General features: G+C 40.9%; 1 long non-coding RNA gene across 5 annotated transcripts; it reads left to right on the top strand.

Moving 5' to 3' along the window:
- Window positions 1–42,069: 42,069 nt before the first annotated feature.
- On the top strand, window positions 42,070–143,498 carry LOC114103508 (uncharacterized). 5 transcript variants are annotated; one of them, XR_011707333.1, is made up of 9 exons: window positions 42,070–42,238; window positions 60,343–60,402; window positions 74,166–74,265; window positions 77,760–77,868; window positions 79,651–79,766; window positions 81,494–81,629; window positions 138,283–138,390; window positions 142,732–142,792; window positions 142,902–143,498. It is a non-coding gene; the product is annotated as an uncharacterized lncRNA (long non-coding RNA). The 5 variants fall into 5 exon arrangements; XR_011707331.1 differs by lacking the exons at window positions 77,760–77,868; window positions 81,494–81,629 and adding an exon at window positions 125,261–125,356; XR_011707329.1 differs by lacking the exon at window positions 77,760–77,868.
- The last annotated feature ends 681 nt before the right edge of the window (window positions 143,499–144,179 follow it).

Here is a 144,179-nt window from a genome sequence, read left to right as displayed (position 1 = left end):
CTGAGAAAAATATTTTTAGCTCAAGAACATGGGTATCATTGTACCCTTTTGTACTTGGTTGTGAGTCTCCTGAGTGGCTCAGGCAACTTTTTCTTTAATCAAGCAAAACCCCAAGTGAAGCTGAGCCTGTATACCTGGCCTGCTTCTCCATTGTTTCTCTGATTGGTAGATTGCTAATCTTTCTTTGAGACAGTCTGAATGCTAACTCCCAGAAGGACTGTCCATCTCTTATCTACCCAGTTCCTTACACAGTTAGCACATCCCCTGTGAAAGGATGAATGGGTGACAGGTGTTTCTTGCCTTGTGAGAAGACTTGAAATGGTTTATTTGCTCTGAGCTGTGTTCTTTTTCTGAGCTGTCTCTTTTCTTCCCCAGCTGTGAGGAATTGTTGGTCATTTAGAGAAGAGGAACTCAGAAGACCAACTAATAGTCCTAAAAAAATCAAAGGAACTCATTACTAACCAAATTGCTGTTTATTAGAGCTGTTAATTTAAAGCTAGGTATATAAAAGTAAGACAAAGGCAACATAAATGACTCAATCTAGTAATAGTGGCAACTGCTTAAAACCATTATAGTCATGGTATTTTTCTGTTTTTTTGAGAAGACATTCCCCATTTCCACCAAAACTGCAGGTGCCAAACCCATGTGTCTCAGCAACCGCTTCTAAAATGATTCTCACAAACAAGGATGCTAATACCCTAGTCTTCTCACAAACGTCTTTGGCATTGAGTTTAAGGCTCTTTGCCTTTATTTCTGGAAGAGATCTCCAGTATAGTGTTACTGTACTGAGAAATATCAGGAAAAGCAGAGTATTCCCATAGGTCTGGCTCAGCTTGAAGCTGTGAGATCAATACCTCTTAACCAAGTAGATTCTGAGCTAAACATCCAAAGTATCGAGAGATTCATAGGGTTTTTGGCTTCTACAAGGACCTTAAGTCTCTATTTTTAAAAATTTAATCCCTGCACATTGGTAAATGGCTCTTGTTGACCTATTGAGGGAATGGGCTTCAAGGGAAGCTTAGCTGCACCTCACATGATATATAGTTAGGAAAAGGATATTTAGGACCTCCCCTCCCCTGCTCAGATTTGAAAATTAAATGGAGAACAGACTGGTAAAATTATTCTCATTGCCTGCCCTTGTTCTTTACCGTTTATCAGATGCAATTAAACTGGCCTCCCCCGACTCCTGCCCCATAATGAAATGAGAAGGGCTGCACTTGGTCATGCTGTTTCAGTTCTGCTGCTGGATACCCCTGTAGCTGGGATATAAAACACATCCTTCCTTTTCCCAGAGGCTCTGGCTCAGCTGAACAGGACTTATCCAAGAGAATTGGCTCACCCTGAGATCTAACTCATCAGGCCAGACTTAGTCCAAAATTCCAGGTGGAACAAATCATTAAAGACAGGAATGTGCTGCAATTTACCCAGAGCTGACTGAACCTCCTCTACCACCAAACCACCACCATTGTTACCCAAAATGGCAGCTCACATGAAATGAGTGTCTAGCATGTGCCAGGTACTTCATGAGCAACTGATCCTCACATAGCCTCATGAGGTAGGCTTTATAATCCCACTTGACAAATGAAGAAACAGTGGCTTTGAAATTTATTTTTTTTCCCCTTAGGTTTATTGAGAGTATTTTGTACTTGTCTATGGATACAGTGACAAATGAGATAAATACAGTACTTCCTTGAGGACTAATAATAATAAGTGTAACAAAGACTGGAGTTCTTGGTTGGCCGGATTCTAAAGCTTACCTTATACCCTATCTAAAATTGCTTGAAAATCTAAGATATGTCCTAGGGCCCTTCTTTGGAAACTCAGTCTGCTCAGCATGGATAGTGGGCAGGTAGAATCTAAACTAAATTTACCCTTCTATGTTATACCCCTGTGGGCAGGAACCACACCTGTCTTGTACAAATACACAGTAGTTCCTGAGTAAATCTGTATGGGATGAATGAGAACTAGCACTCATATTTTAGATTTTTGGTTTTCTGTCTAAGAATGGTCCCTGCAGGCTCTCAGTGAAAGCACATTGAGACGCATGTGCCCTGACAGGCTACAGAGGAAGTCTCTGAGCCCTTTACGTGTAGTGGCTTTAATTCTTCTTTTTTCTCGATTTTCACACGCCCCTGCATTTCCTGCTCTTTCCTGGGCCTGGAAGCGGAAGTACTGAAGTACTGAAACAAATTGTTCTTATGGTTTTTAGAGGCTGCCTCAAACTAGGAAGGACAAGACATCAGAAGACCAGTTCTCTCTGGGTTCTCTCTGTTAAGAGACAAGAGCTGGCTGCTGGGACCCTTGGCCACATTGATTACCATTCTTTCAACTTTGTTTCCCATCTGTAGCTTAAAGGATGGGTCTTTGGAGGCAATGCTAACATTTATTTCTTGATTATAGATGGATCACACACTGATTTATTCAACCCAAAATATTTATCAAGCACCTGCTTCATGAAGAACTCTCATGAAGCTTACATTCCAGTGTAGTCAACAGCGTATATAAAAGACGAGAAAGGAAGGGGATGATGAGGAAGAAAAAGAGAAGTTGTGGAGGAGGATGAGAAAGAGGAAAGAGAAATAAAATATGCAGTATGTGAAATTACTATGGAGGAAATTAGAGAAGGGGGGAGTGAGAAGAGGAGTACGGCTATTTCAATAAGGTTGAAAAAGGCAATATCTGAGGGAAGATGGACCCAAGGGGGTGAGCTGTGTGGATTTGGTGTGGCAGGGGAGGGTTCTAGCTAGGGAAAACATCAAGTGCAAATGTCCTGAGGCTGGAACTGGTGTGATCCAGGAACAGCAAGATAGCCAGTGTGACTGGAGCACCGTCAGCCAGGGGCAAAGAAGAAGGAGGATGGTCAGAGAGGAAATTGGGTCAGAGTATTGCGAGGACTTGAGAATGGAGGAAGCCTTTCAGAGTGTTGTGTAAGTGAGATGGAGCACATCTGGAAGATTTTGATCAGAGAAAGGACATAATCTAGTGATGAATTAGCTATTTCTGCAGAATTACTGACGCCTCCTACCCATGCACAAGAAGCTAGGGACAGTGGATATGAGATTTGAGTGAGCCTTTTGCCCCTCGATGCAGGGTATCACTCCCAATTTAGTTGAGATGGCAGAGGCTCAGCAAGTTTTAGTGACTTCCTCAGGCCACTAACCAAACATCTAGTGAGTTGTGGGAGGCCATCCTTGCACGTGATTGAGTTACCTCCCGGTTGGGTGAGAGGTGCTCAGACACACTTCTCTGTGTTAGAGCTTTCCCCACCCTTCTTGGGTCCGAGGGCTTGTCTGTGTGGAGTCGTGCCTGACCATAGCCCTTGAAGATACAATTGTTGCACCTGACCTTGAAACACTGTCCCCCTTAACCTTCAATGGATGGGATTTTCCCCAGAATTTTTTGTTCCCCAATAAAAGTCCTCTCCCTGGCGTGTTGGCTCTCTCTCACTAGCCTCTTCAGTAAACCTTGCTAATTTAATGGGTAGCTTGAGGCTGGGGGTTCGAGGAGCCGTCCTGAAGCTGGTTTAAAGGTAATTGGAGTCTGTGTCTTTAATTTAAACTCCCTTAGGATTTTCCCACGTAGCCGAACCTTCATCTATATCGTCTGTGCTGGCCGCGGACTAAAGTGAGTGGAGGAGGTAGGCAAGGTAGCATCATAGTTCTAGAACGTGCATGGCTGTGCTGCTTCTTAAGGCTCTTTCTGGAAAGAATCTGTGTCCCTGACTTTTCCAGTGTCTGGAGTCTGTCCACATTCCTTGGCTTGCGGCCCTCCCGCTCCAATCTTTAAAACCAGCAGTATCATATTCCAGTGACCCTTCTTCCACTCTCTTTCTCTGACCACACCTGGGGAAGAGTCTTCACTTTTAAGGACTCATGTGCTTAAGACCCCCTAGATGATCCAGAATAAACTTCCCTTCTCATCATAGCTGTGAGGTAACAGATTCACATATTCTGGAGATGGGGGTGTGGACTGTTGAGGGATTGTTACTTTGCTTACTACATTTATTAAGTACTTTATAATTACTACATTTAAACATCATAACAACTCAAAGGGGAGGAATTTTATTCCGTTTGTTTTAAAAAAAGGTTAAACTGTGCATGTCAAGGAAGTTCAGAAAAGCCTAGGGTAATTAAAGGCAGGTCCAATTTATTAGAAATGGGACTCAAATTAACTAACATGTTTTAAGTCTCCAGAAAATGTGGGTGTGGGAAGGGATGGGAAATGGAGAAGACAGATATAGAGTACAGCACCTGGTTTGGGATCCTTTTGGGTCTTTGAATAACACACTTTGAAAAAATGCTCCTTTAGACTGTCAGCCTTCCACGGGCAGGATTCACCTTCATTTTCTCATCTTTATAACCCTCCAGACCTTGCAAAGGGCCTGGCCTATTATAGATACTGGAGAAACGTGTTTTCCTCTACTGAACTTCCTTCATTCCTTATGTCCTACTTTTGAACCTTTGAATCATGTTTGATGTCTTTGTTCTATTTCTAACCAATTAAGTATTTTATTGTGTATCATTCATTGCCCTGGATGCCCAGCTCTGTAGGATAATCTCTTACATTTTTCCAGAACTTGACACAAAATAAACCTACTCATATAACCTTGAAACAACTCCACAAGACAGATATTATTAGCTTATGTTTCGGACAGAGAAATGGGCTAAGAGAAGTTTTTAGCTCATCTGCTGTTCTACAGCTGCTTCTAATGGTATCTTAGCTGAAAACAAGGAATTCTCATTTCATACTTGCATTAGTTTCCCGTGGCCGCTAAGACACATTCCCACTAACTTGATGGTCTAAAACAGCAGAAATGTATTCTTCCACGCTCCAGGAGGCCAGAAGCCTGGTATTAGTGTCATAGAGGCATTCAGCAGTCACTCTGGAAGCTTTTGGTGAGAATCCATTCTTGGCAGTTCCTGGTGGCTGCTGGTAGTCCCTGTGGCTGGGCCACATCTTCAAATCTCTGCATGCTGTTTTCACCTCACCTTCTCCTCTTCTCCACCTGTGCCAACATCCTTCTAGTAGGGATGCATGTGATGGCATGTTAAGGCCACCTAAATAATGCAGATCAGGAGGTCCTTAACTTGCTCAAGATCATCCCATTTCAAGATCCTTGACTTACATTTTCAACCCCCCGCACCAGAAGGTCACACATACAGGATCCAGGTATTAGGACCAGATATCTTTTGGGGGCCACTTTTCAGGCTTCCACAATATTTAATATTCTCAACCACATCAAAATCTTCTCTCTTGATGATCTGGTCATGAGGATTCTGCCCCCATTGATAGATTAGCAAATTAATGGACTAATAGGTTTTTAAGAGAATGCCTTTGTTATTAAAAAATACAAAAGAAAAAAATTCTGTCTTATTTTTTTTCATTTTGCTGTTTAAAAAGCAAACTTTTTGCTCTTTATAAAATAACTTAAGCTGGGCGCTGTGGTGCATGCCTGTAATCCCAGCCACCTGGGAGGCTGAGGCAGAAGGATTGCAAGTTCAAAGCCAACCTCAGTGACTTGGCAAGGTCCTAAGCAACTTAGTGAGACCCTGTCTCTCAAAGAAATATAAAAATGGGCTGGGGACGTGGTTAAACCCTCTGGGTTTCCATTCCTGTTACCAAAAGATAAATAAATAAATAAAAGTAACTTAATTTCCCTGTTGAAAAAACTCATAATTGTATATATAAGAACAATTAATAATTCACCTTTGGCATTTGATGTTTTATTTTGGGTTTTTGGTTGTGTCTTAATTTGCATGTGTGAATAAAATAGGGATCCAGCTTGGTCTCCTGTTCTTTTTACTTCCCCTGGTCTCTTCTTCTTAGGTAGGCTCCTAAGGCATTTATAATATCACTTCCAGCACATGTGTCTGTTAGAGTATCAGGAGGAGTCTAGTAATTCAGTTGTCCTTGTAACTTGCCTATCCATCTCCCATAGTTTTAACCAATTTTAATCCTTTAAATTCACAATTTTATTGTGCTTCTCCCTGCAATAACTAGAGCTGGGATGATGATAACCTCTACTCTACCCCATGTCCAGGCTTACTTTCCCCTAGTGCAGGCAGCTCCAATCATCTTTTAAACTCTCTGTCCTCCCCCCACCCTCCGCTTTCAACCCCTACCATTTTCATCACATTGAGTAGAATATCCTTAGGCTACCAGTGGACGCCAGCTATACTACAACCCCCCTAATCATCTGCTTGACTCACATTTTACATCCCAGCTAAATAGACAGAAGGGACTTTCTAACAATCCTATCACTTCCCAGTCTCTCTACCATTGCTCAAGCTTTTCTCTCCCTCTGGAATGTCTCCCAGCCCTCCCCCTTTTGGGGGGTTGTTGAAATTCTACCCATCTTTCCCAGCTTATCTCAAATGCCATCTCAAATCTCCATGAGGTCTTTCTTGACCTTGCCCAGCAGGCGTGACTTATCCCTCCTTTGAGCTTCTTCTGTGGGACTTTGTAGCTCCACGTTGGGGCTTATCTCATTTTACAGTTATTTGTGTGCTTGTCTTTTCTTTCCTGTTAAATTATTCTCTCTTTAGACCCGGGACCAGGTCTTGCTCTTGCTGAGATTCCCCACGGCACCAGCACACAGCGTCTCCTAAACACTGCACAAGTTGTCAGTGAGAGCGGGTGCAGCTGGAGACAGTGCTATTTACACGCTCCTTGCTTACTACCTCGTTGCTTGGGTGGGCGAGTGAGCAGATGCACATTGTGGGTCATTAGAAACCCTTCTGCTTCTATGGATTGTGTGCATTTTTATTTTGACATGTGTTATCTCAGTGATTCGCAAATGTCATCTACTTGAAGTGTCTTTTCACAAGCTTTGCTGTCTCATAGTAACACTTCCATTTCCTTAACATTGGTTTTGAATTAACTCACTATTTTGTCTTAAGCCATAAAAATCTATGAAAATCCTGGGTTTGATATAATACACACATTTTAAAAAAAATCACAAAACAATTTAACATCTTTATAATAGTACAAGTTCTGTGCTTTGACCCCATTGAACTTAAACAAAGTCCCTGAGCTGTTCTCTTTCCCCAGGTAGTATTGCCTCAAAACACAGGAGCTAGACCTAGATCAGAGTCCATGATCCTGTACGCTCCTTCATACTAGGAACCAAGCTTGTCTTGCTCCCCACCACGCGGTAGTCACTCTATGATTACTTACAACTGATGTTTGTAGAACATGGACCTCCAAACACTCCTGCACAAACATACGTGAAGTCACTCATGCTCATTTCAAGTTTAAGTGTGTGACACTGAAAATACTCTGGTTCACTCTTGACATGCCTCCTTCTGTTTTCTGCAGACTTTATTTAATGAGGCAAAAGTTCATGCATTGGAAACTTAGTCCCCAAATTCAAATGTTAATGCTTTCTGGAAGTAGAGGCTTTGGGGAGGTAATTCAGAGAAGATGAAATCATGAGGATGGAGTGCTCATGGTTTTTTTTTTTTTTTAAGAGGAGAGACCCAAGCTCTGTTTTGCCATGTGATGCCCTCTACCATGTTATGTAGCAAAAATGCCCTTGTCAGATGCCAGCACCTTGCTCTTGGTTATCTCAGCACCCAGAACTGTGAGTCCATTAAACTTTTTTTTTTTTTTAATAATTACTCAATCTGGGATATTTTGCTACAGCAACAGAAGGGGACTTAGACAAGGGGTGGCATTAGTTTTCCATTACCCTGATCTTTTGGCTTTACCTGTGGACCTCAGCTAACTGCCACTGCTGCTCTTCTGCTGGGCCAGTCTGTGGAGCCCTGGCTCCTGGCTTCCTGTGCTGCCTCTCTGGGGGCAGCTCCCTTGCTACTCTACTCCTATCAGCCGCATGTCTAGGAAGCACTTCCCAATATTACAGAGCTTGAGAAATGCTTTGTAATTCTGCCCAGGCCTTTCAGTTCTTGCTGTGACCAGTCATAAGAGAATCTGACTTTGGGGATCTGAAGTATCTTCACAGACAAAATTGCCCTGGAGTGATATGACAGGCAGGAAATGGGGGCTGTGGCAATGTCACCCAGAGGCAACAGAGCAGTTCCAAGTTCCCTTTCTCCTCCTCTCTTCCAGTCCTGCCTTTTCCCTCAAAAGGAATGAGCACACTGAAGTTATTTAACAACTTTGCTCACTGGGCAGTGATTTCATGTCATATCTGGGCTGAGACAAGCAGGCGCTTCTAGGTTAGAGGTAGACTTTAACAGAATCTCTTCCATGGAGCTCTGCGTCTCTATCCTCATGGAAGAAGTGCACGCTTCAGCAGTTTGACAGGTTATAGGAGAGGCTGTCTGGTGGAAGCGTGGAGAGTTAACTGTGACATCTTTTGTCTTGCCACCTCAAATACCAATGGAGAAAAGGAATGGGGAGGGCGAGGCAAGGTGGGAGGCCACAGGCTCAGCTAGAACAGCATCTCTAAGCCTCAAGTTCTGAAAGAGTAGGGTTCCGATCCCAGCCCTGCCCACGTTAGCTTGTACTTTTCTTCCTTCAGTTTTTTTTTTTCATCCTCAGAAAGGGAAATAACCCACTTCCTGACATTGCTCCCTACAAAGATATAAGTAAGGGAAAACATCTTCCACAGAATATGACACATGGTGGCTACTCAGAAATAACAGTTCCCTCTCCTTTCTGCTAAATATTCCTGCATCATATGCACTAAAGTTATTCTGGCAGCCTTTGCTCCTTTATTAATGCTTATGAAGTCTTCCAATGCTGTGAGCTACTGAGACCCAACAGACACATATGAAGCGACTTAAAATCTTTATGAAGCCGTGAGTCCAAATGTGCTGCTTAATAGAGCTCAAAATCTATCACGATGTTTACAAGGGGATTTCAAGCTCTGGATGGGAGGTTGAGCTGAAAGCTCTTTGGCCTGCCTTCCAGTTTAGAGATCTGGCCATTTGGTAGTCTTTGATCTCATAGCATAGACAAGGCAGCCATATCATTCATTGTCGAAAGCTGATAAGTGTTAGATCATTGAAAGGGGATGCTATTAAAATTAAAACCTGGACAGCAGGTGAAAACGAGGACTGTCCCAAGCAAATGCATTTTTACTTAATTAGGGTGCACAACTTTGGCCCCAAGCCCTGCTCAAGTTGTGAGGCTTTATACTGATCTGGCTTCCGGGCATTTTGAGTCCTGTCAAGTTTATTGCCACTTCAGCCACTGACTCCAGTTATGTGGGCAAGGACCCTGTGGAAGAAAGGCTAAAGATTCATGGCACAGGGAACGTGGAAGTATCATGTCAAATACACATAAAGAGTCAAATGGAAGCTGGAGGGGGAGGCGATCCAGGATCCAGATAATCGTGCAACCCCCCCCCCCCCCACCGCTCCTCCCCCCCATGCACCCTTCCTTTCAGGCCTGGAGCCCCCAGGACAGCCAGCTGTGGAGGGAAGAAACAAGCTGGGAAAAGGCCAAGCAGATGTTGCTCCCAGAAATCCCAGGCCAAATTTGACATCTGTTCTCAGTCTCCATGGCTGGCTCTGGTGTTCCAGACTCATGAGGATGGAAATTAAAGGGAGAACTTTCATCACTGCAGTCCTCAGCAACCGAGTGAGCCTCTCCAGCAGCTCTGGGAGCCAGCAGGTAGCTTGAGCTTTAAAAAGAGCATTGCCCTGGTGGGGGCCAGAATCCAGGGGGCAGCTCAGAAGCACAGGTCGGGTGCTTAAAAGGGCCCCTAGAGATACTTTGAGACCTAGAGGAAAGGGCTCTGGGCTTCTAATCAGCAGATCTGGGTTTTCCTCTCTGCTAGAGAGGAACTTCAGTGTCCTCACCTGGAAATTGGGAATAACCCACTGTTCCCGCCAACGGGCACCCATCAGAGTTCTTTGGGAAGAGCAAGTGGACTTGGAAGCAAGCCACACCTCATTACACCAACGAACGGCATCAGTCGTGGAGATCTTCAAATCCAGGCTCTGAATCTGCAGAGGATAATCTGAGGTCTGAGGAAATCAAGTCGGAGTGGACAAGTCCCTATATAGAGAAGTTTAAGAAAAATGGAAAAGGAGGGAGAAATCAAGGAGGCAAAAATATTTTCTTTTTTTTTTTTAAATTTTTAAAATATTTATTTCTTTTAGTTATTGGCGGACACAACATCTTTGTTTGTATGTGGTGCTGAGGATCGAACCTGGGCCGCACTCATGCCAGGCGAGCGCGCTACCGCTTGAGCCACATCCCCAGCCCCGGCAAAAATATTTTCAAGGAACACAATTAAAGTCTGTGCTAGAGGAGATGAGAAAGACGTGGTAATTTTTTTCAGGCAGCAGGATCCTTCCCATCTTTTATTCCTCATTGTCATGGACACTGACTGGAGTTGATTTCTTTGGAACCCCTTTATCCTGGGGCTTTGAGGCTAGAGCTGATTATACTAGTAATCCAGCAATGTCATTCTCTTATTAAAAAGGCTCCTTTGGGCTGCGTGTCCTGCTTTGACACTAACACAGGCAATGGGGGGTTGGCCAGGTTAGAAAAGGACATGAGGGCCCGAGAGGATCTATCCTAAATAGGAAAAGGTTGAGACAGTTCAGCAGAGTAACGGAGAGCACAGACACTGGAGTCAGACTGCCTGGAGAAGAATTCCAGTTTTGGTGCTCATCAGCTGTGCTGCCTTGGGTGAGTTACTTAACATTTCTGTCTTATCATCTGTAGAATGAGATTATGAGTAGTTCTCACATGATATAAGGTTTAACCAACTTAACACACTGAACATGCTTAGAAAGGTAGTGGGCATACATTCGACTCTACTTGTTCATTAAATTAAAAAAAACAACAACAAGGGTATAGTCATAAATGAGAGGTAGTGATGAATAATAGAAAGAACAAAAACTTCATCATCAGAGAGACTTGCATTTGAATCCTGATTCCCCAACCTTTTTTCATCAATATTTATATATTTTTTGAATTATAAAAGGCATATGTGGGTGGGCATGGTGGCGCATGCCTGTAATCCCAGAGACTCCAGAGGCTAAGGTAGGAGGATCGTGAATTCAAAGCTAGCCTCAGCAACAGCGAGGTACTAAGCAACTCAGTGAGACCTGTCTGTAAAGAAAATACAAAATAGGGCTGGAGATGTGGTTCAGTGGTCCAGTGCCCCTGAGTTCAGTCCTTTTGTACCCAAAACAAAGCAAAAAAAGGCATATGTGTTTATAACAGAATAATTAGAAAACACAGAAAGCCCGCAGGAAGTAAAGATCAACCCTACCTCTACCATGGAGATGGCTGCCATATTCATATTGTTCACAAGGATATTTGCATGAAAGTCTGGTTTGCAATGCTGGTGGTTTGTCGGCTTATATTATTCCTCCTCTCTTTGTATGTCCCTTAGGGAGAAATCCAGAAATCCATTGAGGGCCAGGAACTGTGAATGCCTTGTAAAGAAAATGTATTTTGACGAAAATGAGGCCCTTGATATGTAACTTAGAGCCCTTAATCTGCACGCTTTTTACAGTGCTCTGCTCTGGACTTTGAGGAGCTCGTTTTCTAGTGATACAGCATGCCAAGCATTTAGATCGAAACTCATAAATTTCTTCTTCCAACTTCTCTGCTATAATTACTTGGCTGTTCGCATTATCGTCGTCAATTGCCAGCTGTGGCTGGTGAATGACAGGTAGATTATTTGTGCCTGGTGTAGGCCCCGGTTTTGCTTGGTCTGAGAATTTTTGTTTAATGCTGCATGAGAAGGCCATCGATGGGTAGCAGAGTAGAAGTAATAGGAGAAGTCTACTGGGTGATGATTTGGCAGCTGGAGGAAAGTTGTAAATTAGCCTGTCAGAAGGGAACTTTCTGGCAAACTCAGTGAGCAAACACAAGGTGTGAGGTGGCCAGAACTTGTAATAAGCTAACTTTCTCTCTCACTGGTGGTTTCCTCTTGTTGGTTTTTCGGTGAAGTGGTTAGACGTGTTAACTATCGCCCAAACAGAATATGGACCGTTTTGGAACTGGGGGTGCAGTAGTGGCCAACAGTGCCAAAGAGGAGGGGTGTAAATGTACCCTCTGTGAGTCAGATTGGCATTCCTCAGGCTCAGAGAATGGTTGCCAGTATAACCAGATCTATTCCTGGTCACTATCCATGTCACAAAACTAAGCTTCTTTGTCATTTTAGTGACTTTAGTTGGACTCTTTCCAGGTACCCTCTGTCTGCTTTAAAGAGAAATTGTGACATTTGCATTAGAGAAACCTTTTTTTTTTTTTTTTGAGACCAGGGATTGAACTCAGGGGCGTTCGACCACTGAGCCACATCCTCAGCCCTATTTTGTATTTTATTTAGAGACAGGGTCTCACTGAATTGCTTAGTGCCTTGCCATTGCTGATGCTGGCTTTGAACTCGCGATCCTCCTGTCTCAGCCTCCTGAGCCACTGGGATTACTGTGCTTGACTATATTAGAGGAATTTTAGTGAAGTTTTCGCCCTTTTCTCCCATTGGTAGGCAAAATTGGCCTCAGTGTGTGTGTCCAATTATATAATTATGTTAATTTCCCTGTCCCCTTTAATCAATGTAGCAGCAATTCACACTGGTGACGAAACTGAAAATTGACCTATCTTTCCCACTAGGGCCCCTGTCAACCTGGTCAAGTACCTACCTTACTTAGGATGAATTCTGATTCACCTGGGGGCAATCAGCTTATGCCTCTTATTCTAACCTAATAAATATTTATTAAAACCCCACTTCATTTTCAAAAATGTCTCTTCCCAAATGAATGAAACCAGGGAAGACCCCTCCAATGCACAGGCCTACTTTCAACTGTTGCTTTGCTCAGAAAAATTTCTAATGTCTCTAAGAGACTCTTGGCCCTTGGGTCATGGTCTGATCATTTTCACTCCTCCAGCAATATTTCTCCCCAGCCAGGACCCCTACCTCTTAGTGCATGGATTTTTCAAACTTTCTTGAGCAGCAGAATCTATTTTTTCACATGAAAAATTAGGCAGAGTGCTGATGTTTAAGGCAGATAACTGGAGCTTTTGAGATGGTGGGTGGGGGGAGGGTGGGTGAGACGTTCTGAGACCCAGACATCTGTCTGGCTTTTCTCTCTCCTTCCCTCTGCTGTGGGTCTCAATGAATCTCAGGGTCTTGTGGAGAGTAGATTAAAATCTACCACCGAAGTAGACTCTATTGTCTGTTTAAAGGGCTGCCACTTCATGGAATGAACAGACTTGTTTTCTAGTAGAGTTAGCAATATGGTATTTATTTAAGCTTGGCACAAATAAATAATAGTAAAGGTTTTAAAAAATAGTTCCCCGGGACCCAGCCTTATTCTGTTAAGCTACTCCTATAGTTTTGATTCTTCAAATCAATCGAAACTTGGTCCTCCTGTCATGAGAAATGAGCATACCAAGACCCATTTTACCAACCTTGGGTGCCCAGGACCCTGATCATGGTGATTCTCTGATCTCACCTTCCCCTTTTCTGGGCCCTTGAGTTTGATTATGGCTTTCTGGTTCCTATTTTGTTACTTTATCCGTTGCCCATGATTTGAAATGCTGTTCTACACACATTCTCTTGAATCTTGAGTGGATTGTTCTGGGTTGGAATTTTTAGTCTATTTAAAAATTTCCCATATCTTTATAAATGCCTCCCTGGAACCCACCACACACATCAATACATTAAAAATCTTCCCTCACTGAAACTCAGGAGCTTTTCCAGGTTTGCCAGTTCCACTGTTTTTGACATTCTATCCAAATACAGTCTTTTGTCTGAAACAGCCACATAGGTACCTTTCCACATGTTTATTTCAGCCACAGTCAACTCACCAGCCCGAGGACCCCCATCAATTCTCAATTCTGGGGATCAGGTTATTTTTCTTGGCACAGATCCAAAACATTGAGGCTAGAATTCAATATTAAGCCGGTCTCCCTAGGATGTCATTAAGAGGGTTTCGTTACTGAAGCACCAAAGGATATTGTCATAATACAGCAATTTCATTCAAAATGGCCTCACGCCCCAGACCTTGTGACTGCTGTGTTATAAATCTTTAGTGCCCTCAGGGAGGGGTTGGAGAGGGTGGGGAGGCTCATCAGGAATAAATGCCTTTGTTTATTTGTTTGTTTACTTATTAAAAAATGTCTGAAATGAAATGAGACCTTCTTGACAGCTAATTTAAAGTACTAATAATGACTTTTAGAGGTGCAGAAATATTCAGAGGTTTTCTTCAGTTAACTATTTCTTGCTCAGGATATTTATAGAAAAAGTGTGCGTTAATTATTTGCACATTATATATAGAAAAGTTGATTTGAATTTTTAAATAGAAGATAATTTTTTTTGTATTTATTAAGTTTTTGTCATGCAATTCCTCAGACTTTACTCTTATAAAGGGAAGAATCAATCAATAATTTCAACTTAAACTGTAAGAATAGGTTTTCTTGGTTAGGGCTTGATTGACATTTTAGGCCAGATGATTATTTGTTGTTGGGGGTTGTCCTGTGCATTGTGTGGTGACTTCTGCTGACAGTAATACCCAGATCCCCCCAGATATTGTCAAATGTCCTTTGTGGAGAAAAATCAGCCTTGGTTGAGAGCCACTACCACAAGATAGAGGAAAGGGGCAAGAGGGAGAGCTGAGGATGAGCAGTCTGTGGTACTGAGCAAACTTAGCCCCTGTCCCACGCATCAGGATCAAGAGGTGGCTTACTTGCTGAATGAGATTTCCTCCCTACTGACCCTAAGACCTCTCTTAAATTTCCCCTCTTGCAAAAAATATTAAAGTCCCATTTTGCCTTAAGAAAGCCCCATACGAACAGCATGCAGAGTTCCAAAAGTGCTAAGTCGCTGACATTATTTTTCTTCAGGTAAAATGAATAATTCAGGAATATTGCTTCTATCAGTGAGCTTTTGATATTTAACAAACCAATCCAAAGTTTAGTGGCTGAAAAAGACATTTGTTACTGCTCACGTATAGTGTTGGCTGGGGTTCAGCTGATGGAGGCTGGACTTGGCTGGGCAGCTCTGCTTCTCAATGTAGGTCTGTGGGTCAGCTGGGGCTACACAGCTGGCTAAACTCTGCTCATTGTCCTGGCACCAGTGGACAACTTAGGACATGTATGTCTCATGGTAATGGCGTAGGATGGTTGGACAAGGAGAAACAAAGATTTTTGAGGCCCAGGGTCAGAACTAGCATATCACCACTTCTGAAGTCACATGCTGAACCAAGTCAATGGAGGGAAGTGGGGAGATACATACTCTGCCCTTTTACCAGGAGACTGGCAGTGATGTGACAAAATGCAGTGTAGCATGGGGAGCTGAGAAGGACTGTGGTCAATGACACCATCGGTCTCAGCTCTTTTTCTTTAATGTACTATTTTTGCTTTAATATAATTTCATAACTGAGCTCCTTAGTTTTACTGGACACCTCTTTACTGACAGAATGTAATCAAAAGACCATTTCAAGAATGGAATCATCTGAAAGGGAAGAATGAGGCAAGCAAATTCTCTGAAAATTTACTTCAGCTCTAGTTAGCTCGATCTTGTATAAATTAAACATTATATTTCTGTGATCTTTGAAAAATGGAGGAAAGCTAGATTTATCTGACACGGAGGCAAAGTGGAAAGGTGCTTTTCCAAGATGTTTGTGAGATGAAGATGCAAAAATGCCAATTTTTAAGGACTGGCAGATTGCAGATGTGTTGGCCAGAGGAATGTTGAGTGAAAATCTCTGGAATGTCTTAGCAGCCTTTTAAATTTATTGCCAGGAAATGTGTGCTCCTTGCTTTCTCTGCATCTTTTCAAAAGGTCTCTTGTAAATCCAGTCAAGCCGCGTCCAGGTAGGGAGGTTTGGAAACAGTGATAAGTGGAAGGTATTCTCTGCAGCTGTGCACAGCTTCAGCCTGACCAAACACTGTGAATATGTAACCCGAGTCTGACCACTTCTTGTATGTTTACATTTGGTTTCTGTATTATTTTTAACTGGTGAAAGAGCAGTTCAAAGTCATTTTTTTTTTCTTGGCACTTACCATAATCTCTCAAGGCTCAGTAGCATAATGGCAATAAGTCACGTCAGGGGGATTTGAATCGGGTGGAATTAAAAATCACTTACCTAATTACACATGTGAATACACTGAAGATGGCTGGATCAGTGTGTGCAAGGATAAGACACTGTGTCAGAGATCACATGTAATTATTCATGCGGAGGCCCTGGAGGATTAATTCTGCTTAACATAATTAATCAAAAAATGAGTGTATAGTACATCCAAAGGGCTGAAGAACAATGCCATGAAACCAAAACAAAATACTGACAAGAACAAGTGCTAGAGACAAAATAGAACAGGGAGAACTTTCAAATATTGTCGTAAGGATCACCACAGGGTTTAGGCACTTTGGGAAACAGCTTTGCAGTCTCCTACCAGTTAAGCATACGATTATCCTAGTTCCCAGGAATCCCACTCTGAGATTGTGTCCCCTCAAATTTAAACTCTGTTTATACAAAAACTTCTATCTGAACATTTATGGTAGCTATATGTGCAGTCACCAAATGTCCTTCAACTGGTGAATGATGGATAAACAAACTGTAATACTTTTATACAGTGGAAAATTACTCAGCAACGAAAGGGAACAAACTATTGACATATGAACTAACATAGTTGAAGTTCAAATGTGTTATGCTAAGTGAAAGAAGCCAGGCTCAAAAGGCTATAAACTGTATGATTCCATTTAAGTAATATTCTGAAAAAAGGCAAGCCTATAGGGAAAAAGAACGTAACAGTGGTTGCCAGAGATTAGGAGTTATCTGCCTATAAAAGGTCCTAATGGAAATTTTGGGCATGATGGAATTGTTCTGTTTCTTAATTGTGGTAATGGAACATGACTGCATACATATGTCAAAACTCAAAGAAATGTGCTCTCAAAAGGTGAATTTATACACAAATGAGCCTAACTTTTAAAAAACATTTTGTGTGGAACAGTCAGTGTCCCCTAGAATCTTCCACTTTCACATTTTTCAGAGTAAACTACATACTGGGGTATTCACCCACCTTATGACCATTTCTTTGGAAATGGGTCCCACCCCTGTCCCTGCTGCTAGGGTGGGCTTAGGTTACGCTTCTTCCAGGTGTTTTTGCATCCTGACCCCACTCCCTGGAACTCAGGGTAGGCAGCTAACCTGGGCTGAAATAGCAAGATGCTCTTCTGAGACTTTGCTCTAAGGGACATTGAAACCACAGTCCAGAGGGCGTAGATTTTGGCCTGCAGATGTGTTTTGCTTGGCCTGCACAGTGTTTAAAGAAATTCAATCAGTTGCCAACATTAAAAAATGAGAAATTTCACATAAAAATCCAGATTTCCGGCTTCTCTTTAAAAAATGGGAGGATCCGGTAAAATGGACCCAAATTCCCGCATGGAGACAATGGTTGGGGCTGAGGCCCACTGCCCCTCACAAGGGAGTGCACCACTTCTACACAGCCTCTGACACTCCTCAGATGAGGAGGAGGTGGCTCTGCTTGTGCTGTTAGATTGCGGATATAGAAGTGTTCAAGGAAACAGGCAGTTTCTCATAATTTCTTTTTCAATCAAAACTGGGAAAACAGGAATGAGCATATTTTATAAAAATGAGATAAGCATAAGACTTGGTGGAAGGCACCACTCTTCCATTGGTTTAGAATGATCTAAGATGTGTCCGCCCTGCACATCGTGATTCCTTTGTGAGATGAATGTGGCCCTTCACTTGACCACGGTGCCCGCCTGGCCTCTGTCAGTGTTTGAGTTTGCACTGCCTGCCCACTCAGTGGCTTTTGAGTAACAGAGTGCTAAGCTTGCCTAAATTAGCCACCATGGTGACCTGTATCCATGAGCAAGCAAAAAAGAAGGTACTGAGGGCCTTAAAAGGAGAAAGTGTACGGAGATTGTTTTAAAAGTGTGTGTGTGTGTGTGTGTGTGTGTGTGTGTGTGTGTGTGTGTGAGAGAGAGAGAGAGAGAGAGATTGAAGAGAACATAATTTAATTTTCCTAAATCACTCATAGTAAAGAAGGTGAAATTACAATGCATGTCCTCCAATCATTGATTCTCAAATTTTAACATGTGCACAAATCCTGGGGAGCCCGTGAAAATGCCCATTGGCATTCAGTAGGCCTAGAGTAGGGCCTGAGTTTCTGCATTTCTGAGATCCCAGGTGAGGCCAATGCTCCTGATCGGTAGAACCCATCTGTGTGGCAAGGTTCCAAATCAGACCCTCTGCAAAGAAATGGTCAAATTGTGCTGGCCCTGACTTTGCTTTCTAATCTTCTGCTCTCCGTGGAAGAAGTACTTAGTAAACTCAGGGTGTTTTTTTTTTGTTTGTTTGTTTGTTGATTTTGGTTTTTTTTCTCCTTTACCGAAGAATATCACTCCCCTTAAAGAAGGGGTTATTTAAAGTGTAGTGGGGGCTGGTGCTCTGGGAAGACAGAATCATTTTTGTGAGTCATTGGCTGGCATCTTCCCAGGAGGGTTTAGCAGCCTAGCTCAGTGACTCTGCATCCTCCCAGCTTGGCTCTGTGGCCTTAGGCAAATCACCACCAAGGTCTTGGCTTTCTCACCCGTCAATCAGAGGTGAGTCTTTGACCTTGTAGGCTGTTGTGAAAGATTTAATTAGCATTTGTGAAAGCTTGCAAGATCTATGGAGGAAAGGTACTTCAGAAGAACAGAGTAATTTATAGTCACTATCATCATTTCATTACCGGCTTAGCTGATATGCCAGGCTGCTCAGTCTAAAAGAAGCACAATCTACAGCTCCCTCATGGTGGCGAGGAACATTATGGCTCTCTGGGGGAGAAGATAAACTGTGCTTCTCTCCCACAATCCTTGATATTTTTTAGGTGTCTACACTTCAGGATTTAATATGGTAATTTTTTTGTGGAAAGAAGGAAGATTCTCTTTTTTAATTGTCCCTTTCTTCCAAACACGGACCTCTGTGAGGTCTGTTTAAAACTTGGTTCTTGTTTTAAAAGGAATATGTTTTCTCCTCTTTCTTTCTCTAAATCAGTCATCCAGGGAAGCTAGACCAATAGAAATACAACGTGTTCACGTTTGCAATTTAAAAATTTCTAGCAGCCATATTTTTAAAAATCAGATAAAATTAATTTTAGTAATGTATAGTAGTTAGCCTAATATTCTAAAATATTTTTCTACATGTAATGAATGTAAGCATTAATGAAATAATTTGCTTTTTTATTTTTTGGTACGGTCTTTAAAATTTGGTATATCTTACGTCTATAGCACATTTCAAATGGGATGTTTAATTTTCACTAAGAATTACTTCACCTGTAGATCCACAGATCAAGTTGTTCCAAACATACTTAATTTTTTTCTAGTTGCATTGTCAGTGTTTACATTTAAATGTCAATTGTAAAATAAAATAACATTTAAAAGTCACTTCCTTGGTCGCGCTGGCTCCATTTCCAGAGCTGGATAGACACATGTGACCAGTAGCTATACCCTAATGGGCAGGGCAGGGCTAGACTCTGTGAGTGTTCTGCAGATCCCAGGGGACTGCAGAAGTCCTCTTCTCACCCTCAACACTGGCAGTTGAATGTTGCCTCTGGTTGGTGGAATTGGCTTGCAGCAGACGAACCCTGTGACAGTGGGAGAAGTCTTCCCCTCTGTTAAAACACAGTGTTTGTTTTCTGCTGTTCAGCGTATTGCTGTTTATGGCCTTTCTGGCTCAGAATGGCTCATATTCTCCAGAGGGACCTTTCAGGGATCCAAGCTGGGAACCACCAGACAAAAGCAGCGCCGATTCATCCATTCTTCCACTCATCCATTCAACAAATATTTATGAAGCAAGTTTCTATGCCCAGCCCTACTAAGCTCTGGGGACGGCTTCAGCCATGAGAAAGAGCGACAGGTCACTGCCCTCAGGAAACTCGATGTCTTATTAATGGAATCATGCAAAATAATAGATTAATAGTAATGTTATATCTGTAAAGAAAAGAGTGGGTCTCCATGAGACCATATGATTAGGGGACCTCATCCCCTAATCCGTCTTGGAGGTTAGTGAGACTTTCTTAGACAAACAATATCTTCCTAATTCCACTGGGACCTGGAGAGGGCTGAGCAGTGAAGAGCTATGAGAGGCTTATGCTTAGCAGAGGAGACAACGAGTTTTAGAAAGCAGCAACCGATTAGTGTAGCCAGGAAGGATGGAGAGAGGAAATAGAGGCCAGATCTGAAGGGCGTTGAAGGCCTTCGAGTCTTTGTCGTAATAGACCAGAGGTCACCAAAGGCTTTTATCAAAAATAACTTCATCAGGTGTGGATTCCTCTTTTAGGTTTTATAGGATGACATGTGGCTGCAGATCTTCTTGTGACTGACACCTTCAATTCAGCCCCAGTGAAAAATGATGTTAGGAAACAAAAATGATGCCTTCATTTTACTGCTTGTTTACTGGTAAACGGGCTCCAGAACTCTCTGAGAAAGAAACAGTTCAGAAAGAGTGAGGGAAGGAGTAACACAACATACAGAATGCTGGGCATTTCAGTTGAAATTTGAATTGGGTCTGCAAAGGCTCAGACTGATTATTATTTTATTATTATTTTTAGTATTTTATTATTTTCTTATTAGCTATGGGTCAATGTCCCCAGCAGAACTCATGTTGAAAAGGAATCCCTATTGTAAGTAATAAGACAATGGGAATTTAATCTAACTCTGGTATTTGGAGGTAGCTGCTACAAGAGGTAATTGGGATTAGATGAGGTCATGAGGGTGGGGCCCCCCTGGTGGCATTAGTGGCATCCTAAGAAGAAGACAGACCTGAACCAGTACCTGAATTAGTACGCTTGGTCTGCCTTCCCATGCGATGCCCTGCTCCACCTGTGAGAGACTCTGCCCAAATTCCCACCAGCAAGAAGCACCTCATCAGATGCTGCCCCTTGACTTTGGACCTCCAGAGCTATGAGCCGGATAAATTTTTATGAATTGCGCAGTCTATGGTATTCAGTTATAGCAACAGAAAAAAGCCAGGACAGTACTGCCGCTAATAATGGTTACTGCTACTAGTTACTGAGGGCTCATTATTTTCTAGTTGTGTCTCTCTCTTTCTGTGTGAGTCGGTGTGTGTGTGTGTGTAATGTGTGTGTGTAGATATGTTTTGATTCACACACACACAAATTGCCCACATGATAGATATTATTCCCATTTCACTTGATACACGAAGGAAGGGAATTTCACAGTGCTTCAACAACTTGCCCTCGTGGAGTTGCTAGCAAGGGCAAGTCAACATTGGAACAGGTTTGTCTGACTTCAAAGCCCTGATGTGTTCCCATCACCATACAAGTGGAGGCGGGTGAGTACAGACCTGAGCGCCTGAGAAGCAGTGTGGATGGGTTTGGACAGCTCACTGCTGTGACAAAGGCCAAGGATCGGCAGCAGTGCTGGAGTTGATAGTAACTGAGACTGTAGATAGACCCACCCTCAAAATGCCCCCCCCCCCCCGCCACCATTTCCAAATGTCAGGGGGCAATGACATCTTTCTTCCTCCCTTCTCACCCTTGATAAGTCTTGAGCCTTTTCTTTCTTTTCCTCGCTCAATTGCTTCATCTGCTCTGGCTGACCAGAGCTGAGCTCCCTTTCTGTGGTTTGTGCAACAGCCCAGCAGTCTCTCTTTCGGGGCAGAGCCTCCTTCCTCTGCCCCGGTGGTATGTGTGGGCAGTCTCTCTGACACAGGGTGGAAGCCTATTCTAGGCCTAAGGCCTGACAAACAGAGCTGACAGAGAGCAGGAAGGAATGCCCCCGGCCAAGGAGCTGCTGTATGCATTTATGCAATACCTCTCTGCCAAGCATGCCCAGTGTTTGGGCTTTTTAATCCATTAATCTCTAACATTGTTCTCAGAGGGAAGGAGTCGACTTCCATCACCGCACAAAAGGAAACTCGCTTGATTCAAGAGTGAAGGCTGTAAGTCTGAAGCCTTGTTCCAACTTCATCATTCCACAAGACATTCCTGAGCACTTGGTATGGCCCAGGAAATGGCTCTAGTTGCTATGACATAGCAAGAAATCAAACTGATTAAAAACAGACAAGCAGACAAACAAACCAAACACCTACTGAAATAGAAACTTTATTCTGGTAAGGGAAGACAGACAATAAACAAATGGAGATATAAAATACACGGAATGTTTGATGATGGCAGAAAGCAAAACGGAAATGAAATGGGAGTGTTTAAGACAAGCAGGGAAGGCCTCACCCAGAGGATGACATTTGAACAGAGACCTGAAGAAACTGAGGGGGGAAAACATGATGAGGAAGTCTGGGGAGAGAGCTTTTCAAACAGAGGAAACAGTAAGTGCAAAGGTCCTGAGGCAGGAGTGCACCTGGAACAACCAGGATACCTGTGTGGCTGGAGCTATGTGTGGTAGAAGATGGGGTTGGAGAGACAATTGGAAGCTTAAAGGGCCTTGTAGCCACTCTAAGACCTTTGACCTTTCCTCTGAATCAGCAAAAAGACATTGGAGGTTCTTAGTAGAGAAGTCACATTTTTCAACACCAGCAGTGTGGAAAATTGACAGTGCAAGTGCAAGGATAGAAGCAGGAAGAGCCATTGCAATCATGCACGTGAGGGAGGGTGGCACTCAGGCAAGGGGAGCGCAGGGTGAGGGGAGAAGCAGCTGAACTGTTCATGTTTTGAGGCGGAGCCAACTAGACTTGTTGATAGATTAGATGAAGAAAGTAGATTACTTGAAGCCATTTTTTCCTCCCTACCCCGAAGTTATTTTAGCTATTTTCAGGCATGGATAACAAGCTACTTAGGTCATTTATTACCCTTCATTAGATACTTCTCTCTCTTTCTTTTTTAATTTTCTAAGGATCGTTTTATTCATGTCTTTGCTACCACATCAAATCCAAACTTCTCTGTTTGGCTTTGCAGATTTCGTCTTATCATTAGATGCTTCTTAATTCTTTTAATAATCTTAACTTTTCAAATTATACAAGCAAGTCATGGTTCTATCCTTCCTATTAAAAAAATAATACAGGGCGAAACGAAAACTCTCATTTGCTCTCCCCAATTCTCCTTTTCCGAGAAAGTGGTAATCCCTATTATATTTGACCTTTTCTATGTATTTACATGTATGAAAACTTTTAGCCTTAATTCTTTGATAAAAATGGGATCACACCATTCACATGGATTTTTGCTTCATAGATCTTAAAGACCTTTCCTTCTTAGTACAAAGAGACCCACTTCATTCTTTTAGATTGCCTATAGAGTTTTCTAGAAATATATCTGAGTCATTTCACTCCTCTGTCCTAATCAAAGACAGGTATCCACATACATGTCTGAGGCAGAGTTTCTACTTCCAAAAAAACATCCCTAAGACCACATTTGGGGGTTTGGAGAATAAGCTTAGCGTGCATAGTTAGCTATATGGCTTGGATCTTTAAAGGTCCCCCCAGAGCTCATGCATCCTGCAATGCAGAAATGCCCCAGGTGAAATGATTGGATTATGAGTTGGAACCTCATCAGTGGATTAATCCATATGATGAATTAATAATGTAAATGGACTACTGGGTGTAACTGCAGGCAGGTGGGGCACGGCTAGAAGAAGTAGGTCATGCGGCTGTGCCTTTGGGGATTGTATCTTGTCCCTGGCTCCTCACTCTTGCTGTGCTTGCTTCCCAGCTGCCGTGAGCAGAGCAGCTTCCCTCCACCTTGCCGTTCCCCCCATGATGTTTGGCCTCCGTGCAGTCCCAAAGCAATGGAGTCGGCCAACCACGGATTGAACCTCTGAAACTGTGAGCCTGAAATAATCTTTTCCTCCTCTAAATTGTTCTTCTCAGGCACTTTGGTCACATGGATGAAAAGATTACTAGCACAGTAGCCAACCTGCCTGAAACGTCTTTCATGTTCTGAATGGGATCCCAGTTGTCTTGATCATTTTAGTTGCAAAGTGCTTGTGCTGAGCAAAAGTCTTTGGGCATTTTTTGCCTCTGGTTTCTCAGTGGCTTCCTTTCTAGCAAGCCTGACTAGAGAAAGGTTAGGGCTCAGGTGGTAAGCAAATTCAGCAAACCCAGACAGAAGCATCTTACTAAACAAGAGTAAGTGATGTGAATAGGTGAGAGGAGTTCTTTGTATATGTATGCTTCCCCCGGATTATTAGAATATTGAATTCATAATTATTTATTATGATTGCCTGGCATACAATGCATACAATCGTAGAAAAATTATGGAATATAAATATATTAAATGATAATTACCAGAAAGCCACCACCTAAAGACTCTATTTAGATGCTTCCTAGAGCATTAGAAATTGAGATTGTCTTTGGTACATCTGACTTACATAGTCACAATAATAATAATGCAAACTACTAAGTTTTCTTGCTTCCCCTTCCTCTGACGTGAATATATCAGGAGGCAGGTTGGAGGGAGGAAATGCGACCTAATGGGAAGTCATCTCAGATGGGGTGCTTTCCAGCGAGGGGCCTCTGCATAAAGGAGCAGTGTTTTAATGCTGGAGGAAGTCTGGTTAGTCGACCCTGGTTTCCAGCACTTGGGACAAGATTCAAAATCCAGCAGCTGCCTTTGACTCTGCTTGCCTGGCCCCCTCCTGGAACATAATTATGTTTTCTCTTTGTGTTTGTTCACCTGTTTTTAATTAATGGCAACTCTCAAGGACCTGCAGGGTAGAGACAGCAAAGAATGGAAATGGGAAGAAGGTTTACACTGTTGGATTGGTACACGTAGGACAGGAGACATAGCCAGGTGGGTAGGAGGAGCTGTGTCATGAGATACACTGGAACCACGTCATCCTGGCACAGCTGGGTTAGGTGTCTGCCTTTGGCATCCAATACCACTCCCCTCAGCTTAGACTTGATGGTGGCATACACAGGCCTGGAGGAAAGCGGGATACCCTCAGGGGTGCTGTGCCAACAGGGAGAAGTTTGAACCATTCTACCTACTGAATGAAGCTCAGTCCTTTAGTCTTTTGCCTTTTGTGCAAATAATTAGGCTTACTGTTGTTTTGGAGTAGCAAAAAAGTGTTTCATTTGTATTAATGTGACCAATAATATTTATTAAACGTAGAAATACTACTGTAAGATGGGGTTTTAAAGAGACATCAGACAGAGTCCTGACCCTCCAAGAACCCTCATGATCTAGGGGTAAGGACAGAGTATGAGAGGAAAATGGAGAAGGTAAATGTTGACAGTGGTTTGTGGAAGGAGTCAGTACCATGGGCTAAAGTCAATGTGAGAGAAGTTTGTGGAAGAATAGAATTTAGTGCAGGACCATGGTTCCTGCTCCTTGGAGGTAGAATTTGGAAGTCCATGATTTAGAGAAATAGAGATGAGAGAAGAAGGGATGAGGGCATGCCAGGAAGATGAGATGGTCCTGGTAAGGCTCTTGGGGCAGAAGGGAGATGAGCAAGAAAGAAAGCTGGTAAGTACTGGAAGAGACATTTCAAAGCTGTGAAGACAGACCATTGGAGAAATGAAGCCATTGACTGGCATGGGGGTTTTTGAAGGCCGATGAGTTGGAGGAGAAATGACTTTGGGACTTGCTAAACTGAAGGATGAGAGCGCCTATGAAGGGGATGGTCTGGTTCAAGAGAGCAGTCAGGGCTGGAGAAATGGATCTGAAGTTCCTCTCAGGCCTATTAAAGTGGTTTGACCTCCTGAGATCTTCAAGATGAACAGCAAAAACCATGGTATGAGTCTGGCTTGTGCTCACGTCCAGGGGGACAAAGGAGGAAGAGGACATGGCTGAAGGCTTGAGGGCTGGCCTTGTGATCCGAGCGTGGTTAAAGGGCTCAAAACAGAAAAGAGGGAAGCAAGGTCCAGAAAGAGAAGCCAAGAATGAGCATTGAGAGTCAGCCATTGATCATGGCCGTGAGAAGTCACTGTGTTTCTCCAGTGGGTTTGTAAACCAGGGGTTTTCAAACTTGGCCGAACGTTCTAATAAACTGGAGGGATTTTAGAAAATATAAATTCCTCAACCCCACCCCAGACCTCCTGGGTCAAATCTTTAGTTGATGGGCCTAGGAAACTGAGTTTTCAAGGGGGCTTGGAGGACACCAGTCCACAGTCAGCATTTGCGAACCACTGGTAGATGACAGAAGGTGACAAATATGATATTCTTGAGGGGAGAGTGGAACTGAGGAAGTTTTCTAGGTAGATTCTTCTCTTCTTCTTTAATTTTATTTTAACACAGAGGAGACCTGAGCTCCTTTTACAGGCTATAGGGGAAATAATCTGGTAGAAAATTTGAGAGAGATTAGAGAGAAAGGAAGTGGTCTAGTTTCCCCATGAAGAAATCTGCTGTAGAAAATAGGAGAGGGACCTCCTAGCCAGAAGGGCAGAGAAGAGCCTGGGAAGAGGTGGCAAAGTGGTAGGAGGTGGAGATGAAAACGGGAATTCAAGGAAGCGAAGACAACTTTTGCATTCTTAAAACTGATTTCAAATCAAGCTCTGTGTATTCTTTGAAAATCGATTCGATTCAGCGAAGCACCTTGCAGATTCCTCCTGAGGACGTTGTTGAGCAAATTACACAGCACTTTCATCATGCCGGCTACCCGGAAAATGCAGATTATGAAAGTCTAGAATTACAAAATGATACCACAAGTTGTGCGGTTAAACATGAGCTTATCTTTTCAAAATTTCTCTTTCACAGGTTCCGGGGAGATGTACTCTGTGTGACTGACATTCAGTGCTTGAGTTTTCAGGATACTGCAGCTAAGAGGAAGGACGCACCAAGGTCCTGTTTTAGCCCCAGTTTTATGCGCGTCCTGCTGTGATAGAAGGGAACAACTTGGGCGCTGGCCGGGTTGAAAATGGGTTCTTAGCACCGTGACAGGAAGTAATGGGTCATATATTATGGCTCACCCCTTTCTCCTGCTGGCTGACAGGGCTCTGCTTGAGATCCAGGTCTGAGGTCTCCTCCTTCTACCTTTTCCCCTGCTGCCTAGTGTCTGCATAGTCCTACTACCACAGATTATCTTTGCATCTGGAGAAGCACAGACATGGTGTGTTCTTATCAAGTGAATACACTTCATGGTCCAGATGGTGAATAACAACCACTGCAGTCTTTCGAACTCTTATTATGTGCATTTCATCCTGGGTATGTCTTTGGAATGTACCTTTGCCAAATTTCCATTTTAATGTCTGTTACAATGAAATAATTCTTCTTATTACAAAAGACAAGAAAATAGTATTAATAATAGTGCTCATTGGGTGCTGGGCACGGTTATAAATATGTTATGTATCTTGATACACTTAAACCTCAAAACAACAGAGAAGGGAATGGAGGCTCAGATAAGTAAGATATGCTGCTCCCAAATCCCATGGCCTCTAGTGATGGGTCAGGGATTTGAACCCATGTCTATCTGTTACCAAAGCCACGGCTCTTTAACCATAATGATGGGATAGATTGAAATGTAGTTAGCTAGGAGAAGATGGTATCTTTGGGAGTTTACTCATTCAGGTTGCACCCTTACTTCTCCATATAGGTTTGGCAGGGCACTCTTCAAATGACCCCAGCAGACGTACCAGTTTGGAGGGCTCAGATGCTTCATTATCATTTTCCATGGGCTATTTAGGTTTAGAAAAGCCACTTGGATGAGCCCCTGAAAGCTTGTAGTAACTTTCATGTGTTCATAGAACATGAGAGTAGGACCAAGGCTGACCTGGATGAATATGTTTAAGAGTCTGGTATTCAAATCACCCACCCATCCAACTATCCATCCATCCATCCACTCATCCATCCATCCAACTATTCATCCATCCAACTATTCATCCATCCAACTATCCATCCATCCAACTATCCAACTGTCCATCCATCCCCATCCATCCATCCATCTATCCATCCATCCAACTATCCATCTATTCATCCATCCATCCACCCATCCATCCATCCAACTATCCATCCATTCATCCATCCATCCACCCATCCATCCATCCAACTATCCATCCATCCACCCACCCATCCATCCATCCATCCATCCATCCATCCACTCATTCATCCATCCAACTATCCATCCATCCATCCATTCATCCAACAGAAAGTCCACATGTTGCTTACTTCTATGTGCCATGTTTGTGTTGTGGAAACAGAGATGTGGGAGTAAACCCCTAGGGGACACTCCCAAGGAGACAAAGAGGAACATTTGAGGTGATCCACTCATGACAGATGAACATTCAAAGGATGGTCCTCACCCAGGCAATAAGGACACCAGGAGGTATTGGTTCCTGTGACCTGAAGTTCATACCAAGACATAGGGTAAAATCTAGAGAATTTCAGGATTCAGGGTGGGAGGATGGTACATGACCTTGATGCAAGGCCACAGGGGTGTTGGTGACTGCAACTTCTCTCTTGGCCATGGAGAAAAGTGTAACAAGGGCAGTGTCCCTGATGGCTACCTGGTGAGAGTGTAATTATTTGGAACAGTATCAGTGCGAAAAAAGCTCAGGACTGAGGGTCCAGCTGACTTTGCTTGGAGATCCTCTCCACGGTTAGCTATCTGAGTGACTTTTGGCAAGATTTTTACCACTCTGAACCTCAGTTTCTTTATTTATAACGATGAAGATAAGATACATAACTCATTGGGCTATTAGGAGAATTAATGAGCCAATAAATGGAAAGGGTTCAACATTACTTCTACCAAATGGTGAGGAGACACTGTTAGCTAAGGCTCAGTCAGTCCTTCCCACAGGCTGGCCACTGCTCTGCTTCAGTGCTTCTCAACTGGGAGCTGATTTTGTCCAGTGGAGGACATGAAACAACGTCTGGGGACATCTTTGGTTGTTGTGATTGGGAGGAGAGTGCTACCACATCTAGTGGGTAGAGACCAGGGGTACTGTTAAGTGTCCTATAAAACACAGGACAATTCTCCACAACAAAGAGTTATTTCACCCAAATGTCTGGAGTGCCCACACCGGGAACTGTTCTACTTATGCTAATGTAAATAACCTTCATAGGAACCTCATGTGTTAGTACTATTATAATTTCTCTGTTTTAGATCAGGGAATATGAGAGACTAAATGACTTAGAAATCATCTAGGCACAAGCACTGGAAAGTGCCAGGATTTGAACCCTGGCCATCCTCTCCATGGCTCTGAGGTTTACCCCATCATCCTGGGTGGAGCTCCGTGGTGGAGTGGGTCAGGAAGCAGTACGTGTGGGATATTGAGAGGCTTCCTTCCTCATGTGCGTGATTCTTAAGCTCCAGTGAGCATCATAATAATGCCAAGCAAATTAGAAATGCAGATTCTGGGCCCTGCTCCCAAGTAACTCTAAGGAAGTTGCGTTGGGACCTCCATCCTCAGAAAGCACCCTCATACGTGCATTCACAGCATGATGTTAGAGTTAAAGCAGAGTCTTCCAGGGTGCTTTGTGAATCCCAGCTTCTCGGAAAATACTGTGTGTAGAGCTTAACCTAAGTGCGGAATGCCGTCTAAGGAACCAAAGTCCAACACAAGAGATTTTGGAGCTGGGGGTCTCCTGGGGCCCACATCTATTTCTAGACTCCTCTCTCTACAAGAGGACAGGATGGTTGCCCTCAGCTGCACACCCACCACCTCAGTGTTCAAAACTGGCCTGTTGTGCCTGCCTTTCCCCCTCTCTCTCTTGTTCCTGAGTGTCGGTCCTTGTTGCTTCTCCATTAGCCAATTGTCCAACCCCAAACCCAAAGCACTTTGGAATTCGCCTTCCTTCTACTAAGCAGCCAGTCTCCGAGCCCTTTTTTTAAAAAATTTGTCCTTTTTCGTTGTACCTATTGGTAGAGTATATTTTGACATATCATACATATATGCAGTATAACTTCCCATTTTTGTGGTTGTACATGATGTGGAGTTTCACTGGATGTGTATTCATATAATAACATAGGAAAGTTATGTCGGATGCATTCTACTGTCTTTCCCATCCCCATCCCCCTCCCTTCCTTTCATTCCCCTTTGTCTAATCCAATGAACTTCTATTCTCCCTCCTGCCCCTGGCTTTATTGTGTGTTAGTTTCTGCATATCAGAGAGAACATTTAGCCTTTGTTTTTTTGAGATTGATTTATTTTACTTATCATAATACTCTCCAGTTCCATATATATCACATTTTCTTTATCCATTCATCTATTGAAGGGCACCTAGGTAGGTTCCATAGCTTAGCTATTGTGAATTGAGCTGCTATGAACATTAATGTGGCCCCATCACCATAGTTTGCTGATTTCCAAGTTCTTGAGTTCTTCCTTTGTCATATTTCTCATGGTCACTAATGTCGTTGCACCCCCAGCTCTTTCAGTTTAGTTCTTTATGCCCTTGGGCTGGACTATTGCAACCAGTCTCAACTTTTTGCTCCAATACTTCTGGTCAGATAAATCATCTAAAGATCCCATTTGATTTTGCTTCTGGATTCACTGATTCACTTGTGGGTATTTATACTATTTTATTATTTTTTAATTGGTTCTTTTTAGTTATCCATGGCAGTAGAATCACCTTGTGGGTATTTATTGGGAACTGTTCTGTGCCAGACGCCATTTTGTTCATAGGAAGATGAACGTAGTCCTCTCAGGTCCCTTTCCGACTCAGTGATCTTCAGTATCTTTGCCATCACAACCCGCCCCTTCCCCTCCTCTCATTTCTCTGCGCAGCTCCTCGGCTCTGTTACTTGCAACAGGCTCCATTATGCTCATTCCTGCCTCTGCAGCTTTGCTGTGTTCGACTCTAACCAAGGAATCTGCTCTTCTTTAGCCACGAATCTAACTCCTATTCATCCTTCAAAACCCAGTTTAAATCTCATTTCCTCAGTGAATGCTTCCCTGACCAGCCTCATGCAGGGCAATGTCTTCTGTCCTAAGGTCTTACAGTATCTAAGTCCACCATTTCTCTTGGGGCTGATACTTAACATGCACATATAGATGTTTTCATGTGTGTTTGGTGGGGGAGAAGAGGTTGCAGTCTGGAGCAGTTTGTTGTAAAGAATGTTGTCCGTTTGGGTGACACGGTCGATGTAGCCATGAAGTAGCCATCGGGTCTGCCAGTTACAGTTGTGAACTTCTTTGGATGGAGCTCAGAGCCCAGATCTGTGGAGTAAGTGCCTGGCTTACCCACTTGGACCAAGGGATGGTCCTCTGAATGCCAAAACCCACAGAGGCCCTACTTAGGATCTGTTTGACAATAATTCCAAGAATTTCTGAATTTGTCCTTCAATGATTCTTCCCAGAGTTCTGTCAGCTACAGAGAAAGAGGAATGGTTTAGCAATAGCTGGTGTTTATTGAGTGCTTGCTGTGTGCTGGGTACTTGAACCTCCCAGGCCATCCAAGGTTTTCCAACATTTTTTTTTTTTTTTGGTACCGAGGATTGAACTCAGGGACAGTCAACCACTGAGTCACATCCCCACCCCTATTTTACATTTTATTTAGAGACAGGGTCTCACTGAGTTATTTAGTGCCTTGCTTTCACTGAGGCTGGCTTTGAACTCGTGGTCCTCCTGCCTCAGCCTCCTGAGCCGCTGCGATTACAGGCCCGTGCACTACGGAGCCCCACAAGGCTTTCCAACTTTTAAACGAGTCCTGGAACTTATAGCCTTTATATTAGAAAACCTTTATATTAAAATGAGGATGATACTAGAAATGACATGGTTCCAGCTGAGAAGATATTGAATCCTACTCAGTAAAAGATGATTTTAAATAATGGCCCTTTGGTCCTCACCTTATTGGGTCCTGAAGGCCCAGCTCGGGGCGACTGGTGAGAATATGTAAAAGGGTACACGCTTTGGGACATTTTCTAGGAAAGTTAAGTGGGTGAAAGGCTTCCTGAGAATCTCCACGCTGGAAATGAATAATCCCATCGGTGACATTTCAAGGCAGATAACAAAATCTTTTCTTCTGGGGACATCATCCTTGCCCTTCACTTATGATTCTCACTCGTGCGGGTGGCCTGATGTTGGGAATACTTGCCATCTCAAATTTCCCTTGGGTCGTGAGGGCCGAGGAATGTCTCCTGTAAGGGGCAGTGTCACAGACACTTGGAGAGCTGAAATTTGTGGCAGTTGCCAGTCATCTAGGTTTTCACAGATTATAAGTGAGTCTGGAGAAGCAAACTGGTGGGGAAAGGAGTTCTGCAGAGCTTTTAAGATTTGCTTTTCTTTTATTTTATAAAAACCCAGATTTTGGGAAGGTGTAAACTGAGATGGAGGAACATCATGTTTTTATCCAGAGAAAATGCAGAAAACCTGGGTGCAGACGCGAACACCTCTAATACCAGCAGCTCAGGAGGCTGAGGCATGAGGATCGCGAGTTCAAAGCCAACCTCAGCAACTTAGTAAGGATTAAGCAACTTAGAGAGATCCTGTCTCTAAATAAAATATAAAAAGGGCTGGGGATGTGGCTCAGGGGTTCAGCACTCTTGCCTGGGTTCAATCCCTGGAACAACAACAAAATAAAAAGCAAGAAAGAGCCGAAGCTCTTGGTGATTCTGAATGCTACATCTGTACTTGGAGGTGGCTGTAATTTTTGTGTTGGTTCTTATTAAATAAGCAATAGCAGATGCGCTCATAATGAAACTTTATTAAAGGTGGATCAATTTTCGGGGGAATCCCCACTGGTAAGGAGAATAATAGAAAATATTTACTCTATTTTTTTTTTTAATCTCCAATGTTTAAATCCTACTCATCTTTCAAAATGTAGCTTCTCCTAGAACAGTGCTTCACATTTTGAATTTTTCTTAATAGCATGGAATATGGAGACAATTTTACTCCTTTTAATTTTTTCATTTCAATATTGAATAAGCCTTTCCATATTCTCACAGTTAAGATTCTTGGCATTATGTTGGAAAAATATAATTTTGGTTACATTTCTTTCAGAATTTGGTGATATAAGAAAGTATTATTTAAAAAATATTAGATTTCATGAGGCACTAAATTTTTCTTCAGTTCCTCAGAAGATCAGAGCAGTAAAGTAGAATACTTTCATTTTGCTGCATATGGATTTCCAGTTTTCCCAGAACCATTGGTTGAAGAGGTGATCTTTTCACCAATGCATGTTTGGTGGGCACATCTGCCAACTTGGATTCAGTGTTAAGTAGTATTCCAACCTTTATATTTAGTGTTCGGTATGAGGAGACATTATTTTGGACTGTGTGACATAAGACCTGTACCAATTAAGAATTATACTTGCTTACTAGTAATCAATGTCTAGCTATAGACCTAATACACACACACACACACACAGAAGCACAGGATAGGGCAGTCTCATCTTAATATATTAACTTCACAGTGTGGTCAAGGATCAAGCTTATTCTATCTTTCTGCCCACTAACTTTAGTTTGTGACTTTATTATCAAGAATACCTCATGGTCTAAGATAGCTATTGGGGCTCCAGTGATTACATCTGGGTTCCAGTCAGGAAACAAGAAGAGGACTCTGGTGTCCATTGAGTCTCCCTCTTCTCCATCCTTCTCTTGCTCACCATCTGTTGGCTTTGCTCTTCCATAAAATGCCTTTGTCAAGAGAGACTTATCTTAGGCTTTCTCCCTGTAGTAATCCCATGGAATACCACTGTTGTGACTCAAGTGGCAGAGAAGCTTTATCTAATGAAATTGTGCATCAAAATAAGCCTGAGGTGCCAAAAACACCCATTGGTGAAAAGATCCACCTCTTCAACAAATGGTGCTGGGAAAACTGGAAATCCGTATGCAGCAAAATGAAATTGAACCCCTATCTCTCACCATGTACAAAACTCAACTCAAAGTGAATCAAGGACCTAGGAATTAAACCAGAGACCCTGCACCTAATAGAAGAAAAAGTAGGCCCAAATCTTCATCATGTTGGATTAGGTCCTGACTTCCTTAAGCAGGCTCCTAAAGCACAAGAAGTAAAATCAAGAATTAATAAATGGGATGAATTCAAACTAAAAAGCTTCTTCTCAGCAAAGGAAACAATCAATAACGTGAAGAGAGTGGGAGAACATCTTTATTACACACACATCAGATAGAGCACTAATCTCCAGAATATATAAAGAACTCAAAAAACTTAACACCAAAATAAATAAATAAATAACCCAATCAATAAATGAGCTAAAGAACTGAACAGACACTTCTCAGAAGAAGAAATACAATTGATCAACACATATATGAAAAAAAATGTTCAACTTCTCTATGAATTAGAGAAATGCAAATCAAAACTACTCTAAGATTTTATCTCATTCCAGTCAGAATGGCAGTTATCAAGAACATAAGCAATAAGAAATGTTAGCAAGAATGTCGGGGAAAAGGCACACTCGTACATTGCTGGTGGGACTGCAAATTGGTGCAGTCAATCTGGAAAGCAGTATGGAGATTCCTTAGAAAACTTGGAATGGAACCACCATTTGACCCAGCTATCCCACTCCTCAGTCTATATTCAAAGGACTTAAAAACTGCAAACTGCAGTGATGTAGCCCCATCAATGTTTATAGCAACATAATTCACAATAGCTAAATTGTGGAACCAACCTAGATGCCCTTCAGTAGATGAACGGATAAAGAAACTGTGGTATATATACACAATGGAATATTACTCAGCATTAAAAGAGAATAAAATTATGACATTTGCAGGTAAATGGATGGAGATGGAAAATATGCTAAGTGAAGTAAGCCAATCCCCCAAAACCAAAGGCAGAATATTCTCTCTGATAAGTGGATGCTGATCCATAATGGGGGTGGGGGGCATGGGGAGAATGGAGGAACTTTGATTGGGCAAAGGGGAGGGAGGGAGGGTAGGGAAAGGGGCACGGGGGCAGGAAAGATGGTGGAATGAGATGAACATCCTTACCCTAGGTACATGTATGAATGACTACACGTGTGGTGCGACTCCACATCGTGTATAACCAGAGAAATGAAAAGTTGTGCTCCATTTGTGTACAATGAATCAAAATGCATTCTGGTATCATGTTTAACTAATTAGAACAAATAAAAAAAATTATTTGCCCCCATTTTTTTTTTCAGGAAACAAAAAAGAAAAGAAGCCTGAGTATAGAGTCTCATTGCCCTGATTTCCATGTGGCCATCCCTGGACCAGTCACAGTGGTGGTGGGGGGAAGAACTGGGCTGATCAAGCCTCAGGCACAGGACTGCCTTTTTAGTGGGTGAGGAGGAGGTGGTTAATTTCAGTTCTGTTCAAATCTGCTTGACTGGGAGGAGTGAGTGTTCTCCAAAGGAGAACTGGGGCCTTTGTTATCAAGGGAAGGCAGAGTGGGTGCCGGGCAAGCAAAATCCAATTGCTGCCCTGTTTCTTGCCCACGGCAGCTTCTCCCAAGAAACGTACCCTCCCTGCCTCCAAGAGAGCTGACACTTGGCCATGAGGTGTTACCTCCCAAGAACACTTCACTTATGTCTTAGAAAAATAAATACATAGCCAATTTGCAGATTAAACCTTCCTTCATTCTGCTATAAATTATATGACTTGTTTTTGGCAAAGCCTGAAGTAGAAGCTGACTCCCCCCAACCCCCATCAACTCAAAGAATGAGTGGCATTCACTGAGGCTGTGTCCAAGGGTGGACCTGCCACCTGAAGGGGATAGGTAGATTTATGGGAAGAATTACAACTCAGATTGTTCCAGACATCCATGCCAAGATGAGGGCCTATGGGCAAGTAGGATTTTTTTTTTTTTTTTTTCCTTCTTGGCTATTGAATCTGGGCCAAACCTGCACTTATGGTATTTATAAAATTTGTGAATCTGGAGGAAACCCATTATGGTCACCGTCGCTGCATTAAAATTCCAAAATTTTCTCAGCATATCCTACACAGCCTGAAAATAGCATAATGTATAGAATTCTGGCGGAAGGAGCCAGTGGGAACACACAAACCCAGCAACCGAAGAGTCTGGGTCCTGGGCTCAGCTCGGATCCTCACCCACAGGGTGGTCTGGGTCTGGTCCCTGGGTGTCTTAGCTCTTGGATTCCTCCTGTGTAAATTAAGGGTTCAGGGTACATGGGTTGCTAAGTACTGGGGCACCACATTTCAGCTCAGGTGCCCATTAGATACAGCCTCCGGGTCTTCAAAAATGTTTTGGAGTCCCTACTCTTGCTTATGATTGGCCTGCTCAGTACTGTGTCATTTTCTTTTGTTTATTTATTTTTATTTATTTTTTACATACATGACAATAGTGGAATGCATTACACTCATTATTACCCATTTACAGCACAATTTTTTCATAACTCTGTATATAAAGTATGTTCATTTTCTACCTAATCATGCTGCCAAGAATAGGTTTACTTTCACCACTTGAAGATGCCCAGTTAATTTTATTTTGAGCACTTTAAAAAAGATTTAAAGATTTTTACTTGATAGAACTGAAGGCATCCCAAAGTTTGAGAATCCTCACTTCAAATAATTCATTGAGTAAAACTCTTGTGCTCTAAGAATATTCTCTAGATTTGAGAACCCAACCCCAGCCATTTGATAATCCTGGTACATATTCAGATTTTAGTTGGGCCACTCTACTGGGTTTTATGGATTTAAAAAAAAAAACAACAATTTTGGGCTGGGTGCAGTGGCACACACCTGTGATTCTAGCAGCTCAGGAAGCTGAGGCAGGAAGATTACAAATTCAAAGCCAGCTTCAGCAACAGCAAAGTGCTAAGAACTCAGTGAGACTCTGTCTCTAAATAAAATACGAAAATAGGGCTGGGGATGTGGCTCAGTGGTTGAGTGCCCCTGAGTTCAATCCTGGCATCAAAATAATAATAATGCTAACAACAACAACAACAATAACAATTTTGGGAGTGAAGACAAAAAGACTTTCCTGCTATTTCCTCAAATTAATGCATTGTTTTTTTTTTTTTTAAATCTTGCCTATTAGGAAATTGTATGTAGGCTTTTCATATATATTTATTAACTTATTGTTTATTGAGCACATATTATCTCCCTGTGCAGTAAAGAGAATAAAGTTACTAACACAAATTTAAATAGCTCTGGCAGGAAAAAAATTCTTTTTGAAGGTGAGGAGGGATAATTACCAACTAATTTCTCTAGGCTGAATCAATAAAATATAATTCCACTTGTTGTCACTTCTAATTTTTCTATTTCTGACAAACTTTTATACTTAAATTTTTTAAAAATTGAGATATAATTCCCATAACACAAAATTCACTGCTGTAAAAGTATGTACTTCAGAGTTTTTTGCTTATTCATCGAGTTTAGAATATCATCACTGCTGTCTAATTTCAAAACATTTCTACCACCCCAGAAAAACACCTCATACCTGCTAGCAATAGTTCTGATCCTCATCCTCCTATCCCTTGACAATATTAATCTACTTACTGTCTCTATGAATTTTCCTATTCTGGATATTTCCTGTAACGAAATCACATAATATATGATGTGAGTGCCTGGCTTCTGTCACTTATCCTAATGTTTTCAAGGTTCATCCATAGTAAAGCAGATAATAATACTCCATTCCTTTTCACTGCTGCAAACTATTCCATTGTACAGATATACCACATTTTGTTTATCCATTTGGATTGCATCTACTTTTCATGTATTATAAATAATGCTGCCATGAGCATCTGTATACAAGTTTTTGGGTGAACATCTGTTTTCATTTCTCTGGGAGTGTATCTGCTGAATTATTTGATCATTTTGTATTTACCTCTTTGAGGAACTGCCAAATCATTTTTTCCAAAGTGGCTCTACTGTTTTATATTCCCACCCGCAACAATATTTGTAACCTCAGATGTCTGTGATCTCTCTAATGTTACAAACAAGATCTGCCCAGGGAGCCCAAGCAATCACAGGGATCTGTGACCACACGTACTTGCAATTTTGCCTGAAGAATTTCAAATGAGTAGCAGGTGGGAGTTTTTTTTTTTTTAGAAGAGAAAGGAAAAGAGAAAAAGGGACACTTGCAAAGGAGAAAGGAAGAGTGGGTCCTCTCAGAAAGGAGGGGTGACTCACCCCCTTTATCCTTCAGTTTTATTGGGGGGTCAAAGGGATGTTTGCAGAGAGTCCTGTCCAGGTTCACCTCTTGACTTTTGACTGACAGCAAGATTGTATGTAGCTTCCAAGTCCCCACTGCACATGGTCTAACTTCATGGAGGGAACATTTTACTATTATAATGACGTGCTGGAGAGCCAAAAGGAACTCTGGTCACTTGGCCCGCTCCCATGTTTTTTTTTTTTTTTTTTTGGTGGGGGGAACCAGGAACTGAACTCAGGGGCACTTGACCACTGAGCCACATCCTCAGCCCTATTTTGTATTTTATTTAGAGACAGGGTCTCACTGAGTTGCTTAGAACCTGGCTTTTGCTGAGGCTGATTTTGAACTCATGATCCTCCTGCCTCAGCTTCCTGAGCCATCCATGGGTTCTAATTGGAACTAGTTCTTACAGATTTTATGGTTGGGGGAGGGGGCTTTGTTTCTAATTATCCTGCCTCCCAGAATCTGATCTTTGTAAAGGTCACAAAAGTCTCCCTTCAGGGTATTTTGTGTTCTTATGGGCTGGAGGAGTTTTGGGGCTCCACGTCTATTTCTCCTGCAGTAACAGGGTGTTTGCTGAGGAACACGGCATCTCCTATTGACTGAAGCCTGGAGAGGGCCAGAGTGGCCTCAGGCAAATTGATCTTTAAAAGGAAAGTTTGAGGGTGTCAGCACAGCAGGCCCAGTCCGGAGAATTATGCCCTTAACTTCATGTGTCCACCGCTCCCGTCTGCCTGCTACCTGTCAGCTAGTACCTGGTCTTAGCCTTCCCTGTTTGTTGATGAAGATACTAAACTGGAAACTACTTCCCAGAGCCAGGTCCTCTGTGTATTCATTATCCAGCATTCTCAGAGCTCCCCGCTCTTCTCTCAGCATTGTTCTCAATTCTGTGGATACAGAGAAGAATGAAACTGCTAATCTCGAGACTGTGCAACTTTTGGAATCTTTAACAATGGTAGGGATTCCCACCTGTGTGACTTGGTTGAGGTGGGACCAAACCACCTAAGGATGGACGGAATCGCGTATCCGAGTACTGGATGAGTTTCGGATGCTGATCCCTTAGTGTAGATCCAGCTTTCTGTTCTTCATGATAAATTATCAATTCATGTTCTATTTTCTTAATGGGAAAAATGTGTGAGAATCTGGCAATTCCTGTTTCTCTGAAATGAAAAATTTTATAGTGAAGTCATCTATTCCCAGGAGTTTGGAAATAAGTGTATAATTTGAGAAGGAATCACAATACTGAACATTTGTATACTTTGTCACCTGTTCCAGAGACATTATGTGTTTGTGATCATGTCATGGATCACAGTTCTGAGATGGGACATCCAGGCACATCTTATTTCCATTTCATGGATGACAGCTGAGCCTCAGAGAAAAGGGTAATTAGCCTCAAGCTGGACTCTTTGCTAAAGTAGTCATTCCCAAATACTAACCCTTGGACTACCACCATATGAGACAGAATCTTCATGGATGCATGAGGGAGAAAGAAAAGAAAGGGTAAGTTAATGAAATTTTTCACATTGTTAAATTTATTCAGTTTTAAAAATTGTTTTTAGGCCAGGCATGGTGGTGCATGCCTTTAATCCCAGCAGCTCGGAAGGCTGACGTAGAGGAAGATGAGTTCAAAGCAGCCTCAGCAAAAGCGAGGCACTAAGCAACTCAGTGAGAACTTGTCTCTAAATAAAAAATAAAAAGAGCTAGCCAGGCACGGTGAGTGGTGCATGCCTATAATTCCAGCAACTCGGGAGGCCGAGGCAGGAGAACTGGAAGTTCAAAACTAGACTCACGGTGAGGTGCTAAGCAACTCAGTGAGACCCTGTCTCTAAATAAAATACAAAATAGGGCTGGGGATGTGATGCAGTGGTTGAGTGCCCCAAATAAACAAACAAAGTCTTTTGTTCTGAAATTAAGTCCCTCTTAATTTTATGCTGGAAAACATCACTTTTCTTTAACAAAAAGCAATGATAGTGGATAATGATTTTTTTTTTTTTTTTTAATTATTTGGATGTTGGCAACCTCAGTTTAAAAAGTTTTCTTTCTGGGGCTGGGGATGTGGCTCAAGCGGTAGCGCGCTCGCCTGGCGTGCGTGCGGCCCAGGTTCGATCCTCAGCACCACATACAAACAAAGATGTTGTGTCCGCCGAGAACTAAAAAATAAATATTTAAAAAAAAAAAAAAAAAAAAAAAGTTTTCTTTCTTTCTTTTTTTTTTTTTAATAGTCTCATGAATTCTGTCTCAGAAATCTTGGGCCTGGTCTGACCTTTCCTGATTAATCACTTTGCTGCTTTCTCCTGAGGACCCTGTACTTGTGTTTTTTTCTAGACATACTGTCTTTCATTTGTGCCATGGTCATGTTTCCTACGCCACGTGCAACCTAGTATCCAGTCTCCTGGTTTTTAGCCAACCCCTCCTGGGCTGCCATATCTCACAGACTCATTAACTGGTGGAAAAGTATATAACCGTTATTTTAGTCAACTTTTTTGGCTGCTGTGACCAAAAAGATCTGACAAGAACATTGGAGGAGGAAAAGTTTATTTGGGGGGCTCACAGTTTCAAAGGTCTCAGTTCATAGATAGCTGGCTCCATTCCTAGGGGCTTGAGGTGAGGCAGAACATCATGGCAAAGAAGCGTGGTGGACACAAGCAGGTCAGGCATGGCTGTCAAGAATGAGAGTAACCCACCTCCTCCAGCCACACCCTGCCTGCCTACAATGACCACCCAGTTAACGCCCATCAGGGGATTCATGAGCTGATTAGGTCAAGGCTCTCATAACTTAATCATCTCACCTCTAAACATCTTGCATTGTCTCACAAGTGAGCTTTGGGGGGAACACCTTGTATCTGAACCATAACAACCTTGCAAGCTTTTATAAGACTAATTCAGTCTTTTAGTTTCTAATTGTGAGTAAATATGTCTTAGTGTTCAGTTTGTTAATTATTCTCGTGTTTTGCTTTTGGTTCTGGGGGGTCATGTATGACATTTTTAGCAAAGTGCAGTTAACTTGTATTTGAAAGGATGTTGTAATTATATTCATTGCATGCCTGATTCTCTCTCTGGTAGAAAGCAAGACTCGACCCAAGCAGGTTAATTAACTGGCCCACATCACTATCCATGAGAGGAACTAGGAAGTGGTGAGACTTCTTCTAAATATTACTCATCAGCTTCAAATGTAACCCTGAGGCCAACATACATATGACCAATGGAAAAACCCACCAGGCTCTTGAGTAACATGGTACAAAAAAACTACAGTGGGACCAGAGGATTCTCAAGTGCCACCCGAGTGGCTCCCCAGGCCCAGGTGAGGGAGAGGTTGCTGGCAGATGCCCCATCCCAGGGGACATTCATAAGTGTTCAGAGAGGAAGGGCGTGGCACATAAATTTAGAGAAAGCCTAAATTAAACAAAGTGATCCCATTCTGTAAAGCAGGACTTGGGATTTAATTTATTACAGGACATGGTAAGTGTCCCAGAGTGGCAAAGTTGCAACATGCCTCAACCATCTGGACTGCAGAATCCACCTCATTCCCCCTCGTTGCTCCTTCTTCCCTCCTCAGTCCTCTCTCAAAACTAGTCTTTGGCAGAAGGTTCTGCTTTAAGTGTGTTCTAACTACCTTTTCATTCAATCCCCAAAGCAACCAGACAGGTGACAATCATTGCCACGTACAGATAGATGAAGAACTCAAGGCACAGAGAGGCTGAGAAACTGGTCCAGGTTCACACAGGAGCAGGACCAGACAGCCAGGCACCAGAGGTGGTCTGTGAACTCCTGTGTTGTGCTGGTTTGGATAGCTAAATGGATTTCTTCCCTGTTATCATCCCCCAAGCACAGTGCGTTTCCGCATATAAATAAAGTTAAGAACCTAAACTAGGAAGTATACTGAAAGTTTTCCATGTGTTTGGCAGGCCATTGAACCCAGAAAAGACTGTGGGCTTTGGGGTGAAACAGATCTGAGCTCACAGCCACTTCTTGCAGTGTGGCCTTGACTAGTTAGGAAACTCCAAGAGCCTCCACTCGTTGCATTGACCCTTGGAGATGATAATGCCACAGTGAGTCTTGCCAAGGGGTTGACCTGGGAATGCACGTAACCGCCCAGGAAGACAAGGGTGATGGCCACTCCATGTGCCCTCCACACTGTGCTCCCCTCTGGCCCACACCTCCTTTCTTCTCACATGCTCAGGCCTGATGACTCAGCAAATGAAGTGGACTTGGCCCTGAGTGGCACCCACCTGCCGCTTGCCACAGAACACACAGCTCAGGGGAAATCCCACGAGAGGCCGTGCGGCCCACAAGAACGAATTCAGAAGGGAAGCAAGAGCCCAATGTAATGCTGTCTTCAGAAATCAGAAACACCATTGGACCAGGAGAGTGTGGTCTCGAGAGCCCTGAATTGTCCCCAGTGGGCTGTTACCCTAAAAGTAAGTGGAAATTGGGACTAAGGGACCAATATTGAGACTGAGTCCCACTTCCTGTGTGCTCTTGATAGGAGAAGCAGGAGGTCTGTGGGCTGGGGAGGCCCCTTCTGTGGTGTGATCTGGCCAGGAGGGCTGTGCAGGCCTAAAGAATCCCTCCTTACCCCAGTCCCTCTTCAGATGACCCTAGGAATCCCTGGAGTTGAAGGAAGGGCCTTTTCTTCCCCAGTTTTTTTAAGACAGTGAATATAAATTATAATTCCTTCTGTTACTCATATACTAATCATCATCAGGAGAGATGGCTTCACACACTCAATAGCTTTATATTTCATGTTTCCTCAGCAAATTGAATATCTTTAATAGCAACTAAATAGCAAAGGGGATAAACTGGAGAACCTGGCATCTAAAAAGTTTAAATTTTTAAAAAAAAATTTTTGATTTATTTTTTATATTTTGTTAGCAGGGATTGAACTCAGGGGCACATCCCCAGTCTTGTTAATGTTTTATTTAGTGTCAGGGACTCTTTGAGTTGCTGAGTGCCCTGCTTTTGCTGAGGCTGGCATTGAACTCTTGATCCTCCTGCCTCAGTCTCTTGAGCAGTGGGGATTATAGGTGTGCACCACTGTGCCTGGCTGTGCCTGGAAATTTTTTTGATTCTTTAATTCAAAGGATAAGGTAACATATTAAAGCCAATTTTGAAAATATATTTTAAAAAATGAACCATGATTCTGCCAATTTAAATTTGTTTCATTTTGTATATTACATTTTAGTGCATTCCTTCATATACAGATATTTTTGCATGGTTTTAATCATAGCATTTGTGTTATTAGGTATCCTGAAGACCTAGAAATGTGTATTTATGTACTTTATCATTTTTATTTTAATAGCTTAGGTGGGAGAGAATAGTTTAAGTCCCTCTTAAAAAAAAGGGGAGTGGATCCCAGGTGCACTTAGCAGGATATGATATCACTTGGTAAACCATGTCCCTGTTGGTGACTGTTAACAGTTTTATATAACTATATGAATTGCTTATAGTTATTAGGAACAGAAGATCCGCTACAGTATCTTGAACATCGTTTTTTAAAAAGCCAAAGACAGGGCAATCCGGTCTGGTCGGGTGTGGCAAGACAATAGTGGTGTAGGCTTCTTTGGATTTTCTGCTTTGCCATCTCTTTTGCATTGCTTCCAGATTCAAAGTCATGATACAGCTACTTGCACACTAAGTGTAATGTCTGCATTCCAGGCAAACAGCAGAAGGAAGAGGGACAGGCAGAAGGTGTCCCTTCTCCAGCTCCACCCACACTTTTTATTCCTTTGGAAAACCCTCCCAGATCTTCTGGTCAAAGGTGCTCATTGGCTAAGAAGCCCTGGGAAAATTACAAACACTCTCAGATGCTCAGTTTCTTTTATTATTATCATTTTATTATTTGGTGTCAGGAATTGAACCCAGGGATGCTTAACCACTGAGTTACATCCCCAGCCCTTTATTTTTTTTTTTTTTTTTAATTTTGAGACAGGGTCTCACCTAAGTTGCTTAGGGCCTGGCTAAGTTGCTGTGACTGATTTTGAATTTGTAATCCTCCTGCCTCAGCTCCAGAGTTGCTAGGGATTACAGGCATGGGCCACCATACTGGGTTTCAGTTTCTTTATCTATAAAGTGAACGCAATAATTCCTACCTGAAAGGGTGTATGTGAAAAACAACTACAAATTTTAAAAATGCTATGCAAATTCCAGAGTTAAATTAAAATAGCCTTGCAATCTAATGCAGGTTACAATAGCTGAAATATTGTGTATCTTGTTGCAAAAGAACATACGTTATAATCATGTACAATCATCTCTTTTCTTCGCCCCAAAGTACATTTGGGAAGGAGAGAAAGCAGAACTAGACCATGTTTGGTTAGTGTTAAAGGGAAGTTAGAGAACTATGAGATTCCAGGCAGTGGTAGAAGTGGTCAAACCCCTGGTGGCTCCATATTTCTGTCTTCATTGTCTGGAAGACGAATATTATGTTGTAGAAACTGGTCACTCCTAAATTCAGAAGCAGAAAATTCCTGGCATGGCCAGTTCGAAAGATCTCACAGGTCTCCAGGCCAATGGGCAAATACCCCTGGGTGGAGGGCTCTGGTCTCAGTAATAAAAATTATAAACCGATTGAAGGTAGAAACTGTATCTCTATTACCTCTCTATTCCAACCCCTGACATCTAGGAGTCCTTCAGTAAAACTCTGCTTATTATTTCTGGCCCTACCTGGGAGACTGAGAGTCAGTCTTACCTGTGACTTATTTAAACTATTGTGACACTCAGCTCAACACTTTTGACTAGGGCTAAGAATGAACACTTTGGGTTGATGCATATTTTTTAAATAAAGTAATTATTATAATACTTAGAGCAAACCTATTAAGCATTTGCTATGTACACGTCATTCATATTTCCCATGTTAAACTCATTAAATCCTCCCTATTACTTTACAATAGGAATTATTTTATGCTCATCCCACAGAAGAGGAAACAGAAGCTCAGAGAGGACAAATAATTTGTCCTAGTTTACAAAGTTAAGAAAAAAGAGAAACCAGCTCAAAACGCCTAAGTCTGCACATAGATTTTCCTGGAAAATCACTGTTGAATTCCTGAAATAGTTTATAAATAATCTTCAGGAGCTTTATCCCATGTAATTCATTTTTTTTTAAAATGGTCCACCTTAGGTAAATAACTCAGCATCTTTAAGTTTTAATTTTCTCATCCCCCACCCCCCAAAAAAATGGAAAAATAAAACTACTTATACCTTACAGTGTTTCTATGAGGATTAAATGAGATCATGTATTCATAGTGCCTGGCACATAGTAACTGTTGAGTATATTTTAACAATCACTTAAAAATTTGACAAATAGTTCTTAATGAGCGATGTCCATCAGAATTGTCAGTGGAAACTCTTCATGATCTTGAGTTCTGGGCCCCAACCAGGGAAGTTTGACAAAGTTCCCTAAGTGAATCTGATTCACATTCCCTCCTGAGCACCACTGCTGAATATGACCCACTTCTACCAAGGAAGGATTTTGTTCGGACATTGTGTTGTGTGCTCAGAAGAATGAAAGATGCACAATAATGGTCAATGTCACATAGAAATAAGTAAATTGCTACAGGGAGGAGAGATGGGGTGATGCTCCTCCAGCTGGCAATGAAGGTTGGCTTCAGGGAGGTGGTAGCAACCCAGCAGCGCTTGACTGATCCAGCAGGATTAGCTTGCTGGTTACATGTGGAGGTAAGAGGCACAGAGGTGCAGAGAATGTCAGTGGGGACACTTAATTAGAGCATTGAGTCTCTAGGGTGAGTTGGGAGAGGAGGCCAGATGGTTGGTTGAAGTCAAAGAAGGGAGGGTCTAGAATTCTGGACAATTGATTTGTACTAAATTTGGAAGATCATGTCAGGCCACAAAAATTCCTTGAGCCACAGAGTGAACTGCTCTGAATCTCTCTCTCAGCTAGTAAATCTGGTTCTCTAATAAATTAGAAAGTGAAGAATCCAAAGGAAAGACCCTGAGCAAAGATCCAGAGACGTCTGATGCATCGGCCCCTGTCTCAGAACGAGAGCTCTTGTACCAGGCCAGCTACTTACAGGTGGTCAGAATAAAGGGAACAATTATATAAACCTGATTAGATGTTGGGGGAGGGGTGGTGAGAGGAAGAAGAAGTGAAGATGACTTTGAGATTTGAGCCTGGTGATGGGAAGAGCAGCACTGTGACCAGAAAAAAGGGAAGTTGGGGTTATGAGCTGGGGTGGGGGAGGGAGGAGGAGAAGTTGAATGTGTTGAGTTTGAGATGCCCGGGGAGGTAAGTGGAAATGTAAAGCTCAATGGAGAGGATTGAGCTACAAACAAACAAGCAAATGAAACAGAGTGAGTTAGCTGCATTGAGAGGTGTTCCTTGGAGCCCTGGTGGTGAATAAGCTCTGTGGAAAGGAAAGAAGAGCACAGAATTTTAACCCAGGGTCCATGGGTAGGCTTCTTGGTTGGAACTATCTGTGAAATTTTTAATATTTTAAGCAGAATAATATGTATATTAAGAACTCCATAATCTCACTGGATTATTTACCCTAAATGAGGTTAAAAAAATCACTAGTTTACATATATAGGGAAGAGGTGGGCTGAGATCATGCTCTTGGAATTTTTACATAGTAGGTACTGAATACAAATACTCCAGCCAGTTTCTGCATTCCTGGTTGTCATATTCCAGACTGTGGGGGTGATTGTCTTTGCCATGGCTAGACTGCCAAATGGATGTATGTTGTCTTAAAAATGTGTCTTCTTGGGCTGGGGTTGTAGCTCAGTGGTAGAGCGCTTGCCTAGCATGTTTGAGGCCCTGGGTTCAATCCTCAACACCACATAAAAATAAACAAAATAAAACTATTGTGTCCAACTAAAAAATAAATATATTTTTAAAAATGTGTCTTCTTGCTAAGACAATGGGGAAAGAATTCTTTTCAACAGTGGTGCTGAGATAATGACATATCTCCATGCAAAAGAATACCTCTGGACCCCTACCTCATACCATATACAAAAATTAACTCAATATTGGTCAAAGGCTTAAATGTAAGAGCTAAAACTATAACATTCTTAAAAGAAAACATCAGACCATCCATTTCTCCATCTACTGAGAAGGACATTGGTATGGAGAATAGTAACTGCTATGGCTTCCAGGGCTTTGATGAAACCTCAGATGTGGGGTCTTCTGGCCAAGCATCTGTGGTTTCATATTGTTGGAGCATTCATGGTTGCCCTGGGGGTTGCAGCTCTCTATAGGTTTGGTGTGGCTGAGCCAGGAAAGAAGGCATTATGCAGATTTCTATAGAAATTATGGTTGCATGGAACATTTTGAGAAGATGAGGAGGGCTCGTATCTTCCAGAGTGCAAAATGATTTTGGAATATGAAGAATTTCTTTGGATTGAGGTCCTTAGAAGTTTGTATTGACTTGTGCTCCTGAACTATAAAACATGAGTACATGGGCTAGGGAATAGTTTTTCTTGGTAAATAAACATTAACAAATACAAAAAAAAAAAAAAAAAGAAAGAAAGAAAACCATCAAAAATGTTCATCTTTGTGCTCTTGGATTGGGCAATGACTTCTTAGATAAAATACATGCAGTGAAACAACCAAAAATAAGTTGGATTTCATCAAAATTCAATTTTTGATTTTCATGGTTGCTATCAAGAAAGTAAAAAGACAACCCAGATAATGGTAGAAAATATTTGCCAATCATATATCTGATAAGGGTCTAAAACTCAGAAAAGAACTCTTACAACTCAAAAAAAAAAAACAAAAAAAACCCAGTTAAAATAGGCAAGAGATTTGAATAAATGTTTCTCCAAATAAAACATTCAAATGGCCAATAAGCGTATGAAAAGATGCTCAACATCATTAGCCATCAGGGAAATATGAATCAAAACCATAACGGCATACCACTTCATACCCACTAAAGTGACAATCATTATTATCATCTTCATCTTCATCTTCTCCTTCAGATAAAAAATGTGTTGGTAAGAACGAACAGAAAATAGAATCCTTATGTATTGCAGGTGGGAAATGTAAAATGGTACAGCCACTTCGTAAAATCATAATATAATCAAACTCGCCATTCTTCCAGATGAGTGTCATTGGAGAACTTTCATGAAAAGATAATGGACAAGCAGAACAGGCCTCTCTTCCTCCTTGTTACAAAAAAACATTAACCAGGGGCCCTTCCTGGCTGTTTCCTCTTCTTCCTCCTCCTCCTCCTTTTTCTTTTCTTCTTTCTTTTTGGTCAAATAGAAAAGTCATCACATAACTTCGTGTTCCAAGGTTATTTCTTCACCTTTAGACTGCCCCAAACGAACTAAATCATGACATATAGATCCTTATGTGTGTGTGTGTGTGTGTGTGTGTACGTGTGTACCTGTGTCAGGGAATGGTAGAGAACAGAGCATTAAGAACAACATTAACAGTACTGCTAAATATGTATTTTATATATTATATATAAATATATAAATTTAAGAACAATTTTGTTCTCTCCTGCTCTCTCTGTCCTCCCCACCCCCACTGCCCATTCACTTATTCATCCTTGCCAGTTACCACAGGAAGGTCCCTAAATTCTGGTTACAACAGGGGTAGTATGGATACTGATAAAATGCAGAACAGTAGCCTTGAATCATGTGCTTGATGTCAGTTATGGTTTAGCTATGAGGTGTACCCTAAAAGCTCATGTGTGAGACAATGCTGGAAAGCTTAGATGTAAAATAATTGGGTTAAGGGAGCCTAATCCTAATTAATGTGTTAATCCCTTGATAGGGATTAATTAAATGGTAATTGTAGGCAGGTAGGGTGTGGCTGGAGGAGAAGGGTCATGGGGAGGGGCGTGCCTTTGGGGTAGATACTCTCTGGGCTTCCTGGTGCAATGTTCTGAGCCACTTTCCTCCACCACACTCTTCTGCCATGATGTCTTGCCTTAACTCACGACCTGAGGAATGAAGTCCGCCATCTTTGAATTGAGACCTCTGAAATTTTGAGCCCCAAAGTAAATTTTTCCTTTTCTAATTGTTCTTATCAGGTCTTTTGGTCACAGCAGCAAAAAAAGCTGACTAAAACAATAAGAAGAGGGGTTTGTTCCCTATCTTGACCCAGAGCACAGCTTCCTGAAATTATCCTTTCCACTCTAGGGAGAGGGTCCACTTCAGTTCCCCACCATCCATTTCTAGAGCCAGAGACTTTTTAATCTTTTCCTAGAGATCAGAGATTCTAAAGCATGGGTGTAAGAATACACCTGGGGAACTTCTTGGAATCCACCCCCACTCCCCAAGATTCTGATCAAAGTAGATGTGGATGGAACCCTGGGGTCTGCATTTTGAAGAGAACTGATGATTCTGCTATAAGGTGTCTCCATGCTACCAGACAAGGTTTGCTTAACGCAAACTCTTTGGAGTCAGGTTGAACCTCACTGGGTTTGTTTTCCTTGTTTTTTAAAAAGGAGATACTGAAACAAGTTGCTCTCCCAGCTTTACACTTAAATTAGGTCCCTTCACTGCCCTTTCTCATGAGTTTGAATCATTTAAAGATTATAGGCACGATGGCAGGACATGGGGAAGAAACGGAGGGCAAGGGGGACCTAATATTTTTTCTTTTTTTAATTTTCCACTTCTGAAATTCTGTCCCATAGGAGCACCACACAGACCCAATACCATTCCTGAAGGCTACCCATGTGCTGGCCTTTCCATGCAGAGGAGATGCTTTCCAGATTCAATGTCACTTGATGCTTTCCTCACTGCACAGACTGTCCCCTGGGTTCTGCACCTGTGCTTCCTGTTTCCTCATCAAAATTGTGTTCAGTGATATTGTGGCCAGGTGCCCTGCTCTTTGGGAGGTGCTGTGTGTGGGGTTGGGTTGGGGCAGAGCACACAGACAAGGATGACAATGGGGGCCTGGACTCAGGGAGGTCCTCATCTATTGGGGCCAGATCTGCTATAACATGTACCAAGGACTGTGGGAGCTCAGGGGAGGGATGGGGCCAATCCAAACCAGTGGAAAACAAGGAAAAGAATTCCAGTAAGTGAGAATTCCCATGGGAGAGAATGCCCTTGACGAACATGAAATTGCAAGTGCCTGAAAGATGGTTATTTTTCCCCATTGGACTCCTCAGAGTGTCCCCCAAGGCTCCTCGGGCCCAGCAGCTCCTTGATAAATTCTGCTGGCCCACTGACCAGACCTACAGCCCTCTGCTTCCAGGTGCTGGCTGATGCTGGTCTCTGAAACCCCTTTTTTCACACCAAACAACATTTCTAGGATATGTTCATCTGGAGCGATTCTTGTCTTGATTTAATAATACATACCATTGCAAGGAAATCTTGGTGAAAATAGCAAGTCCTCCGTCTGCCTTTTTCATCCTGCCCCTCTGGCTCTCTCAGCCCCACATTCTCACGCCCACTAGCACTCCAAATTTTGCTCAGTGCTTAGAAGTCATTACTTCCTGGGCAAGTCTCCTCCTTGGAGAGTTGGCGTTTGGCCTGTGGCCTGGGCTGCTGGTTTTCATTTTTTTTCCCCCTAGGATTATCTACATGGAAAGGAGAGTGACCAAACCAGTGGGTTCAACAAAGGGTTTTGAAAACCTGGGGGCTTGAGAATGAGGCAGGGAGGAGCTCCCTGGCTAACAGGAGTTGCTCTTTCAGCCATTAGGATGGCAGTGGCAACTTGTGCCAGGTCTGCCCTATTATGCTGGTTGCTCTTGGTTCCTTTTGTTTAAAAAAAAAAAAAAGTGAAGTGGCTGTTCCCTAAAGAAGCTTTTGTTCAGTGAGGGGGGAAAAAAAATTGCTGCTACCTTGGAACAGGAAAAACGTCAGCTATGGGAGGAGAAAGCTGAGGGCCAGTCTTCACACGGAGCCATCTGGTGGATCTGCTCAGTAAACACCACTCCTGGAGCTTCCTCCATGGGTGAAGAGCTCACTCCATGATTCCGTTCTTGGAAAAATGGCCTTCCCAGCCCAGTAAAGAGTTCCTTTCCCATGACAGTGTGCTAGATGGCTGCCTTATGGTGGCTTTCATGGGCTCCCTCATCTCCAGCTCCATCCCATGGCTCTATTTGTCCTTATCAGGTCTTTGTATTTCCTTCCTTCTGCTCAGGATGCCTTCCTCAGTATCTTCTAAAGGGTGGCTCTTTTTGGTTACTTTCAGCTCAAATGAGCCTTCTGCAGAGAGGCTTTCCCTGACCACTTCTCTAAGGCAGTTCCACCCCACGTTGTTCTCCATTGTGGTTCTTTGCTTCATTTTGATCATAGGACACTTAGTAAGCCTAAACCCATCTCACTCACTCATGCACTTTCTCCCTTGTTTACTCCTGTGGTAAGTCCAGGAGGACCGGGTCTTGCCTGCTCGTCTCATTTCCTAAAATCCAGAAGGGTATCTATCTGGCTTTTACTGGGTATTCAGTAAATGCATGTGAGAAAATGAATAAAAAAGAAGACATAAAACTTGGGAAGGTAGAAGCTTTAGGACCTGAATGTTCTGCCTGAGGTTTTGCTGACCTTTTCCTCATTCCCTCAGTTTCTTTCTCAAAAACAATTGATAGAAGGGTCAGTTTGCATGGCTAGACTCCATTTTTTCTCTGGAATTATAGTCTGGTTGTCAGGAATTTGCTTCTTTCCCATCATCTAACCCTTCTCACTCTTTTCTTGGTCAGTTTTTCTTAGAGTATATTCACACACTCTCTAATGCCTTCAACAGGGGTTGTATTTAGAGGCCAAGTCAACTTCCATCTTTGAGGTCCATGATTTTTAGACATTTCCAAATTTTCTATGTAAAAGCACTGGACCATCAAGAAAAAAAAAATCCAGACCTCATCCAGCCAAACTTTCCTGCTGTGTTTCCCTTACCATGAGGGGCAACTGGAGTGCATGTCCATATTCCTGCACAGCCAGCAGGTACCTCCTCTCCCGAGGATGATGTTGAATTCTGGCCAATGGCCAGGACTCTCTCACCTTCCTCAGAGGGGAGCCAGCCAGCCTAACCTTGCATCTGGGCCCAGACCTGGACAAATGTTCCCTCAGTGTGTGTGAGTGTGTGTGTGGTCTTATTTCCAATTCAGTACACAGTGAATATTCAACAGTTTCTCCAAATTCTTTGGGGGTTATTTTCTTCTAAATACCCTGGCTGCTAACTTCTCTTTTTTTCTCTTTGTGGTTTTACTCTTTCTGTTGTTCTAATCTACATTGACTCATACCTGAAATGGAACCTTTCCCTGAGTTCCAGCAACACAAATAAACAAAAAAATCCATTCAAATATGGGGGGAGTTTTTAGGGAAGATTTTATAATGACTTTGGGAGGAAGATGGAGGGGGTTTTATTTTAATGGTGTACAACTCTGCATTGAAGATAGACATCTGGGTTCTGGCCTCCAGTCCCTGGGATTTTTCAGTAGGCAGTGAACTTCACATAGAATAGCCTCACCTGCTTCTTCTCTTCATCTTCCCATCTTTTTCTCACTCCCCCCCTTCCTGGGTTCCTCCCATGAATTGTAATTTTTCTTATTAGTTATGCAGAACAATTCAACTCTTCCCTGCCTCTCTTCCCACGCCTAGCTATGGACCCATTTTGCATATTCAGACTCATTAAGAATCTCAGCAGATCCAAAGGATTTCCTATTTATTTATTTATTTATTCTGTGGGGCTGGAGACTGGACCCAGGGCTCTGTGCATAGGGGACAAGGGCTCTACCACAGAGCTGCACACCCAGCTGGTTTCTCCTTTATCAAGAACCACTCTCCTTAGAAGGCAAATTGTGGTTTAAACAGAATTCCCTTCTTTGCAAGGAAAGGCCAGTGGGATCCTGAGGGGCCCTGTGTGTCATTCAAAGGAGGAATCCACAAAGTGCCCAAGCTGGGTTTGACTTTTCAGAGGGCGGCTCCTGGTGTCCTGACTGTTCTCTTCTGACATGGGAAGCAGCTTGGGGATGATGAGCAGTTGCTGAAATCAAGCTGCCAATGTTTTTAGAATAGCTTTGCCTCCAAAGGACAGTTGAGAGCCCCTGAGGCTTGTTTGCCCTTTTACAGGGGGTGCCTTTCCATCTAGGGTGAACTAGCAATTTTCATGAGCTTTTCTCAGCCTCAAACTTAATTAAAAAAAATAAAAAAGAAATAATATTCCTATCTTTTATAGGGCAACAGAAGAACTGTGTTTGGTGATGGAAGATTTATTGGTGCTGGAGTTGTTTTTGGAGCAGGTTATGCTGTGGAGAGAGAGGGCCCAGGAATGAGAAGAGAGTCACAGGATGTGTGAGCTGGCGGGTCCTTAGGCTAGAGAGCTCTGTAGCTGGGGGATCTGAATCCCAGAGCGGTGGAGCAGTTTCCTTGCCCCAGGTCTCACATCCGGGCAGTAGAATTTATGGCCTATTGTTCAACCTGGTGAGGGAAGTAGGAACCCGCTTGGTTTGCCCTGGCCTTAGGAATAGGACCTTGTAAGGGGCATTGGGGCTGCTCAGGAATATCCACAGTACTTTGCATCAAGGAAAAATGATTCAATTTCTCCTTCTTTTTAGTTCTTGAACTTTGAGATTTTGATTTGTGGTTCAGTGCTGAGGTGGTGTGTGCATTTGGCTGAGGGGGTGGAAGGTGACAAGGAGAACTCAGAAGGTGGTGATTAGGTTCTCCAAGATGTCTGGGGGTGGAGGAAGAGCATGGGAAGGAGGCAGGCTCCTTGGCAGAGATGGAATAAAGAAATGTAAATGGGTCAATTTGATCTCAACTTCTAGTCCTTCTAGACCGCAGTGAAAATAGTACCCAGTCAAGTTTTTCTTCTGCAAAATGAGTGCTCTCTATGCTGAAACCAGAGGGGGGAAATTGTCGCATGGAATTGTTTGTGACAGAGAAACTGTTGTGACGGATTTAATTCAGGTCGACAAGGAATCATTCAAGTAGTGATTATGTACAAGGTCAGACGTATTGGGGGGAGGAGAAGAAAGGTTTTTCCCCGCAATGCTGTCCCCAAGACCTGACAATCTCTTTAGGAAATTGAGACCCACCTACATGGGCCAGATAGAAAATGAGATTGAATAGCTTTGATGCCTCAAGTCACAACACAGACATACCTGTTCTAGAAACCTGTGAAGAAAGGGGTCAGGGGAGAGTGTGAGGTGGTGGAAACTGAGCTGAAGAGTAAGGTGCTTGTTTGAGGATGTGTCTTCTTCCTCTGTGTCTTTTCAAGAGCAAGCTTTGCTGATAGTAGGGGCTTGATAAAACCCTACTTAGTGATGGAGGGAAGATAGGGGGGCAAGAACAGCAGCCGATGAAGAGGTGATCCAGAGGTTGCAGCTGCAAGGACCAGACCAGTCTAGCAGAGCAGAGAGGGCACTTGGCAGTCTTGCTGGGAGGCCAGGAGGCTGGGAGGGGCTCTGGATATGGAGTATGGATTTATTCTGTGGCCAAGGGGAACCACAGGAGAAGTGAGGGCAGGTCCTTTGGAGCATGCTGGCCTATAGGTTTGGAAGATGGAGGTATTACACTGGGTTCTTCCCTGGTGCAGTTGTGGAGGAGCCACTTAAATATCTTTGCCTTCACTATTTAACATGTGAGATGAATGGTTGTACTGTGAATTCTTCCAGTTTCTAGGCTTCTAGAGAATGAACCTGAGGATGATGTGCAGATGGACACTTGGAGACAGAGAAACCTTTTAGTCCTGGTAACCCAGGGGATGAAGACCTGCCCAGGCTGGTGGTGAAGGAATTACAAGGAGGGGCGGACTTGAGAGATTTGGAAGTGGCTATTAGAATGCTCTCAGTTATTCCTTATCAGAGTTGGAGGTAGCAGAGTTGGTTTCAGGGAAAGAGATTTTTGGGGAGGGTGGTTATTATTATTTGGATGTTCAGTGTCTTCCCAAGGTCCATGTTTTATCAGCTGGGTTCCCAGCTCAGCACTATTGGGAGTTAGTGGAAATGTTAAGAAATAGGGCCTAGGAGGGGCTTTAGGTCACTGGGGATGTGCATTTAAAGGGGATTGTGGGACCCTGGTCGCTCTCATTTGGGAGGGGGGCAGGGATCGAACTCAGGGACACTCAACCACTGAGCCATATCCCCAGCCCTATTTTGTATTTTATTTAGAGACAGGGTCTCACTGAGTTGCTTAGTGCCTCTCTTTTGCTGAGGCTGGCTTTGAACTCGTGATCCTTCTGCTTCAGCCTCCTGAGCCACTGGAATTACAGATGTGTGCCACCACGCCAGTTCATTTTCACTCCTTTGTATCCTGGCCATGAGGTGAACAGTTTTACTATGCCCAGATGCACTGCCCCACGTCCACCAGAAGTCTAAAAGCAATGGATCTACCCAATCATGGACTGCAAAACCATAAGCCAAAATAAGCCTTTTTCTTTCTAAGTTGATCATCTCGGATATTGCAGTGATGAAGAGCTCACTAACATAGTGGTTATTTGGGGAATGACTATGCAATGTTTCAGAAGTAGCCAGAAAGGTAGGATTAGAGGTTGACTGGGCAAGTCCGGATTTTTAAATGAGCCCTGGAGATCAGATGGGCGGGACTGTTTTGACTCCACTGTGAACCAGCTGTGTGGCTTCAAGCACATGACTGGAGTAGGGTGACCAACTCATCCAGCTTGCATGGGGATTTCCCAGTCTAGCACTGAAAGGCCCATGTCCTGGGAAATTCCCCAGTCTTGGGAAAAACGGGGGCAGCTTGCCTGGGATGCTTTGGTTTCAAAATGGCACAGCTCATGTCTCGGGAACTACTTCAGTGGTGAGCAAACTGGGACAGTTGGAGAACCTACCTGACTAACTTTGACCTTGGTTTTCTCACCTGATAAGTAGAGATAATAACAGTTCCTTCTTACGAGTATTGTACGGATTAAATGACATAATTTGTCAAAAGCACTCAGCATACAGATTGGCATGGGAAAGGCATAAAATGCACATTTGTGGAAAGAATAAGCTAAGTGAATCCAACAGGGCAGAGGGGAGGGGTAAAGTAACCCAGTGACACAGTGGGACATGAGCTCTGTGAACAGAATTTACAGACTGCCTGTATTTATAAAAGAGGGTTTGCAAGAAAATTAGTAATGTCAACAAGGAAAACGTTAGCCCGTGGAAGAGAACAAACCTTAGTAGCAGCATTTACATTTGAATAACACTTATGCTAACTGTTAAGTGAATATATGTCTTCACCGGATAATTTCCAAGATTCTCTAAAGATGTGTATCTCTGCTCTTTGGCTCAGTTGACACTGTGGTGGCTGTATGTGCTCCAGTGAAATAAAGTCACATTTTGTTTTCCATATTCATTTATTTATTGGCTGAGGCATTTAACAGATATTTGAGTAGGCACAATGCTGGACTCTATGGAGGCTGCAAAGAAATAGAAGTAGTCTGCATTCTTGGAAAATTCACAAGAAAATGACTTAATCATTATGCTTATTTCACTTATTAAAACACCAACCACCCTTATTCTTTCCTGACCAATAGAAGAGCCTTTGGGCGGCTCCATATAAGATTTTAATCCAGCTTCTAAGTTCCAGAAACCAGAAGCAGAGAAATCAGAAAATATCTATCAAGACATCTTGAAAAGATGACCCTGAACGAGAAAGGCTGACCAGGAGAGCAGAAGGAGGGGCAGGAGGAGGACAGCGACAAAGAGGGGCAGCCAGGGTGGGGATGGGGTGGCAGGAGCAGGGAGGTGGAGGGGAGCCGTGACTGAGGCAGCAGAGAGAGCAGCGAGCTGACAGGAAAAGCGACCAAACAGAACTGATGCAGGGGGAGGCAGGTGGGGAAGAAAGGAGAACTTGAGGAGAGGGCGACCTGGACGTGCAGAGGCTCAAGGCCGCCCCTAACTGAATGGGAAGGTAGAAATTACATGTGAGGGGCCTTGGTTTAATTGTGGTGTGTTTTCTTTAACCACAGCTAAGAGGAAATGGGGGTGAAGAGCAGAGCAGGAGGGGAGGATGGGCTCCAAGCTTTGGCTCTCTCCACTGGGCCTGGGGTTTCCGCTCCTGCTCCAGGTGTTGGGCTCTTCCTCACGTGGGCTGCTCTCCCCGTGGTCAGCTGAGACTGAGCCTCTGACCGGGGCCACCTCCCTCAGGGGTTGGTGGCTCCCCTGAGCCGTGCAGGCCGCTGCTTCCCCAAACTGCTTCCGCCTCAGAACCACGTTGGTGCAACCATGGCGCCACCCTTCCTTCACCTGGGGAGGCGCGGCAGAGATGGGGGAGCACTGGTTTTCTCTTCCTTCTTCTGTTTTTCTTCAACACTCACTCCCCCTTTTCCATTTCCCCTGAGGTTTTTTTCATCAAGTGAAAGATTCAGGATAAAAATGTTTTAACACACTCCCAGGACTCAAGAGTCCAAGAAAAGAAAAGTGATGTGTAAATAATCAGTTCACTTTGCCCTGGAGAATGACCAGGCTGAAAGGGCCTTCAGAGGGCATCATTGTTAGCCAGGAACTGGGACCAGAAGGTTGAAAATGCCATGAACTGAGCCAAGTGGTCAGCTCACTGGCTGCCTCCATCAGCAGAACACTCAGGTCAGGTCTGGTTAGCTCAAGAATGACTGCCATCGTGGTGCATGTCAGCAAAGCCAGACCTGTTCAACTCTTGGTGCCTCAGTCTGTTTTCTGTTGCTGTATCAAAATACCCAAGAGTGGATAATTTACAAAGAAAAGAGGTTTGTTTTGATTCATGGTTCTGGAAGTCCAAGAGCATGATGCTTGTCCTCTGGCAAAGGTCTCAAAGCAGAAAGGGAAAATAGCCATGTGTAGAAGAGATCACGCGGTGAGAGAAGAAGCATGTGAGAGTAAAGGAAGCAGAACCTGCTTTGTAACTAACCCACTCTCACGGGTTCTACATTAATCCCTTCATGAAGGCAGGGGTCATATGACCCCACCCTCTGTTTAAAGGGGCCCACATCTCTCAATATTATTATATTGGCAATTAAATATGAGTATTGCTGAAGACAAACCATATTCAAACCATCGCACTTGAATCATGGTCATGAGAGACAAACCATTATAGACTTTAGGTCTGAAAGTAGGCCATGCTATTAAATATCAATTATGAGTTTTTAAAGTATAAACAACCTATTTGAAAGCTGCTAAGTCATTAAGTGAAGCAGTCAGACAATTCCTTCATGATCACTACTCTTCTGTACATCTCAGACCTTTTGATTTCAGGTTTCTACATTTTTTGACTTGTTTGTTTTGTATCATTGGATTCTTACAATGCTTTTAGGCATTACTCAACTGCCCAGACAGTCTACATTCTGAACAGACTCTTACAGATGACATGTGTCCAACACTTCCAGGGACTTGGTGCTAGCTTGGAAGTGATTATATTAAATTAGGCTTGCAAATCACATCATAGTTTGCAAACACTTTCACTATCATTAGTTCCCTGAAACCTGAGGTGTGTGGTGATCTTCAACTTATTGATGAGGAAATAGAAGTGAACTGGTTAGCCCAAAGGCTTAGAGTTATGACAGATCCAGATTTCCTGTTAAATTGTATGCCTTCTCACCAACTACTGCCTGCCCATGACATAAAGATAAAGATGAAGATAATTACCAATATGGACTGACTTTTTCTGTCCACCAGCCCTTGCTAAGTGCTTTAACATGCATTATCTCATTTGTTTCTCCAAAGAGGCGTGTGAAAAACTGATGTTATTATCTCCATTTACAATGAGAAAACGGGGGCTCAGAGGGATAAAGTAAATTGTTCACTGTTCTATAAAGAGGGAGTTGTAGAGACGAGACCAAACTCAGCTAGTCTCATCCCAGAGGTTAGGTTCTTAAACCCATGAGTCCTGCCCCAACAGGCCAGAAGTGGAGTTTACAATTCAATTTGAGTCCCTGATATCTATCTATCTATATACCTATCTATCTATATATTTAAATTTAGGTACTAGGGATGGATCAACAACCCAGAGGCATCCTACTATTGAGCAACATCCCCAACTCCCGTTTTAAAAAACATTTTTTCTTTTGAGACAGGGTCTCACTAAGTTGCCAAGACTGGTTTTAAGCTTGCAACCCTCCTGCCTCAGCCTCCCACATTGCTGAGATTACAAGTGTGTGTCACTGTGCCCATCGGGCCCCTGCTTTTTAGTTTTCCATTCTTTTACTTTCTTTTTTTTTGTATCCTATTTCAGAGTTCCTACTTTCTGGGATACCAAAAGCCCTGTGACCCAAAGGATCTACAAACAAACATCAATTTTATCAGTTGTCAGGTCTTCAGGGTTGGGGAAACAGAGGAGAACAGGAGATTATTGGGAACAGAGGGGAGCACCAAAAGACTTAAAGGAGGAGGAGAAGGGAATTTCCTATTCCAATATGGTCACAGTGACAGAGGCTGAGGGCATGATTATGTCATGCACCTGCAGGGGATGAAGCCATTGTCATCCCAGCTATATGTGCCGCTGCAGTCTCTCTCCCTCTCCCCCCCCCCCCTGTCTCTCTCTCTCTCTCTTTATAGTAGCACATATGGCACTTTCTTAATTGAAATTTTCATTATAATGGATCTGACCTGTATTGTTCTATTAGCTTTAGCAAAAAAAACATTCTAACAGGTTTTAATATTAGAACTGAAAATGTTTCCAACTAGCTGAGGAGCCATAGAGCAGGCTCGGATCATACTACTAATAATGAACAATCTGCTTGCTATCATCAAGTTCTTATTATTTACATGTAGTAAACTATCCAGAGATAATGTGAGCTTGAGTCGCCTTCTGGTTTTTACTGATCTTCCCTAATTTACCAGAGGAAGTCTGACCAAAGTGTCCCCAGGTCACCTTGGTGTGCCCCTAGTATGCCTCAGTATGTCACATGGAATCTTCCCTGCATAGCTGCTCATAATCTCTGGGCTAGCCATCCCCAGTGGATCTGGAGAGCTGTTTCAGTTAAAAACAAACAAACAAACAAACAAACAAAAACATCATTCAAGGAGGAGATTTTTCAATCTCATTTTCACAGATGTTTCTTTTGAGGCATCTTCTCTGCAATGGTCCTGGTGGCACTGAGAGGGACTGAGTGAGCAGCTCTGCCCTTGAACATGGGCTCCTCAGTTAGAGCCCTGCCCTGGTCCTACTCCACTATAGCTTTTCCTACAGGGCAATGAGTTTGCAGGGATGAGGTACTCTGACCACTTAGAGCTCATGTACCTCTCACTTCAGGTGTCTGGGACCCCTGTTTCCTGCCCAAGCAGCCTTGAACCATCTCCACACATGGATCTCTTCCCAGCGTCTGACTTGAGAGTCTACCATACTGTTAATTACACAATCCCCATTCTGAGGGGGCATGAAGAGACCACAGTCACAGGGGCCTGTAGATCATGTGTGGGTCTATCTGCAAGTGAACAATGTCCCTTCCCTCACAGTATGGGATAGGAAGACATGGGTGTGGCCTTGGCCTCAGCCTTGTCTCACCTCACACTTGCTGCTCACCGAGAAACACTGAGTGGTTCTGAATTTGAACTTGTCCTTTCAGGTCATTATGAAGATCTGCTGGCCGTGGAAGGAGGATAGAACATATCTTGTTCAGCAGTTTGTTAGCTTGACTTGCACCTGTCATGTATTTAGACATATGTTATATGAGGTTCCATTTCTCTCGCTTCAGCTCCTGATAATGTAAGGAATGGTCTGAGACGGCAGGAACTGACCTTGGTGAGCTGAATAGGTAGGTGGGCAGAACACAGGACATCTTTCCCTACTCCCAAGGTGAAGAGTTCACGGAAAGATCTCACTGAAGAGTGGGGGAGCAGGGGAGCTTGGGTCTTCTATTTGGATTTGTTATCAAGTGACTGATGTCCTAGGATAGTTCCTCTTAGGACCTCAGTTTCCTGGCCTTTTAAAGAGAGGAGAGGTAAATTAGCCTTTCCCAAAGCATATTCCTGGACCACTTGTCCTGCCAGATGACCCATGAAACAAGGGTTGCATCATCAATTAAGTGAGGACAACAAATCATTTCCCCCTTGGGATTATGATGCTCATTTGCATAATAAAGCTTCCTAGAATTTTGATAGTTGAAAAAAAAAAGATTAATTGTAATTAACCTAGTTTCCTACATCAAGAATTTATTGGGTTCTTACTGTGTGCTAGGAACCATCCTATAAGCTTTATATGGACATTTATATAATTATTAAACCAACCCTATGATATAGGTGATATTACTAGTTCATTTTACAGATCTAGAAACCGGGGATCAGAGAGGCTGAATAATTTGCTCAGAGTTAGAAATGAAGTTTATCACCTGATTCTGGGACTAATGTCCTCACTCATTCCCAAAAGAAGGCTTATTATTTGTTTTGTCCCTTATGGGTTTGTGATTATCATCAAAGTCTGAGTGACCAATCTACTTCATATTGATTAAAAATAAACCATTTTATCATTCTAAACAGTTTTCTAAATTTAAAAAAAAGATTTTAAAATAGTGTCTAATATATAAAGGACCAGTAAGCACATAAGATGTTCAATACCATTAGTCATCAGAACATGCCAATCAAAACCATAATACCATTTCATATCCATTGGAATGGCTATAATCAAAGCACCAGAAAAATAAGTGTTAAGGATGTGGAGAAATCAGAACTCTTCTACATTGTTGGAAGTAATGTGAAATGGTGCAGCCACCTTGGAAAACAACCTTACAGATCCTCAAAAAGCTAAACATAGAATTACCATGTGGACCAAGAATTCCTCTCCTCGGTATAAATCCAAGAGAAATGAAAATATTAGGTCCTCATAGAAATGTGCACATGCCCGTGCCTAGCAGGATTTTTTTTATAAGAGTCCAAAGCTAGTAACAACCCAAATAGCCATCCTCTGATGAATGGATAAGAAAAATGTGGTACATCCACACAATGGAATATTATTATTTTATATTATTTATATATTATTATTTTTATGGAATATCATTCCAAATAAAAAGGAATGAAATACAAGTTACAATGTGGATGAAACTTGAAAACATGAAGCTAAGTGAAAGAAACCAGACAAAAATGACTACCTATTAGATGATTTACTTTGTATGAAGGTCCAAAATAAGTAAATAGAAAGTGGTGTTGTGGTTGCCTGGCATGCATGTAGGGAGATTGTCAGGGATGATAGCTAAAGTGCATGGGGTCTCTTTTTATGGTGATGAAACTTCAGATATTGATTGTGGTGATCATTTTACATTTTGTGAATAAACTAAAAAACATTGCTTTTTACACTTTAAATGGATGAGCTTTATGGTGTATGATTTATATGTGAATGAAGCTATGACCCTCATCCTGCAAACTCCCTGCAGTATTTAAAATAATTTTGAAAAGGGATCTGCTAATTACCCCCAATGCCACTGTCTTTTATGCTTTGTCTTTCCTTCTTATCTCTGTTCACTGCATGGCCCACAGGAATAAATGCACTCAGCTATTCACTAAAATTAGGGAGGCTAGTGGCAATGATATTTGTTCAGATTCTTCTCACCAGTTCATTCACCGATCACTTTTTTATTTCTGCATCCATCCAATGCATACCCCTGAGCTCCTCCCTGTGCCAAGCCCCATGCCAAGTTCTGGACCACAGCAGCAAGGAAGCCAGATAAGTTCTCATCTACGTGGGATAATTGGACAAGGAATAGTCCCTGCAAGGCAGTGTGAAGATGGTGCACTGAGGAGCCTTGTGGGGAAGGTCTCAGAGGTGCCTCTCCTGATTGTTGAAGGGGATATGCTTGGGCAATTGCTAAGGTCTGCAAACTCCCTGAGCCAGGGTAGATAGACAATGAGGAGAATTGAGCCCCCTGCAAAAAAAAGGCACTGATGGGCATTATTAAGGAGATTGTGCTGAGACTTGATGGCTATGGGGAGTCCCTGAAGGCTTTCAGCAGAGGAATGACACATTTTCAAACTATTGCAATTGAAACATAATTCAGTTTTGTGTACTCCAGCATTTTATTTAAATTATTTTCTATATTTTTATGCAAGTTTTTTTTAAAATTTAAACTTTTTATTGTTTTTAATGAATGTAAAGTCTATCAAATCAATGCTGTTTCACTACATTATGTCTTTATTATTGGACATGGAGTTTGTTACTAGTTTTTGTCCCCAAACTCTCTCCTACTTTAGCCAAATGACAGTGAATTTAGTCAATCCTCATTTTCTCATGCATGTAGTCCCTTATTCCTCTTTCTGGCTAACATTGGAATACACATTGTACTTCCTTTATTTTTCTAGGAGTTATTTCTAGGAGTTACTATCAAAAGGATTGATGATTTTTTTTGTCTCTAACTTGTTCACCATTGTGCTTCAAAATGGGCTGTGTCATTTACAATCACTAAATAACAATTATTATTATAAGAAATTGTATGTGATGGGAGGGGAGGGAAGGGAAAGGGGGAAATGGAAGGACAGCAGAATAAAATAGACATTATTATTGCTGTGGGTATATACGTGACTGCATGACCAATATAATTCTGCAACATGTACACTCAGAAAAATGAGAAATTATATCCCATCTGATTCAAATGTATGATATGTCAAGATCATTGTACTGTCATGTATAACTAGTTAAAACAAATAAAAAAAAGAAAAAAGAAAAAAATGAAAAGAGAAATTAGTGATAGGGAAAGGAGAGTAGAGAAATTTAGTAGTTTCTTCTCTGATTAGTAAATCAATTTACCAATTTACCAAACATATATGAATTCTCAGGTAAATGACTTTAGATATCTTCTCAGTAAGATACTTTTATTTTTGAAAATAAAATTAACTGTATTCTGAATATTTTCATGTACATTTTACCCATGAACATAGGCTACTTGAAATTATTAAAGGTAATTATGCTCTTGTGTTGAATTTCTTAAAAAAAAAAAAAAGAAAGAAATTGTATGCATTTCTTCTTCATTCTCACTTCATGCGGAGGCGGGGGGATGGTAAAGGAGTATTTTTTTTTTCTGTGCACAAATTCACCTGATAATCTGTGATAATCTGTCTAAAGTCCGACTGATTCATCATATTTTAGTTATGTCATATAAAAAAGTAAGAAAACCACATAGAACTTGAAATCTTTGTCATCTTTTGGAAAAAGAAGTCCGTTGAGTTAGGGTCATCCGTTAAGGTAAAAGCAAGCTTAAATCACTGGTGCTGTTGATACAGTTCTGCAAAGCTACTCTACCCTATACTTTTCCAGCAGAATCAAAAAATTTTTTTTCCAGTATAAGCCATAACCACTTTTAAAAAGGGGTTAAGGTTTTGTTTTGTTTCCCATTTTGAAGACTTTTGTCCATCCACATCAAGACGATCCGATAGGGAAGGCACTGGCCTTCCGACTAACAAAAATCCATCTGAGTTGATTGTGGCATAATACCCTCTGAAATACTATCAAAATAAAGAGGACATTTAAACATCCTTGTCACTACTGCACATAAAAAGAGAATTACCTCTCTTTCTGTGGAGCCCTGCAAGTAATAACATATATTTATAACAGCAGTAGCAGTTCTTTAGCTGGATTCGTATTTGTCTTCCGCAGGAAAGGTTGGTACCTGGAAGGCTTCAGCTGAAGAAGATTGCCCTGGCTAATGTTAGGCCCAGAGGATGGGATATTATATGGTGTGTTGACTTCAAAATGATCGGTTTAAGACTCCAACTTTGAAATCCATCATTTCCTTTTTGAGATCTCTCTGCAGGGACACTGGCGGATGGGAGATTTTAAATGAGTACAAAATATTCAGGAACACTGGAATCCATTCTCTACCCTGCCCCTAATTATTTCATGCAATTTTTCTGTAAGGCTCTGGATAAATAACTTTTTGAGTTTTCTGATAAGGTCCACATGGCTTTATTGGTAAGAAGGTAACAAGAGAAAAAAATAGGACTTGCACAGAAAAGGATGTTATCTTCTTCTCACAGATCCAAATGATGAGCTAAAACATTGCCAAAGCCCGGACCTCCCAGTGCCAGGCAGACTTTTTCAGGAGGTTGAATTCAGCAGTGGCTGAGCTCAATCAGAGGTAGTGTGGAGTAGGAGGAGCATGGATATCAGGGCACTGAGTTCCTCTTCTCTGTTGTTAGGAATTGAGCACTTCAGAAATCTTCCCTGGCTTTTAGGGAAGCAACTGTAGCTATTGAGTAAATTAGATGTTGGTGGTGTCTCTGGGAATTGCTTTCAGTTTGGACATTTGGTGCCTCTAGGATTTCTTTTGGAGGAAGTTCTAGTCTCTGACTTTGTTTTCATGTTGAATTTTAATGACCTTCAATGGACCAACTCCTAGGATCTTATCCCAAACAACTGCCTGTTGAGTTGAGGGGACTCCCCTGTGCTGTTTAGCTCATACTCCTATGTGTGGCTGTGATGGCTTCTATTGTCATATATAGTCAAGTGAAAACTATTTTAACAAACAAAGGAAGAAAAAGACAATATTTCAATATCACTCAGGTTCCCATATGGAGTAGTGACTGAAGGACTTGGAGAACTGGGGATAATTATATAGTGGTTGAATGACTCTTCTTGTGAAATAAAAAAGTACAAAGGTTAGGAAGTTAGAACTGAGAAGAATTTGCAGGAGGTCCTGCCGGAGGACCTATGAGCTCTACTTTGTTGAAAATGAAATCTGATTGACTTAGCTCAGCTAGAAAAACTTCACAAAAGAGACTTCAAGTACTGTTTTCTTACTGACAGGATACAGGGTATTTAGTATCATGTGAATAGCCATTAATAGTCAGATATCAAGTTTGAAGGCACTTTGTTTTGGAGGGGAGGTGAACCTTATAGGTATTCCAAGAGCAGACACTTGCAGGTGCAAACAAGCTACCCCTGATGCATGAGTTGGTCATGTGAGTAGAAGCTTGGTGCTTGCTGGTTGCGTGATTGAGTCGATACAATGAGAATTCTTCTTTCTTTATATTCTTCATCACCAATATAATTTCTTTTTGCCTGTGATTAAATTTTGTCCAAATCTCAGAGTTGTCTTGGGAAGGAAATGTCTGGGGTTCTTCTGACAGCTTTGTCTTGGGAGGGTGAGAATAGGAGAGGGGTGGGAAGTGGAGCAGAGGTCATTGTGCCCCAGGTACAGCCTTCTCTCTCAAGATGGTCTCCATGTAGAATTATGGGAGTCTTTAGAGCAGAAACAATGCATTGTCTACTGTTTTCCACCCTCTGTTTCCATGAAATCAGCTCACCGGTACTAAGCACAAGCTCCAAGCTGTAAGGCCTAATGTTGAGCTAATGTTGAATTTGTCAGCATTCAGTCTGGAAGCTGTTCTAGGTTGAAAGAGCTCAGCTCAATGATCAACACTTACAAAAGCTTTTCTGTGTGCTCATGGCCACCCCGACCTGGTTGTGCAACATGGGAGGAGTCTGTGTTCACACACCAAAGCTTCTTGATAGGCATGGGTGGCATGTCACATTATTCTTTGGCTGAGACATTAGGTTCTTCCCATGATTAGAACAGTCAAAGCACAACAGTAGGAAGCTTAGGTGATGCCTAAGCCTGTGGTTTTGTCTTTTTGAAGGCGGTTAGCAGTTAGAGAATTTCTGGGATTCACCAATATTCTCTCTATGCTGAAGTCAATTGAGTTAGGGGAATGAGGATAAAATGTATTAAGGCCTCTTTGACACATTATTACAGAGAAAAGTCAAGTATTTTCAATTAATGCCCAAGCGCTCATTTCTTTTTTTTACATATATATATATATATATATATATATATATATATATATATATATATAAAGAGAGAGAGAGAGAGAGAGAGAGAGAGAGAGAGAGAGACAGAGAGAGAGAGAGAGAGAGAGAGAGAGAGAGAATTTTTTAATATTTATTTTTTAGTTTTCGGCGGACACAACATCTTTATTTGTATGTGGTGCTGAGGTTCGAACCTGGGCCACAAGCATGCCAGGCGAGCACGCGACCGCTTGAGCCACATCCCCAGCCCCCAAGCACTCATTTCTGAACAGCTAAAATGAGTTGGTTATGGAGGACACCTACAAAATAAAGACGTGATCCCTTATGTTAAGTCTCTCTCTCTGTCTCTGTCTCCTTCATAGGGAAGATTAATGGGCAAATCCAAGATTACAGTAGTTTAATGAGAGCAGAAAAAGACTACCTTTACTCACAAAGATCAAGCAGACCATGTGGAATAAGTTGGAATTGAACAGCCTCTTGAGGAACCTGTTGGCATCAACATAGAAAAGAGCCAGAAAAGCATTCCAAGTTCAGGGGGCAGCATATGCAAAAGCACATCCATAAAAAGAACACACCTCTCTAGGAATCACAGATAGTATGGGATGTTTAAAATACAGGTTGTGGTAGGTCTTGGAATAATAAGTGGATCAGTGGTGAGAGATGACATTGAAGAGGGAAGCAGAGATTAGAACATGAAGCCTCTACATAATGTACCATTTAAAGAAGAAGTTTGAGCTTTATCCCTTACTAATTGCATGGGGAAGCCATCTGTGTTAGTCAGCTTTTAGTTGCTATGACAAAATGTCTGAGATAAACAACTTTAAGGAGGAAAGATTTATTTTGGCTTTTGGTTTCAGAGATTTTAGTCCATGGTCACTTGGTGGTTGCTGTTAGGTCTGTGGCAAGGTGGTACAACATGACAGAAGTGAATGGTGGAGCAAAGCTGTGCATCACATAGCAGCCAGGAAGCAAAGAGGTGAGGTGGAGGTAGGACCAGGGTCTGGATATCTCCTTCAAGGGTATGCACCCAATGACCTAACTTTCTTCCACAGGACTCCCCTCCTAAAGGTTCTACCAGCTCCTAGTAATATCATAGACTGGCAACCAAGTCTTTAGTACATGGCCTCTAGAGGATATTTAAGATCCAAACCATAACAGCATCCAGAGATTTTAAGCATGAGAAAGACATTCACTCAGTAATTCAACAAATATTACCAGTACCTACCATGTGCCATGCATGGTAGGGACTGAGGTTATAGCACTAGACAAGATCACTGATTCATATCCAACATGATCTGATATGCATTTTTAAAGGAAGCTGTGTGACAACGATGTGGGGGATAGGTTGGGCTTAGGGTCCAGTGAGAAGTGAGAATCCTTTTTTTCTACCTGCATTGAAACTGTATGGGATATGTTGATCATTATTTTCAGAAGTCCCCAGAGTAGAACAGTAGCTTATTTGCAATATTTTGAAAAAAAAAAATTCTGAAACATCATGACCTGCCTAAGAACTAATGAGAAGCCCAATGAATCAGCAAGGGAGAACATATATAGAAATAAAAGGCACACTTTTTATTTATTAGGTTTTACTAAAAGAAACTCATGAAAGATAAAGGAAGTTGTGCAAAGTTGAGAAGTGATCTTAGAAATATCTGCAGAAAATAGGAGAATAAAATAGAGAAAGGGGGTATGTGGTAGAGCCAGTTACCACCCTGAGCAACGGGGTGTGATCTCACTGGGGATTTCTGGGGACAGTATAGAACACACCTCAGAATGATCTAAGGTGCTAGGAAGCTGGGGTGTTTACCCATCAAATCATTGTCCATCAGTGTTTTTACTTGTGAGGGCATCAACTTCTAACTTGCTTTGTGCAGAGACTCACTGTACTTTTTAGGCCAGAGAGCCCCAGGAGTTCATGGGAAATGGCCATCAGTACATCGAAGTAAAGAGATATGCCTAGGGCAGTAATGGAATCTGCTACACAAGTTAATAATTCTTGAGTGCTTTTCTTTCATTCATTCATAGGTACTGGATTCCATATTTGCAATCATGTGTATTAAATAACAATCCTAAGGATTAAGTTAAATCAGGGGTTCTCAACTGGGGGTGAATGAGCCACACCCCAAAAGGATATTTGCTGATATCTTGAATCATTTTTGGTTGGGAAAGAGTGCGATTGGCATCTGGGTGGTGGGCCAAAGATGGTGCTAAACATTTTATTGTGCCAGGACAGTCCCTCCCATCCCCACGATGCTTAAAAGTACCTAGTCTTAAATGTCAATAGAGCAGATATTGAGAAACTCAGGATTAGTATATGCTATTTCACAAGTAAGAACTCCAAGGTTCAGAGATATTGAATAACTTCCTTGGGTTTATAAACCCAGTGCATGGCCTAACCAGAATTCAAATTGAGGTTTATCTACTTCCAAACTTCATGCTTTTTGATTTACATTGGTCTGCCTTCCAGATAAAAAGAACCTACATCCCAGAGGCTCACTGAAAAAAAAATAAAAAATAAAAAAAATAAAAGACCAGATCAGTACTGGCCATGCCCCCTGGCCCAGAACTTCAAAGGAGCCTGGAGCTGGCTGGAACTGGAAGGAGTTGGGGAATGAACACCTTTCCCATCTCTCCCTGGCTTCTCTCCCTCCTGGGCAAGTTGGGGCAGGCTCTATGGGCGCAAGTCCCAGATCTGCATACCATGACTGGCGAGGTGCCCTTAGCTGGAAGCTCTGACTCCTTCCCAATGCACAAGGACGCTCTTCTGCTGCCAAAGCTGGCTGGTAGTTCTATCTGGAATGGCAGCTCTCCCCCTCCCCCCAGGCTTGGGATGATCTTCTGGCAAGCATATGTAGTGAAGAGTTACAGGTGGTGCAGACACGGTTTGGAAGGAATCCCAGCTGGGCCACCTCCCAGGAGCCTTCTGATCACTCACCAGATAACTCTAGCTGTTTGCAGAATCCCGGGAATCTTAGCTGCTCCAGGAAACCGCCTTCAAGGGCAAGGAGAGGTTCTGAGAAGCTAGAATAACCTTGGAACTGAAATTACTGTATCCTTTTGCCTCCTTAGGTTGGAAATATTTTTGCAACACCATAGAATTCTCCATTTTCTACCCTAATGATGTGGGGGTGAGCAAAGAGCAGGTTCACCTCTGAGGACTCCATCCAGATACCTGCAGGTCTCTGAACTTGCCCTATTCCTTTGCTGGAGGTGAAGTCCACATTGTTTCTCTCTGGGCACAGTTCATGGACTCTTTTTGAGAACTTGCAGCTCTGTAGTGTCAAGTCTTCTGGTTTCCAGACCCACATCCTGCCCTGGGGGGAATTGACATCCATCACACATGTTGTTCCTGTCTGTTTAATCAAACTTTCATTTGATGTTGGCTGGAATTTCACATGTGGACCTAATATAGAAAAATTAAGTGATTCCAGCAGCTTAAGTCTGAAGGGAAGCATTAACCTTTGATATCAAATAAATTAAAACATAGCACATCCCAATAATGTGTTTTTTGGAGGTACTGAGTAGAAGTGTACTCACTTGTTCATACATTACTTCATTTCCCCACTCATCTAGCAAACAATTAATGAGTATTTACCAAGTTTGAAGTTTTAGGAGGTGTTGTGCAGAACATTAAGGCAAGGATGATGAAGTTCTTGCCTGAGAAGCTTAAAATCTAATGAGAAAAAGAGATAAATAGGTATCTCACATTGCATGATAAAAAAATATCATAAGAGAAATACCAAGAGGTGCTGCATGATCCTCTCTTGTTCTAGGCTATGAAATAGCTCCAGCATGGTAAGGTGTCAGCAAATATGGGCTACATTTTTATGAAAATGGGTTCTGTAGAGGAAGAGAAAAATAGGATTTTAGTGTGAGCGGTAGGTAGGCTTTGGGGAAAATATATTAATCAAATAGGTATGGTTTTCAAATAATTTAAATTTATTTACAAACCTCTTGTCATATTCTTCCACTATTCTCTTTGTTAATACAATTAGCTTATCATGTTACGTATCAATAGTACTCAAAATGTGTTTGTAGACCTGGTACAGAGATTGATGGTACCTATATTTAGTAACAGTTGTAGCAATTTGATGATGACTTTGCTTATTGACTGACAGGAAAATTTGAGGCTCGGGTTTTGTATATCATTGTATAATTTTATTTTTCAGTAGCTTATTTTTATTAATTTCTAAAAGTATCCATCTGTGACATATAGAAAATGAAATAATAGAAAAGGTTTCCTTGCTTTGGATGATTTGAGAAGTCCTATGTAAATGATTGCTCATATCTGTCTTACCTCTGGAATACAAGCTTCCTTAGGGCAGCAGCTGCATTTTTTGTGTTTGTATTTCATTCTTGAGCCTATAAGTAGGTGCTCCTTAGTTATTTGTTGAATTAAACAAAAACATTAAAGGAACTTGGGTCAACCTTCAGTGAATTATTTTCAACTTTTGGAAAGTCTATTTGCAGGTTTCCACTTGAATTAGCTCTTGGACTCATATATTCATTTATAATGAAAGCAGCCCTTGATTTTATCATCCTAGGACTATTTAACTTCAGGATTGCAGGCCTTGAGCATCGATTGTTCTACTATTTTGTTAATGTGTACTTGCTCAGCTTATCTGTGTGTTCCATGAGCCTAAGAATTAAAACCTCACTGCCTTTACTTTTTCTCCAAATTTAGTATATTAGACCTTTCCCAGTTTTATATCTTCTTAAAATCGCAGAGCAGACTTGTATATATCGCTTTTAATGCCCATTGTTTCACTTTCTTTTATTTACACCATTTATTCCCCAAAGGCTTATTAAGTAACTGTCATGTGTGTGGCACTGCATGAGGCACTAGGGGTACAAAGACCAAGAAACAAACTTCCCACCTTCAAGGAGGGACTACTCTAGTAGAAGAGTTAGAAATGTAGATACAAGATTACGGTGAGGAATTATAGGCACTAGGATGGACACTGATATGAGAAACAGAAGGCATAAGATTAGAAGTGACCAGTTCCATGTTGGAGGCCAGGAGAGCTTAAGGGAAGAGGGGTTTCTTAAGTTCAGATAGAAATGTGAGTGAGTAATTGTCAAGGAGAGAGCATTGCTACTACAGAACACTCAGGGAAGATGCATAGCTTCATGTTGTGAGAGCTTCACTCCACCATTGTTATAACCACCACTACCACCAGCATTACCACAACTCTTAACCACCACCACCACCATCATTCCCATTACCACCAGTATCATTGTTATGACCAACTCACCACCACCATCATTACAACCACCACCACCATCAGTATTGCCATTACCACCAGCAGCATCATTATGACCACCTCATCACCACGATTTGGTAACATTTCTTGGTCACTTATTATATTTAGGCATAGGTTACTTATTATGTTTAGTCCTACAGTAGGACTTCACTTGCATTAACTCATAGACTTTACAAACTATGGATCGGGCACTTTTAGGGTTCCCAATTTATAAGTGAGGAAGGAGGTACCAAGGCAAAAATTATTTGCCCCACTTCGTACATTGAACAAGTGACAGGATTCAAACTCAAGTCTACTTGACTCAAAAACTAAGCTTGTATTCAGGTCTCTGACAAGTCTTAAATGTTAGTCCCTATGTTTAGCCTTATCATTTTGATAGGTATTTTACTGCCTAGAAATTTTGTAATGTGGCGTGCATTTTAAAATCTGCTTTTAAAGTTATTAAATTGCTAACCAAGATTATTCAAAGGACAAATCCCTAGGGGAACCCCAAGTGAGTCATTTTTGACACAGTGAAGTGTGTGATTGTCCCAGTCTGTTGGTCCTATTTTTAAACACATTCCAAAACCTTGAGATAGTACCCTGAAGTTATGTGACCACAGGTACGGAATTTTGTTTTTTGAAGTCTCCAAACATTGTGTATTAGCAGTTTTGTCCACATACCATAGCAAATATGAAAGCTCATCAGTGATAGAAATGAGGATCATGTCTTTCAATGCTTAATAAGTAAAACTATGCTAACCTTTTTATGTGTATTAGTTCCTTTAATCCTCTCAACCAATATCTCCATTTTTCAGAAGAAACATGGAGTGGCAAGCTAACTTGCCAGTTATAGTAGGTAGGAGAGCAGGGATGTGGTCACGGTGCTGGGTGCCTTTGGAGCCTGTATTTTTTACACCACTCCTTAGAAATAGGAGTAAAAATCGGAAGGGTGGGAACTCGGGGAAAATGTCAACTTCCCAAATGGCTCTATCTTTCAGGCACACTTACTGTATCAGGGTCTAGTGTTCCAAAGCCTGTGGAGATAGGCAGAGCAGACACCCAGAACATTCTCTGAGCCCTAGAGTCTCCAGGCTTCTTGGGGTGGTGCTGGCTGTGGTCCCTGTGGTTTGATAATGCACCTTCCCTCTCCCAGCTCACATTCAGACTCTGCTTCAAATACAGCGGCTATCTATTTCTCTTCCACTAATGGGTAAAGCTGACGACTTACTCTATCTTGACAATTACTGATTTGAAAAATGTCTAAAAGTTTAATCATGGGGAATGCTTAGTCACTGAATATAATTTCTAATGGATTTTAGAAACAAAATAAATAACCCTGTCTTACCTGATGAGCTGTTGTGGGAGGGGGCATATGAGAGAATGTGTTAACTTTTGAAAAAGCATATGCCTTTATTCAAATAAAGGCAGAATATGTCATTGGGTCTTAACTTGTGTGCCTCATAAGGGAAGGACATCTTGCTGCAGTCATTCTGAAAGAAGTTAAGGAGATAACATCTGGTCAGGGATGCTGCAGAAGAAGAATAGATGGTGGGTGTGTTGCTAAATAGCAAAGGCAGTTTTCTAGTCCTGTGACCTTGAGCTAACTAATAACTCTATACCTTCATTTCTTTATTTGAAAGATGAAGATACTAATAGAAGCTCTTCCTAGGGTGACCAAGATTATTAAATAAGCTGATACTCATACAGTGCTTAACACGGGGACTGCCATAGATTCAGGGCAGTGGAATGTTAGCTCCTCTTATTATTCTTAATCACTGTCTTGATCCACCTGATAATCTCATCTACCCAGAACAGCTGCACGAGCCTCAAGTTGTCAACTGCTCTTTAGCACAACTGTTCTAATAGAAAGCTGCCTGGTTCCTGACCAGAGATTTTCTTTTGCCCACTTAAATGCTATAATTTTCTCTGTACAAACCATAAATGCACTGACAGAAAATAGGGCCTCAACCATGAGGTAGCCATGAGCCTGGCTCCCAGCAGCAGCAGTCACGAAGCAAAGGAGTGAGTGGTTTCCCCTTTCTTAGAGAAAAAAGATTCTGCTGATTGTGAAGTAGGGGATTCTGCAAATTGGCCAAAGGGTGCTCTCACCTGAGTTTTCAGGTCCTTCTGGGAAAGAATAAAATAAAGCTAACAAAGAAAAACAGACAAAACCCTTCCTCTTTTCTCTTTTTCCCAGACTGCTTCTTTAATTAGTAGGTTTGAATATGGCTATGCTCACCCAGTGGCTGTATTAGGGTTTAATGATCTGATCAGCTGTTTGCATGAGCACTTGTCCTAGTTATTTGATACTTTTTGCTGTAGGTCAAAGTGACTAGACATTCTGGTTTTGCAGGGAATGTCCCCAGTGACATAGCTCAAAGTGTTTCTTTTTAGCCACCGTATGATGTAATGTGGCCCTTTATTTCTTCTCCTCTAGCCCCACACAGACGGGAGACATGAAGTGATTGCTCTTGCAAAATGTTAATTGGAAGGATTAAATATCATCCTTTTTTTCTCCCCCCTTCTTTCTTTTTTTAAATAGAGGCCGAAATTAAAATCGAGAAGGCGCAGGGTAGCTGGTAATCGCAATCGGAAGGAGCTGAGGATTCTGAAAAACTGCAGCACAGTTTCTCTGGAAGGAGGTAACACTGATTTAATCAAACCAGGTCGGAAAGGCAAGTGGTTTATTTGAACAAGTTGAAAATTAATAATCTGGAGGAACAAACAAGCCTCCCCAAAACGAGTCCAAGCCAGTGTTAAAAAGAAAATTAACCAGATGAAAGTGATCAAGCCAAGGCAAAGGTAGTGGCTTGAGAAATATAAAGTTCTAGTCTTGACCCTCACCACCAAATCTTGAGCAAACACCCTGAATACATTTGTAAATGACTTATTTTCTATTTGACTTCTTAAATTTTAAACTTATTATTATTAGTCAATGAAATGTTAGCATCCTGGGGTTAGAAGGGACAGTGGAAGTCAATTAGTCTGATTCCCTATGAGGATATTTTGAAGGCATTTATGCAGGCCAGACTAGGCTACATCTCATGCATGTTCATTATAATGAGATCTGGGTGATTACAATGGAAATTTGTTGTCCATTTGCAAAATTTAAATTGTTCTTGATTAGGTTGGTTTCCCAGAGCTCCTTTATATCATTAGAAAAAGATCAGTGGTGGTAGAAAAAGGTGCTTGACGGTTAGTTATCACTGAGTTGCCTATCTTCCTTCAAGTTGTGGCAGTTTAATGTTTCAGTTGTGGGCAAAATGAGCATCTATCATTTTGGAACATTATGGAGTGTGTGGTAGTGAGGGAGCATCTGGCTTAGCTTAGATACATATGGTCATTAGACACAGAGTATTGAATTGATAGTAACCATTTTGTAACTTCTGATACTCCCTTGGTTTGGACTCTGGGTCTCACTCATAGGAGGGAAGAATCACAACATAACAATAATATTCTTATGGCAGCTAATTTTACTGAGTGTATACTGTCAGCCCCCTCCCCCATATATTTTTGTGTATATGTTCACATAACCACTCATTTAATCTTTTGTAACATTAATTTTTGCAATATTCTTTGAGGTAAAAACTTTTGTCTTTATTTAACAAATGAGGAAATCAAGACATGGAAAAGTTTAAGTGACTTGGCCAAGGTTATTCAGCCCAAGTTAGATGGGATTATATTTTAAAAACAGCACTCAAGCCTTCATTCACAAGTAGGTAAACCTGGACCCCTAAAGGGGTAAAGTGATTCTCTCAATGGTAGCACTGAGAGTAGAACACAGGTCTAGTTCTTGTCAATTTTTCTTTCTTTATGTTACATCCTCCACTCCTGTTGGTTGGGAGATAAAATAGGTAGTTTCTAAGCAACACTGCCCCCCTCATATATTTATATATGAGTTGAATAAATATAAAATTTAGGTGTTGTCTTGAACCTAGTTAAACTTTTTTCTTTCAGGGGATAGGACTATCTTTCTAGAAATGAACTTTAATAGCACCAAGCTATCATCATTTGGGGGAAGTAACAGGGAAAAATTACCGAGATGACCCTTGTATCTTGTTCACCATGTACTCATGAAGAAAATACTTAGCATGGATGTTTATATGTCATTACATGTTGATTCTGGAATCCAGTCCCCTCATAGGATTAACTTGCAATAATAATTAAGGTTAAAGGTGGTAAGATTAAAACAGAATACAATAAACCATGCACCTAAACTAGAACACTGAAGAATTCTCCAACCATCTTTCATTCATTGTTAGGAATTTGATAATTATGTTAAAGCTAGAGTTATTTGAGAGCCCAGACATCTTTAATGAGACTTCACTTTTTTTTTCTTTCTTTAGTCTAGCTCAGTGGAGCTTCTACTTTAATATGCCTAAGAATTGTTGAATGTGGTTGTATATACACAAATTATTATATGCTGTAACTTAAGGATGAAATAGTCCCCCCCCCCAGGATTATTTTTAACTATATGAAATTTTTACCTTTAAGTATAGGCTTTCAGTCTTCATAAAAAAGATGTTATGGTCCCTTTCAATCTCCTATCAAATTCATTGATTTGTAAATTTATTAAAATAACAACAATGGAAATAGCAATCAGTATCACTGAGAATTGGTTAGTGGGTTGTTTTTGGTGTTGCACAGACATCATCAGAGAAAAGTTTGCCCATAGAAATTTTTTTTTTTTTTTTGTATCGGAGATTGAACTCAGGTGCACTCAACCACTGAGCCACATCCCAAGCCCTATTTTGTATTTTATTTAGAGACAGGATCTCACTGAGTTGCTTAGCACCTTGCTTTTGTTTAGGCTGGCTTTGAACTCACTATCCTCCTGTCTGAGCCTCCCAAACACTGGGATTACGGGCATATGCCCATAGAAATTCTGTCTCTCTCTCTCTCTCTCTCTCTCTCTCTCTCTCTCTCTCTCTCTCTCTCTCTCGCGCGCGCGCGCGCGCGTTGTAGAGGGACACAATACCTTTATTTTATTTATGTATGTATGGTGCTGAAGATGAGTCCCGGGCCTCACACATGCTAGGCAAGCACTCTACCACTGAACCTCAACCCCAGCCCATAGAAATCTTGATAGCATCTGTCAGAGAATTCAAAGGCATTAAATTTAGAGTTCTAAAAGTATGACTTTCTATCCAATCAACTGACCATCCTCAAAGATTCCTGGATCATTGAGCACATTACTACTTTGATGATTTCTTTGAGGTAACTGCTTCTCTAATGCTACCCCAGCACTTACATGTCTGTAGAGTGATCATTCTCACTGTATGCTGGTGGCTTATTTGTGTAACTGTCCTTTCGAGGATCTTGCAAGGTAGGACCTTGCCTTTCAGTGTTTGTTTCCCCATCTCTTAGTGGAGGTGCCTGACTCACATACTTGTTCACTGAATTAACGAATTCAAGTTATTCCACTTTCTGAGGAATGGGAGTACTGTGATCAGGACTTTAGTTTCTGGCAGGCACCTGACTTGAATTGTGTGAGTATTTCTATTAAGAAGGGAACGTATGCTTGCCCCAAGAGGAGCTGAAGATTTGGGCATTCTGCTTTAACTAGTTGACTTATTATTCAAAAGCCTTTCGATGGAGCTTTGATAAAAGAGTTTGTTACTGAGAAGAGGTTACTAGTTTTTTCTTTCTCTAAAAGGGACATTTGGGACTGGTTAGGGCTAGGGCCTGGCCTCTCACCTCTATATCTCCTGGAAAAAACTCACAATTACCTTGTCCACAAAGACTGAATTAACTGTTTCTCTCTCCCTGTAGAGCTAAGGGGCCAATCTGCTATGGTGTGATTCTTAGCTACTTTCAATTTTTAGGGGGCTCTGAAACTTACAATGGTGCCTGTTAGGTGGGAGTCTACAGTTAGGTGTCTTTACCTGTTGACTCTGAAAAGCAGATCATCTGCCAGATGACATTTCCTGTATAATTTTCTGGTTTAGAGTCTAAATGAAAACAAAACAAAACAGAAAAACAAGGAGTCAACAATGGAAGAAATCTTGGCAGTTATAGGGTCAGATGATTTTCTTTCCTCTTATTTAACCTTATAAAAATTGTGAAATAATCACACAGAAAAGTATATAAGACGGATGTACAATAATATGATTAATTATAAATGCCTGTTTTTCAGACCCAAGCCAAGGAATAGAATTCTGACAACATTCCAGAAACTTCCCGGGTTTCCTTCAGGGTGACAGCACTTTCCTGTGCCCCTGGAGGGAACCACCGTCCTGTTTCATGTAATCATCTTTTTATCTTGATAGTTTGACCATCACGTGGACACTCGTAGTATTATTTTCATATAAATAGGATCATATTACATTATAATTTTTTATCAACATATTTGTAAGATTTGTTCATGTTGATGGTAGATGTTATTTGCTTACTTTCGTTTCTCTTTAGCCTCCCAATATGGTAGTATACCACAGGTGATGTATGCATCATGTTGCCTGTGCATAATTGGGTTCTCTTTGGTTGTTACGACCATGCTGAAATAGACACTACAGCATGCTGCGTAGACATTATTCTCATGCTGGAGTATTTATGCATGGGTTTCTCCAGCTAGTATATATACCCAGCAGTGGGACTTCTGGGAGATAGGTATGTAATGTCCAACCACTTCCCCAAGGGTCACTCTGACCAACATTTTGGTTTGGGCAGAGTTTTTAATCTTTTGACAATCTGGTGTGTGTGTGTGTATATATACTACTTTGGTTTCAATTTTCATTTCCTTGATTATTAATGACATTGAGTGCTTTTCAACATGCGTATTGTTCATTTGTATTTATTATTTGTAAAATGTCTGTTTATGAATGTCCTTTGGACCATTTGATTTTTTTTCCTGTCTTTTAAAATTTGATTTGTAGATGTTCTTTACTTATTCTGGTGTTATATGTCTTTCAAATAATGTCTATCTTTTTGTAGCTTAGCCTTGCAATATGGTGTCTTATGATAAACTGAAACTCTCAGTTTTAAGGGAGTCAAATTTATCAGTGTTTTTTTCAAGATGGATATTGCCTTTTCCATCTTGTTAAAAAATTATTCTGTACCTCAAGGTCATGAAGATCTACTTAATTTTCTTCTAAAAGCTTTGTAAGGTTGTTCTCTACCTTTAGCTCTATAAACCTTACTGGAGGTTATTTTATATATGGCATGAGCTAGATAACCATTGACTTGTTTTCTCAATGGGTTCCCAACTGCCCCATAATTTATTAAAAGACCTTCTGCAGTGCCATCTCTCATAAGTCAAATCCAAATACAGATGTGTCTGTTTCTGCATTCTACTGTCTGTTTTATTTGTCATGCTTGGAATACTGCTACACTGATTTGGTTACTGTAGCTTTAAAATAAGGGTGGTATCTTAGTTATTATAGCTTTAAAATCAAGTGTGGCATCTGATAGAACTAATTCTTTCACCTTGTTTTCTTTTTTGAGAATGTCTTTGCTTTGCTTTTCCCCTTGTATTTTCATATAAATTTTAGAATTATCTTGTCACACTCCACAAAACAACCCATTGAATTTTGTCTGGAATTACAAAGACTTACAGGAAAATGTGAGAACCAACATTCTGTAATACTGTTTCCCCATCCATGAACATGGAATGTCTTTCTTTTCTTCAGTGAGTCTCAATTAGGATTTCTAACTTTCCCCATTGTAGTCTCATACAATTTATGCTAAATTTATTCTTTAAAAAATGATGTTTTTGATGCTGTTGTAAATGGTATGCTTTCAAAAATTTTATTTTTCTAGTTTTTAATTGATGAGTTATAATAATACAATTGATTTTTATGATTTTTTTTTGCATCTAACAAGTATACCTAACCCTTTTATTGCTTCTAATAATTTAAATGTAAATTCTTTTGAGTTTTACTATCCTTGTATTAATTTTGAAATTTTAAATGTACTTTCTTTTGAGTTTTCTATGTTCAAAATAATATAATCATGAATAATGTCAGTTTTGTTTCCTTCTACCTGATTCTTACTTTTTTCTTCCTCTCTCTTTTTTTCCCTTATTATGCTAGCCAGGGCCTCCAGTTAAATGATTAATGGAAATGAAAGAAAACTGGCATCTTTGTCTTTTTCCTGACTTCAAACAGAAAAATTTTGACACTTCACCTCTGAGCATGACATTTTTTATGTAAGTTGGTTTGTTTTTGTTTTTGTTTAGCTATCTTTTCTTATACTAAGGAAGCTGCCAAAAAAGAAAAAGAAAGAAAAGAAAGAGAAAAGGCTATTCTATTTTATATGTATTTCTCCAATAAGGATTTATATGCACAATTGCATGATATGCATATAATTTTCTGAACATATATTGAATTTTATTGAACAATGCTTCTTTTTTTCTGTGTGAGATAATCATATGATTCTTTAATTTACAAATAGAGTGAATTACATTTACTTATTTTCTAATATTAAGCAAATCTTGAATTCTTGGAATGCAGCCAAGTTGGTGAGTATATGTTATCCTTTCTATCTGTGCTTTAGTTAACCCCTGCAGTTTTTCTTGAAATTGTCAGATGTGAAGTTTGCCTGTAATTTTCCTTTTTCATACAGAATTGTTTTGCTGGCCTTATCACATGAGTTGAAAAGTGTCTCCTTTTCCCCTCCCTCCCCCCCCAAACAGAGCATAAGACTTAAATATAATATTGAAGTATTCTTTTTTCTGATATATTTGCACCTAGATTTTTTTTTTTTTTGCTGATGAGAGAAGAGTTGTTTTAGTACCGACTCAATTTCTTCAATGTTTATGAGACATACAGATTAAAATTTTTCTATTACATCAAAAATTGATTTATTGGCATAAAGTTACTTATAATATTATGTAAGTATGTTTATGATGTATACAAGATCTTTAAAGAGATCTTGTAATTCTATTCTTGACATCTAGATCTTCTCTGTTTTAAAATTGTCAGTTTATCAGTGGTATCTTGATTTCCCTAGTCTTTTCAAAGGAACAATCATCAGTTTTGTTGATACTATTGAATATTTTTTTCACATATTACTTTTTTTATTCCCATCTTTACTACTTCCATTATTTATATTTTTTAGGGTTTTTTGATTTTTGAAAATTTTTCTTAACTGCTCATTTTATTGATTTTGAGTCTTTCTACTTTTTAAATGCCATATTTCAGATATTTTAAGATGAACATGTTGTACTTTCACATTTCTGAATCTAAGATGCATCTTAAGTATTGATAGCATGTCAGTTAAATTGTAAGCATTTTTTTTCTCTCAGATGTATATAAAATACTTGCACATCTTACAGCAAATACTATCACAAGTTCAGTAGAAGGAAATATGTCCATTTGAGGCTATAAATCTCCCTCCAAGTACTGCTCTAGCATGATTCCCATGGCTTGTTTTGTTTGCTTCTGTTTCTTTTGCTTTTTCTTCTACTTGACAAATTCTCTTGTCATCCAAGTATAATCTACTACTAAATTTGTTCATTTAATTTTTTTTCTCAAGACTCCAGCTTTGAAAATTTTGTTTTTCAAATTGAATATTTCACTTATTTAAATTTTTTCTATTCTCTAAAGTATTTTTAAATTTCCTTCTATCAGTATAATGACATAGTAAATAGTTGCTTCCTCATCTGTGTTTGACAATTCCAGTAGCTACACTCTTTCAATTTGTTTCTATTCTCTAGGAAAGGAATCAAGATATAGACTATATCCAAGTCCCTAAAGACCCCACGCCCTTCCTGATCACTGCCACCATCCCCCTTCCAATAGCCACTATTTTTTTTTCTAATATTATAAATCAGTCTGGGACATTGTGGAGCAGAAATTACTTGTAGTAATAATTTGAGGATTAAGATTGGCATGAGAAAGACTTCTTTCAGAGGAGGTATTATTGTTTTTTCAGGCCTATGGAGGAAGACCAGTGCAGGACAACCTAAATTCAAGTTCAAATTTGATATTCTCTAGACCATTCAAAGGGCACCATCCATGTTGTAAATCTGTAGGAAGGTGGGTTGAAGTCCAGAGACCCAGTTGAAGAGGTGGGTGATTTACAGAGAATCCACTATGGCATGCTCTTCACCTTGACTAACCTCACCCACAGGTCTGAATAACTCTAGTTTAGACTTATAGCTTTTACTCTATACTGATAAATGCCCTTAGGACAAATCAGCTTTGAATGTTGGGCTTATCTTTCTGGATTTTGTATTTTCATAGATGTTGTTCCAAGAATTCCTAACTTTTTTTTTTTAAATAGAATGTTTTGTTTTAATGTTCTATGCAGTTTTAAAAACTTTTCTCAAGAGGTGGGTTTTTTTTCTGTTATAATTTAAAACTTTTTTTCAGTTGTATAAAAATTGTTTTCAAGTAAAATCTTGGATTTGTGATATAAAATCTGTAGAATATGAGAGTCATGCTTAAAATTACTTAGGTGTCCTTGTTGCATGAATCTCCCTGGAGCATTTTCCTTCTGGGGTCAAGAACTACTTCTTGTTTTTAGTTCCGGAGTGATCTATTTTGTTTGTTCCCATTATATCCCCACTTTCTACCTTAATAACCTTCGTCAGGGCTCCTCAAAGAAGCTGATATATCAAAAGATGAAAAAATAAATTGTCAAAGGGAATTTTATGGTTTATTTAAATTATTTAACAAATTTATACTGGTGAGAATGTGGAGTATTGATTCCCCTCTTATAAATAAGGCCTGAGGCTAATGCTCCCCACACCCCTAGATAGGACCCTCTTAACTTATGGACACTGAAGATATTCTCTTGCTGGTCTGATCCATGCTCATTTCTTATTGCTATCAGAAAGATGGATTTATCTACCTTGCCAGTCAGGTGACTCTTGCTTCCCTCTCTCTTCTTTTCTTCCTTAGTAAATTATCAATGTTCACCATGAGTTTCACAAACTAGGTATGAACTCCTAATGTATCCTAGTTTCCTTATGAAATAAGAACTTTTTAGGGCTGGGGTTGTGGCTCAGTGATAGAGCACTTGCCTAGCAAGTGTGAGGCACTGGGTTCAACTCTCAGCACTACATAAAAATAAATAAAATAAAGGTATGTGTACATCTACAACTAAAAAAATAAAAAATAAAAAAAAGAACTTTTAAAGGTGATGAATTGCTCAGGTGCAGGTCCTTTCCTCAGTGGTGTGGGCAGGTGGAGAGAGGCGGGAGGAATGCATATGCGCCTCTACTCTGTGCAGTCAATGGCTAGGATCTGTTTTCAATTGTGTGAAATCGGAGGTGGACCTATTCTTGCTTCATGAACTGGGCATGCCCCATGCTTTTTTGCTTCCCAAGTTGAGTGGAATTTGGTGGATGTGTAGAAATCTTCCACAAATTGTTGGAATGCACAGCGCCCCCCACCCATTCTAAGCTATTTAGGGAGAAGAAAACCTTGGTTTATGTCTCCCTGAAGTGAAGAAGATGAAAAATGAAGCAAACAAAACCAAACGTCTTAAATTCATTCACTAAAATGATGGCTTAGAATTTCAAAACAGAATGAATCTTTGCATGAATTTGAGAACTTGGTCATGGAATCGAGGCCGGTGCAACTTCAACTGACTTAAATATATATGGAACAGCACTTCTCAATCTGAATTTTTTTTTTATACGAGTACCCCACTAGCAAAGAAATTATCAGTTTTACTTTCAAAGTTTGTATTGTGAAAGCAATGTATTCATTTTCTAGATATAACATTGTATTATAATATCCAATATGCTTTGGATATTATAATATTGGATATTTTTAATATCCAATATGCTATCCTCTAATTTCATCTCTTATCATCCCTCATGCTATGGTTTGGATCATTGAACAACAGATTCAAACTGGCTATCTCATGATACTATGAATCTATACCCAATTCCAGCCAAGAGTCTCAGGGTCTTTTCCAGAGAAAGTCCAAAAACAATCTTGGCAATGTTAAATAAAGTAGGGGAAGCTTTGGTAGTTGCTTAATGACATGCAGTAGCTCAAATTTCTTTATCAGACACTTTAAATTGTCACATTGACATGGATTATCTTGTTTGGGACCTATGTGATTCAAAATGGTTGTTAATATAGTTATGAGTTGTTGACTGAAAAAAATCTTTCATTTATATTTCCACATGCCTTGGAAAGAAACTTTTAATTTTTATATCCTGTCTAGAGACCAAAGAAATAGATCACTGGCAAAAAAGGTAATAGGGTCCAAAGAGGCAAATTTTTCCCAAAGTCAAAGAATAAGCCAAGCCCAGAATTTTTTTGTAACATTCTTCAGTGCCTAATATAGTGCTGGGTGTGTAAGTGGTAATTAGAAAATATGTTTAGACCAACAATTGAAGTTTCCTGTGTCGACGTGGAGACGTGAGGGTTAGAAGTCTGTTCTGGGGGAAAGATATTGGGTGAACTAGCAGAGGGGTAGAGGAAAAACCCAATAAGACCAGTTTTAGTTTCAATTACCAATTCTGCTTCTTATTATATGACCTTGGAAAAATTACTTAAACTTTCTGTGCTTCAGTGTGTCATTATAGAAGAAGAATTATAATACCTTTATTATTTATAAGGATTTAGAAATACTGTATGTAAAGTTCTTGGTATATACTCATCTCTCATTAAGTGTAGCTGCTATTATTGGTAATAAAAGAACAATGTTAACTTCAGAAAGTTGTATTATGAAAAAGCTTCCCTGAGCTAAGGCCCTTCTGAATCCCTGCAGCAGGGTCTGGCTTTACCCCAAGTTTCTGAAACATGTAGCCCTGGCGTGAACTCTGCACTGAGTCCCTTTTCTGTAATCCCTGTAGACCCCAAGTTCTGCTGACCCCAAAGTGCCTTAGTCATAGGGGAATTAATGGTACATTTGGCCAAAAACTCCAAATGGAGATCTTCCAAGGACAGAACATTCTGGAACCCATAGTGTTTTATATCTTCTTCTCACAGTGGCTGAGGTCAAAGCAAATCTAGAAGGAAAGTTGTCTAAGGAGACCCAGACCCAGAGAAAGTTAGGAGCTGTTTTTCTTTTTTTAATTTGTATGTCGTAAATAATCATTTTGGCATCAAATTTAGATTCCTCTTGGCAAACTGGGTGATCTTATTAGCAGTAAAATTAATTTGAAAAATAAAACAAATTTAGCAAGTTAAAAGGTAATGCTTTTCAAAATTCACTTTAATGATTTTAATATTTTTATGTTATTTTATTAATTTTATATGCAATGGCTCAAATGAGAGTTGTTGTGCCATTTTAAATTTGATCATCTTATTTGTGAATACAATTCTTGAAATGCTGAGAGTCAAGTAATGAGTAAAAGTATTTTCTATTAAATTCCCTGGAGACAGAGTGGAATGTTTTCTTGAATTATTTTGGTTAGAGGGCAAGCATTTTATTCAATTCATCTTTGGATCAGCAGAACTGATAGTGACTGACACATGAAAGGTAACAAATGAATGTTTGTTGAATTAACTATGAGAACAAGCTAATGAAGACAGGGCATAAAGCGGTAGAAAGTGCATTCCACACAAAACCAGAAGTCCTCCATTTGGGTCTTGGTTCTGTCACTAACTTGCTGTGTGACCAAGACAGTTACTTAACCTTTCTGAGGCAAATACTTGCACAGTAGTATAATAAAACTTATCTAACAGGGTTGTTCTGCTTGTCTCATAAGACTGGCATGGAGAATGCAAATGAGCTAAGGAATGTGCTTTATACATCAGGGTGTGTGAGATAAATGATTAAAAAATAGACATTATGTGGTTTCTTATGTTCTTAACCTATCTACTAGTTTCTGAGAAACCAACCAAGATGGGAATCACTAATGTTACCGTATAGGACACGCTGTATGATGTCATAAATAATTGTGATGGTATTAATAATAACTGTTGCTTATTAAGCAAATGTTATGAGCCAGATTCTATGCTAGGCAGGCTATATTATTGTTGTTTTTTGTTATTATTACTGTTGTTGTTGTTGTTGTTATTATTATTATTATTATTATTATTATTATTATTAAGGTGTTGGGGATTGAACCCAGGGCCTTGAATGTGCTGGGCAAGTGCTCTACCACTGAGCTACATTTCTGTCCATGACATTATTTTCAATCTTCATGGATTTGTTATTATTATTATCATTTTTATTTTTGAGAAGAGAAAAAAGAGGCTAAAGTCAGTACATCCATCACTTTGTCTGACTCCAGTATATTGCCCTTCATAAAAAGTTTGAACAGGCTTTGCTCACTACCATGTACAGATTTCTATACATAGCAGATTTCATTAACCCCTCACTAGAACCAGTGAGATAGGGTGTTATTACTTTCATCTTCATTTTGGGATGACAGAATTGAGACACGGAAAGGCTGGGCAAGTAATCCTGTCTAATGCCAAAGTGTCACTGTGTTTGCTATACAGTGATAGAACGTGAGGCTTTTGAATGATTATGTAAAACAGTGAAATAAGAATAGGCATATTTAAATTATATTTCTCTCCTAGCAGTTGACATTTTGTTTGTAGAAAGACGCTAAGGAATAGCAACATGCTGGGCTAGAGGCAACCTTCCTATACAAGGCAGAAGAAGGCCTAGAGCTAATCACAGTGGATTTTGTAGATGGTGCTTACCCTCTACCTTTTGAACTGTCATTCTGTGTTGGAGAATGCCTGTGAATCTTATTACCCCAGTAGCCATACAGAACTCAAATCCTGCCTTCCTTGGAGTGTGGAGGCAGTCATTGAGCCCAGACACATCCTGGTAGTCAAAAGCTTTCCAGAGAGCTGAACCATGCCTTTGGCAGAAGACAGCACAGGAACAAATGGGTTGGATTCCAGGTGGATTTTTCATCTGGGCCTTTGACCATGCAGTTCCTTCCACCTGGGCTGACTTCTCTTCGGACTGGAGCACACTGCTCATCATCCATGATCCTGTCTAAATGTCACTGTCTATTCTCCTTCTCCCTACACCTCACCTGCTGAGCAGATTATCAGGGACTTTGTGGAATCCATCCATCATCTGTTGATATAGCCAGCACTCAGTGATTGCTTGCTGAACCCCTGAGTTAAGGCCAAGAAAGAAAGGGGTAAAGATAACTCTGCCTGTGATGTTCTTAAAGAAACCAGGCTCATTATCTGCATGATTGCCTCTATTCTTCATCTGGTTATGGCAGAGGAAGTGGGGCCGCATGTACTACTTTGAAAGCTTGTATCCATCTCCCATCACATCTTTTATCTGGCAGAAAGATTACTAGGATTGTGGACAATGAGACTGTGCTTGATTCCAACATAGATGTGTGTGGGGGAGGGAGAGAGAAAGAGGGAAAGGGTCTGTGTGCGTGCGTGTGTGTGTGTGTGTCTTGCTGATGTCCCACCTTACCAGATACCTCTTTATTTATCATGTGACAATGTGACAGTTTCTTTTTTTTAGTACAGAGCCAGGACACTGTTAGCATCTAGGAAACCGTGGAGAAGAGACTCTACCTCAGAATGCACCAAATCCAAGTGAAGCACGCCAGCAAACAATTGGTGATAACCCCAGGGGAAAAGTTCTGATCAATTTGGTCTATAATTAGGTGAAGTTCTTCCTTAGGTCTACCTCTGGGATATGTCTAGGAAGCAGTGTTTGCATCCCATCATCATGTTGGGGCGGTGGATGTTCTGGGCAGCCCTTGGGTACAGACTGTGAAGGAGACCAGGATGTACACAGTCTGTATGAGCTCTTGGTTTATTGTTTATGCTCAGTAATAGCAACCACATGGCACTGTGGAGGCCTTGCCATGCCCGGAGGGCTTGGCCCTTGCTCTCATCCAACAAGAGCTCTCGCCACAGCCAGGCTGAGAGTGACATGGTGTGCTTCACAACAGTCAATACCCTCTTACGGGATTCTCTGACTCAGAAGTAGAAGACAGGATGTGATCTCAGCTCCTCGCATACCTTCCACGCGCATGTTTCCTCCAGTTTTAATTGGGGTGGGAAGAAATACTAATGATGTGTGTAGGAGACCAAGAGGAATTTCTTAGGGGGATCTTGTTCCCTGGCTTTTTGTCTCCTTCTACAGGTCTCAGCATTTTACCCAGCAGTGACCGTAGACTCCTGACTGACCTCCCTGCCTCTAGTGTCTCTTCTCCTTTGCAGGAAGATGGCAGAGATACTGTCCACAAACACTGTTTCATCACAGTTAGCTCTGTGTTAGGGAAGTCTCCCTTTCCCTATCCATTCTGGCCAGCAAAATTGTCCATCAACTTAGTCATATTCTCATCTTGCCCACTTCTTACCATACCTTCCTTTTGCTTCTCTGCTGCCAGTTTATCGGTCTCATTATAATTTACATCATGTAGCTGGTCAGTTCTTCCAACCTAAGTTTTAAGTTTATCCTTACTCGAATGGATTGTATGTTTTTATAAAGACCTTTCTGAAAATACTGCCAACACCACCACCACCACCACCATCATCTCTTTAGCACACCCTTCCTGTCAGGCACTGTGCTAAGGGTTTAGAAATGAGTCCATTTGATCCGTGTGACAACTTTATGAAGGCGGTGCCATTATTACCCCCACTTTACAAATGCAAAAACTGAGGATCAAAGAGGTTAAGTCACTTGCCAAAGACCTCCAGGATATTAAGCTATAGATTTGTCTGATATCAAAACTAGGATCTTAATCAGGATAGTATGCAGTCTCTTTAATCCCTTCAGTGTTTATATGTGTGGTTAGGATGCCATCCTTGGACATTTGAGTTGTGAAGGGCTGGGAGGGATTATTTTTTGTAAGTGCATTTTAATTATGCAGAATGATGGCTTTTATTGTGGCATATCTGTACATGCATATAACATACTTTGATCAGATACAACCTCCCATTCTCCTTCCTTACCCTCTCCTTCCCACCTTCCTCCTCTCTAAAAGTCTTCCTGTTACTTTTGTATCATCTTCTTCTCCCCCCAGATTCTGCATGTGAGGGGAAACATGAGACACTTGTTTTTTTGAGTCTGGTTTATTCTGTTTAACATTATGATCTCTGGTTTCATTCATTTTTCCTGCAAATGATGATTTTGCTCTTCTCTTGTTTATAACTAAATAATACTCTGTGTGTGTGTGTGTGTGTGTGTGTGTGTGCATGTGCACGTGCACCCATTGATGGGCATCTAGGCTGATTCTATAATGGCTACTGTGAATTGCGCCATGATAAACATGAGTATGCAGATATCTCTATGGTACACTGAAAGCAATTCTTTTGGGTATAGATCATATGGTAGTTCTCTTTTTAGTTTTTTGAGATGCGTTTTTTGGAAATCACCACTGATTTCCATGGTGGCTGTACTCATTTACATTTCCCCCAATAGTCTATAGGGTTCCTTTCCCTCTATATTCTCACCAGCATTTATTTCTTTTTGTATTCTTCCTGATTGCCATTCTAACTGGGGTGAGATGGAGACTCAGTGCATTAAGTAGGGTTTTATCTTGTTTTGTTTTGTTTCATTTGAGATTAGATGACCCAACACCTTTTCTAAGTAGTTGAGAAAACAGTAAAAGGACAAAGAGACTCATCGAGATCCTGGAGGAGGTTGACAAATTCCTGACCATTCATAGCCTAGTGCTTCTATCATACAACACGTTATCCCTCCATGGGGTTGAGAATTTATTTTTCATCTATCTCAAAATTTCACATTTTGCCCTCTCAATTATAGTATTAGTTTTTTTAAGGATGGAAGTCTTACTTTCTACTTTTAAAATGTGTCCAGGTTTGGAATGATAGAGTGTTCGCCTAGTATGAGTGAGGCTTTAGATTCAATCCCTAGCACACCAAAAAAGAAAGAAAAATAAAATAAATAATTATAATGCACCACCAATAAAAATATGGAAAAGGGAAACTTCTTCAGAGCAACAACAACAAAAATATGTCCAGTACTACCTAAGAAGTAGAAACCAAGTGTTTAAGGAAAGCAAGCAAGCAGGTTGGGTGACAGAGAGGGTATGTGCATGTCTACGTGGTGGTCATTGATTGGAAGATGCAGGAGATGGTGGCTGTCCCTGGCACCTAGTAAGCATTCAGTAAGTACTTTCCAAGTGAATGAGTGGATGAATGAAATGGTGTCAGGAAGACTAGAATGGAATTTGAGCTGGGGAGTATTTCCAGGAATACGGATGAAGTTTTGCAACAAAGGAAAAAGACCCAGCTTTCAATACTGCTGACAAGCTGGTCTTTAAGGAAAATTACAACACATGTGTATGAAGAGATGAGTCACTGAAGAAGGGTCATTGAACCTGATGGGCATGGTGGAGAGAACAGCAGTGGTCTCTGATTGTTTGAGGACAAAGCTGAACATCTGCTCAGCACCTCCAAGACTGTATCTGGTGACTGGCTGGTGGGATGTGCCCCTGTGTCAAACAGTGGCCCCTCGTATTTGGCACCATTCATCCAAGGGCTCTGAAAGCTATGATTATTGCAGTGGGTGAAGCGCCAGGTGTTTTGGGCATGCTGGTGTACAACATTATGTAGATTGGTGCTTTTCAAACTTTAATGGGCATATGAATCTACTTAAGCATCTTGTTAAGAGGCTGCTTCTAGTTTAATAGGTCTTGGGTGAAGCTTAAGATTTTGTATCCCTAACACACTACCAGGTGAGGCAGCTGTTGCTGTTCTGGGGAACTGTACCTTGAGTAACACCGTTCTAGATGCTCTATGGAAATGTACTAGAGAACGCAATAGAAGGAAGCTTCCTGTTTACTTATCAGTATTCTCTGGTCAAGAATCCCTGTTCCATGGGCCAACTCTTCAACAGTGGACCAACTGGGATGGAGAAAAAAAAATCCAGGAGCATTAAAATTCATAATTTTTAGTGATTTACATCTAAAATCCATGAGACACTTAGAGATTTATGTTATGTTTGTTCCTGGGGCCTAGCACATAGTAGACTATCAAAAAATGCCACAAGAATAAACAAAGGGTGAGAAAGAAGGCTTTAATCAAAGAATGTATGACCATACCACATCTTACTAAAATTAATTTCATTTTCAGGATTAACAACAAAGCCAAAAAATAATCTAAATGACAAAAAGATAGATAGTTCAAAGACCAGACAAGACCTCTTAGGAACTACAGATAGAGGAATTCAAAGTCCCCTCTAAGAGCCTATTTATGTTTTTTTGAAAAAAATTTAAATAACAGAGTGAAATAGTTTATTATCAATATAAACAGAGTGATGTGATATCTCACCTTTTATAAGACTTTACTGTCTGCAATGCACTTTTAAAATAGTTTTATTGAGATATAATTCACATGCCATAAAATTCACCCTTCAGAAGTGTTATTTGTACATATTTTACAACCTCTTTACAAAGCTTTGCTCCTGTAGGAGATGGGAAAAGGCAAGTTAAGGGAGAGGATAGAAGACAGAGATAGGCAGGTCAAGGCAGGAGAGCACTTACCGTAAGAGACCAGACGAAAATTATATTAAAAGAAGCACAGAGAAGTAATTAGAAAACTTGGTCAGATGTCTGGAAATATTTAGCTCAGTGGAAACCCTTTTTCTAACATGCTTCAAAATATCCCAAGAGGATGGCTGTATATAACCCAGAATAATAATGGATGTTTATGGGGGTGTCCTAAAGTTATCAAGGAAAAGCTAAGTTATATTCAATGTACTATGTTTTAAAAGACAGGAATGACTGTGACCCATTAACATATTTTTCATTACAGTGATAATAGTAATTAAAAAAAAAAAAGTCTGGGTGCTTTAAGGACCAGCTCTCTCCACAGTGAGTCAGTCCATGGGGATTCCAGAAGGTTGATGTTTTACGGTACTGTCTGGGAGATGTGGCCAAGGGCAGCCAAGTGCCCTGGGCTGTGCTGGTGCGTGGGAGGAAGTGCTCTCCCAGCCGCACCACATGCGTGAGTGAGGGCGCCCAGTCTCCGTGGCACATCTTTCTTTGGTGAACGAGGCCCCTTCCTTCCTTTTTTGGACCTTGCTATCTCTCTCAACCATAAGACTTAAACCTTCCTGATGAGAGTCAGCGTGGCCCTGCCTCCGAGTTGCCAAGCAAACACTGGAAGACTTTCTGTCAGGTTTTCCTTTGGTTTCAAATCTGAAACTCATTTACCCCTGTGACCCTTTCCTAGCTGTGACAGGGTGCAAACATATCCATGTGTAGCTCCAGAATGCCACTGTCCAGGGCCCTCTTATTTTTCACCGGGCAACATATTTTCTAGTTTCTTTCTTGGAGGGCCTGTATCCTGTCAATATTAGGCTAGTTGCTTTCTGAGCTTTGATTTCCCCACTTGTAACATAAGTGGTGATACTTGCCCTAGATACATCACAAGGTAACCATGAGATCTATTAATATACTTTTTAAATAAGTAAAATGTATTAAATACTTATTAACTTTTTTTCAGGCACCACATGTAAGACTTTGAATCTATCATCTCATATAATCATTACATTAATACTTGCAAGTCAAAACTTTTACTATCCTCTACACAGATGATGAAATTTCAGGTTGGAGAGGTGACAAGCCTCAGCTTGCCATGGCTAAGAATTGATGAAGATGGAATTTGAAGAAAGGTCTTTTGATTATGGAAATTAAGTGAGATACTACTTACAAAAAATGCATCATAAAGTGTTTTATCTATAAAGGTCTATAGAAATATATAAAATTAATAGTATTTCTAGAATTGTTTTATAAATGGAGTTTACTTCCTACCTTCATCTCCTTAATTCTGCCTTCCTATGTGGCCCCCTTTCCAGGCCACAAGTGACTTTATAACCTCTATAGATTCTCATGCTACTTTTCCTAATAGTGTTGGACCATGGACATCTTCGGGTCTTGGAGATCATATCGGACTTGAGTCTTTGATGTCACTGGTGTATGCTACATCACTGATTTTGGCCTGAACCCTCACTGGGGAAAAGTGTTTCACCTTAAATCTTTGGTAGGGAAGCATCCAAAATGTTTGCTTCTTTATTTCTTTTCACTGGGAATTTCAGCCACTTTGTTTTTAAGATCAAAATGACACAAATGCTAACCTCCTACAGATTTACAATGGCTCTTATTTTTCTTTTTCCTAAATAAGAAGTTCCCCTTCATGGCATTTGCAGGTAAATAGATGGAGTTAGAGAAGATAATGCTAAGTGAATTTAACCAATCCCCAAAAATCAAATGCCAAATGTTTTCTCTGATATAAGGAGGCTGATTCATAGTGGGATAGGGAGAGGGAGCATGGGAGGAACAGATGAACTCTAGATAGGGCAGAGGGGTTGGAGGGGAAGTGAGGGGGCAGGGGGTTATTAATGATGGTTGAATGTGATGATCATTATTATCCAAAGTACAGGTATGAAGACACGAATTGGTGTGAATATACTCTGTATACAACCAGAGATATGAAAAATTGTGCTCTATATATGTAATAAGAAGTGTAATGCATTCGCTGTCATATATAAATTTTAAAAATTTACATTAAAAAAAAGAAGTTCCCCTGCCAATAGCTATCTTGGATTGAAAACTGTTGCCTGCCATGGGACATGATGCCCTGGGTCTAATCTTTTGACACTAAGGTTAGGAGTACCACACTCACAGGGGCTTTAGGTGCTATGTAAGTAATTTCAGGATTTTTGAATATTTTAATTCATATCTAAACTTCCCATTTAATGTCTGTTTCTATTTGTGTACCTACTCTACACAAGGGGGAAAAAGCTCAGCCTCGGGTTTCTGTTTTGCTAATTCCTGTTTCTTTCCAATGTTCAATTGTAGCCATCCTTGTGTGACTCAATATAAGAGCATCTCTGTTATACAAGTTGATCTAGCTTGTAAACAGAAATTATTTTTTCCCTTGACTATATTCCACACAGATTACCCCAGACTCCCAGGATGGTAGCATGGTTTACTATTTAGATCCAGAGCCAAGCTGTTTGCAGTCAAATGTGTGTTCTCGTTTCTTCTTTTAGTCCTTTTTGACTTCCACTCACCAAAACCTCTGATTATATGAATCCTTTACCAGCCATTATCTACATAAGCCTCCACAGGAAAGAATCTTTCTGACTGCCACGGCCAATTCTGTTGTAACATCATCTTGATAGGACGCCATCACTTCCACCCCTCACCATTTCTCTCTCCCACACACTGGCTCCAAGTTCTGTTCCTTCCTTATTTTGACTTGATACATTTGTTTTTCAGACAAAAGTTACCAAGGACTGCTGGTTAGCTCACAGCTGGAACCTCAGAAGAAAAGCAGGTAGCTGGGATGATAGCATTACTTTTCCTCTAATCAATAATTCATTTTTAACCAGAGTGTTTGAGAAAATTGATATTTGGCCTTAAATAGTTCTTCATAAGCAAAAGAAAGTGAGCAGAAATCTAAAACAAAATACAATTTGGGACATGGACCAAACAAAACGAAAACATGTCACAGAGTGATGAAGACTGTGTAAACTTATTTATGATTCGATAGGGTTGCTTTTGCAAGAGGCAAGGCACGGCTCATGTTCTGTTTTGAAATGGATCCGTATTACATAAACATAGTATCCATGGCTTTGGACTTGTCCTATGAATGGAAGTACCCTAAAATTTTACATGATTTGGATCCTGTGGTTTAATGGAAGGCAAAGCTAATTAAGCAACATGACTCCCATATACAGGGGCAGGACCTACCTTCTTGTGCAGAGGCTAACCAGGATCAGGAATCTCAGCTTCACATATCCAGGGTGCCCATAAACAAGAATGGTATGCTCTCCCCTGTCCTCTAAATGCACCTTTTATTCTCTTGTGGCCTTTGCTTTTTGTTGTTGTTGTTGTTGTTCTCAATATCTTGCCCTTATATTAATCTCATTGTGCTCACAGGGGCTCATGTTTACTCGCTAAACTTCTCCACATTCTCTCTTGACAGATGAACATCCCCGCAGTCCCTGTGAGTCATTTTCTGGTGGGTCCAACAGCTTCTCCAAGCGTCACTCCCTCTCCCTATGTCATTCTGGCTGAGACTAGTCTGACCTCAGAAGCTGAGGGCCCAGGGGTCTGAGGGTTATGCTCCAAGTTCCTCCTGCTCAAACCCTTCTCAGCTGATCCCCAAAGCTCCCCTGCCCATCTTGGCTATGGAGGTTCAGTCCCTCAGTCCCTTCATTTACTGCATCCCTCCCAACAGGGACATACACAGGTTGAGCATTCTTTTTTTTTTTTTTTTTTCAGTTGCTAATAGACCTTTATTTTATTCATTTATTTATATGCAGTGCTGAGAGTCGAACCCAGTGCCTCACACGTGCAAGGCAAGCACTCTACCACTGAGCCACCCTCCCAGCCCCTGTTGGAGCATTCTTAATCTAAAATCTGAAATGCTCTGAAGTCCAAAATTTTTGAGCATGAACATAGCAGCACAAGGGGAAAATACTACACCTGACCTCATGTGGCAGGCGGCAGGCAAAGTGTAGGCACACTAAAAATATGCATAAGATGACCTTCAGGCTATGTGTGTAAAGTGTGCACATGACATAAATGAATTTCACGTTCAGACTTGGGCCCCATCCCTAGTATATCTCACTTATAATTGGCATATTCCAAAATTCAAAAAAATTGGAAGTCCAAAACACTTCTATTCCTAAGCATTTCAGATAAAGATTTTAAAAAATCTTTTTAAAATTTACTCTAATTTGTTATACAGGACAGCAGAATGCATTTCAATTCATAGTACACATATACAGTACAATTTTCCATGTCTCTGGTTGTTCACAAAGTTCATGTCTTCATACATGTACTTAGGGTAATGATATTCTGTCCACTGTCTTTACTACCCTCATGCCCCCTCCCTTCCCCTCCATCCCCTTTGCCCTATCTAGAGTTCCTCCACTCCTCCCATGCTCCTCCCTGCCCCCGCCATCCCCATTATGGATCAGCACCCATGTATCAGAGAAAACATTTGGCCTTTGGTTTTGGGGGATTGGCTTACTTCACTTAGCATGATATTCTCCTCTTCCATTCATTTACCTGTAAATGCCATGATTTTATTCTCTTTTAATGCTGAGTAATATTCCATTGTGTATGTATACCATAGTTTCTTTATCCATTCATCTACTGAAGGGCATCTAGGTTGGTTCCACTGTTTAGCTATTGTGATTTGTGCTGCTATAAACATTGATGTGGCTGTGTCCCTGTAGTATGCTGTTTTTAAGTCCTTTGGGTATAGACCGAGGAAAGGGATAGCTGGGTCAAATGGTGGCTCTAATCCAAGTTTTCCAAGGAATCTTCATACTGATTTCCATATTGGTTGCACCAATTTGCAGTCCCACCAGCAATGTATGAGTGTGCCTTTTCCGCCACATCCTCACCAACACTTACTGCTGTTTATATTCTTAATAGCTGCCATTCTGACTGGAGTGAGATAAAATCTTAGAGTAGTTTTGATTTGTGTTTCTCTAATTGCTAGAGATGTTGAACATCTTTTCATATATTTATTGATTGATTATATATCATCTTCTGAGAAGTGTCTGTTCTGTTCCTTGGCCCATTTATTGATGGGGTTATTTGTTTGTTGTTTATTTTTTGGTGTTAAGTTTTTTGAGTTCTTTATAAAGCCTAGAGATTAGTGCTCTATCTGATGTTGTAAAAATTTGCTCCCACTCTGTAGGCTCTCTATTCATCTCACTGATTGTTTCTTTTGCTGAGAAGAAGCTTTTCAGTTTGAATCCATCCCATGTATTGATTGTTGATTTTATTCCTTGCGCTATAGGAGTCTTATTAAAGAAATTGGGGCCTAATCTGACATGATAAAGATTTGGGCCTACTTTTACTTCTATTAGGTGGAGGGTCTCTGGTTTAATTCCTAGGTCCTTGATCCACTTTGAGTTGAGTTTTGTGCATGGTGAGAGATAGGGGTTTAATTTCATTTTGTTGCATATGAATTTCCAGTTTTCCCAGCACCATTTGTTGAGGAGGCTATCTTTTCTCCAATGTATGTTTTTGGTGCCTTTGTCTCACATGAGAAAACTGTAATTACATGGGTTTGTGTCTGTGTCTTCTATTCTGTACCCAGATAAGTATTCTTAACCTGCACATGTATTTATATTTAGAAGGCTTTGCCAGGAATTTGTAGGTTTTCTCATTCTGTTTCTTTTATTTTCATCCTTCAATCTCCTTTTTGTGTCTGACACTCCAGGGTCCACACATCTACCTCATCATATATAAAATATCTGCTACAAATATTGCCACTTTATAGTTAATTTTAAAAAATATTTCTGTGAATATGGAGAGGGACCTGAGCTTGAATCTTGGGAAGCATCTAGAATCTGAGAAGATAGTCAGAATGAGGAAGGGGTTGTAGAGGAACAGGGAAAGGGAGACACAGTTTGTACCTGATGTGGGCCTGCTTCCCAGAGCTCTCCTCCATTATAGCTATTATTCCAACGTCTTTGAAAGAGCCACCACCTACCCCTCCATGCAGTACAGCCTCCACCCTAACCTCCCCACAGCAAAATTAAAGTCCTTTCTTAAAAAACAAATGAAGACCAATTTTCACAGTAGGGGAAAAGATTAATTAATTATGTTTCTATTGACATTCTGTTTTCAAGGATAAAGGGTTCTTTAATTATGGCCTCTTGAGAAAGTGTTTGCTAAGACAGGCTCCTGTTTGTGAAATAGAAGGCTTGTAGACTACAAAGGCCAATATTCTCTTACTGATGACCACAAGAATGTCAGGGGATGTTGTTTAAGCAACACAATGAAAATAACCCAATTAGAAGGTAGGGGCATATGTTGAAGTAGTTTGTTAATTGTTCTTCCCTATTGTGTGTACCAGAGCTCAATCTAAAGTGTGTTTTGCACGCTCACCTGCACACATTTAGGTATCATTTCTCCTTGTGGCCACTGGATTCAGTGGCTATGAGTTTGCTGTACAGAGCCACAAATTTGTAATTTAGTTTGAGGAAGAACTTTGTAGAATTTTCTCACAAGGGGAAAAGGATCTTACATCAAAGATTATATATGTTCTGAGCTTTAAGAAGTCTTTACTGTGAATGACACACTATTGACATTTTGGGTGACTTAAGAACTTTTGCAAGGCTGCTATAAATACGTTTTTCAATCACATTCATTATGAATATTCCTATACCTAGAAATAGGTTTGAAACAAAGAAAAGTACTTTGTCATTAAGCAGCTTTAGTGACACAGTTAAGTCTCTTGGACGAATCTGATTACCTCACACATAGGAGCTCTCTCTTTGGCCTTGGTTTTTTTTTGTACTTGTTTTAGCTGTTGGCTGGACAGATCCGTATGATAATTGAAATAATTTTTTTTTTTTGCCTAGTTCTTTATTGTCTGTTTAGGATCTGCTAAGAAAACAGTCCATTCACAGCATGATCTGCCTGCAAGAGTGTATGTCTTTATAGCATTTAATTCGCCATCTACTTTTCTCCATACAAAGTTATATCTGAGGCCCACAAGAGGTTCACTCTTGTGACAGATGCCTTTCAAACTCCAATTCAACAAAGGAATCTATTTTTTGAAATATAAAAGCAATCAAAAACATAAAATCAATAGCTCATACTTTCTTGCAGTGCTATCATTTAGAAGTGATTGAACAGGTATTGTTGAAATTGAGGTTTTTGATTTGTTTCCTGCCTAGGATCTTCTGTCAGTCATTACTGACTTTCTTTTTGGTCTTATGTGCCATCATTCTATAGTCCATCAAAAGAGAAGCTAATGATAAAAAATAAAGCTGTGGTTTTAGGAAGATATTTCATTGTGTCCTTGATAGTGTAAAAAATGATTTTGGAATTATAGATAATAGAGCAAGAAAATTAACAGAATGAAAATAAACAGACTTGTGGTCCTAGACAGCAGATTATTGCACTGAACTTTCTTGAGTGGATTTTTAACATTTCTGAAAATACTCAGGATACAGTACCAAAGGCCACAGCCATAGAAAGTGTAAGCATAGTTGTTCTGAGTAACTCATGGATTCTACCCAAGGTGGTGATCCTGGATCTCAGGTTTACCCAAATTTTATTTGTACAACATTAGTCCTTCAAGATGAATAAAGTTTCTATGGTCAGTGATATTAGAAATGCATATTCACAAACACATCAGCACATACTGTGTCAGGTTCTTCTTTCCCCTCACCCGTGGCGCCCCACATCTTCATGCCCAGCAAGGGTCTAAATCCGAGCCCTGTGGTTTTACAGTCCGGCCAAACTTTGATTCTCTTGGAATCTTCATAACTGATTAGAGGAGGTCATTGGGATTTCATCATCTTTGGAGAGCTTCAAGTGGACATTTTCTTACTGGATTTTTAGTCTTTAGTCTACAACTTTCTGAGCCATCTCCTGAGCCCAAGTTTTAAAATTCCTTCTGTGATATAAGTGGGCCACTTATCAAGGCCACTAACCCCCATGAAGTACAATCACTTGGCAAGGGGTGTCTGTCTTCCAGGAAGGAGCTTGGTGGCTCTGGGATTTTCCTTCTTTTCATTCCTTTTCTTGGTTTTATTTGAAATATAATTCCAATTAATTACTTTTATTGTCCAACTTGATTTCAGATATACTATATAATCATAGAAAAAGTGGAAACTGATACACACACAAGAAAAGAAAAATTACCTATAATCACGACCCAAGAACAACAACAACTATTGACCTAGGATCTTTATCGTTTCTACATCTCAGTATAGCCTTTATGTCTGTCATTAGGAGGAAATTTGTCTCTTATTCTTCATGTTCTTTTTTCCCAGGTCTAGGAATACCCACTAAACACATATCTACCCACAGATATAAGCCAACGCACATCAGAATGACCGTGGATCAGCCTTGCTATCAAGGAAGGTGATAGTTAAGTCTTCTCCATCTTCTTCCTCTGGACTTTCTCCACCCGGTTCAGACCTCAGTAGGGAAAAGAATGGCTGCTTATGATCCCCCTGGGGACCCTTACATTTCTCTCTCACACTGTCTCTTACACTTTATGGCATTCTTGATGTGTGGGGCTGAGTAGCAGTTGCCGTTAATGCTATAAACATGCTCCTACTTTTCCTTTCCTTGGTATTTAATTGCACACTATAATGCAAGGGGAGTTTTGTTTTGTTATTAGTGCAGGAGAGGAGAGTTTGGATTGATGGGGAGAGCAGAAAAGTTGATGTGAATGGTATAGTGTCTTATCCCCACCCAAGCCTTTTATTGAATTTGAACTTTTACAGTTAGAAGAATGAGGGCCCAAAATCACAGAACCGTTTAAGAGAGGCTGCGTGTCCCTAGACAAAGCAGAGCTGCTTTGGGGCTTATTGACAAAATGTGGTACAGAATTGGAAAGGCAGACATTTTTCCCACCTCTGAAACAAACCCAGAAATATTTTGGCTTTTCAAAGATTGGAAGTGAGAGGTTGGCACAGATGATAGGGTTTTAGCTATAGGTAGTGGTGATCATGATGTGTCATAGTTAGGATGTGGAGGATCACAGGTGGATCAGGAGGAGGATGCTATGGCTGGCTTACTGTGGGACTGACTATAGGAGACACCAGAGATTTCCTAAAATTATCAGGGAATATTTTGGGAAGGCCTAATTTCTAGATATTATCCTGTTTGGAGTTTGGGCTATGATGGCTATCTATTTGAGAAATATTAAGTGTACATCATGAGTCAGATATCCTTCTGGGATTAAAGAATATGAAGGTGAGAGTGAATGCTGTGGTTGTAGTGTGGCCAGGGTGGGAAGAAAGGGGTTTTGGGATGGGGAGGATCAAGACTTGCACCCTGCTCCTAGCCACATGAAGACCCTGAATTGAAAGATTATTTAAGGGAGTGGGGGGAAAATACCAAGGTGAACAAAACAGATCAAGTTCTTCCCATGGAGCTTAGATCCTAGTAGGGGAGACCAGGGGATAAATTTGATCATTATTTTAAAAATTGTTGGTTAATGTCTGGGACATCTGTGTGTATAATATCTATCTACCTATTTATCTATCAAATGCATACGTACATGCACATACTATATGTGTGTATATATATTATACATGCATAGTATTTATATACACTTATGTATTACAAACTTTTATTTATTTTTAAAATTTATTTATTTGTTCTAATCAGTTTTACATGACAGCAGAATGTTCTTTGATTGATTGCACACAAATGGAGCATAATTTTTGACTTCTCTGGTTGTACCCAAAGTATGATTGCACCATTCATACAATCATACATGTACCTAGGGTAATGATGGTCATCTCATTCCACCATCTTTCCTGCCCCTATGCCCCCTCCCCTTTGCCCCATCCAAAGTTCCTCCACTCATCCCATGCTCCCCCACCATTATGGATTAGCATCCACTTATCAGAGAAAACTTTAGGCCTTTGGTTTACCTGCAAATGTCATATATTACAAACTTTTGTAAACTTAATATACCATAATATTTTGTAGTTAAATATCATACTAGAACACTGTTTTTAATGGTTACATAATATTCCCTCAGATGGGCATGTCCTTCCTTCTACTATCTCTTATGTTGGACATCTGGCATGTCGTATTCTGAATTATGATGTTTAATCCCAGCGATCTAACTCTAGCCCCCACTCCTTAGGGTCCCAAGACTTCCAGATTCCCCTGTGCTCAGGAATGGTACCCTCCATTAGTCTTTGCTGATGCTCAGCTGCTTTGGCCCTCAGGGTGACCTCTGCATGGCTTGAGTAGCCCTGCAGTCTCTACTGCTCTAGTGTGGCATTTCTAGACCAGAGGTTGCCTGTGGTTCTCATGGGACCAGGGCAGTCTTGGAGCAGAGTGGGAGAACAGCTCTCTCCTCGACAAGACTTGCCTTCGATCCTAGGTTTCCCAAGCCATTGTTCCCTGGTGCCTAGGGTGTGTCAGCATTCAGTGAAATAAAGCTCTCCCTCTTTCTAGGTGTAAAGTCTGCCTCCAGGTTGGGGCTGGGGACAGATTCAAGATGATACTCTTCATTCTGCCTCAGTATCCCTACACCTTCCTAAGGCCAACCTTGACAAGCTTGGCTTCTTCCCTCTGGCTGAACCACTTCCTAGGGTGCTTTTCAGTCTCTTACTCACCTCTCACCCCCCAACCTAGACAGGGACTTCTGTACTGTCCTATCAGTTCCCAAACATGTCCTGCCCACTCTGGGCCTCAACAGTGAACATAGCTCAGGTTGCCTTGTAGCTGGTTCCACCATGCTCCTGGCACACCCAGATCTTCCTGAAACCCCAGAAACCAAGGGCACATGGAAATATGATAGCCTTGCTATGATAAACTGATTAATAGTATATTAATATATGTAGCTATGGTTATTCTTTTAAGCTAAAATTTCTCAAGGCAAAATTTTGGGGCCTAAGAGTGTGAACATTTTTAAAGGTTCTGGTACATATGGCCACATTTGGGCTGATATACAGAGAGTGGTCCAGGCTGTCATTAGCATCAAAGGCATAGGGAATAGAAGCCCTGTTTTGTGTTGAACAGGAGGACAGCTAGTGCACAGAGCTCTGTAAAAGTGTTGGCATCAGTCTCTCTTTGGTGGAGTAAACTCAGTCATCAAAGATAAACCATCTCCAAGAACTCAAGGTCATTGGGGGTAAACATCCTACACAAGTCTCTTATTTTTCTACTTCCTGCTCACCCACCATCTTCCCAGTACTCACAGGGTTTCACAGGGCTTCAGTTCTGCCAGGTGGGAGGACTCTTCTCTGACTGCCTGGGGCAAGATGACTTTATAGTTACTGATGCAGGACACACTCTGAGGGGCAGAGTTGCTGTTCCTTTAATCAGCTGTCACTGATACCTTCATGGTGACAGTGCTATGGAAGGATCCCTGGGTCTCATCAAAAGGGCAAGCCCTGCAACTTAGGGAGACTATCCCAAAATAAATTAGAATAGAATAAAATAAAAAGGACTGGAAATGTAGCACCTGCTCTAGGTTCAATCCCTAGTACCACAAAAAGCAGAGGAAAACCCTTAAGAAGTCTTCATTTCTCTGGAAGCATTTGTAAAGGTGTCCTCTGGAAGTATCACACAGTGCCTGAGAACAGTGTTTGCTGACTGAGGGGAAGTGTTGCTGGGATAGACCTTACTTTGCCGGAAGTCCTGCCTGTTAGTGTGACCAGCTATCTAGTTTGGCCCAAGACAGTTCAGTTTTATCACAAAGAGTACCAGGCAAACTGGGGCAGTTGGTCACTCTGCTCCCAAATGAGCACCAGCTCTGAAATTCCTGTCTTTGTGGGGCTAACATGTTAGACAGTTAGAAGGTGAAGACAGTTGATTCTGGAGCATCTCATTAAAATGCAGTGGAAATTAATCCTGGACTTGGAAACCAGAAGCTTGCTTTCTCTCTCTCTCTCTGGTCAGGAGCGCAGCAGGGTTGGGTAGTAAACTTTCCTCTGTGTTTTATTTTTCTCATCTGTAAAGCCTGAGGACTAAACTTGTCCTGTCTGCTTCACAGAATGGCTACAGGAATCAAATGTGATATTGCATAAGAAATTTTGTAAGTTATAAGAACTTGGTCAGCGTAATATGTTTTTATTGTTCTAAGACATTTATGTTAGTGACATGTGAGTCTCAGTTATGATTTATACATGGATCCCGATTTTCATTTCTCAGCCTCACATTCAGTTAGGGGTAAATAAACCCATATGTACAATAACCTAGATGGTGTCTGGGCAGATTCCGAGCTGGGGGTCAAGGAAGACCTATGGGTTTCTAGCAGAGCTGGAGTGAAGTTCTGGGGGCTGCTGAGACACCAACCTGTGAAAAGGCAGTGTCAGTTCTTTTGCTTCCACCATTTATGGGTCTTCTTCCTACTCACTCGTGGGAGGCAGGATGAATTTGGGGTGAAGGTGGTTGGAAGATTAATCCCATTCTGTCAGGCATGGAACAGGCTTTTCCAAAGAACAATCAGTAAACGAGTCAAGAATGGCCAAGAAAGAGATGGATTGCCTTTTTCTCCTTGTCTTCTTTATCTTTTCCATTTTGTAAGAGCCCAATTTAATGAAATGGGCCTTTAGCAGGATGTGCTTTAAATGCAACACTCTGTGGAACACAAAACGCAATGGGCAATGTGAATTGCTTTTTGTGTTCGGAATTTTCGGTGCCCACATTTGCCTGACTTCAGTTCACTACTTGAGAGAGAGAGAGAGGAATAGAATGGAAAATGCTGTAGGCATTACAGAGGGCCCATTATCTCAAAATAATTCTTCCCTTTTAGAAAGTCACCACAGCAAGGCTGGGGGCAGAGAACAGATGTGGCTCCTAATCAAGAATACTTAGAACCCAAACCAGAAATTCAACTATGGGAATAGCTGACAGCCAGGAGGAAAGGCCATGGTTGACTCGGTTCATACTAAGCAATAGTGTCTAGCCCCTCGAAATGCAAATGCTGTTGTTTGCCACACAAAAGCCCTGATTTTCCCTTCAACAGAGATTGTACTATGAAAATAGCATGTCCTGTGTGTAGTTGCCGCACATTCTTTCCGTTTTTTTTTTTTTCCCTGGGTGAGTCAGAGTGCAGATTCTCGACAAGGCCGAAAAGAAAGAAAGCCATCTAATTTACATGGGCACAGAGTACCCACATCTGGATGGAGTTAGAGTGAGCGGGAATTACTTGTAGCATTTAAATATAGGCGTGCAGAGCTTCTTTCTTTTGACCATATGAGGCATTCACATATAATTCCATGAAAGCAAAACCTAAAAGTCTTACTTCTTATTAAAAGGAGCTGTTGTTGGTGTGAGTCAACCATTACAGGAACTGACCCAAACTTACAGGAACTGACCCAAACCTGGAGGCTGACAATGAGTGGCATGAGGCCACCAGACTCTCACCACCCCTCGGATGCCCAGAATTATGTAATACCGTTGAAGGCATGCTAGAACCCCCCCCACCATGTCTGTGCCAAGATGCTGGCAGAGATCTGAGATCTGATCCATTGGAAATCCCAAGCATAGTCATGAACTGCAGATGCTGGGAAAACTGGATGAAAATTGTTGATAGTGTCGCGGCCCATGCTGGATGGGTCCCATGGGCTCCGATGCCAGCACTGACAGACATGTTTTCCGTTCAAATAAAATGTGGGGAAAGAGAATATGAGTAGCAGACAGCAGGCACTGAGAAGGCGAACATGAATAGCTGATATATGGGAACCAGGGAGACGAGGGGAAAGCTGGGTCTCATCGATACCTAATCACTGGCATCTAAGGAACAACTATATAGATTTTACAACTGAACAGATGTCATCATTGATGTGTAGATGGTGGTGACACTGTTAAAGGCCTTCGTGAGGAAACTGCTGAACAAATACAGAAGATTATATTGTTAGAGGGCTAACAAGGCAGAAAATAAATACCTTGTCTCCAAATGACTCAGAAAGCATTAAGACAGCACTCAGCTTGCTGAGTTTTGCCTTTTCCATGTTAGGTTTCTGTCAGGTAACATCTGCTGGGATTTTAGGCATCTGGCCTTGACTTCTACGTCCTTCTCTGTCCACCCTGAAAGTCTCCTGAAGTAGCATGATAACATTGTCTGCCACTGGCTCAGTCAGAATTCCTTTCAGGGAGGATATCTATCTTTATTGAGGAAAGTGCTTCTAAGCTGTCAATGATAAAAGTGAGACTCTTAAGGGATGGGCTAATCGGACTCAAGGAAAGTGAAGAGGAGGGCAAACCTGCTCTGGAAACAGACTGAGTGTGGTGAGGAAGAAGAAAACAGAGAGGGTGAGAAGGGAGAGAAATTGGAAAAGTCCCCAGCATGTGGTTGTTAGGCCATCCATGGACAGATTTCTAACTGTACAGACATCTACTATTCAGTTTGAAATCTTTCTTCCCAGTGGCCAGGCTTCAGTAAAGCCTGTTTTTTTTAAATGCAAAATTGCCTTTAGTGAGTGGATGTTGGGAGACCAAGGAACCAATTGAGTTTCACTTTGGGTTTGAGGAACTGATAAACTGGGAGGTAATGCGTTAGCTAAATAATAGGAATTTAGAGGTAGAGGTGTGGTAAGGACAGCTAGGTGATTACCAATATCCATTCTCCCTAACCGCCCCCCCCCTTTTTTAACCATAAAAGAACTGCCATGTTTTTTTGGAAATGGTGCTAAGTACAGATGGCAGGTGTAATTCTTTTAAGAAGTTTTGTGCAACCACATGACTTAAGATGATGTTAAGGTTTGGATCTGGAATGTCCCCCACAGGCTTGTATGTTGAAGGCTTGGTCCCCAGTGCAGCCATGTTCAGAGGTGGGGCTTTGGGGCAGTGTGAGGATCACAGTCTCTGATTGGATCAGTGGATTAATCCATCCACAGCTGAATGAACTGTTGGGAGGTGGTGAAAACTACAGGTGGTGGGGCATGGTTGGAGGAAGTAGGTCACTGGGGGTGTGTCCTGGAAGGGTATTTCTTGTCCCTGGCCCCTTAGCCCTGCTTTCTGACTGTCATGAGCTGACCAGCTTTCCTCTGTCATGGTTTGGATGTGAGATATGAGATGTCCCCCAAAAGCTCACATGTGAGACAAAGCAAGAAGGTTTGGAGGAAAAATGATTGGGCTATTGCCTTAATCTAATCAGGGAATTAATCCCTGATGGGATTAACTAGTGGTAACTGGAGGCAGGTGGGGTGTGGGTGAAAGGAGTGGTTAATAGGGGGCGTGGCTATGGGGTATATATTTGAATCTGGAGAGTGGAGTTCCTCTCTTTCTGTGAGCCTCTCTCTGCTTCTGATCATCATGTGAGCTGCTTCCCTTTGCCACACTCTTTCACTGTGATGTCCTGCCTCACCTTGAGCCCCGAGGACTGGAGCCAGCCACTTGTGAACTGAGACCCCTAAAAATTGTGAGCCTCTCTGAATAAACCTTTCCTTGTCTACAGTGGTTCTGGATGGATCCTTTAGTCACAGCAGTGAAAAAGCTGACTAAAACAATGCCCTTCCACCATGACCTGCCTCAACTCAGATTAAAGCAATGAAACCAGTTGACCATGGATTGAAATCTCTGTAACTGTGATCTAAAATAAATCTTTCCTTCTTTTACATTGTTATGTCAGATTTTGTCACTGAGGTGAAACGGCTACTGGATGTGGTAGAAAAGATATTATTTCTAGGCTGTGCCCTTAAAGGGAATGAACATGTACTTTTTGTGGGCTAGTGAATGATGGGAAGAGCTGGAGCAGCCACCTTGGACCCAAATATGGGATTCACATGTTGAGGATGATATCTGTCTTATCCATCGTGGATTGACAACATCTGGACTGTTACATCAGAAAAAAAATTAATGCTATGCCATAAATTGCAAAAACAATTATTTTATACAACCTCAAGAAGAAAAACATGACCAATTAAACAATGACACAGGACTGAAGTGCCATTGATTATAAGATACATTCTCATTTCAGAGTTACGCAACTTAGTGAGATGCTGTCTCAAAATAAAAATTAAAAAGGTCTGGGATGCAGCTCAGTTTGTCAGTTGTACAGTGTCCCTGGAATCAATCCCCAGTACCACAAAGGGGAAAAAAAAGAAGGAAGGAGAAGGATAAGGAAGAGGAAAGACGAAGACTTGCTATAATGAACCCCTAAACAAGTGGCTTAATGGTTGGGTAGCATTAGGCAGAGAAAAACACTACAGATTGAAAATTTGTTGATTCTTGCTGTGCCTTGGAAAAATGTACAGAAAAACGATCTCTAACAAAACTTTGGAAGATAAACGGCATGATACCAGATCTAGAAACGTTAGTAAAACTGGTAAGGGAAAATTTAGAATGTTGATTTATTCTAGAAACTTCCTGCTACTCTTAGATTGATGATATCAAGCTAGACATAAAAAGTTACATATATTCCAAAGAAGCTACTTTATCAGATGATATTGTTATAGCCCCAAGACTTCACATCATTTCCCAGTAAGATTTGTAAGTCCAAACAGTGAGAGCTAAAATCAGGTTAAGGGTGCTGCTTTTCCATTCAAGTCTATGGTGTCACATGATCTCGGGGAAGCTACAGTTATAAAGAGAGACAGAGGTGGGGGTTGGAGGTGGGGGTATGGAGTACAAAGGCCAGTAAATATACGATCAGTTAAAAAATAAAAATCCCTGTTTGGATAAATTCTTTGGCTGCAGTTGCATATACATGGAACCAACTGGAACCAAATAGCCAGAAGCCAAAAAATAGTTTTGAGGAATTTAATTGCCAAAGAAACCACAAGTCTGGTTTCCAAAAGCCTGTAATTCTTCCATCCCTAAAACAACCTCAACCCCCAACCCCAAATATGCCCCAAGCAGGAAATGAATTAGCCTTGTAGCTCCCGAGGAGGGCCTGGTCTTCAACATGCCCTTCAGATGTGACAAATCAGAATACGGGAGAAGGAAGAACTTCTCAGCACCATCACGTCAAGGAAATTCATCCAGTCAGGGAAGAGGAATGTTGGTAATTGCCATGGACAGATGGTTGCTGGGTTTTCTCCTTTTCCCTTTTCTAATGGGAGTCTTAAGTCATAATTCATTTTTTTTCTATTCCACCAGTGTAGATCATGTGTATGGGTATAAGTGGCAGAAACCTCCTCAACAGACCATGAGGAGCCATATCTAGTCTTGATGGAAAGACAGCGTCCCGTGGGGGGAACCTAGATTTGGAGCTAGATGTAATAAATGGATGGAACATTCTGTTGAGTCCCTCAGGGATGGGTCCAGTATATTCTGTGAGAAGAAGGGTATGTGTGTACTTTTGAGTGGCTGGAGAGGTGATCTGTGATGGAGATGGCTGGTTGTCCTCCAACTTGCATTTTCTCTTTTCTGTACTCAAAAAAATTCTTTTTTTTGTTGCTAGATCTATGACCTGGTCCTGAGATGAGGCATCACATCATGGGGGAAGAGCGGAGCAAAGGACAGCTACTCAGTTCATGGCAGGATCAGGAGGCAGAGAGAGAGGGGAGAAAGCTGACAGGGAAGATGGACCCTTTCAGAGCATGCTCCCAGTGACCAGCCTCCTCCTGTCATGCTCCCATGTTCCACTCACCTACTGTCACTTGCCAGTCAATCCATTCAAACTAGGATGGACTGATTAGGTGACAGCTAATCATGTCACCCTCAACATTCCTGCATTAATACAGGAGCTTTGTGGTGACTCCTCATATCCGAGCCTTTTTTTTTCAGCTAGATGTGCAATTCAACAAGTCCTAGGGGATGGAGTACGGGCAGAAGTGCAGTGCCACTTCTACATTGTGACTTTGAGGCATGGACACAAGCTCTGCATGCTATTTCCCTCTTCCTGCTGTCTGGGATGTAAGTGTCATGGCAGGAGCTGCATCCATCACCTTGAACTCAGGCATGGAAGCTATGTGTTGAAGGCTGGCTTAACCTCCCTTGTTTTGGAAACCGCTGGGGCATTACTTGAGAGAGAGTGAATGAACTCCCACCTTATTTCAGTCACTGCTGCTTTGAGTCTCTTTAGTACAGCAGCTTTAAGTAGACCCTAAAAAATATAAGTAGTAACCAAAAGTATTCCCAACCCATGAATTCACAGAAATCTTGGGGAGGGCTTCTGAATTATAGATACAAGCCAAACCTTATTGATAGCTCAAGTAGCAGATGAGAAGATAAGATCTAGATCTCCTGTGAGCCTTCCATTTCCCAGAACAGACCAGAAAACCCAGACAGGAAGTAGAGATGCTAATATTGCCTCAGCAGCTGCTGCCCTGAAAGCTAGCCAAAAGGCAGCGGGAATCTCACTCCATCCAAAACGGTGGGTAATTTTTATATGTTAAGTGTCATCAGGTCCCTTTCTGACATTGGTGCCTCTGAGCCAATACATTACTACTGTCAGAGAGAGCTAAGAGAGGCCAACACACCTTTTTATTTCCCTAACAACAACAAAATATATCCAGTGATTTATAAACATAAATGCAAAAGAGATTTTTGAATTTGTCAGTGGACTAAACTGGTTTTGTTGTGGGCTTCTTGAAAGTTCTTATACAAAATGACAATTGCATATCTTGGGATTCTTGGAACAATCTTGTAGATCCAGAACCTGGATGCTCTGCTAGTTGCATATAAGAAATAAAATGTAACTTTCTTTGCCAACACTTGCCAGGCTCTGTTAGAAGCATTGAGAAGGGCAACTGAAGAAGTCCGAGCATACCAAGGGTAAATCAATGCTGACCTCTACCATGCACAAAACGTGGATGTTTTATATGCACATGAGCCTTGACCAATCACCTGGTTCTCATTTGGAAGTGGAAGTGATTTGACCATTAGGGAGAGCAGAGAGACTGGAGTGTGAATCTTCTGATACCCACACCACTGATCTGCTTCCCTTTCCCTATTTGGAAATTCTACAGGGAACCATGTTGGTGAGGAGAAACATACTACTTAGGGCTCTCACCAGGACTGCTTAGGGATCTCTGAATTGGAGCTTTGTAATGTCCACCACCACCACATTTTAGACAACTCTACTCTCTTGATAATAGTGGTCACTCACTCACTGAGCAAATATTTATAGAGATCAACTATGAGTCAAGTGCTGTTATAGGTGTCAAGAATGTAATAGCAAGAAACCTCTGCCCTCTGGAACTTACATAACAGTAAACAATAAATATTAGGCTAAAATTATGTTAAAATGCAATAGAAGAAAACAGGTAAGCAGAATGGGTAGTGCCAGATTGGGGGTGAAATCTTAAATTGGGACATGAGGGAGGTCTTTACTGAAAAATTATTACTACCACAAGGTCCTGAAGGAAGTAAGACAATGAACCGTGTGGATATTTCAGTGAAGCAACTGGTCCAGGGAAACGTCAGGTCAAAGGACCTGATGTCGGAGGGTGTCCGGGTAGTTAGTAGGACTGCAGCTTCCTGCAGTCTTTGTGATTCCATTCTGTCAACTTTGCATTTCTGTGACCAAAACACCTGACAAGAACAATTTAGAGGAGGGAAAGTTTATTTGGGGCTCATGGTTTCCAAGGTCTCAGTCCAGAGATGGCTAACCCCATTGCTCTGGGCTTGAGATGAGGCAGAGCATCATGGGGGAAGGGCAGAGCAAAAGACAGCTACTCAGTTCATGGCAGGATCAGGAGGCAGAGACGGGGTGGGGAAGGTGACAGGGAAGATGAACCCTTTCAGAGCATGCTCCCAGTGACCAGCCTCCTCCTGTCATGCTCCCATGTTCTACTCGCCTACTGTTACTTGCCAGTCAATCCATTCAAACTAGGATGGACTGATTAGGTGACAGTTAATCCTTTCACCCTCAACATTCCTGCATTAATACAGGAGCTTTGGGGTGACTCCTCATATCCAAACCATAATGTGGGGTAAGATTCTTTTCAAGAAGCCTGAGTGGTATTTCTCTCCCTCCCCCCTTCACTCCCCCCCCCAACGCCCCTCGGCCCCAAAATACCCTTTGTAGTACTGCTATCTCCTTTCTATGGTTCTTTTGCAACTACTGTTCTATCATTCTGTGGTTCCATTACAACCAGCAATACATTATTTCTGGTACAAACTGGATAGTGCTCCAAGGGCTCTATCTGTTCAATTCATTTAGATATCACAGTAGTCCTAGGATGTAGGCGATATTATCTTCATTTTATAAATCGGGGCACGTAGAGGTTAAATAACCAGCTGATGGTCACATCTGACTTTTAGATCCAAGGATTTTGTACCCCAGGATTTTGGTAGGAGAGCCCCCATTGATTAACAAGAACACTGTAAGATGCACCTCCAGTCTACCACTGATAGGACGTAGTCTGCAATCTAGTCTCAGATGGCCAAAATTTTTGCTATATCTTCTAAGAAGTAAGCCCATGTTTGGTGAATGATTCTAAGTATGGTTTTCAGAGTGGAGGTAGATCTTCCATAAACACGAATGGTGCTGAAGGGGGAAAAAAATCCTCTGTTTTCTTTAGAACAAAACATCCAAGTTACATGGGAATGCACCACATGATTTTTGTGAATCGAAGTCAATTTGGCACCAACAGAAATAACCTTAGGAACAAAGTTTGTATACAGTATGTTCTTACGGAAACCACAGTTAGAACATAGAGTAAACTGTTAAAGATAGACCCTTCTTTTGGGAGTTGTATTAGCTGTCTTTGGGTGGGGACAGCAAATTGTTTCGTTTATAAGCTTTGTACATCAAAAGCTAGATCTGCTTATACTTTAAAACCAAAAGGAGGAGAAAGACTTATTTTTAGCTATCTGAAATTTAAACCAAACCCAACAATGACATATGGATGTCTCTGGCTGCACTATGACAGAATATTTCTCTGAGATGACATTAAACAACAATATATTATTGCAGCTGTAGGAAGCCAGCGAGGTTCTGCTTTTATAACTTGGTTTAATAGCAACTGAGACACTGGACTGAAGATGGATTTCTCAGAATTGGAGTTGGCTAGCTTGAATTGAGTTCATCCGTGGGAACTGGGTTCAGTCCCAGGAGAATGAGGATATCACTGTGTGTAGGAAGAGACATTTTCAGTGCTAAGGGAAGGCCACTTGGCTAGCCAGAGGAGTACCTACTATGTTCAATTTGTAAGAGAAATCTTCAATTTTAAATTTTATGTATGTGCATTGTAAATGTTATTCTTAACTTATTTTAGGTAAGCTCAAAAATATATATTAATCTAAAAATAGTTACCCAAAATTTCCAACTTAAAAATATTCACTCAATGTTTTTAGGTAGACCTTTCCACACAAAAAGACATAAATATTGGGTTAATATAGAGATACATATAGACATACAGACATATCAAAGTATAGATTTTTGTTCACTCTACCAAAACATAGGATGAAATCATTCATACAATTGGGTAGCCTGGTTTTTTTTTATTTTAATGTTTTTCAATGTGGGTATTTTATTTATCGTTTTTCTATGCCATTGTATATTTTTAACACCATTATCTTTATGTATATTTCACTTCATCTCATACATATTTTGTGCTTTATTTAACTGATATCCTGTGATGGTAGGCTCCCAAGAATCAGCATGACCTAATCCCCAGATCTGTGAATATGTTAAATTACATGACAAAGGGAATTTTGCAAATGGAATTAGTGTTACCGACCTTCAGAGAAGGAGGGCATCTTGGATTATTGGTGAACCCTCAAAAGTCACATGGATGTATCAGTGGGGAAAGGGAGACAGAAGCACAGGTCGGAGATGATGTGATGTAGCAAGGACTGGGCCATTGCTGCAGGCTTTGAAAATGGAGGATAGGAGCTATGAGCCAGGAAATATGGGAGATCTAGAAGCTGACAACAGTTCTCAGCTGGCAGTGGTCCTCAGCCAGCAAATGGGATCCTCAGTCCCATTACTGAAAGTACGCAAAGACCTGTTGTCCCTACAGCCTCCAGAAGAGAATGCAACCCTGCCAGTACCTTGGTTTTAGCTTGGTGAAGACTCAAAGCAGAGAAATTAGACAAGCCCACTGAACCTCTGACCTCTGATACATTTCTGTTCTTTTCAGCCACTAAGTCAGTGGTAATGTGTTTATTAGTAATAGAAAATGAATATACCTATAGTTGATTATCTAGGTCATTTTTTATTTTTCACTAATTAAGTAAGGCTGCAATCAACATAGCTAAATTTGGATGCATCTCTTTGATTATTTCTTTAGGATAAATTCATTTGAGGTACTATGGGTCACTGGTACATGGAATGTTCAGGCTTTTAACGTGTAGAACATTGTCAAATACACAGAGCATCATTTCCTGATTGGGAGTGGGACAAAGGGATACAGGAAGGCTTTTTTTTCCTTTCTTTCAGCTACTTGTTCTAGCTATTTGGTTTCCATATTGTGTACAGTATAACTCTTTCTTCTTCTCAGCTGGCCACAGCAGCCTTTGTATTTTCTCTGTAGATGAAAATAATTGCTGCATTAGTAGAATAATGGCCAACCCAAGAGCTGCTTGAGAAGATCTCTATGGTGGAACTGCTTCCTAAAGTTTGGAACATTAGCCAAAGTGCATCAGATCCAGCTTTGGGACTGAAATGGAATTTGCTTTGCTCTTCAAACACCACTTGTACTGGCATTAGGGAAGGATGGGGGTAGGCCAAATATCCATTACTGGGCAAACAACTTGAAGTATGTTTATTTTATGGGGATCTCTCCACATACATTAGTCAGAGCTGGTCAAAAGCTAACTGCCTCTTTTATGAGACTCAAGGGTCACTGTGCACAAATACATTCAACCACATCAGAACTCAGAATTGTTGATTGGGAGACAGCTAATGTGAAAGAAGGATTAGAAAAAAGTATTACCCCAGGTAACGGGTTATACCTTAGCTCTGTTCCCAGCTCTGAGCCATCTCTGCTGTTTCATGTTTAGGATGGCTTAAAGTTTAAAACAACATTAGGTTTCAGATAACATATTTAGCATTTTGACTGTTTATTCTTTTCTGGCGCTACAACACCGATCACATTTTTTAAAATTCAAAATACATAGGGGTCAGACTTCAGGATAACTTGCCTATTTTTGTATCTGAAATAATGAATTATAAGTAATATAGAAAGCATTTACATTAAGAAGTTATTCACTTGATAAAAGAACACATTCTAGCATTCCTTTAACTATTGAAAGTCTGGGGAACGTAATATCACACTGAATTTATAAAAAACAGAATCATATATAAGTAGTATACAGTGGTGTGTGGTGTGTGTGTGTGTGTGTGTGTGTGTGTGTGTGTATGAGAGAGAGAGGTTTTAAATTCTTGTGATATTGAACAACTATTACTTTTGGCAAACCAGAAACTCATTCCTGACAAGTAACTTCATCAACGGTGAATTTTTTTTTTTTAAGTTGGGACTCAAGTTAATTACCTTGGAAGCCATATCATTAGCAAGTTCCGTTGTGGAAAGGCAGCCCAGGTAGTGATTAGAACACAGATCTAGAGTTGGACATGCTGGCTTTGACTCCTGCTTTACTGTCACTTACTAGTTGTGTGACTTAAGAGTATTTTTAAAGAAACTCTTAGAATCTCAGTTTACTCCTCTATAAACAGGAACAATAATATTCACCTTGCAGAGTATGTATGACCTAGCTCACAAGCTTGGCCCAGCTTTGGGGTTCAATGAAGGGGATGCCTATTAGTTGTCACTCCAGAGTGATATTATTCAGATGTAGGGGGCCAAATCCATCTTTCCTTCTGGATACAAGACATAGTAGCTAGAATGCCTTGCATGTAGAAGGCACTCACTACACAAATTAATGCATTAATAAAGGAAATGAGAGGCTCTTCTTTACTTAACCATACATTCATGTTAGCAAATACGTAAATTTGCTCTAATAGAATTAACTTATCAAATAGATGAAGTCTTCCTCTTCACTCTCACATCACTTCGTAAACATTTAGAAAACTATGACTCAGTTGGACTGACTTGTTAAAAATGTTTTGTGACAAAAATATATACCATTTAATTACTATTGATCTTATTCTTGTACTTCCTCCTATCATATTTTTTCATTTTTCTATTAGGTTATTATTTGTTCATCACAAAACTGGTTTATAGAACATCTAAGTATGGTAATGCTAGCGTGGACAACTCTTGTTTTGCCTTTGCAGCAATGTGCAACAATAACCAGTTATGTCTGACCCCCTTTCCTGGATCCATGTACCCCTGGCTTGACCAATCATTATATTTTATCCTCCTGATCAAGTGATTGGTTCAGAGAAGGATGGGTATTCTAAAGTTGTTCACTCAGTGGCAGTCCTGAGACTTTTAATGGATCCATTGGAGAGAAGTGGTATTTTCCATTGCTCTACTGGGGCAGCTGAGAAGACAGGATGTAGCCACTAGTGGCCATTTTCCTGGAACATGTTGAGTGCCTTCCTGAACATAGAGCAAAGACAGAGGAAAAAAAAGAACTAAGAGATGGAGAGATAAATAGATAGATAGAGAGAGAGAGGGAGAAACACATTCTGGTAGTGATGTTTAACTCCTTAAAGACAGAATCCTGAATTTTTTAATGACATAAGCCAATAGATTCCCTATCTGGATCCAGTTTGAGTAAGATGTTCTGCTTGGTTAACACAGATGCTCTTTTGCTTGAGCTCATGTGTCTTATATCCCAAATATCCTGTCTCCTTTACCCACTAAAGTCCTATCTTTTCTTGAAGGCCTTATTCAAGTTCCAGCTCCTTGATGACACCATATTCTATTACCCAAGCCTTGGGTCCCTCACTTGCTATAACGCCCAGACAATTATTGTCTTGAACAGTTCTTTAACTCTTTTGGCTTAGGTTATATTTTCTAATCTCTCCAGTATCTCATGGGGATCTTTGCTGGAGAGATAATAGAATGGAATAGTCAGTGTGTGTCTCTTTTTTAGGTTTGATTTGTATAATCATGCTGGAGGACAGAAACAGCTCCTCCTCTTCCCTCCCCTCCTGTCTTCTCCCCTAATCTTTCCTTTCCCCCTTTCCCCCTGCCAAATGACCAAATACTCAAAATTCAGTTACCAAGTTTTCCTATACATTTATAAGAACTACTATTATGTCTATGGCCTCGTTCCACTGGTAGGATGGCCCATGGTATGTGTGGGGGAGTAAATAAATAGGTCAACTGTGCAGCAGTCCAGGAAGATTGCTCAGACGCTGCATGAAGCTGAGAGTAAACTGTAAAGTTATTATTTATGAATGTCATGCCAAGCTAATCTAGTGGTATCCAAGTTTATCTTTAAAGCTCTATCCTCTGGAACTCTTGATTGCAGCTATAAATCTGCCCTGGGAGGTATCTCTCTGCAGTCCCAAGGCACTCTGGGTCTTAAGTGTTCAGGTAGCTTTTTGGCCACCAAGGTATCAATGCTCAGCACCAGTGGAGAAGAAAGAGAGTGTCTTCAGTAACCCCATATCTTTGTACATAGGTGCCCCGCCTTAGGTCAATTGAGATAAGGGTAACTATATAAAAACCTCTTTTGTCTCTGAGTTCGTTCCCAGCACCACACATAAAAAAAAAAAAAACAAACAAACAACTAAATAAACAAGATAAAGGTATTGGGTCCATCTATAACTAAAGATATATTTTTAAAAAGAACCTCTTGTGTAAAAATAAATAAAATTAAAGTTAAAATCTACCTTTTAGTTAGCATCCACTGCTCAGAAATACAGTCACCGAGACCAAGGTTACATGGTAGACAACAAAGACAGATTGTGAATGATTCAGCAAACACAGACTAGGTGTACCACGAAAAACAGCAATGGAGGAAGGAGGGAATCTGGAAATATTGGTTTCGCCTTTTGCCATCTGCACAACACAGCTTCATTAATTCACCGTCTCTGGCATTTCACTGTTCAGTTCCTACCAACTCACCCCACTGGTCACAGAGCTGCTAATCTTACCTTTGAACTATTTCTTGGTTTATTGCTTTCTCTTTATTCTCACTCTACTGACTAGCTTTCGTTTCATTTTAAATATTGCCCCCTTAACTGGTCTTTCTTTCTTTCTTTTATTTTTTTTTTCATATTTCTTTCCCAGACTGTTCTTCATAGTAGCACTTTTATCTTGTCAAACACAGTCGAGTTTTTAACAGAGCTCCATCTTCTCCTTAATACCTTCCAAACTCCCCATCACAAGCTTCACAATCTTCCACAATGTGATTCCAACTTGCCTTTTGCGTCTCATTTGGTTAATTTTGTAACGTAAGGACCCAGTGCCAATTGAGCATTGTTTTCTTTATTCAATGGACACGTTCTTTGACAAAGCCCTGAATCAACCACGTAGTTTGGTGTCAGGTTATTCCTAGGTGTTTCAGGATCTGTTATATGATGAGGAGTTAGAGATAATAGAAATGGCAGTTTTAAGCTCAACAAGGAAGATAAAACAGTATTAAATCTGCATCACAGACCTATAAAAACCAATACAATTTTAATCAACACCCTTTTAAAACTTTACCAAGCACATTGAGAAACATTGCCAAAAGCATTCCCTGGTCTTGATTTTACTAATTACTTTTAAAGGAGATGTCTTTTCTCACCAAGGGTTTGTTAACATTTCTAGGAAGCAGGTTCCCTTCTTTCCTGGAAAGTGTTGCTCAACTGTGCATTTCTAATGAAACAAGTCCAGAGATTATGAGGGAAAACCAAAAGAGATAAGGAAAGTAAATAAATAAAATTAAATCTGCTGTTAAAATGAAATGAGAACATTTTCCAGCTTGATCAGCACACTCAACGCAGAGAGAGTTTAAGCCGACTTGAGACAAGCCCACCACTTTCTAATACATGAATACAGAAATTAGGACATTAAGTAAGGAATTCTGGAGCTGGGGATGATGGAAGAAGCTGTTAGAAGACCACTCTTATTTTGTGTATCTTAGCAGAATAATCAGAATGAAATCTGCTTGTACCATTTTTTTAAGCCTTTGGGATGAAGTTAACATCTCTTATAAGTGCCACATATCATAGAAATGCATAGCCAAGTACTCACACCCCACTATTCAATTCAGTCACACCATACCCTTCCTCAAAGAATATACATTTTACACGTCATCTCTGTCATCCCTTGCCTGTTTGTGGAAACCCAGTAGAAAAACGTCGAGTAACTTAATCAAGGTCATAACGTGAATGTGCTTGGGAGCTGGAAGGGAACCCAAGACACCCATCCAAGCACCATATGCATGAGTTCACACTACTGGGTAAAGCACATTGCAATTGCCTGCGTGTTTAAGTGATATATCAGTGCTAAATGGTAACACATGTAACGCTTCCCACTTAGGATATGTTCTTGGCTAACTCTGTTGGAAAATATTATATGGAGATTTCTCCATGGGGGAAAAAATTGGGCAAAGTTTAAACAAAAAGAACGAGATTTGAAGCCCAGAAATATTCCCACTCCCATTTTTCTGGGAATGGTAGGGGCTTCAGCAACCTTACTTTACTGAGGCTGTTGAGAATGAAGGCAGAATTGCATGGTTCATGTATTCTTTTTAGAGAGAATCATCAAATTAACGTAAGCACATCCATGTCCTGAAATACAAAGTAATGGTACAAAGCAAACCCTGTATGGAAAAGAACAAAACCCTTTTTAAAAGTTTGAGCACTCAGAGCTCATAACCAACCAACATCTTCCTGGGGTTAGGAAACGTGTGGCTACCTTAGGAATTGAGGAGAGCTAAGGCAGTAGACCCCAGTCCTTTGCAGTTCAAGGAAGGCTGATATCTGCTAAGAAGTCTCTTAAGACTCTTAAAAAGCAAGTAAAGAGGCTCCTGTGTATTCTATTATGGGTATGAATGAATCACTTCCTAACATTCATGTAGGTATCAGTCAGAGTCTAATATAGTAAAGGGAAGCTGGAAAACTTCCTAGGAGAATGATCAGTATGCACTTTTTAAAAATTTTGTGTTTGTTTTAATTAGTTATACATGACAGTAGAATGTATTTTTTTTTCTGAATTTATTTAGATCTTTTATTTCCACCTACTTCATGAACACTGCTTTTTCATCTTACAGATTCTGTACAAGTTTTGACAGACTTATGACTAGTATTTTATTTCCTTTGGAACAATTATCAAGGTCTTACATTTTATTTATTTTTTTTAATTTTTTATTGTTGGCTGTTCAAAACATTACATAATTCTTGATATATCATATTTCACACTTTGATTCAAGTGGGTTATGAGCTCCCATTTTTACCCCATATACAGATTGCAGAATCACATCAGTTACACATCCATTGATTTACATATTGCCATACTAGTGTCTGTTGTGTTCTGCTGCCTTTCCTATCCTCTACTATCCCCCCTCCCCTCCCCTCCCCTCCCCTCTTCTCTCTCTGCCCCCTCTACTGACATTCATTTGTCCCCCTTGTATTATTTTTCCCTTTCCCCTCACTTCCTCTTGTATGTACTTTTGTATAACTCTGAGGGTCTCCTTCCATTTCCATGCAATTTCCCTTCTCTCTCCCTTTCCCTCCCACCTCTCATCCCTGTTTAATGTTAATCTTCTTCTCATGCTCTTCGACCCTACTCTGTTCTTAGTTACTCTCCTTATATCAAAGAAGACATTTGGCATTTGCTTTTTAGGGATTGGCTAGCTTCACTTAGCATAATCTGCTCTAATGCCATCCATTTCCCTGTAAATTCTATGATTTTGTCATTTTTTAATGCAGAGTAATACTCCATTGTGTATAAATGCCACATTTTTTTTATCCATTCATCTATTGAAGGGCATCTAGGTTGGTTCCACAGTCTTGCTATTGTGAATTGTGCTGCTATGAACATCGATGTAGCAGTGTCCCTGTAGCATGCTCTTTTTAGGTCTTTAGGGAATAGACCGAGAAGGGGAATAGCTGGGTCAAATGGTGGCTCCATTCCCAGCTTTCCAAGAAATCTCCATACTGCTTTCCAAATTGGCTGCACCAATTTGCAGTCCCACCAGCAATGTACAAGTGTACCCTTTTCCCCACATCCTCGCCAGCACTTGTTGTTGTTTGACTTCATAATGGCTGCCAATCTAACTGGAGTGAGATGGTATCTTAGGGTGGTTTTGATTTGCATTTCTCTGACAGCTAGAGATGGTGAGCATTTTTTCATGTACTTGTTGATTGATTGTATGTCCTCCTCTGAGAAGTGTCTGTTCAGGTCCTTGGCCCATTTGTTGATTGGGTTGTTTGTTCTCTTATTGTCTAATTTTTTGAGTTCTTTGTATACTCTGGATATTAGGGCTCTATCTGAAGTGTGAGGAGTAAAGATTTGTTCCCAGGATGTAGGCTCTCTATTTACCTCTCTTATTGTTTCTTTTGCTGAGAAAAAACTTTTTAGTTTGAGTAAGTCCCATTTGTTGATTCTAGTTATTAACTTTTGTGCTATGGGTGTCCTATTGAGGAATTTGGAGCCCGACCCCACCGAATGTAGATCGTAGCCAACTTTTTCTTCTATCAGACGGCGTGTCTCTGATTTGATATCAAGCTCCTTGATCCATTTTGAATTAACTTTTGTGCATGGCGAGAGAAAGGGATTCAGTTTCATTTTGTTGCATATGGATTTCCAGTTTTCCCAGCACCATTTGTTGAAGATGCTATCCTTCCTCCATTGCATGCTTTTAGCCCCTTTATCAAATATAAGGTAGTTGTAGTTTTGTGGATTGGTTTCTGTGTCCTCTATTCTGTACCATTGGTCCACCCGCCTGTTTTGGTACCAGTACCATGCTGTTTTTGTTACTATTGCTCTGTAGTATAGTTTGAAGTCTGGTATCGCTATACCGCCTGATTCACACTTCCTGCTTAGCATTGTTTTTGCTATTCTGGGTCTTTTATTTTTCCATATGAATTTCATGATTGCTTTCTCTATTAGTAGAATGTATTTTGATACATCATGTATAACAGAGTATAATTTCTAATTCTTCTGGTTATACATGATGTAGAATCCCACTGGTCGTATAGTTATATATGTACATAGGGTAATAATGTCTGATTCATTCTACTATCCTTCCTACCCACATACCCCTTCCCCTCCCTTCACTCCCGTCTACCTAATCTCAAGTAACTCTATTCTTCTATAGCCCCTGCCCCACCATTGTGAATTAGCATCTGCATATCAGAGAAAACATTCGGCTTTTGGTTTTTTGAGATATTCTCCAGCTCCATCTATTTACCAACAAATGCCATAATTTCATTCTTTTTTAAGGCTGAGTAATATTCCATCAAATATATATATATCACATATTTTTTAATCTATTCATCTATTGAAGGGTACCTAGGTTAATTCCATAGTTTAGCTATTGTGAATTGAGCTGCTGTAAACATTGATGTAGTTGCATCACTATAATATGTTGATTTTAAGTCCTTTGGATATATAAACTGAGAAGTGGGATAGCTGGGTCAAATGGTGTTTCATTCCAAGTTTTATGAGTAATCTCCATACTGCTTTGCATGATAGTTGCACCAATTTGCATTCATACCAGCAATGTATAAGTGTACCTTTTCCCCCACATCCTCGCCAACATTTAGTGTTCTTTGTATTCTTGATAATTGCCATTCTGACTGAAGTGACATGAAATCTTACAGTAGTTTTGATTTGCATTTCTCTAATTACTAAAGATGTTGTACATTTTTTTCATATATTTGTTGATCGATTGTATTTCTTCTTCTGTGAAGTATCTGTTCGGTTCCTTATCCCATTTATTGATTGGTTTATTTGTTTTTTTGATGTTAAATTTTTTGAGTTCTTTACATATCCTGGAGATTAATACTCTATCTGAGGTGCATGTAGTAAAGATTTTCTCCCATTCTGTAGGCTTTCTCTTCATGTTATTGATTGTTTCCTTTGTTGATAAAAGCTTTTTAGTTTGAAACTATCCCATTTATTGATTCTTGATTTTATTTCTTGTGCTTTAGGGGTCTTGTTAAGAAATCCAAATCATAGGCCAACATGGTGAAGATTTGGGCCTATTTTTTCTTCTAGTAATCACAGGGTCTTTGGTCTAGTGCCTAAGTCTTTGATCCATTTTGAGTTGATTTTTGTGCAGGGTGAGAGATAGGGGTTTAATTCCATTTTGTTACATGTGGATTTTCAATTTTCCAGCACCATTTATTGAATAGGCTAGCTTTTCTCCAGTGAATGTTTTGATCATCTCAATAGATGCAGAAAAAGCACTTGACAAAATATAGCAGCTCTTCATGTTCAAAACACTAGAAAAACTAGGGATAATAGGAACATACCTCAACATCATATGCTAAGTCCAAGGTCAACATCATTCTAAATGGTGACAAATTGAAAGCATTTCCTCTAAAAACTGGAACAAGACAAGGGTGCTCTCTTTCACCACTTCTATTCAACATCATCCTTGAACCTCTAGCCAGAGCAATTAGGCAGGAGAAAGAAATTAAAAGGATATGAATAGGAAAAGAAGAACTCAAACTATCACTATTTGCCAATGACATGATTCTATGTTTAGAAGAGCGAAAAAAATTCCATCGGAAAACTTCTAAAACCTCATGAATGAATTCAGCAAAGAAGCAGGTTATAAAATCAACACCCATAAATCAAATGTGTTCCTATACATCAGTGACGAATCTACTGACAGAGAAAGTAAGAAAACTACCCCATCCACAGTACTGTCAAAATAAATAAATAAATAAATAAAATACTTGAGAATAAATCTAACAAAAGAAGTAAAAGACCTTTACAATGAAAATTACAGAACACTAAAGAAAGAAATTGAAGAAGACTTTAGAGATGGAAAGACCTCCCATGCTCCTGGATTGGCAGAATTAATTATTGTCAAAATGGCCGTACTACCAAAAGTGTTATATAGATTTAATGCAATTCCAATTAAAACCCCAATGACATTCTTCATAGAATTAGAAAAAGCAATCATGGAATTAATTTAAAAAAAAAAAACAAGATTCAGAATAGCCAAAGCAACCCTTAGCAAGAAGAGGTACCAGACCTTAAACTATACTACAGAACCATAGTAAGAAAAACTGCATGGTATTGGCACCAAAACAGACACATAGACCAATGGTATAGAATAGAAGACAGAGATAAACCCACATAAACACAGCTATCTCATACTAGACAAAGACGCCAAAAATATTCACTGGCGAAAAGATAGCCTATTCAATAAATGGTGCTGGGAAAACTGGAAATCTACATGTAACACAATGAAATTAAATCCCTATCTCTCACCTGGCACCAAACTCAACTCAAAGTAGAACAAAGACTTAGGCAGTAGACCAGAGACCTTTGATTACTAGAAGGAAAAGTAGACCCCAATCTTCACCATGTCGGCTTCGGATCTGACTTCCTTAACAAGACTCCTAGTGTGCATTTTGATGGAGCAGATTAGGGTCCTATGGTGAGACAAACATTTGCTCCTCATAGACTGTCTATGTATTCCCCACATCTCTCAGTTCCCTTACAGGTAGGTGGCCAATAGGCAAGAGCATTTAAGAGCTGATGCACTACCATTAACTTTCTTTCTGGTGTTACCATATGAAATAGTATGTTCCAGATTTTGTAGGTATAAGATGAAAATAAATTGAGTCCCTGGGCTGCCCTCGAAGACCTGTGTGCAGTGGTCTAGTGGGGTTGAGGAAAAAGTCTGTGTTAAACCAGTGCAGTTTAGGGGTATATTATCTGCATAGCACAGTCTAGCTGATTTAGAATGATACATGCAGAATTGAGATAACTTGCTTGTCTTGAGGAAATCTGAATAGTTCTGAGTGGTAACTTTCTTTTTCCCAATTTTGCTTATTTCTCACTTTCTCACTTTTAACACAGGGTCTCAACTGCAAAATCCCAGGCAACCCTTTCACATGGATAATAGTGGCCATTTGCATTAATAATGCATATTAAGAATTCATGGACTTTTAGTATTAAATTTACATAAAAACAAACATATTCTTGCATTATCAACCCTAAAATATTGGTGTGTGTTTGACACATGCCATGTTCTTTATTTGTAAATAAAGTCTCAGTTGTTTATCTTATTAAAGTTTTTGAGAATGCACTTCAAATTTACTCAATGCCCAGTAGATCATACTCTTTTCATCTTAAAAAGCTTTTCAGCCAGGTTATCTTCTGGGGGACAGGGTGGGTATTGGAAATTGAACTCAGGGTGCTTAACCACTGAGCAATATCCCCAACCCTTTTTAAAAATATTTCATTTAGAGACAGAGTCTTGCTAAGTTGCTTAGGGCCTTGCTAAATTGTGGAGGCTGGCTTTGAACTCACTATCCTCCTGCCTCAGCATCCTGAGCCACTGGGATTACAGGTGTGTACCACCATGTCCAGCATCCAGGGTATCTTTTAAGAATGCCTTCTTATCATGGCAGCATTTGAGGGTTTTTGATTAAGATGTTAATATGTTATTTCTCATATCAGATATATTCCATTACAACCCTATTTTTTAAATGTCAGGCTTTACAAGCAGACTGTTATACTATAGGTGATTGTCAAACAGACACTGTGGTTATGTGGCCTTTCTCTTTGGATCAACCTCCAAAAGCATTTGAGCTGCAAGAGTGCAATGTATAAACCACCCAGATAATGCAACCAGTGGTTGACATCTCACATAATAAAACCTAAACACTAATTTGTATGCCTTTTGGAGTTTATTACAAAAGGAATGATTTAGTGCTTTAAAAAGTCAAATCCAATTTCTAGGAAATGCACAATAAAGACAGTTATGACTGCAGTCACCAGCTGAGCAATGTAAGTAAGAAGAACAAAATATTTTAGAATTCATTGTTCATCTGACCTTTATTTTGCTAGTTAAAATGCTCATGCTTTTGGAGTCTCTTTTTAATTGCTCTTTGAAAGCTCAGTACTTTTTGTAGTTGCAAGAGTCTTACTTTTAAATTAGAACAAAGTCTTAAAATGATGTCCATGGAAACGTTCTTTCCCTGGTAGCTGACAGATGTGAGTTCTAGTTCCTAAACTGATTGTTTGATCATGACTAAATGATGATCTACAATTCAGTTTTCTTAAGATTTTCTTAGGGCACATCAAGTTCTAACAATATTAAGTTTTGCTGGTATTGATGTACATTCTAGAGACCTGTGTGTATATGGGTTATGGGTATGTGTGTGTATGTGTCCATCTAAAAGAATGTATGGATAAATAGACATATGAAAGTACACACAGTTTCTTAATGTTTCATAGATGATTAGGAGCTATTAAGAAAGGCTAGCATTTGAATACTATTTTCCTAGATCATTAATCTTATAATTATTCAAATTTTTCCTTTTGTGATTTTGAAGTGTCAATAACCTACTGGGTACTGGGGATTGAACCCAGGGGCACTTAACCACTGAGACACATCCCCAGCCCCTTTTATATTTTATTTTGAGACAGAATCTCAAAACGTTACTAGGGCATTGCTAAATTGCTGAGGCTGGCTTTGAACTCAAGATCCTCCTGCCTCAGTCTCCTGAGCCGCTGGGATTACAGGTGAGTGCTACCATTCTTTTATTCTATTCTTTTACTCAATCTAAGGATTGAGGAAACCAAAAAGAGGAATGATTTGGATCTCTACCGGGATTTAGTAATAACTTTGCTATATGGAAAACGTGTAATGGGGTTTGACTTCCACCTATGAAAATTACTCTTCCAAGACAAGAAAAATAGGAAGGAAGGAAGAATGGAAAGAAAAAAGGAAGAGAGGGAGGGAGGGTACGAGGGAGGAATCGGTCACCCTTAGGCTGGATGGGAAGATGCTCCTGGTCTCATACCCCTCCACGTTCACACTGCCTTGCCTTGTGCCCGGCGTGCAGTAGGCTGTCAATAAATACTTGCTAACTTGATGACAGTTTCAAAGTGACTGACAGGAACAAAAATGTTGGCATTAAACAGTGAATGGCTGATTTTAAATCATTCTTATCTCTTACCAAATCTTTGACGAGCATTCCAGGTGGCAAAGAACTTCGGGATGAACAGTGATGATGTCTATGCTGTTCTTAAGATGTGAGAAATATTATTCTGTCCCAATCAAGGGTGGTGGGCATGTTAAAAATACTGATTGAGTGCCCCTCACCTCCTTCAAAATATCATAGTCGGAGCTGTGTCTCTTTCTGGGGGTCAAGGGTCACTAAATGGTGGCAGGAAGTGTGGCCATGAGTAGGGACAGAGGGGTAAGCCTCTGTTTGGACGCAGCCTCTGTTTGGGGTTCCTCCTCTCTGGGATTTCTTCAAATTCTGGGATCTTCCTTGTCTTTGTTGTACAAACCTGCTTAACTCCTCAAGGTGTATTTGTCTTCTTAGATTTTCATCCCAAGGTAGAGCAATGGCCTTATTCTTCAAGGCTCTCAGAACTGGACTTCGGTCTCCCTCTGGTCTGATCTTGACAATTTGCCTGAGACTGAGCCACGTTCAACTCCTCCACCATATTCTTCTTGCCCATACTCTGGCCTGACCCAGAGAACTTAGGTGTAGTTAGGAACAAAGATTGAACATGGGCAAAGCAATTCAAGGATGCAACACAAAAAGGAGAGATTCAAGTGAATTAGGGAGGTGAAGCAAGTTTTCCTTGAGGGTAGATCAACTTAGTGTTCCCCCTTCCCATTTGTTAAAAAATGTTGCATGCATCCATGACAATAAAATGTAATTTCTAAGCATGCTATAATGAATATCAAAGCTCATCTTTCTTCCACACTGATCTTTCTAGTTTCTGTATATTATAAGATTTGTGTCTCTTATGTCCTCTAAACACCTTGTGGTTTGGCTTGGTTGGACACAAACTCTTCTGGGTTCACCCTTTCCCTAGCCTTTGCTCCTGTGCAACTGTGCTGGCTTATTTTCCGTCTTCTCAGATCATGGTTCATGGTCTGGAAGGCTCACCCCTTAGAGTTGGGTTTCCTCTTGGGGAGCAATGAGTCAGCTATGTTTGCCACATTGTGTGAAGCCACCCACACTACATAGTGAACGGTCCCCCTCTTGGCCCTGAGGTCCGGGATAGGTCTGGTCCGGGGCAGAGGAAAAGCTCATGGGGACTAATGGCAGGCCTGTCGCTGCTCTAGGCTGATTCAGGGCTTGGAAGGGGAGGCACAGAGCCATGCCAGAAGCTTTTTCTAAGGGCTCCTGATCTTAGACCCAGCGGGCCTGGCTCAGCAACAGTGACATGTGTGGGGGCAGGATTTATGCTCTTTTTCCAGGGACTTTGGCAGCTTCTGCAGCTGTGGGGTGGCTCCCTACTCTTCCCACCCACACCAACCTTCAAAGGGAGCTCATCTCTTACCTCCCAGCAACTCTGCTGTTCCCTTCTTTGGATGAACATTGTACAGCATGTCGACCTGCCATGGCAAGTAGGAGCATTTCAGAGAAACTAAAGAATTATATCCTGTACTGTGCTCCCAAAGAGATATAAAAATTTTTTCCCTATACATGTTTTAACTTACTTTTCTTCTAATTAATTTTGTTTTGTTTGACAAATTAAAATTGTCTATTTTTATGGTGTACAAGATGATAGTTGATAAAATTGCATGTATTGCAGACTGATTAAATCACAAGAATTAACCCAGCGAGTTTTATAGAATGAAATGTACTTTGCTCTTAAGAAAAGCATGCAAGCTAGGAGTGGTGGCACATGCCTGTAATCCCAGAGACTCGGGAGGCTAAGGCAGGAGGATCGCAAGTTCAAGGCCTGCCTCAGCAACTGTCTCAAAATTTTAAAAAATATAAAAAGGGCTGGGGATGTAGCTCAGTGGTTAAGCACCCCCTGGGTTCAATCCTCGTGCCCAAAGAAAAAAAGAAAGAAAGAAAAAGAAAAGCCTGTCAGATATTTTGATTCCCCTCTCCCCCAACTTAAGAAAACCAAATACAGGAGTTGAAGGACGAAGAAGTAAGACAGCTGGGCGTGCCCTTGGACTAGAGCAGCCCACACAATCTTCATTGTCACTCAGGGTAACTTCTGGTGACTTCAGTCATCAGATTGTCTCAGTCTAAACTACTTTCAGGCTGTTTCTTCACTCCTGTGTGAAGTGAAAGGGATGGAGCATGCTCACTAGAGCCCCCTCTTGGGTACCAGTCTGCCACCTGAGGTCTTGATTCTGACTCCTATGTTCCATTCTGTACCTTTCTTTGTGTCCCCTGTTGGCAGAGTCTGCTGTGGAACTCTCAGCCTAGTGTGCTCTCCTTCCTATCTTTGCCTCCAGATCATTGACAGAGTGAGTTTATCAAACCCACAGCACAGAAATAAGTAACAACGGGGAAGCTAGCACAAGTGGATAAGGGACCTTCCCAATAAGTGAGCCAGATTCCCTCCATCTTCTTCCCCAGGACATGCCAGGACCCTCTGTTTCCCACACAGAGATCTTCAAGGATCTCTTTATGCAAGCGATTATCTGTTACTTTTTGTGCTTTCTTCTACTTATACTTTTTCATATTTATATGAAAATTGCTTCTTGTATTTTATTCTTTTGGAAGAGAGGGGTACTGGAGATTAAACCTAGGCATGCTAAACATTTGAGCCATTTCCCTAGCCCTTTAAAAAAAAATTATTTTGAGATAGGATCTCGCTGGGTTGCTTAGGGCCTCTTTAAGTTGCTGAGGCTTGCCTTGAACTTACGATTCTCCGGCCTTGGTCTCCTGAGCCGCTGGGATTACAGGCATGTGCCACTGCACCAAGTTTGTATTTATACTTTTAATTGAGAAATTACTTGATAATTTTAAAGATTGAGGGTAGTTTAGACAGAAGTACCCTGTTGAAAAAAAGCAACCAATACTTAGTCTCTACTGACATGAAGTTAGCACCATTATTTCAGCCTGACAGCATGGGTAGCTAACTTACCTCCACCCCTCCCTGACCTGGTAACCTCTCCTTCACTGGCTCTGTGGATGATAGGTGTGTGCCTGGGTCGGATTACTGAGAAACAGGAGCCTGGCTCTATGGTGTTTAGGGTGGGGATGTTTTTGTATAGGAGAAGCAGAAATTCTTCTCCTTATACTCTTGGTATAAACTACAAACAACCAAAATCTCTTTTCAGTCAACTCAGCTCAGTAATCAACAGGCTGCCTAGAGAGCTAAGTCTGCAGCTGCAAAGTGGGAGCTAAGGAGGGGAAGCTCGAAGCCAGACTCCAGGACAAGTATGTGCCGACCTGCCTTGTGGACTCTGTCCCCAAACTGCTGAGGACCTCAGGGATTAGACTAGGGGTTAGAGCCTCCTGAGACCTAGGACCTGAGTGGCCTCTAATTTCCTGCAGAAAAAAAGATCGAACACATTATCCAAGCAGAGCCTTCCCAAACTGGGCCACCCCTACTTTCATTCCTCACATCTCAATGTCACTCAAGTCATTCTTCTGGGGCCTCCACCTCCACCAACACCACCTTGGACATTTTTGCCTTTGAATCTCTGCATTTGAATCATGTTTGAATAACCTTCTGTCAAAATCATATCTCTTTTTAAAGGCCAAACTCAAAAAAATGTTACACATGCTTCTCTAACCCTTCTTCCCATGTCTTTTAGCCCTTCTCTATTATGGGATTCAGGATTCCTCATCTCTATTTACTTTAGTTTCTTTTCTTTCTTTCCTTCTTTCTTTCTTTTTTTATGGATGGTAGTGAAAATTGAACCCAGGGGTGTACATCTCCAGCCCTTTTAATTATTTTTACTTTGAGACAAGGGTTCACTAAGTTGCCCAGACTAGCCATGAACTTGTGCTCCTCCTGCCTCAGCCTCCCCAGTCCATAGGACGATAGGTGTATACCACCATGTCTGGCTTTCACTGTAGTTTCCCAAGCTCCATTTCAAATTCCTCTCTTCCTACTTTATATCCTGGCTCTTGCAATAGACATGATCTCCACTCATAGAAAATAACCTATTTGAGGACAAGGACTGTGCTGTTTTTATCCATGTTCCTGACTACTTCTTAATGAGTTTGTGCTAAAATACATTCTCGTTGAAGTCCATTGGTTAGATGCACTGATCCACTATAGCGGATCTACTATAGCAGTTTCTTTAGTGTTAAAACTCTTTAGTGTTAAAAGGGTAGTGTATGTCTATACCTACACAGTGTAGACACATGCAGGTGTCTACTAGAAACTATTTGTTTTGCATTGGTTATCATTGCTTAGTATCCTCTAGGCTAATCTTTATTCTAAGCTTGCTAAATGTGGAACTGTGTCTATCTACCTAGGAATGCAATCCTAGGCCCTCCATCACTGGGGCTCAGTATATCTTGTGAGCATGGAGATGAGGCACACACTCTCCAAGTTCCCTTCAAAGTGTGGCTAGGTCTAACTTAGGATTTCTCAACCTTGTTGTGGCTAACATTTTGTGCTGGAGAATTCTTTCTTGTGGAAGGCTGTTCTATACATGGCTGTTCCTGTCTCTACCTCCAGATGCAGTAGCACTCTTCTTTTAATTATTATTAACACATATAAATTACACAAATGAATGGGTTCCACTGTGACATTTCCACGCATGCACATATCATGCCTTAAATATGTCCATCCTTCTTTTTACCTTGTCTTCTCCCCTTTGTACCAAGTTGTCTTCCCATTCACTAAAAGTCTCTCTTCTACTTTCAGGTCATCTGTTTAGTTTCCATGTATGAGAGAAATTATGTAATACTTATCTTCCTGTGTCGGGGTTATTTCACTTGACACGATGTCCTCCAGTACCATCCATTTTCCTGAAAATGACACTATTTCATTCTTTATGTGGTGTGTGTAGATATACCACATTTTCTTGATCTATTCATCTGTTGATGGGCACCTAGGCTGATTCCCTATTTTAGCTATTGTGAATGGTATCACAGCAAACATGGGTATGCGGGTATTTATTTTGTAAACTGACTTCCTTTCCTTTAGATAAATGCCCAGGAATGATATAGCTGAATCCTATAGTGATTCTATTTTCAACTTTTTTTTTTTTTTTGAGGAAACTGCATACTGTTTTCCATAGTGAATATACTAATTTACTTTCCCACCAACAGAATGTAAGGTACGTTTTACTCCACATCCTTACCAGCATTTGTTATTATTATTTTTTTAAAATAATCATCCTGACTGGGGTGAAGATGGAATCTCAATGTAGTTTTGATTTGCATTTTCCTGATGTCTAAAGATATTGAGCATTTTTTCCAGGTATTTATTGACCATTTGTATTTTTTTTCCTCTTGAGATTATTTGTTCAGATCTTTAGCCCATTTTTTATTCGATTACTTGTTCTTTTGCTGTATATTTTCTTGAGCTCCTTCTGCATTCTGGATATTAATCCTCTTGTCAGATGACTAACTGGCAAAGATTTTCTTCCCTTCTGTAGGTTGTCTCTTCTGTTGACTGTGTCCTTTGCTGTGCTGAAGCCTTTTAATTTGGTGTAACACCATTTGTCAATTCTTGTTTTTGTTTCCCAAGCTATTGAAGTTCTATTAGCACTCTCTGTCATTGCTCCCTCTCCTTGGAGTGTGAAAACCTGAATATCTTCAGACATTGTTAAACTTAGAATGCAAAATCTTTCCTGGTCTGGAAGCACTGGTCTAGAAATCTCCAATGTGTTGGTCTGAGTTCCAGGATAAAGTGGCTCAGGTCTCCAATCATTTCTGTCATTTCTGTCTCTCCTCTCTCTCTCTTAACAAACCTGTGTGGCCAGTGAGAAGCAAATGCTTTCTGAAAGACAAGAATAGGCAATGCACTGTCATTCACCAGTACTATCAGACCAAAAAACAAGTGACATTAGGAGTCAACCAGTGGTCAGACCAGTGATTTTCAAAGTCTTGTTCCTAAACCACATTGTATGGGGGAGGGGGAGGAAGGATTAAAGATAAAGATTTCTGGACTATTCTCCAGGCCTATTGTATTGAAATTCAGATTTTAAGCAAACTCTCAAAAGAATGCACCCAAAAGTTTGATAACCATTGCTTTAGCTAGCAGTGTGTCTTCACCTTTTAAAATATATTTATTTTTAAATAACCGGGAATAATGTATTAAAAAGCAACCCCCCCCCCCCAAAAAAAAAAAAAAAACAAATTAGCTAGGACTTGGTATAATAAAAAATATTGTACCTTAGAATTTTTTCTTTTTAACTTAACAGCCTCCTAAACACTAACATACTCCATATGTTCATAGAAAAAAAAATTTCCCACCAGAATGAGAGGTTGGTCAGGCATACTTGAGCAAGTCTAAGACCTGGTGGGTGTTGGACCTAAATTCTCTCTTCAGCTTAACATGGGCATCCAGTGCAATGATCACCCCCTTTCCCCATATGCATGGTCTGTGCCTCTTTCCTGCCTCAGAAGGAGATATTTTTGAGACTTAAAAGGAAAAGTAAAAAGGAAAGCAAGCTCAGATAAGGTACTCTTTGGCAAAAGAATAGAATAAAATGCATTGTAATTGCTTCTAAATTAGTTATCTGATTTAGGTCCATGTTTTTATAAGTAAAGCCCAAAACTTTTAACCCCCAGTTCCCCAGTTGTAGTGCAATGAAATCCACAAGAGCTCTAAAGCTATCAGTGGCTAGTCAGCACTGCTTTCTGTGCAGAGAACACATTTTTTTTCCTTCCTTGGCTACCCTCCGTTGCCTGGCAACAGCGTGAGGTGCACTCAGATCTGTGGTGCTTGCTGATTGGAAGGCCCTCTAAATTGGACCAAGAAGGTACCTGGATACTGCCCCGCACACTGCACTACATGATGACTTTTCCTACAGTTCACAAGAAATTGGGAACAAGAGGGTAATCAGATGCTGCCTGGACCTCAAGAAAGAGATCATCTAGTTTCCTTGTTCCTAGGGCACTGTGATATTTGGCACTGTAGAGCTTGTGAGCTTGTTTGAATATGACAGAATAGAAAACAGTACCAGGGAGCTCTCAATTTAAAAGACAGACCAATCCATCCTTCCACTGGAACTGTATCTCCCTGGTTCAAAACAACCATCATTTGGGGTGACTGAGCCCACATAATGAAATGTAAATATAGCTCTATCTAGTAATGTGACACTGCTAGAGGCCTATCCTGACTTTGTGCAATAATATCTGGCCTCAGACGTTTTGATTTATGTTCCTAGGGGCTTTCCTCTTTGGTTTTCTTAGAGCATTTGCTCCAATGGGTCCAGTAGCTGGTTCGTGTCTGTGCGTGGAGATTATAGAGGTGTAGATAACATACAAAACCGGGACTCAGACCCAGATGCAGAGGGACACGATTCTTACAGAAATCTGCCAAATGCTAATTTTATAGATGGTTGAAACTTGAGACTTGAGGGATCTCTCTTTTTAGCCAGGCTTGCCTAATATTTTGGCATCCTACAATTTTGTCGACTTTTTAAGGAAAAGGAAGAGGAAAGTGGGAGGCTGGGAGGGTTTGTCTTTCATTATCTCAGTTAGAGAAATGAGGAAATGTGGTGTTTTATTCATAGGCAAAGCCCTTTGTGGCAAATCTTTTGACAGTTAATGGGGTTTTATAGATGCTCTCTTCCCATTCCACCCCCTTACATAATTGCTCTCCCCCTCAATCAGAAATGTCTTGTGTAGATGGAACTATTGGTCTCCCTTCTTCAGCTGTTCCTTTGTCCACGCCCTTTGCCATGTGACTTCTCAAGTCTTCCTACAAAGGGCAGAGTCAATTTCCCACCGGCCTGCAACTCACTTTGGCCAATGGAGTATGGGCAACCGTGACACGTACTAGCCCTGCACTCAGGCTTAAGAGGCATGGCTTCTCCCATCTCTATCAGAAAAGCTCCCCCAGGTAGCTGCTTCCTGTAGCCTGAAGGCCAAAAGACTAGGGAGCCCAGACCCAACTGCAACCAGATTTATAGCTTGAGGCAGAGCCAAGGAGCTGAGCCCAGCCTTGATGAATCAAAAGGTCTGGAGACTTGCAAGAAAGAATAATGGCTTCTGTTTTAACCTGCTAAATTTTGGAGTCAACTACTTGTTATGCAGTAATAGATAACTGATGCAAATTCCTTAGACTCCTCATTTCCTTAATTTATTTATTCATTTTCAGCCCAATATGTTTGGAGGCAAGGTCCTAGTTCCTTCAAAATGCTGCAGGAGCTAATTCTATACCTCAGCTTCAGGGACAGCGTGTTACTAGAAATCAGTTCTTTTTTCTAATTATTAATGACTGATCTCCACGTCCACAACCATAAACATACAGGAGACTAAAGTCTATGATTTGGGGATCCAGTAGTCTTGAAACTAAGTCAAGTTTCTGCTACTTAATCATGGTGTAACTTTGGTAGACCATTGATTTTCTCTGATTCTTAATTTCCCTCATCTATTCAGGTAGTTGGGGCAAAGAGAATGTATATCAAATGTTCAGCACATAGTAAGTGTTAAATATAGGGCAGCTATTATTATGTTTGTGGACTAAATCCATGCATGTTTTCTTTCATCATACGTGACCTAGTTCCTTTAAGAAAGTACCTACCTCTTCCTTCCATTCAAATCCGGCACTTTCCTTGGGCACTTCCTGGGGTCCAGCTGTTTGAGTTTGATATTATATGACAGCGCAGTATCTTCCTTCCCTAGTCCCTGCTCAATAAGCTCCTTTCATGGTGGATGTCAAGCTGTCCACTCACCATCCTGAATAGATAGTGTCCTGTACTCCTAACAACATCACCAATATATATAACTATAATAGTCAGAGGTAATTACTAAGTGCTTTCTAGATTCAAAAACATAATGTAAGTGATCTCATAGTCTATGCTACGGACTGAGTCCTGTCCTTATAACTCATGTTAAACCTAGCCCCCATTGTGATTATATTTGAACATAAGATCTTTAGGAGGTAATTAAAGTTTAATGAATTCCTAATGATGGGGCCCTAATTCAGTGGGATTGGTGGCCTCGAAAAGGAGGAGGAGACAGGGGAGAGTTTCTCTGTAAACTCTGCTCCCAGAGTTTGCAGAGAGAAAAGGCCATACGAGGGCACAGTGAGAAGGCCATCTACAAGTCAAGGAGTGAGCCCTCACCAGAAACCCATCCCACTGGCACCTTGGTCTTGGCCTTCCAGATTCCAAAAAGATGAGAAAATAAATTTGAAAGAAAATGAAAAGATGAGAAAATAAATTTCTGTTGCTTAAGCCACCTAGTCTGTGGTATTTTGTTAAGGCAGCCCTAGTCACTGCCTTCACTCCCTATCTAGTTTTTATAATTACCATCCCCATTATACAGTTCAGGAAAACGGGGCTCAGGGAGATGAAGTTACTGCCCCTGGTGCCACCTCCAGCAGAGGTCAGAGCCAGCATCCCCAGAGCCTGTGCTTCTCATCACTCTGCTCTTTGGGTAGCACTGGGCTCTGAACCACCTCAGTCAGTTCAGGCAGCTTTCAGGCCTGCGGCAAAGACATCAGGCAGCCTCCAACACGTGGGAGGCCAGATGCCGAGAAAGCACTCCTGTGGCTCAGAGTTGGAGAGAGGCAAGAGTGTGGCCTAGGAACTGGGGGGCTTCCAGTCAGGTTAGAATTATGGGGAGCATCCCAAGAGTATTAGAGGGAAGGCCACCTGGAAAATACATTTTTTTTTTTGTAGTAATAAATTCTTTATAGTGTAAGTAGTTCCATTCAATGCATATTTTATCAAGTCTTATGCCTGGCATAAGGAAAGTAGCTGGTTATATAATATTTATTAATATTAATAAAAGTACAAAAGGTATTTTTGAAATATCTCTCATTTTATCTTTCCTCAGTGCTGTCAACCTCTCTCTCTCTCTCTCCCTCCCTCTCTCTCTCCATTTTATCTAGGGCCTCATTTTGGCCCTAGATAAGTCCCCAAGGCAAGGGACACCTTCCAAAGGAGGAGAAAGTGATGCTGGGGAAATCTCTGTCACATGGGAACATAGGAAAGCCCAGTGTTTCTGTCCCCAGTGAAATGTGAGGGGGAGAGGAGAGACAGAGGAAGGGCAGGGTGGGGAGGGGCCCTGTCCTTACCTGCCCTCTTCTCCTATGGGAGAGGGAGCATCGGGCTGTGGGAGGAACCTTCAGGGCAGTTTAGGGAGGACTGAGAATCTCAAGCCTAGTGGCCTGCTTTCCTCAGGGTGGCCTGGGAGTGAGGGGTATGAAGAGCCTCTAGGGCAGATTTTTTTCTCAACCTCAGCTCTATTGACATTTTGAGCCAGATAATTCTTTGTTGTGGCTCAGTTGTCCTATGCTTTGTAAGATGTTTAGCAGTATCTCTGGCTGGTAGTACCTCCCACGTTGTGACAAAAATGTCTCCGGATATTGCCAAATGTCTCCAGGAGGCAAAATTGTGCCTCCCTCCCTCTCATAGAAACCCACTGTCCCTGGAGTCACTCAACATTTGGCTCATGACTGGAGTGACAGTGATAGGGTGGTGACAGTGAGGCAGGGCTCTCAGCTCCCTAGGGCCTGAGCATGGCAAGCAGAAAATTCCAAAAAGTTCCAGTATGCCCCATGATGGGATTCAGAAGTGCTGGGAGGGCCAGAAGCACCCGCAGAGGTCTGCAAGCAGATGGCTGAGTCCATGATTATCAGCATGGTCAGTGGCAGCCCAAGCCAAGGCATAGCTCACTGTGCATAGTTAAGCAAGACCCAGAGGAGGGGACAGGGGTACCATTTATATACTCCAACTCTGCTTTAGGGAAAAGCAGAGGGAAGGGAAGGAAACGGAGAAGACCTAAACAAGATGGAGTCGTCTCCCACAGAAATGCATTCAAATCAGAAGGGACTGAGGTACCATTAATTGACATACTTAAAATCTTTCCAACTACCCCATGTGGAATGGGACTCCTGAGGAATATTACATCAATAATAGAGAAATTAAGAAATCATGTTTTCTTTACCTATCTGAGGGGCAGTGTGAGTCCACAAGGACGTGATAACAGTAACAGCAATAGCAACTTACTGTTCTCAAGGGCTTACTGCCTGTGAGCACTTTGCAAGAATCATCTCATTTAACCCTTTAGCCACAGTCCTTTGAGCCAGATGTTCCAATTGTGGTCTTTTCCTTATCTAAGAGGTTCCTTTATTGGTCCAGGTGATGGGAAGTGATGAAGTTTGGATACAAACCTAGATGAGGGGACTCCAGACCCCTGGTGCCCTAGGACCTTTTTATTGTCGTAGCACTTTGTGTCTGTGTCCGAAATCTTTTCATTCATTCTTTTTGAGGTAGTTGTAGGATAAATCGTGCCTTTCCATTTCTTCTCTGTAGCAATGTTGAAAGAGCCTTTCCAGCGTTTAATTCCTATTGAGTACTGATTTCTTTGCGAGCTAAAATACTCTCAACAACAGGGAAGGAACTAAAGGGAGCATTTGTTGTAGTAGATTATTCATGGTAAAGAATTTGCTACACTCAGAGCAACAAAGAACTGTTTGTGTGTAGACTGCAAGGGTGGCATCTGTGTCACACTGAATACCACAAGCAGAGCACTGAACAATGAGCTTATCTCCAGGCCCCCTGAAGTGGCCCGGCTGTGACAATGCTTTGTAGCTGGAGTGACTGACCACTTCTCAGGGCTCCCAGTACCATTTCTTTCTGAAATGGCAAGGACTCTGCATTTTCAAAGATAAGAGTCAATTACATTAAAATGAGTCAGTTTTTTTCTCTTTTCCCAGTTGTCAGTTTCTGTTTAAAAATAGCTTTTGCTCTATTTACAGTGTCTTCATATCCTGACCTTCCTTAGGAATCAGCTTTTTGTTTAAGTGTGGAGAACAGAGGCCACAGTGGGATGGGAAAAAAAAAATTAGATATCCAAAAATTTGGTTGCTTTTCAGATGACTGAATCTTTAGAGTTTCATGGGGGGAAAAAAACTCCACTTAAAAAAAAAAATCACTGATTTTGATAGATTTAATCATGTTGGAAATACATTTCTATTTTCTGTTAAAACGCTGACTGTGGCAGATTAAAGATGACTGGAAATATTCTGATACTCTTTCTGTGGGTCAGTGGGTCTTAGTTCTCCCCTTCACCGTGGGCTGGTTTGTAACATTCTGATCAATAGACTACAGAGAGAGTGAGGCTGTGCCAGCTCTGGCTGAAAGAGGACTAGCAGTTTGATTATGCCTTGGCTCCTTGGAGCACTGAGCCTCTATGTTTGAGGTTGCTGTGCTGCAAGAAGCACAAACCATACCGAGGTACCTTAGTGATTAGCTGCTCTGTCTGTGTGCGAGAGGGAGACAGACAGGTAGACTGCAGCATCAGATGGCTGAGTGAAGGATCTCAGAAATGGAACTGCCAGCCGCAATAGCTGACATCAAAAAGCCTTAGAGATGAATCACCCAGCTAAACCCTTTCGTGTGTGTGTGTGTGTGTGTGTGTAAGTGTTTGGGATGGAACCCAGGGCCTTGCTCCTGCTAGGCGAGTGCTGCACCACTGAGCCACATCCCCAGATCCATCCCACCCCAATCCCACTCCTTAAAAAAATATTTTGAGACAGGGTCTCCTCAAGTTGTTCAGGCTGGCCTCTAACTTGTGATTCTCCTATCTCAGGCTCCCAAATAGCTGAGATTACAGGTGTGTACCACTGTGCCTGGCTTCCTAATTATGTTCCCCCAGGGATCAAATTGAGGATTGAACTCTGGACCTTCGGCATGCTAGGCAAGTACTCTCCCACTGAGCTATGTTCCCACACCCCAGCTTCCTAAATTCTTGACCTACTAAATTGTAACAAAATGGTTGCCATTAAGTTTGGGGGTAGTTATGCAATTAATAGATAACTAACCTTTCAACTTCTGAAGATTATCATAGCTGATTCTAAAAAGCCTCTCAGGTATAGCTTGGACAGAACATTCATTCTGTCATAGAAATTAGCAACTCCAAAATCTTTATTTCAAAGAAACTGAAACCCAGAAATGTGAAAGGAGCAGGATTCAGAGTTACTTAGTCATCGAGTTAGATCATTAGCAGCTTTGAGAATTTACCAGATAAGAAAATGTTTTCGTGAAGATATTTATCGCTGCCACTAAGTTCACAGTCTGTATTTTGACCCCCCCCCACTCCTCCCCCACACACACACATTGCACTTCATGGCAGGACCCCTGAGAAGACTGGGTCCTTCCAGTCCTAAGACCCAAGATCCTTCCTGTGTCCTCTGCCTCCTCATCCACAAGCAGGGTTTATTCAACTTCAAATGTAAAGGGCACAAAGGACATTGTGATCCATGTTATCAAGTTTCCTTCCTTTAGAACAGGCGCCTGGGTTGTTCCACTGGAAGCCAAGAAAGAGCAAACCCAGGATGGCAGGATCGGGGCAGGCTTCTGTGTTATCTTCACTGGGTGCCTGCGTGCCTCTGATTTACCTCACACTGTACACGGCTGATCACACACAGCGCTCCATGCCCTGGGATCTGCCATGGTGTATGTTCTGTCAGAAGCTGAACACACAGCTTTGCACTTCTCAGGAAAGCGGCAACTCCCAGGTTGATCCAACTCAACCAACAGCCCTCAGTGTAGACTGTTGGTGGGATAGCCCTGGAGAGGAAACCTTTCTGGTGTTCTCTGGAATTTTCTAGCTAAAGACCATGATGAAGTGGTCTCTACTACATTTGCCCTAGTCCTACCTACCCCCTAAAAAGGCATTTCAGTGTTTATAAACTTAAATAGTCCCTCAAAATGGAAGAAAAGAAAACAAAATCCACCTGTGTAAATGATGGGAATCTTGAATGAGAAAATTGAAGGAAACAGTTAAAAGTTAACTCAAAAAGAACAAGACAGAATATATATAAATAATTTTTTAAAACCCATAAATTCCTAATCCTTGGACCAGAAAACTTTGAACTAGTTTGAAAACGATTTGCACCAGAATTACATGGGTTGCTTGTTAAAAATAAAGATTTTGGAGCTCCATCCTGGACTTACTGAATCAAGCTCTCTGGGGGTGGAAATATAAATCTCCAGTAGCTCTCCAGGTGGTTCTTGTGCACCCTGAAGTTTGAGAAAGATTGCCTCAGATTTATTTTACAAATTCATGAAACACTTTTTGAGACATCAATACAAATTTCAGCTCTGATTTATTGCAACTCTTCTCAATGCCTGCACATGTACAAAGTGTCGGGCGCACACAGTGTCGCCTTCCAATGGGGCTGGGGAAGACAGTGGAGGAGAGCTTATTTAAATCTTTATGTGTGGTTTTTAGACCTCAAAACCCCACCCCCCACACCACCCTTTCCCTATCTCCCCAACTTATCTTCTTCCTTTACAATTTCTTTTATGCGTGAAAAGTTCTCCCCTTTGGGTTTTTCTGGCCACAAGGGAAATTCCCAGGTGCAAGTACATTCAGTCCTCAGCCTCAGGAAAGACTCTGATGTAGATCTTTGAAGACAGAAGAACTTAAATATTAAAGGATCCACCAGGTACCAATAGAGTGGAATGGGAGTCCCAAAGGGGAATTTGTTTTCAGCATAAATACTAATAAATACAGCAATTGTGAAGCAAATATTCCTAAGTGGGCTGAGTGCTCTGCTCAGCTCTGTCTGTGTTCTTATAGGGATTTCAGGTTGGGGAAATCAGGCAGTGACCAGGGGAATCCCTGCTGAGCATGCATTCCTTCATCTCCCTCCTTCCTGTGACAATTTTTGGTTTGGGACCTCATCCTCATTTAACCTCTTAGCCTCAGAAACTCCTGCAAGTGGTCTTATACATCAGAGACTATAAAACTTAGAACTGATCAGAAATTTAGAAAGGCATCAGATAAAAAATATTTTTTTCCTTCCCTGAATACCTAGTAGCAAAATATTGCTTTGATGCTCCCCATTCTTCAAGATGTAGCTCAAATGCCAGAGTGCCCATGAAGCACTTGTCATGTTACAAATAATATTTTTATGCTATTAGCTTTATGTTGATTAAAATTATATCGACTATAGGAATGTAGAGGTATATCATAGACTTGTTTTAATATACTAGTAGTGCCTTGTATTAATACATTATTATTATTATTCAGTTAAAATAATACTAGCTGGATAATAATAGCAGCTACAATAATGATAATTAAAATCATTGTGCACTTACCAGGCACTATGGTCAGCTTTCCACAAGTATCTTCCTATTCAGTGCTCACCAGCATTCTGTAAGGCAGGTGTGCTCTCTCTTTTTATGAGGAGACGGTTTCACCCAGCCAGTAGAGAGTGAGACAGTGATTTCAACCCAGAGCCCATTCCCCTCATTAGCAGGCTACCCCTCTGTACACCCTGGGGTCTGCACTGTGGCCAGAGCACTCAGTCACATTCTACCTTCTGTTTTTATAATGATTGATGAGTTGCCATCTCCTGGAGGGCAGGGTCTGGTATATCTCTCAAAGCCTCAGAACCCTAAGCCCTATGCTTGAATATACAGATAAGTGCCATTCAAATGTCTGCCTGAGTCCCATTAAAATTTCATGTTCCAAACAGGGTCAGACTTGCTCAGACAGTGGCAGCTCATTCTCTCCTGTGTGGAGTTCCAGGACAGCGCTGCTATTTTTACAACTATTTCTAGTGATAGCAGAAAGTAATTCCTGCATGATTTTCATGCATATTTCATTCAGTGAAGGCCAAGGCAGTTATTACCCAAACATTGCAAACTACCAATCAGATTCCAGGAGAGTTGCAATGAACTGTATAATAATAATAAAAATAAAGATAATTGAGTATTTGTCATGGGCCAACTCCTATGCTAAATCCTTTGTAAAAATAATCTCATAATTGCTATCACAACCCTTTGTGTTAGGTATTATCTCCTTTCTATACATAGAATTGAATAACTTGTCCAAAGTCACCCAGCTAGCAAGTAACAAGGTTTTGAATTTGAAATCCACTTTGACCCCAAGTCTGTGTCTTTAATTGATTTACTATTTTTCACTATGCTAAACAACTGATATTTTCTTCTCTTTCCTTCCCAAAATATCTATGGCTGCTTTCTCTGTACCAAGCCATGGTAGGTGAATGCTCAAAGATGAACAAGAAGATGAGGTCCTTTTCCAAAAAGGGTATTGGGGGAAATCAGAAGATGAAATCCACTATTATAAAATGTGGTGTTGAATGCTGGGGTGGGATTTGCAGTGCTATGAGGATAGATGTAAGGAAGCCAGGCTCCTGAGCTCTTCAAGGGCGGTTGGATTCTCACAGCAACACTCCGAGCTGAGTGTCAGCAGCCCTATTGTTATGTGAGGATGCTGAGTTCCAGAAAGGTCAGAACATTTGCTCAGGCCGCACAAATGACAAGTGACAGGGCTGCTATTCAAACCCCTGTCTATGAAAGCCAAGGCTTGCACTTTCCTTACTAAACCAAGTCACTTAAAACTAACATTAAAGTGAACTTAAATGGTTTGCTAAGATGTGTTTGCTACTAAGTAAAATGCAATTAATTTGTTTCCTAGCCAAACAATTATCCTTCCAGACACTTTAGGAAAAAAAATAAATAAAACCCCCAAATCTCATGTTTCACTCCCTGTGAGGGACACAGAGGACCCTTTAAGATAATCAACAGACCCTATATAGTTATTTCAAGTTCTGCTGTAATGGAGTTCGCTAGGATAATTACTCCTCAGTTCATTTTTTATTTAGATTTCAAACTTGCCCCACCTTGGATTAATTATAAGAATCAGTAGTTACATTTTTGCCTCTGACGAATTGATCAAGATCTAGTACTAAATTCTGAAAGAGATACAAAGGGACCAAGGTACTTGAAATAAAAATTCAAGGATGTGAGATTCCAAAGGGCACTCAGACCTAACTATGGACTTGTTAAAAGTTTGGAGGCATTTAACCTCTTGCAGGTCCTCTGGATTTCCTTTTTCTTTTTTAAAAATAAAATAATAGCATGGAATGGCTTTAGTGGAAGGACAATCCATCCCTCTGCTTTGAGAATACCACATCCTCGAAGAGGAGATGAAAGGGGTTCCGAAGCAATATTCTTTTTTAAGGGAAAATGGGAAACTTTCACTTCTTTGAAATGCTGTTTACAGGAGATGAGAACAGCTTTTGAACCCCGGTTCCAACCGTCAACAGAATAGCAACGTCTGTAAGGTAAGTTTATGTCTGTTGATCAAAACCAGCATCCCACCTATAGTAGAAGTTTTATGTGTTTTCAGAGCATTGAGGCTCAATAATGGTCTTCATTCCTTTTGGGTTCCAGAAGTTTGATGCTGTCATGGTTTCAGTGGGACAAGCTTTTCCTGGTAAATTTCTGCTGAAGTCCTGCTTTTCCTTGCCCTGGACTAGCCGCGCACAGTGACATTCTGAAGTTGTAGCGCCCTCAGGACGCATCACACATTCTGAATGGCACCCTGCATTTTAGCGGTATCTGACTGTGTTTGTAAAAACGGTTCCTGTGAACAGTGTTTGGACTCGAGACAGCTAATTTCCTGCATCGTGTGGATTTCCAGAACAATGCCAGAAGGACTGAGAACACTCTCTGTGTTGACTACACAAAAATGTTCTTAACGTTTGCCCAGGGCCAGAACTTTATCTCTTTCAGTGTATTAAAAATACTACCCTGGAGAGCCCAGTGTTAAAGGAAGAGCATTTAATTAGTCAAGTGCTTTTGAAATCATCCTTTTGAATTCTGGTATAGCACTGAAGAAGAAGAAAGGGCCCCAACTGGCACAGACAGACCCTAATCACCCGAAAGTAAAATTTAAACAGAAAAGTCTGGCTTTCCTCTGCTGCTTCCCCTAACTCCATCTCACCCAGGACTTTCTCATTAAAGTTTAGTAATTGTTGGCTGCTGGAATGGATTGTTAATATGTCTTGCTAAAGGGATACCATTTTCATCTGACCAGAATTCCAAGCACGTCCAAACTCAGGTGAACTAAGCCATCATTTATTCTTTTTCTCAATACTCAATAAAATATTCAGATATCTCAATAATTTTTTTAAAAAGGAGATCTTAATCTTCTGAGTAAGAAAAAAATGACCCCCAAATAAGACTAACTAAAGTTTTTGTGAAATATCATATTCTGGGAAGAAGTTAAACAAGGAACTTGTAGCCTTGCCTGACCTAAATGTAGAAAGAAATATGAGGGGCCATTTTAGAAGGAGAAGCTGGCCCAGGAGCCAGATGGAGCCCATAGATGAGTTTAGTTTAATCTACCTGGAATGTTCATAAAGTTCAAGTTATTTCCAGCATTATGAAATGGGGAGATTATCCAAAACAAACAAACAAACGAAAACAAATCAATAGCAACAACAAGAGAACTTCTCTCTTTATGACCTTGGGATACACAAAGATTTCTTAGAACACCAAAATCATGATCCATAAAATAGAAAAAAAGATCAGTTTTATTTCAGCAAAATTAAAGACATGGTTTTGAAACACACTATTAAGAGATTGAGAAGACAAGTTATAGGCTGGGAGAAAATATCTGAAAATCACATATTTGATAAGGGATATGTTATAAAGATGACATTAAGA

Source organism: Marmota flaviventris, chromosome 4 (assembly GCF_047511675.1).
Source record: "Marmota flaviventris isolate mMarFla1 chromosome 4, mMarFla1.hap1, whole genome shotgun sequence".
NCBI lineage: Eukaryota > Metazoa > Chordata > Mammalia > Rodentia > Sciuridae > Marmota > Marmota flaviventris.
The sequence above is the reverse complement of the archived record's forward strand: the minus strand, read 5'-3'. Positions and strand labels throughout refer to the sequence as shown.